The sequence below is a fragment of the Chlorocebus sabaeus genome, chromosome 20 (genome assembly GCF_047675955.1).
Source record: "Chlorocebus sabaeus isolate Y175 chromosome 20, mChlSab1.0.hap1, whole genome shotgun sequence".
Lineage (NCBI taxonomy): Eukaryota > Metazoa > Chordata > Mammalia > Primates > Cercopithecidae > Chlorocebus > Chlorocebus sabaeus.
Genome location: NC_132923.1, coordinates 47,183,108 through 47,323,104, shown reverse-complemented (window position 1 = coordinate 47,323,104; position 139,997 = coordinate 47,183,108). Strand labels below are relative to the sequence as shown.

Here is a 139,997-nt window from a genome sequence, read left to right as displayed (position 1 = left end):
TATGACACATGAATAAGACTTTTATTCACTAAAGAACCTCGAGCATAATAGCAAGTGAAGGAGGATGGAATTATCTTAAAGGTCTGTTCTGCAGCGCCTCCCCATCAGGAGAGCCAAGTAGACAGTGAAGAAAAGCTATTTAGGGCAGGACAGATAGAAACATTCCCAGCAGGGCCTTCACAATGCTCAGGTTACAATTCCCAGTTAAGAGAAATGTCCTGAGGTTGCACAGGTATAAAGGTGACCTGTGAGGTACTTGGCTCTCTCGGGCTTTAACACCAAAATTTGAAAGTTGAGGCTGACCCTTTATCACTGGCTTTCCTCCCAGAGTCTGACCTGGGGCAAACAGATTGCCTGACAGTTTTAAGTTCTCCAGTTTCTGTTCAGCTGAGACCTGAGTGTCAGGTCAGCTAACAGGCTCCCCATTGGAGAAACATGGCTCTAGGTTTCAGTGCACTGAGAGATGTTAACTTCTGCCTGGTCTGAGGGTACAGCCCCACCTGGGTGCCAGCCCCAAGGGCAGACTATGCACTCACCAGGCTCATCTGATATGCAGTGGGCAGACATAGCTATGTGCTATTCACCTGCTCTGTGCCCTCATGCCCAGTCTAAGACTGTCCAAAGCCCAGCCTAGTCTCTGCTTTATCTGGAAGAAGACAAGACCATTGTCCTGGACTGAAAGCCCAGAAGGTACTCATCTCCAACCTGGATCAGAGCCCTATTTTCACCGGTAACTCTTGAGTCATCTTGTATCTCTGAGCCTCAGCTTCCTCATCTGTAAAATATAAGCTTTATTCTATAAATATTGAGTGTCTGCTACTTACCCAGATGCTGCCTAAGGTATTGTGAATACAGTGGGGGACAGCAGGGACAAATAGGACCCGCTCCTCATAGAAACAAACATCATAAGATCTTAGGAGGATTCCATGAGATAATGTGTGTAAAATGTTAGCATCTTGTCTGACCCTAGTGGGTGCTTTCTACATGTTAGCTTTAATGAGTTTTCCTCCAAAGATGGTAGAAAATATTTCACAGCATGTCCTTTCTTGCCTTGGTCTGTGCACATGCAATTTCTCTCTGCCAAAAAGGCTCTTCCTTAATTCCTATGCCTAGCTATCTCCTGTTCATCCAGTTCTCAGTATAAATGGTCACTTCTTCAAGGTGGCATTTTTCTGACCAGTCCATCCTTAGATCCCCCTGTTTGTTCCCAGAGCAACTAGTACTATACTTTGAGGTATCCATCCTCTTGATAATTATGACTTGTTTAGTGTCTGTTTCCATGACTAGACTGTAAACCTAGTGTAAACAGCATCCATGTTGACCAGAAATCTTGATGCTGAGCTTTGAGATTCTGCATAAACATCTGATCATCTTGCTGATATTTGAAGGGAATGTTCCTCTTCGAATGAGAAAATTGCACTGGACAGAAAAGAAGAATCTGGCCCACCAGGAGCACATGGGTCCTTTCTTCCCTCTTTTCTCTCTCCTACCATGAAGAGTAGGGACGGCCAAGAAATGGCTGAAGAAAGGCCATTCCCTGGGTGGTACCCACATCTCCTAGAAGCAGCAGGTAGTCAGGGAATGTATGACGGAGAGTTGGGTTCCCCATTGTTCAGAGGAACTTATCCAGAGCCCATTCAAGGACATACTGGGAAAGGGGCAGTAAGGGTCTTCTTTGATACCATCTGCCAAAGCCACACCCTTCTCTGTTCTCACCACAGCCAGGCAGCATGACTTAAAGGAAGCCTTGTTTCTTGTATCTCTAGACAGTAGAAGCCTGATAAAATGAAATCTAAGGTCATAAGACTGAAATGGCATCAGCAGCAGAAATGTCTCTGTCACCTTGTGTGAAAGATGCCCCCAGCCTCAGTACCTTTTGGATGAGACCTTGGCAAACATGCAGCCATTTACATGTAACTCACCAGAAATGTGAATGTTCTTGCCCTTTTGTGCCCTGTGGGGTTTAACAAAGCAGCAATGTGACCTGACCCCAGTGGTTTTCTTTTGGCCAGAGTCCAAGTCCTCCAGGCAGTGCTGGACTTCCCACATGCATTCCTGCCAGCCCACTATATGGAACTACAGGGCAGTCCTCTCTGCCAAGCCTTTCTAACTTCTATGCCTTTGTCCAGGCTGTTCCCTCAACCATAAGTTCCTTTTTTCCATACATACACATATGAATAAACCTCAATTCATTCTTCAAGACTAAGATGATATCACTCTATAAGTCCTCTGACCATCCTCTTTCCCCCAAATTGGAGTTAGTTATTCTGAACCCTTATACCTATATAGTGAAATTATTTATGGATTTCCCGCTGAGTCATCTGAAGGCAGAAGCCAAATCTTGTTCACATTTGTGTCCCCTTCGACTAATATAGTATCTGCACCTACAATTTGCTATAGTATTCTATACTGTGGGTGCATAATGAATGAATAGCCGAAAGTCGAGCATTTGCAAGGTGTGTGCCGGCCAGTGGGTCAGCCAGGATGCCTAAGGGCAAAGGCATGTGCCAGAAACCATGAGTGGAGACGTTTGTGGACAAATTGTTGAAACACTGAGAAGTTGTTAAAGCCTTGTGGGTAAGGAAATGGCATAAGGAAGTAGTACTTTGGATACACTCTTTGAGGGCATGGGTGCAATGATGTTAAAGGAAGAAAACTTATATTTATTCTATAGATGGGGGAACTGAGGCTTGGGGAAGTTAACTGATTTGCCAAAGGACACACAGCTAGTAAGTAAAGGACACCGGTTTAGAATCTAGACCTGGTTTCAAAGTTTGTGTTCTTAAACAGTATGCAAAAACTCAACCACATCTGCATACAACACCTTGAACTAGTGTCCTTTAGATCTTTAGGGAATTCTCCTCCCAACTGTGTTAAGTTTGATGCCAGAATATCACTAGCCCTCATGGGGCCTCAGTTTCCTCTTCAGTAAATGAGGAGAGTTGGGGTAAGTGACTCTAAGGCCACTTTTAGGCTCTGAGATGCTATGATTCTCCATAGAGTACAAATGGACTTTCTAACCTGGAAGTCAGCTTGGTCAAAACATAAGCGTACTTGTGTATTGGGCCTGAAAATCCTTCTCAGGTGTTGCAGTCGTGATTCCAATACACACAAAAAGCTTAGAGGTCTAATCATTCGGCCCAAATGAGTATTCAAAATATACTCGGGCATCTAAGTTTTCTGAACTCACAGAAAGTTCCTGTTTTTCTGAAGTCTACTTAAGTCACAGCAAAGTTTCCACTCATTCTCCATGCTTTCCATGTTATTCCAAATCACACTGAAAGAAAGTTCAGTATTGCATTACCCACATCTGTGGCACCCAACTCCCAATCCCCCTGCCACCTCACCTCATCACACAAGTCTCAATCGACCATACATGCAGTTCTCTAACTTTAGGCTGAATCTTAGGGTGGAACACATCTGAAAATGTCTGTGTAGTTCAGAATGAACTCTGAAAAAGTTTCCACCCATACCATTGAATAACATCCTGTTGTTTTGGCTTTTTTTTTTTTTCTATCAAATCTGTGCAATAATGCCTTTGATTTGGCTTTCATTTGCAATGATCTGCCTGACACCATTTTTCTGAAACAATCTTATTATAGTCAGCTACATAAAGTGGACCTTTCAGAGCATAAAGAAACATCTGTCTTCCATCTGTCATGCCTGAAAAATAGGGCTTTCAATAGAGCACTTTGTAGGACACTAGTGCTTTTAATGGGCAAGAAATCCATTTCTGACTAAAATCTCAATAACTACATCTAACAGAATATTTTCATCTTACAAACTGTCTTTGAAAGAGCACTTCAAAGGCCACTCTAGCAAAGTGGCTTATTAAGAACATTGTCTCTAGACTCAGTCAAACCTGGTTCAAACACTTGCTCTGTGATATACTGGCTGTGTGATCTTGGAAAGTTATTTAACCCTGATAATTTTAAGTTTTCTCAGGGATGTAAAACAGAATGCTAGCATCTACCCTGAGAGGTAATATTTTTAAAGAGATTGGCACATAGTACAGCACCAAATAAACATCAGCTGCTGTTCCTGTTTTGTTATTGCTGCTATTAATACTAGGAGCAGAATGGCCTGATTCCTGATGCAACTGAATGAACACAGCATTTGGAATCAGAAAACCTGATTTTGCACTCTACCATTGCCACTGACTAGTCAGATGACCCTGGGGAAATCACTGAATGCTTCTCAACTTAGCCTCCTCATCTGTAAAACAGGGAAAATAAAAATAGCTATCTCACAGATAACGACTGTGAGGTTCAAATAAGGTGATTTATGTGAATTTCCTTTGCCAACTTCTAAACTCGGTACGTATGCGTTACTTGGTGATTGTTAGTGTTATGGACTGAACGTTTGTGTCTGCCCCCAGAATTTATACACTGAATCTGTAACCCACAATGTGATGGTATTAGGAGGTGGGGCTTTGGGGGGTAGTTAGGTTTAGATGAGGTCACGAGGGTGGAGCCCCATGTTAGAATTAGTATCCTTACAAGAAGTGACTAACAGCTCACTCTCTGTCTGTGTGTGTCATGTGAGGACAGAGCAAAAAGTCAGCCGCCTACAAGCCAGGAAGAGGGCCCCCACCAAGAAGTGAATCTGCCAACACCTTTGTCTTGGACTTCCTGGCCTCTGGAACTGTGAGAGACAAAGTGTCTGTTGCTTCAGCCACTCAGTCTAGGATACTTGTTATCACAGCTCAAAGTGACTGAGACCCTTAGTAACAACACCAGAACTGAAGAATATATCTAATTTTCTTATTCAGAAATTTTTATTTATAAAAACCTTAGTGATGTGCTCAAGTAATTATAGCTGATTTCCACTTAGTCACAGAAGTGAGGACTCTTCGCATGGACTAAGGTAGCATCAGGTACAGAACGTCTGCCTTTTCCAACAAAATTTTGTCATCACTGTGTACTCACCTTAGACCTGGTCTCTGTGAATGTTTAAAATGTGTGCTTTCTGTTAGTGATGGGTCAGGAAAAAATAAGAAATTAAGAGAAAAATCTTTAAAACGTGTCCTGGTCAATTGCCAATATATCTGAAGAGGTGGTGTTTCGGGATCTTTCGGGTGTCACTTTTCTGGCCGGAAACCTCAGTGGCTGGTGGTGCCTTTGTCTGAGTTTTGCTCGGCCCGCAAGGCTTGTTCCACCCACTCAGCCTGGCAGGTTGCACTCAGCTCATACTACCAGTCTGGATTCCATGCCTCTAAGAGAGACTGCGAGTCAGGCGTGGAGTGGCAAGGGGTGTGTACGCGAGTATGGGGTCTGGCCACTGCACAGTCACACATGCCGGCTGCTACCACAGGGTGGGCAGCTCCAGGTGCCAGCACAGGCACTGGTTCTCTGTGAGGTTGCAGCTGGACCAGGCGCACCACAAGCACCTTCCTTGGTGGGCACCAGGGAATGTAGCAGCACCCAGAAACTTGGAAACATCAGGAACCGCGGAGCCCCAAAGAGGGAGTCAAAGCCCTGGCTCTGGGAGCTCCCAGGTCTGGGCTTCCCGAAGGGCCACACTCTTCTCTCCTTTTCACTCACAACATGGCGAGCAAGGGGCATGTTTCAGCCCTGTTTGGGTTATAGATATTTTAGCTTCGCCATTTGGCCGGCCCTGAGTTCTTGAGCTGCGACCAGGAAGAACGAGGTGCACAGACAAGTGGAGAGTAAACAAGACAAAGAGGAGCTTTTTTGAGCGGTAGAACAGCTCAGAGGAGACCTGCGGTGGGTATCTCAACCAGTGTTCAGCTCTTATCAGAGAGGGTAGCTCCTCTCTGCTAGGCAGGTCATCCTGACGAGTGTCTAGCTGTCAGCAGAGAGGGTAGTTCCTCTCTGCAGCTGGTCATCCCATTGTCTTCTCAGCTCTCAGCAGACGGGAAACCCTGGGGTGGGCAGCTCCTCTCTGCAGCAGGTATCCCATCGTCTCTCCGTCCTCTATCCTCTCTCTGTCCTCTGCTGGAGTCTGGCTGAACCAAGGGTTTTTAAGGGCCTCAGAGGGGAGGAAGTGTGTGCTGATTGGTCCATGGGTAGCCATGGGCAAGCCCAGGAAAAGCTCTACAAGTCCTCCCTCTGGTCCTTGGGACTGGCAGCCCGGCCCTCAGGCTTCAAGTCCTCCCTGGTTTGAGGGTGGGGCTTCACTAGGGACCAATCCCCTTCCACCCAGGAGACTGTCTGCCTCCTGCTACTGTTCATGACACCCAGACTGTTCATGCCAAGGGACACCTGCAGGCCAGCACCGGGCTGTCCTCAGCACCTCCTCGGCCTCCCTCCCCACTGTGCTTGTCAGTGCCCAAAGTCCAGAGGGGGCTCAAGCGGCAGGGGCCTGGCATGTCAGCACTGCCCTGTGTGTGTGTGTACACCCAGCTGGGCTGTGACAGCGCCCACATTTGGCCTCAACTCCACTCCGTGGTTGGAGCCAACAGCAGGGAGAGGCCAGGCAGTGGGAGCAGACACTTTCAAGCCTACGGGGGCTAACAGGGGGGATTCCCAGGTCCCCCGAGAGTGCAGAGATGCCCGGGTCTGCAGCAGCAACCTGGACGGCTATAGAGGCGCCTGGGAGGGTGGGGCTCCTGTCTGCTCCTTGCTCCTGCCGGCTCCGTGGAACACTGCACCACTCCTGGCCCGGCTCCACCTCGGGGCCCCTCTCTGCGTGCCCCTCTGTGCCCAACCATGCTACCCCCACACCAGAGGGCAATTCAGCCTGGCCCCATCGTGGAGGCTCCCAGGGCAATAGACTCCGGGGGTTCCCAGGGGCAGGCTCCTCCGGGGACCATCCACCTCCTCCCCACACCTCCCCACAGTGGCAGTGGGCAAGAGCCATGATATGGGGCCAGGGTACAGAGTGGCAGAGGCTCTGGGTCTGGGAGTGGGTCCTGCCTGGCTGCAGCCAGTGCAATGGCAGCGCTGCTCTGGATGGCCCACCACTGCCATCAGCTGTAAGACAGAAACCGGCTGTCAACTTGCCTACTGGGTGTTGTTTTGATGTGGTCAATGCAGGTTTTTCAGATTGTATCTCCCTTCCCTTCCCAGTGCATTCAAAACAACTAGCAATTCAGCTACTTTCTGCCCTTTTGGGTACCTGATCTCTTTTTTTTTTTTTTTTTTTTTTTGAGACGGAGTCTTGCTCTGTCGCCCAGGCTGGAGTGCAGTGGCCAGATCTCGGCTCACTGCAAGCTCCGCCTCCCGGGTTCACGCCATTCTCCTGCCTCAGCCTCCCGAGTAGCTGGGACTACAGGCACCCGCCACCTCGCCCGGCTAGTTTTTTGTAATATTTAGTAGAGACGGGGTTTCACCGTGTTAGCCAGGATGGTCTCGATCTCCTGACCTCGTGATCCACCCGTCTCCGCCTCCCAAAGTGCTGGGATTACAGGCTTGAGCCACCGCGCCCGGCCGGGTACCTGATCTCTTTTGTCCGTTTTGTAGTATGGAAGTCATTGGGCTGGGGTTTTCGATACCAGTCAGACTTAAATCTGAGTCCTGCCTCCTCAACTTCCCAGCTGCGTTATCAAGTCAGGCAACCTTTCTACAACTCAAGTTTTCTCATCTCCAAAATGGGGAAGAATAATAACCATGTTTCAAGGTGATTAAGAAAATTGAAACAACACATATAAAATTCTTAGTCATATCTGACACCCAATAGGTACCTATCACCTTATCTTCCTTCCCTTGAATCATCTTCTTACCCACTCTCACTCCCTATGCCTGATTATTGAGCCCTTTCCGGGGCCCTTGGTGAGATGATCACTAACAGAATCAATGGCTAACAGAGCCTGTAAGAAAGTGTCCCTGGGCAAACAATCAATATTTCTAAACTAAAATTATTGTTCCAGGTCTTATAAACACTTGGGGCTTTGGGATATTTCAGTAAAAACAATAGACTCCTACTAGATATATTTGCTAATTTAATATCTTAAGGTATGTGTGTGTGAGCTTGGATAGTAGACACATAATGGCTTGCTATGTAAAGCAAAAGAGCAAATAGTATCTGAACCTGATGGACAGAAAACCCACCATGTGTCAGCAGTCAAATATCGGACTCAAAATATAAAGCAAAAGAGAAAAATACCCCCCGATTGCCTGTAGAACTGCCCTGTCCAATGTGATCACCGCTAGCCACATGTGGCTCTTCAGGTCTTGGAATGTGGCTTGTTTGAATGAAGATGTTCTGTAAGGATAAAATACACACTAGACTTCAAAAATAGGTTTAAAACAAAATAAAATAGATTGATATTTTTATATTGATTACATGTTAAAAGGATATTTTGGCTATATTGAATTAAATAATGTATATTATTAAAAGTAATTTCATTGATTTCTTTTTACTTTTTAAAATGCAGATACTAGAAAAGTTTAAATTACCTCTATGGCTTGCATCTTATTTCTACCAGGCAGTTGTGCTCTAGAATAAAGTCTAAACTTGACCTTGACCTGAACCTTAAGTCTTCAGTACCTTAGAAACATTAAGACATAAAGTCACTAAATTCAAGTCTGGAAATAGGGACAATTATTGCATACCTACTAAGAATACAAAGATTAATAATGCAGAGTTCTTGCCTTTAAGAAAGTGAACTGCGATTCATTGAACTCTACTTTGAGCCAGCATCTGCGCATCTCTGCAAGTTAGTATTATAATTTCCATACAACTCATCTCTAGCCTTCAATGCCTCCTCCATTCAGGACCCAGAAATCTTCCTGAACTGATATGAGCACAAGCATTCTCTTCCCCATTACCCTCTTTCCAATTCCAGCCTGTAACTACCATTAAAAAAAAAAAAAAAAAAAAAAAAAAAAAAAAAAAAAAAAAAGAGGGAAGAGGGAAGGGGGATGTGTACTTTCTATATTATTTATTCCAGTGCCAGGACCTTTCTTTATCTTTCAATTTGTGAACTTTTGAAATCCCATTAGATCAACTGCAAGGAAATAATAGTGTCCATGCTAGAAAAAGCGCACAAACTGAGTTATTTACTTCTCAATCAGCTCAGCTTCTCACCATAAAGCATCAGGAGCAATTACTCTTATTTTTCTCGAAGACAAAAGCAGAGTCTCACTCCTGTCACCCAGGCTATAATGGCATGATCACAGCTCACTCCAGCCTCAGCTTACCAGGTTCAGGTGATTCTCCCACCTCCGCCCCTGGGACTACAGGCACGTGCCACCGCACCTGGTTAATTTTTTGTATATTTGGGAAAGACAGGGTTTTGCCATGTTGCCTGGCTGCTCTCCAACTCCTGAGCTCAAGCATTCCACCTGCCTTGGCCTCCCAAAGTGTTAGGATCACAGGTATGAGCCATTGCACCCAGTCTGGATTTCTAATTGGCACCTTAAACTTAACATGTTCAAAGCAGAATTCCAGATTTTCCACCCCTTCCACCTGTTCCTCTTAAACTATTTTGCATCTCAGAAAATTGACATTCCTTTCTTCCTAGTAACCAGGCTAAAAGCTTTGCAGTTATTTCTGACTCCTCTCCCTCTCTTAACCCACATTCAACCTGTCAAATATTCTTAAAGCTCTACTTTCAAAAGAATGTGTTGACCAGAATTTGGCCACTTCTCACCACATGACATCGATTGCCCTGGTGCAGACCGTTATGGAGTCTCCCTTTGATGACTTATAACATCCTAACTTTGTCCCTGCAGTCTGCTCTTAGCACAGCAGCCAGTGTAACCCTGACACAACTTAGATCGCATCACCTCTGCTCAAAACTTTCCAGTATGAAAGCGACAGTGACTACAGCCAAATTCTCTTTGGTGTTGCCCAAAGCTCTGCACTCATTGACTCCAGCCATACTGGACTCCTTGCTGTTCCTCAAACACACCAGGGAATCTCCCAACCCCAAAATGTTCTTTCTCCAGTAGCCACAGGCCCACCCTCACACCTCCCTCAGGTCTTTCTTCAACTGCCTCTTCGCAGGGAGGACACTTCCCTGATCAGCCTTTTAAAAATTTGTCATTGCCTTGTCCAAATACTCCCTTTCTCTGTATTGTTATCCTTTATAGCACTTATCACCAGCTGACATGTCTTCTACTCATTTTTTATTATTTGTGTCCTCTGAAATAGAATATAAACCCCACAAAGATGAGGAGTTTATTTATTTATTGCTATATTTCTAGTCCTAAAATAGTACCTGGCCCAAAATATATGCTCAATAAATATTTGTTAAATGAATGAATGAAATTTTCAGATGAGAAAAATGGGCGGGGCCTGGTGGCTTATGCCTATAATCCCAGCACTTTGGGAGACTAAAGCATGCAGATCACTTGAGATTAGGAATTCAAGACCAGCCTGGCCAACACAGGAAAACCCCGTTTCTACTAGAAATACAAATATTAGCCAGGCATGATGGCATGCACCTGTAATCCCAGCTACTCAGGAGGCTGAGGCAGGAGAATCGTTTGAACCCAGGAGGCGGAGGTTGCAGTGAGCTTAGATCACGACACTGCACTCCAGCCCAGGCAACAGAGTGAGACCCTGTCTCAAAAAGAGAGAGAGAAAGAGAGAGAGAAATGACATAGGGAAGTTCAGTTTTAGCCCAACACCAATGGACTAGTAAGGTCAGACTGACTCCTGAGGATTAGAACTCAGGTCTGACTGACTCCTGAGCCCATGCTCATTCCAACCTCTATCTGGTTCTCAGGAGATAATAGGGGGCTCCAATATCCAACTACAAGAGCTGACAGGCTGTAAAGGGCCATGGGGGAAGCACACGCCAAGGTTCAAGTGTAAATCCTGCTAGAAATACTGAGCTAAAACAGAACAACACTTTTGGCAGCATTGTTGACAGTCCCTGAGATGAAGGAAAGTAATTTGAGGGCATCTGCTGAAACTTTCCAGTTTTAAGACTGGCTTTCACTATTTTTCTTTCAGCTGTCGCTTTCTCAGATAATGAATGTACCATATGTCTCTATCTCCAGGTTCCCATACAAATTAGGAAACTAAAAATGCCAGATGATTAAAACAGATTTCTGCTTGTTTCCATGGGAAATCAACTGCTGGGAGCCCTCAGGAAATGAGAGGAAGAGTGTGTTCAGCTGAAGGTGTTCACTGGTGAGAACATGCACTCTGCTTGCAACCCAGGTACCAGTCCACAGACTGTTCAAAATTTTGGCCCAGGTGAGACACCGTCCTGAGCTGCCTGCCCTGTTGGTGGCCAAGTGAGACTGTGGAGATCATTGGGCCCTGTCCTACTCCCTTGTGCCTCCACAACCAGGGGGCTGGGCACTATATGCCAGGTTCTTCATGTTAGGTCCCAGGCAATGGTGCCAGGAAGATTTACTAATGACAAATAGACAGTAATGCAGGGGCCCCAGCCTCATCAACCCAGTGTGAGTTCGGCATATTTTGAGCCCTCTAGCAGATCTTCTGGAAGACAGTGGGGATGTACCATCAAGGATTCTTGCTAGAAGGGTCACTTCGGGCCACCTACAACTAGACAGAGTTAATTCAGGTGCGTGGGAACAGCATTCTGTAAAACACAGCCAAGTGTGCCCCAGGCAACTGTGCCAAGGATATCTCTAGGAGGCTCTGATGATTACTTGTTCCTGCTTGCCCCAGAATTAGCACCAATTTGCCTGAAAGAGATAACATTGAGGGAGGAGGTTGCAAAGAGATTTCATTATTGTCTTGACAGTGAAAATCTCTGATTTGTCTGGGGAAAATTGGTTCAGGAGCTGACTCTAGTCTAACTTGAGTGTCATTCCACCTCTTGCAAATCAAGGGGGAAAAAGACAACCTTTCTTGGCTTTATTAAGCCAGAGTGTGACTTAGGCATGCCATAATGAGGCTCAAAGATGGAAACTAGGCAGTAAAGGAGAATGTAGAGTTTAAATTTGGATTCAGACAACTCTGAATGTTAATGCTTGTTCTTTAACTTACTATGAGATCTCAGGGAATTCCGAGGCACTATGAGTGCCTACAAAGTGAGGATAAGAATACCCTCCTCAGTAAGGTTATGTCATCATAACTTATGTTATATATGTCTTCATAAGCTTATGTGAAATAAGCTAACATAAGTAAAAGCATTTGTTCTGAACCTGCTAGGCGGTGGATACTCAATGCCTTGTGACTTCTCTTTTCTTTCCCTCTGTTGCTGTGTTTTACTGTCAAAATTGGAAACAGATAGCTTACTGAGCAATAAGTAGGCAGGGCCTTCCCTCTCCCATACACCACTATCACCAGTACCAGCAACTTGATTTTTCTCAGAATTACTATCTAGGATATAGACAGAGCAGAGAAATCCAAATCTTCACATATAACATATCCATTTACTTATAACTTATCATCTAGGCTTGATTCTTTTTTTTTTTTTTTTTTTTTTTTTTTTGGCCTAGGTAGAATATTTTTCAGAGAAACTAAGTGACGAAGGACACTCATGTTGTCTTCTGCCTAAATAAACCACTAGCAGAACCCTGTGAAATTAAAACCATGGTTCACAGTGCAGTCCAAATGCCTTGCCCTAGGCTAGTCAAAATATGTTGACTCCTCCTGTCTTCAGATGATTCATAGGCATGATTACTTAGCATGAGGCTATCCTAACATGTTCTAGGTAAGCCAGATTAGAGGAAGCAGTTTTATCATTTTGTGGTCCTGGGCAGGCCATTAGTAAATCAGTTTTTCCATTGCAGCTATGCTATACAATCACGCTCTGGTGACTTGATCTATTTCTATAGATTCTAGTAATAGCTATTTAATACTGTCTCTATTCTGTTTCCACCTCAACTCAATTCTGACACTAACTACCAGAATTGGCACAGGTTAAGGCGCAGTGTCCTTCATGAGACTGCCCTCACTTAGGATGCCAGTCATTCTCAGGAGGTCCCCAGGCAGCTCACACTTCTGCCCAACTGGCTTCAAATTTAGTGACTCCTATGACCCTGTCAGGTTCAGTCACTCACTAGAACAACACAGAACTCAAGAAAGCACAGATTTGATTACAGGCTTTTATAAAGACTACATCTCAAGAAGCGCCAAATGAAGACATACAAAGGACGAGGTCAGGGAGAGACCATACAGCTTCCACACCCTCACCCCATGGACTCAACGCATGCACCCTCTTGGTATAGCTTTATGTTCACCAATCAGGAAGCTCCCCTGAGCCTTAGCGTCCACAGTTTTTATTGGGCTTTCATTTTATATATGGCTGATTAAATTCTTGGTCAAATGATTGAACTCAGTCTCCAGCCCCCTTCCCTTCCTGGTTAGTTGAGTTTTTAACTCAGGTCAGGCTGGCCCAAAGTTTGAGCACTCTAATCCCATGGTTAGTCTTACTGGTGACCAGCTTCCATCCTGAAACTACACAGGAGGCTATGGTCAGCCACTTCATTTGCATAACAAAGAGACCTCTATCACTTAGGGAATGCAGTGGGTTTTAAAACTCTGTAGTAGGAACTAGGAAAAAAGACCAATATAATCTTTATTATACCACAGTCTCCTACTGAGATTTACAAACCATGCAGGATTTGAGTTTAAGTTTTTCCCTTTGGACAATGGGGAGTTACTTAAAGCAAGGGGAAATTGTTACTGAGTAACTACTCTGGGCCAGCCATTCATTATATATGTGTTGAAAGCAGCACTTTGGGAAGATAAATCAGATGACTGCATGGAGAGTAGGTTGGATAAAACTAAAATGGGAAGACTGGGAAGGAGACAGTGGCCACTAGGTAGGCATAAAGTGATGAGAGCAAAACTAGAGGAGAGACATGGAAATGCAAAGGGAGGAAAGGAAGGGTTTGAGAGATATTTTGAAGGAAGATTTCATTTTATCTAAAGTTTTGTCACCATTACAAAATACTACACAATGGTTAGAGTAGTTAAAACTGCTTGAAGAGTTAAAACTACTTTCTAAAGATAGCCAAGTAATATAGATAAAATGTCTCCTCTGTGATTTACAAGACCTTAGTATTTTATCTCTTGAACAAACTTCAGGACCCCGTCTCAATCTTTAATGGCATACTCCCATTGGTTTCTGGACAGAAATATTGACACCTCTTGTCTTCAAATGGCTGAACTGTTTGTTTTAAAATTAATATTGCCCAATTTTACATTTCAAACAGCCTTTTGAAGTTTGCTTTAGAGTACGAGGCCCTCCCTACTCTGTAGATCACAAATGTATGAAGGCTTTGGAGAGATCTTGAGATGCATCCCTGTATAGATCATGTAAAAAAGAACATGTAACACTGGTGTGTTAAAACTAGCTATTTCTCCCTGCATGTGATTTCAGTAAACAATGAAAGTCTTTTTTCAAAATTATTGGTATGTAGCCATTTTTCTACATCAGTAACTAGGACATTGACTCATTCATATCCACAGAAGTTCTACAATATTACAGATACTTTAGATAAGAATTTCTCGGCCGGGCGCGGTGGCTCAAGCCTATAATCCCAGCACTTTGGGAGGCCGAGACGGGTGGATCACGAGGTCAGGAGATCGAGACCATCCTGGCGAACACGGTGAAACCCCGTCTCTACTAAAAAATACAAAAAACTAGCTGGGCGAGGTGGCGGGCGCCTGTAGTCCCAGCTACTCGGGAGGCTGAGGCAGGAGAATGGCGTAAACCCGGGAGGCGGAGCTTGCAGTGAGCTGAGATCCGGCCACTGCACTCTAGCCTGGGCAACAGAGCCAGACTCCGTCTCAAAAAAAAAAAAAAAAAAAAAAAAAAGAATTTCTCAAAAATACAATTTCCTGTGTTTAAATTTAGGGTAGGGGAAAGAAATGATTATTTTAGTGTATCATGGGTGATATATTAAATTGAAATAAAAATGTAGAAACATTTTTAAGTTATATTCGTTTTATATTTATATAAAATTTATAAATTTTAATAAAAATTACACTTTATTTACATAAATGAATACAAAGTTAAATAATCAAACTTTTTATATAATAAATATATAACTACATATGTATATTATATATAATATTAATTCAGGTAATAAGTACTCACTATGTTTACTTTTTAAATATTTTATTATAATTAAGCTGACTTATAAGAAAACTGTCAATTGGTAACTTTTTACAATATAATTAAAAATTTAAAGAAAGATTCCCTTTGGCATTATACTACACATAATTAAATCAAATCAATAAATCTTAACCTCTACCATGTGGAAAATAGAAAAAAATGGAAAACTGTTTAAAATAAAGATGCAATTTGCCATTAAATATTAACAAAAATTAATGTTTGTCACATGCTTACAATGTGTCAGTCTCTGTTCTAGTATTTTATATGTATTAAATAATCTAACCCTCACAACCAGACTATAAAGTAGACACTATAATTATCCCCATTTATTTCTTGGGAAACTGAGGCTCAGAGAAGTTAAGCAACTTATTTAAGTACTTATAGGTATGGAAGGTAAGAGAGATGATTAATGACTATAGAGTGTTTTAGTCCCTTTGAACTGCTATGAAAAAAATACCTTAGACTGAGTAATTTATAAACATTTATTGCTCATAGTTCTGGAGGCTGAGAAGTTCAGGTCAAGGCGCCAGCAGATTTGGTGGCTGGTAAATGCTTCATAAATGGTACCTTTTTGCTGCCTCTTTGCTGCATCTTCATATGGCAAAAGGGATAAGCTCCCTAAAGCCTCTATCATGAGGGCATTAATCCCATTCATGACGCTGGAAATCTAATGGCCTAATCACTTCCCAAAGGCCCCACCTCTTAATATTATCACGCTGGGAATTAGGTTTCAACATATGAATTTTGAGGGGACACAAACATTCAAACCACAGGAAAGAGTTTACAGAAAAGAAGGTGTAAGAAAAACTTTATGAAGATAGAATTTGAAGTGAACATTTAAAGACTGATGGAATTTGGAGAGAAAGAGAGTATAGTGACAAGGAGAAAAAGGAAGAAATTAGGAGGTGGTATAAAGACACATGCAAAATCAGGGAGGCAGTAAAGAGCTATAAACCCATCAGAGCCATGTGCAAATTTGATTAAAGACCTGCAAAGTTCAGGAAGATGATTTTTCCAAAACAAATAGGTGATTTCCTACGGGATCTACAGAAATTCAGTCATCATGTGTGTTTTAAAAAATGCCAATGCAGGTTTAAATCCAGGTAAATTCAAATACTTCCAGTTAAAAAATGTCAATACTTCCTTTTAGCTACTTGAGATTTCACAAGATCAGGGGATTCATACTTGCTTCTCTTAAACCTCTTAATTCACTTTAGATAACAGAAACAGAAAGTAAGTTCTACTCAACTCTATTCTTCAAGGTCTTAACAGAAAGAGAGAAAAATATCCACCAATCTTCACAAAAGTTTCTCAGCAAAGACCATGACGACTCCTCATTTTCTTGTGAAAATGGTGTCAGGGGATGCTAGAAGTGAAACTTGCTTTTGCATCTGAAATGTGTATCATACTATTTGTTTTCAGTAGCCAGGACACTGCATAGATCTAACGTCGCAGAGAATTTTGCATGAAACCTTTCCATTGCTATTTTTTATAAATCATTTTGGAGTTTGAGAGGCTAGGCAGCAAGCTATAAAGGTTGCATATTAAATGATTTCCTCATCATCCTAAGAAATAATCATACAAGATTTAAAAAATTCCTTTCCCCTTAAAGCACTCAGAAGTCTTGCACCACTCCCCACCTCACCCTCCTTGGGAAACTGGAGAGGCTGAGCTGCCAGTCTGATCTGAGGAAAAGTATTGTGATGTGACTTATAGCCTAGGCAGCATCACAATGTGCCCATCTGGGGACTCTGGAAACTGGGCAGTTTGGGGCTGGCAGTAATACTCCTTATAATCACGCAAAATGGAAACATCCTCAGGTAGAGAATAAGTAACTTTTAAAATATTGCTGCTCTTTCCTCCCTCTTTGGATATAGACTTAAAGGCACTCAACATCTCTTGGTATTTGTTTTAGGTTACTAAATGATTTTTCAAATGCAACTATGTTAGGAGTTTGGGATACAACAAAACCTTATGTGAAACATTTCCAAGTGGCATAACTAGAATATCTCCCTACTCAAAATGGGCTATACGGTATCTTTTTCTTAGTCAGCATGGACTGATGGATACCAATTCACCCTTAATGATCCTGAAATATATTCACTGTAGAGAAATGAAGATCAAAAACATTGTATATGTGAAGATAATTAGGTATAAAACTCCAGATAAGCAACACTGTTTATTTTTGTTTAACACTCTAGGGGAAAAAAATCACATTTTCCAGCAGTTTAAAATACTGTGATGTTTTAAGATAGAAAGTGCATGATAAGAGTGTGGGCTTTTGAGTCAGGCTGTCTGGGTTGTACTCTTGGCTGTGCCACCACTAGCAGCATGAGGCTGGGCAAGTGACATTACCTGTATGTGCCTCAGACTCCCTATCTGTGAAATGGGAATAATAAGATTACCTCTGTTATCCTGTTATTACATGGATGTAATGAAATAATACATGTAAAATCTTTAACATCATGCCTGACATAGAGTAAATCCTCAACAAATGTTAATCAGCTACCTTGTCTGTATCATTCAAATCACGGCAGCAAGTTGTCAGCCTACCTCTTATAAATGTGCAGACCTGGTTGTTTTCAAATCAATACTGTTATACTTTAAAGTCTCTGACAATTTTTCAATCAGAAAGTGTTTGCTTCAAAGCAAATGATCAGAAACATTATTATAGAAGGTATAATTTTGAATTCTGGTTAAGCCAATAAAATGAATAGTTAATATAAAATGATATCAGATCAGATGTAAATAGCTATTATCTGGAGCATTTTACAAGCTAAAGAATATTAGAGACACTTAAGAGATCAGAGATGTTTTCAGTCTCCTAAACGAGACCATAAGCTGTTTTCATGTTGTGGTCAAATACTCCTCCTTTTGGTCACTGGAAGCAGTTCATCTTATCTGAACCCTAGTGTTCTCCTCTATTTTTCTTTTGGAAGCTATCAATGAAACTAACTCAGACACACACACACACACACACACACACACACACACACACACATTCTTTAATGTAACATGGTAATTCCTTTTCACGGAGAATTGATTTTTTAAATAATTTTTCAAAATAAAATAGAATATAAAATATTGTCTCATCATTGTAATGAAATGTTATCATGCTGGACTTTAAATTTATGGTGGCTTTTCTTTGAAATTCCTTAATCAGAGTACATCACTTCTAATAGCTCTCTATTGAATCTTCCTCAGAAACAAGGATGGAAGACTATCAAAAATGCCACAAGAGGCCGGGCACAGTGGCTCACGCCTGTAATCCCAGCACTTTGGGAGGCTGCAGCAGGCAGATCGTGAGGTCAGGAGATGGAGACCATCTTGGCTAACACAGTGAAACCCCATCTCTACTAAAATTACAAAAAATTAGCCAGGCATGGTGGCACGCACCTGTAGTCCCAGCTACTGGGAAGGCTGAGGCAGCAGAATCATTTGAACCCAGGAGGCGGAGGTTGCAGTGAGCTGAGATTGTGCCACTGCACTCCAACCCGGGCAACAGAACAAGACTCTGTCTCAGAAAAAAAAAAAGCCACAACAGGCCTAGAAAAGCATTCATATGAGAGAATATTCATTAGATCAGGAATGATTCAGAGAGGGCCAGCAGAAAAGGATATCAAGTTATCCCATCAATTTCCACCTAGTAGAGAGGAAAAAGCTAGTTGTTGTGAAGAAATGTGGAGGCTCTGAAATTTTCTTATCCTTGGAAATTAAAATATTAGCCTGCTACACTTTCTTGGATGCTAGTATAAGACATGAAAAGTCCTGGGTCAGAGACAAAAGAAAGTTTACTACTCACTTCAATAGCAGTATCCAAAGCATCAGCATTTTTCTATCAGTTACTGGAGACCCACTTCCCACAGGGAGAAGCAAAGAGAGCCAGAAAGCACCTAACTCCACAGTGGATTGTGCTATAGAAGAGGAATCCTAAACTTAAGGAATGTCAACTTTTTATGAGCAGTAACTATGCTTCCCATTTGCTTTGGGGAAAAACATTATCTTTATTATACTGGACAGTAAACATGTCTGGCTTTTGCTCCACAGAAAGACATTATCTCTATCTTTCAAGGCTGTTCACTGTACAAACATCCTTGAACATTTATTTTGGAAGAAACGGTACAAAAACACTAGTAACCCATAGAGAACTGTCTTCCAACAGTCACCAATAATAGACTATTCTATGTCATCTTTTTTGTGCTCAGAATATGTGTGTGTTCTATATCAGTTTCAGCTATTTCTGAAAGGATGTCATGGAACCCAGAGGCTAACAAGAGTATGTAAAAGCCAGGGAACTATTCCTCAGTGTAAAGGAACAAAGCTGCACTATTACCAATGAGAATGGGTGCTCTTTGTCCTATTAAAGATGACAGGCACTCCATTATGGCTGATGTTTGTAAGGAAAATAGCTGAAGAAAACATCTACCAAGAGGGCTTATCTTGACAGACATTCATTAAAAGTTATAGAGCCCACAATTCCCTTCTCCTTCCAACAAGAAAAGTCTTATGAAGGCTCTGCAGTCTTTAACTCAAAAATAACAAATTATTCTATTCTGAGGAATTTTATTCTTTTGGAATGTCGATAGGTGTAATAAAGGAAATAGCTCCATGGCCAAGTGAAGTTAAAGAAATGCTAGGTTGAGCAAAGTTTAACAAGCATTTTTAATACAGGACTTCTCAAAGCCCTAAGCATATTAATATGCATTGTGAATCTTCAAGGAGGATATAGTACTTCCCAAACAAATTTGACCATAGATTCCTATTTATCAGGACATCTCAAGGGGTAGAGTTCTATGGACAGCTTAGAAATGCCTCACTAGAGGAATGGCTCTCTCAAGGGGAATGGATGGTGGAAGACAAAGGTACTTCGGGAAGATACTGGTTGACTGGTCTGCCCTGCTTCTAGACAGAATTTCTGTGGATAGCAGCTAGCAGCGATGGATAACTTCCTGCTTCCTTGATTAAATGCTGGTGGTAATATCCAATATTGACTGAAATCTAAGGAGGATAAGCGTGTATAATTTTAAGAGCTATGTATATTCTCACGCCAAACAAGCCCTAAGAAGACATCTTTCCCAATCCTCTCACTTTCAGATGAGGACTGAGGATACAAAGATATTAAGAGATTTGTCCCAAGTCACAAAGTTAGTAAATGAAAGATGTATGACTGGAATCCAGGTCTCATCAATTCCAGCTTATGTTCTTTTCACTAACAGCAAAAGTGGCCATTAATACTATCACTGATACTGAGAAGGGAAATCAGGCTTTGTTGTTGCTGATGTTGTTTCCTAAAGAGATTCAGGAAACTAAGAAACAAGCTCCAAAAACGCTCAAGAAAAAAAAAAAAAAAATGAATCATACCTCAGGATGGGTGGTGGCTTTCATGGAGAGAGCACGTGGGCATGGCTACAGCATTTCCTAAACATACAAAGCACCGTCCACAATAATTTTTCAAAGAGAGAATCATGTCTATGTGCGTAACAAGAGCATCTTCAATTTCACTACCCTGATAAGTTTTCCTGAGCCATGGATCTTCATGCCTCAAAGAGAAGACAGTTTCTCATTCAAAACAAAGATACACTTGCTTAGGCTTAAAATTAGATGCTTTGTCAGGGCTGATGCCACTGAAATTTGAGGCAATTCAATGTTAAGTTGTGATCTGAGAGGCTCTATGGCATATTGTGTATGCATAATAAAATACGGTGTTAGGAAAAGACTGAAAAATTTGAGCCCCGGAAAAAAATCAGTCACATTCTTAAGGAGATATTATTAATGTATTTTTAATCCAAAAATTTCTAAACCATTTAAATGTTCCATTGTCTTTAGAATAACTCACTTCATGGGTACAGCCAGTCATTTGTAGATTTAATAAATAAGTTAACACATGCAAACTTTTTAGAACAGTAGCTGCAGGTGCCGAATACATAAAAGCAAGCAACTATTCCTTAGGAGTAACACAGTTATAGCAGTGATATTTAGGTGCAAAGAAGTCAGTCCTGACAATACAAAACTTTTTACTTTAAACTTCCACTACATACGTGTATAGGAAAAAACTCCTATATGCTACTACTCATATCAATACTTTTAGCCTCCAAATGTGTGGGGTTTTCCTCACAATAATTCAGTTCTCCAATGGACACTGACTGGTATCCTATAATTTAACTCAGTTCTGATATTACCTGAAGATAGCATTAGACCCCACAGACAAAGGGCTCAGTCCCACAAGACTGCTTCCCCATCCCCCAATTTCACATGCCAATCATAAGTGGCAGGTTCCCATGTTATATTAGGATATATACCACTTCTGTCCAACTTGGCTACAAATCAAGGTTCCCATAACTCCTCCTCAGGTTTAATCATTTACTAGAATGGCCTACAGAGCTCAGGAAAAGCTTACTTTCTAGATTACTAGTTTATTACAAAGGATATATTAAAGGATGCAAATAAATAGCCAGATGAAGAGATACATAGGGTAAGATCCAGAAGGGTCCTGAGTATAGAAGCTTCTGTACCTATGGAGTTTTGGGGTACACCCACCCCTACAGCAGGTGAATGTGTTCTTGTTCCTCAACCTGGAAGGCCTCTGAACTCCATCCTTTTGGGTTTCTATAAAGGCGTTATTACATAGGCCTGATTAAATCATTAGCATTGGTAATTAAGTCAGTTTTCAGTTCTTCTCCACTCCCAAAAGGTCAAAGGTCCAGGTGGGGCTGAAAATTCCAACCCTCTAGTCTAGACACACACATAGACACACACACACACACACACACACACACACACACACACACGTTTAAGTTTCCATAGCAACCAGCTCCCATCCTGCAGTTATCTAGGGGCTTTCCAAAAATTGCTTCATTAACATAAACCCAGGTATGGTTGAAGGGGACATTTTATGAGTAACAAAAGACACTTTTTTCACCTTTATCTGGAGCTATTTCAGGAACTAAGAACAAAACCCAAATAAAATCAAAAATGATCCTATAGCTCTAATCACTGAGGAAATTACAAGAGTTTTAGAAGCTGTAAGCCAGGAACCATAATGACCAATATATATATTTTTTTGTTATATCACAATATAATAATATTTCTCATGTGAAAGTTACTTATCTATCCTTGACCTGCTCTGAACAATAATTCTAAGAATGAGACTCTCTGTCTGGTTATAGTTCATGTTGCCTTAACTCGGAGCCACAGATACATTATGATCTTTCATTAAGAAGTTTGCTTTTAGTCATAAAGTGCTTTTCAATTAAAGAGTAAGCTGTAAAACCAGCTCATGAAGGCACATGTGGGATATGAGTACACTAGTGGAAAAAGCACAAGTCAATGCAATTTTGAAAGACTGAAAAAGTACATTATTAATCTGACTGAAATAACTGATGGGTTCCATTTAAAAATAAATACTCCTTTCCTATAGGATTAAGTAGTGAGTAAGCATGAGAACCCTGAAATTAGACTTGCCTAGGCCCAAATCACAACTCTTCTACTCACTGGTCATGTGACCTTTGGCTAGCTACTGGATTACAATGGGCCTCTGTTTTCTCATCTGTCAACAGAAAATAATACTGCCTATGTAATAGATAGCTATGGTGAATAAATAAGACAATGCATATAAAGCTAGTACACATTGAGCATCCGAAATCAGGTGCTCCAATTTTTCAGAACACTGACATGATGCTTATAGGAAATTCTCATTGGAGCATTTTAGACTTTTGAATTTGGAATGCTCAATGGGTAAGTAAGTATAGTGCAAATATTCAAAATCTGAAATCCAAAACACTTCTGGTCCCAAGCATTTTGGAAAACAGATATTCAACCTGCATTTAGCACACAGTGTGTACCTCATAAGTATTTATTCTTTATCATTTCCAAAGAAAATTTCACAAGTTAGTGGGACCAAACAATTCTGTCTTGGGGTGATAAAATAAATAAGGTTGGTTTTAGAAGAATCTGATTCAAAGTTTTGTAAAATCTTATTTTTAGGTTCTTGGTACGGTAGGGAGCAAAAAGGGGTGATTCCTTTCCTTCCTATCATAAGAGTAACAGCTGACACCTCTCCAACAAAAGCAAATTAACAAGAGAAAAGCATAACTAATTTATTTGATCATAGTTTTATGTGACACAGGAGCCTTCAGAATGAAGACCCAAAGATATAGGGGCAACTATTCCTTTACTAGTATTTTTATTTTTGATTTAGGGTCTCACTCTGTAGCTCAGGCTGGAGTGCAATGTCCTGATCATAGCTCACTGTAACCTGTAACTCCTGGGCTCAAGTGATGTTCCACCTCGGCCTCCCAAAATGCTGGGGTTATAGGTATGAGCCACCCGCTCTTGGCCCATTTTTATGCTTAGGTTCAATGAAGTATGGAAAGCTATGTAGAAATATGATTGGACAAAAGGGGTATGATCCAGTGCTAATAGGCTGAATGGGGAAACCCAGCAAGGCCTGTCTGTTCAGATTTCTTCTTGGCCTTTCTATATGACATTCCTTCCTCCCAGGTATGGGGTAGGACCCCCCTAGAATGAGGGTCTTAATTTCTTTATGGCCAGCGGTTAGCAAGAAAGAGAAAGGGAAGGGAAGGAGAAGATTAGAGTAAAATTTTTAGGCTTTCAGGCTGGTTTTGGGGAAAAGGTTCTGGTTTTTATGGTCCACCTCGGGCAAGAAGGATTCCAGTTTCTATGGCTTCCTTTAAGGGAGAATGAGAGTGAGAGACAGGAGGGCAGGAAAAAGCTAGACAGAGACTTTGTTTCTGAGGCTGCTTTTAAGTCCTTCACTTTGGGGTATCATTTTTAGCCCCAATAGACCACCCTCTCCTCTGGTACAAATTCAACTGCCATTTTGGGGTAAAGTCCACATTTGACAACATTATCTCTCAGGCAACTTTTTGGGCAAAAGACATTTTCTAGGGAAGGTTTCATTTTTCCCTGTCTTAGCATTTTTAATGGCATAGAGTCAAGGATTTCAAAACTATTGCTCAAGGTAGCATTTATCTTGCAGGTATTAATTCAGAAAGTGCTAATGGTTGCAACAGTGTAAACAGCTGGAACTTAAAACAACAACGTTTTCTTTTAGCTCAGTTTCTTCCCAGAAAGCTCAGAAATGGTCTGGGGAGCAGATGTGCACGGGGTGGATAGAGAATGCAGCGTAAAATCCTGCTGGTGGTTTTGGTTTAGAATGTAGATTTTACTTGCACTCTTACCAGGCAGGATCAACTGAAATCAAATGTAAAACAAAACAAGAAGAGCAGGTTGGTCTGAAAGAATAATCCCAGCATTGACATCATCAGGGTTTAAGCAGATACATATACATAATACATAAATTTAGTATGAATTATTTATGAGCTAAAGGGTTCAGGTTTTAGCGCCTGTAGAATAGTAAGAGTTATATTGAAAGTCAGAACCAATGCAAGAAATTGAGACATTTAAAAACTCATTATTTCAATATTTAATATCAGGTCCTGTGCAGGGTGTCGATAATGGACATAAAAGTGAATCAAGATACAGCCCTGCCCTGGAGAGGCTCCCAGACTCTGTAGTGAAGAGGCATGTAAAGAGACAAATGAGAGCATACCATAGTAAGTGCTGTGGTCACACAAGGAAGGGTTACACTTGCCTAGAAACTGTGGAGGCTTCATAGAGAAGGTGACTTTTAAATTATGCCTTCAGGCCGGGCCTGGTGGCTCATGCCTGTAATCCCAGCATTTTGGGAGGCCAAGGCGGGTGGATCACCTGAGGTCAGGAGTTTGAGACCAGCCTGGCCAACATGGTGAAAACCCATCCCTACTAAAAAAAAAAAAAAAAAAAAAAAAAAAAAAAAAAAATTAGCTGGGCATGGTGGTGGGTGCCTGTTAATCCCAGCTACTCAGGAGGATGAGGCAGGCAGAACTGCTTGAACCTGGAAGGCGAAGGTTGCAGTGAGCGGAGTTCAGACAGAGTGAGACTCTGTCTCAGAAATAATTAATTAATTAATTAATTATGCCTTCAAGGAATAACTCAACCCAGCCTCAGTTTTCTTACAGCTAACCACAAAACAACAATGTAACATAATTGCTGTTATCATACAACCCACTAGAGGGGTTACAGATATTCTAAGTCTCACCACAACCCTAAAGGGTAGCTATATTCCAATAGACGGATGAGGAAACTGAAGTTCACAGCTAGCAATACAAGATTTAAACCCAGATCTATTTCATTCCAAATCCCTTACCACAGCCCCACACGGCCCAGAAATATCTACTTCTGCTCCTATCACCAACCTGTACATGGTTAACTTGTAATTACATAGAGTCTTTAGTGTTGGAACTACTTACTCTGGAAGTCCAATTAGAATGTCAAAATTCAGCCTAAAGAATTGGGTATAAAGTGAAAGGTCAAGACAGAGACTGTGTACCCAGTTCATCTAGCTCACAGTACCCTCTCCTTTCTGGAGATGTGCTGAACTTCAAGCACATTTACATTCAAAATGGTTTAGTCTGGTTCGTGTGTATGCGTGATTCCCTCTCCCATGAACTATGAACACCCTGAAGTCAGAGAATAAGCCTTGTACTTATTTAAGACCCTCACTCAAGTTGACTGATTGCTAATTCTCCCAGTCCTTTACAGAGAGCTTGCTAAGTGTGGATGTTGATGTACATTAGGTGGACTAAGATGAGATGACTAGATTTAAGGTTTAGATGCTACAAAATAAGAAAAAGTGAACTAAGCAGTGTAGCATAGCTTTCAGACTAGTGGCTTTCAAGCATTAATGTGCATGTGTATTACCTGCCTACACGTGAAAAACTACCCAGTTGATCCAATTAGAAGGCAGACACAGAGTAGCCAAAAGTATTGCAATAAAGCAACTCGGGGTGGACTCAACTTGCAGGGGATTCAGATCCCAGGTTTCCAAACCTTTTTGCTATTCCTGGTTCTTTTGCTTTCGATGGAGAGTAGTAAGTACAATAGGAGCTCTCATTTACTGACTACTTACAAAGTGCTTGGCACTGTTCTTGGTGATTTGAGCATATTAGCTAATTCTCACAGCACCCTGTACTACTATACCTATACTGATGATAAGGGGATGTGGGTCGGGGGGAGGGGGCTGGTAAAAAGAACAGTAAATTTCCTAAGTTTAAACTGGAAGAGCAGGGATTTAATCCTGGTTCACCTGAGTACAAAGTCTAAGGTTCAATGGTTCCTTGACACTGGATAGTAAGGGAACATTTCAGGGATGCCTAAGCTCGTGGTCAGGCGTCAACCGTACAAAGCCAGAAGTGTATTAGAGAGCCCTTGCAGAATAAGGCCCTCCACGGGAGGGTTGTAACCTCGGTACTTCTGTGCTTAAATTCAGGTAAGGTAAGAGTCTCACTGTGTTTAAATTCAGGTAAGGTAAGAGAATTGAAGAGGTAAAACTACCTTAGAGAGTATTGCTGCATCTACCCTGGTGACTTACAAGATACTTGAACATTTTTTTGTTTGTTTGTTTTTAAGCAAATTGCTAAAGTTAGCCTTTGCCTTTTTCCCCGAGACTCTCTAGGAATTTTTCCCACCTGCTGACTAGGAGGTAAGCCCCGACCTAAATTTTTGTCTTGTTCTAGGTTAATTAAGACTGGTGTTAGATTCAGCTCCTAAGGCCTAAGAGAATTTAAGATTGTCTTCTGGGAAGGACACCCAACAGCAGCACTGGAATTGGAAAAAAAGTGTAGGATTTTGCTGAGTGAGCAGGGGGAAAGCAATGTAAAGCCCAAGAGAATATCTTTTGAACAAATGTCCTTTTCATTTTGGTTTAGAAATAGAAACATGGTAAAAGGAGGCGACTGCTTTCTGAAGGCTTGTAGTATGAAAACAGGCCAACTGGTCAGCGACTAGTTGTCTATCAGTTTCTCTACTCACATACATCTGTATTCTCCAGACTGCCAGTGCAGAGCACTAGTTTGACTTTGGGTGCTCTTCAAATAGCTGGCATTGATAAGGCATTCCCAGAAGACTGTTACTCAGTAATCTTGTCTGTACATTTTTTCACTGGGAAGAGATTTTCCATACAGAGAGCTGCCAGCTTTCAAGACGTCAGAGTTTGCTTTTTCATCCTGAAATTGGGTAGGAAAACGGGGAGAAGAAAAGCACAGTTCAGATCAATCAATGAGGAAGAACCCCTCCCCCCATACTCGCTAAATAACAGGTGGTTTTGCTGTGCACCGTCAACTCCTTTATGCGGGAGCTGTAGGCGGGGCATTCCAACTGAGTCTCCCTGGAATCTGCCGCTTAGCCCGTCTTGCAGGGGCGGTGCAGTTGGGGATTCCGGCCTGAAAGGAGGCATGGTTGTCAAGGGGCTCAAGAGCTTCGTGATCCAAGGATATTGGGTTTTGCTTTTCTCCTTCTCCATCTCCCTCAGTGTATCCCACCGTCCCCTCCCCACCCTTCTTTTAGGAGGCCTTGGCTTCTCCTGTGGAGGGGTTATCTTCATCCTGACCCCGGCCTTCGGAGGACTTCCCAGAAGGGCTATTTTTAGTGGTGGCTGCTCCCCTCTAACTTACCCCGGGGGAGGAGCTGCGGTGGCTGAGTCGACGCTGCGCGCACAGCCGCCTCTGGTTTTCCGCGCATTGTTAGGGATGAGTGGTGGAGGTGGTATTAGACGCAGCCGAATCCCCCTACGCAGAGCCCGCCAGGTGGGCGTCTCGGGGTGGGAGTGGCTGCGTCGCAAAGCGGAGACAGGATTTCTCTCCCAGTCCTGGAGAAAGCCCCCGGCGGCGGGCGGCAGCACTCGCTGGCTGGTCCCGGGCGCGGGGTGGTCTCTGCAGGGGAGGAAGTTCCCGGGCAGCGCGGCCTGCGTCACAGCGGGGCTGGCACCGCGGAGTCGACTCGGCGGGCGGTGGCGACCCCAGGGCCGGGCGCTGGGCGGCGCTGGCTGCCGCTGGCCCAGCTGCGCGCGGGGCGGTGCTGGAGGCGGCTCCGTCCGCGGCCGGGGAGGCGGAGGGGAGGAGGGCTTGCGGGGCTGGGGCGTTAGCTGCGTCCCGGCTGGAAGCCCGCGAAGAGAACGAGGAGGAGGGCGCCGCCGTGGCCGCGGCTGCAGTGCTCTGGCGCTACAAGCCATGAGCAGCGGTCCCGCGAGAGACCCCGCCGTCGCTGGCAGCCGCTGAGCCCGACCCCCAGGCAGCTCGCCGCTCCCTAGCACCCTCTGCAGCCGACACCCTCGCGCCCGGAGGTAAGGGCGGGGGATCCGCGGAGGGATGGAGAGGGGCAGCCCGCAGAGGGCCACCCGCTCGGTCCGCCGGGCGCGCCGCACCGGGACTCGCCCCGCCTCACTCGCGTCCCTGCCTCCCCCCGGCTCTCAGTCAGAATGTGGTTGCCCGCCCGGCGTGTGGTGCCGGGAACCATCCGCTACTGCGGCTCAGGAGCCCGCCAACCCCTACCCCACCCAATCCACGCTAGCCCCGGCGGCCGCGCGAGGACCCCAGCCTGGCGCCCAGCGCCGCGCGGTCGCGGCAGGTCGTGCAGACTGGGCACGGGGGCGGGGGGCGGGGGGCGGTCCGCGAGGGAAAATGCGTCCGTGGCCGGGGCGATCATCGTTCTTTCCTACCTCGAAAATCCCTGAGACCCCGGGGCCTGTGCTTTCCGGTCTGCCACCCCCCTGCCACCTCTGAACCCTTGAAGTTAGCACTTTTGGGGAGGTAGAGGAATTGGAAGGTTTCCCGAAGAAACGTGAGAGCACCGTGTGCTCACCTGCAGGACTGAAGGGGAGGGGGTTCAGCTCGATCGGGCGGGCCCCAGAAGCCAGGTGTCTAGGCCAGCGGTTGAGGCCAAGACCGCTGCCTTCATCCCACGCCGAGGCTCGCTAATCTTTCCCTTTCCAGCTGGTTCCACCAACGAGATGATTAGGGATGGAGTTAGCAACTCCGGAGCGTTAGGATGTGTTCTGTGGACGCGAATGCCTTTCTTTTCTCCCTCAGCCAGTTCTTCCCTCCCCAACCCCCCACGCCTGCCCGGTATACAGCAAAGTCCAAACAGTTTCTTCCGAACCTTGCATCCTCCGTAGTTTTGCGATAGCCGGACACCTAGCCCGCATCCTAATGCGGATATTTCGGAGTGTTACGGCCAAACTTGCCTTGGTTTCAAATTCCTTAAGCATGTTAAAGCCTCAGCAAACGTTAGGAAACATTTTCAGGTTCCCATCCTCCTTAAAGTAAAAAATAAGAACCAATCCATCTTTGTGGGAGTGCCGGCGTTTGGCACGGGGAGGTTTGAATTACCTCCATTTAAAGCAGCCTTTGAGGGAAGGAATAGGTAAAGGAAATTGCGGCCCTATTTAAGTCACATACTTCTTTCGCGGTAGTGTGAGAAATGTAGCCTTAACCAACAGTCACATTTCCCGACAGGTATGTGGTGGTTTCCCAAAGCATGGATGAGGCTTCAGCGTGGGCAGGTCATTAAGATGTCATTTAGACGAAAAAGGAGTAAAAGGGGAGTAGTCCTCTTGGTTAGCACAACGCTACAAAATCTCTCTGGCGAGAGCCAATCATTTTTATACATTTATACATTCTGTTTATTTTTAAATAATTTGTTGAAAACCCAAAACATGATCTAAACTGCACAAAACTTGCTCAATTCATAAACGATGTGTTAAGTGTGTAAACAAACATTAAATGTATACAGCTTTAATCTAGGATATTTGTATTTCTTATGACTTGCTTTAATAGGGAAGGCCAAGGCTATTGGTTTGCTTTACTCTGGAGTGATTAACTTAAATTCTGTCTTGGGGTCAGTTTGTTTCCTTTGAGGGGGATGTAGGGCAGTTTTGCAAAGATGGATATTTGCCATGGTTCACTTAATAGATTGGCCACAGACCGGACTCATCAACCCAAGAATTGTATCAGAGATACCAAGCATATTTAACAATTTTCTTATTAATAAAATCAAGCCTTTATTAATAGTACTCATCTATTATTTCTCAGATTAAGCACTTTAGTGCAATGTGTTTTTAAAAGGGAATGCTTTTAGTGAAAATAATGCGTTAGGAGCTGTAAGATAAATGAATGAAAATGTTGCACTTTATTTCCATGAAGTTTATCTTTTAAAAAATAATACAAAGTTAGAAATATGTTTAACTCCCAGGTGTTCAATTTTTACCAATTTGTTATGATTTTTAATAGTCTATAGTATTATTAAGTTATAGTCACCTATAACATTATAATAGAGCAAGCCCAAGTTTAAAATGAAATGAGGTGGAAACCATATTTATTTTGCCAAGAATTGTGTTAATGATTTAATATGGTACATTTCTATAACATAATGTAGCTGCATGCTAGATACCTAATACACATTATCTCAGGTTCTTACAATGAACCCCTAAGGTAGATGGTACCATCTACGTTTTACAAAAAAGGAAGTTCAGAGTTTCTGACTTGGCCAAAGACTATACAGCTAAGTTAGTGCCTGAATGAAGTCAAGCCTCCTTAGTCTTAATGATATACTTTTTTTTTTTTAATTACTCAGTGCTGCTTATTTTTTCTATATAAATTTTTTGTTAACTCACCATAATGACTATATGAGGAAACAGAGATTGTAAAGTTTTCTGCCCAGCATTTTCCGTATAACAGAATTCCAATTCTGAATCAAGGCCATCTGTTTCTAAAACCCATGTTCTTGCCACTGATTTCTATTAAATGACTGATCCAGAGCTTAACCTTAACAGACAATTTACTCCTGCCCATCAGCTATTATCACTGACATGACAATGATGGTCTCATGGGCTGTAACACACTCCTAAGATTTTATACTTCATTTCTGGAGTGTTGGCTGTATCTCCAATTCCAGATCACTCATGAAAGCATATTACAACTAATGAGGGTTACATAACCATGGAGGTATCCTTGAATCTACTTGATTCCTTTTGAACTATAAATCATTCTAGTTTGGCATGGAGTAAAGAGAATGGCCTCCAGAAAAAGCTGCTATCAAATTCGGACTCTACTGCGCAGTAGGAGTGCAAATGAGCTCAGATTATTCAACTTCTTTGAACCCTGGTTTCCTCTTGTATAATGAGGTTAATAAAGCCTCCTTAGCTGGATCACTGTACGGATTACTTGTAATAGTGCATGTAAAGGACAGCTTCTGTCACCCAGTAGGTGCTCAGTAAAGATTAACACCAGTGTATCGTAGCACTGGTAGAAATTTCTGCTGTATTTCACTTTATGTATATTTTACATGCATGTAGTGATTAGTCATTGCTATCAGTGATTCACTCTTTATATGATTATACAAACGTGTAATCTGATTCTTAGCATCTTTAACTTTTGAATCACATCCTTTTTTGTTGTCTTGAGTCAGAAACATGTATTCACATTCTGTAGTTTTTCCTTTGCTCTTACTCTTTTATTTTATTTTATTTTATTTTTACTTTACTAACAATATGTCAATGGATCAGAATTTGTATTTTTTGGCAAACATACTTTCCTGTTTTCTGCCTCTCCTGATCTCTTAGCCCTCAGGGTACCATGACAATGCCAGTCTCTCCCCACCACACACCTCACCCTTGACCAAGTCTCCAACAGCTGCAATTCTGCATCTCGTACAAGGCTCAGCATAAAAGCTACCTCCCTCATGAGCCTGTCTGTTTCCCTCCAGATCCTTGTCAGTTCACTTATAATTCAGACAACACGTACGCCTCCAAAAGTGCTAGGATTACAGGCATGAGCCACTGCACCCAGCCCACTCCTAACGCTTTTTAAATTTTTTTAAAAAAATTGTTATTCTTCCAGGTAATACATTTGAAAGACTTTAAACTCTTTGATGTCAGGGATTTTTTAAAATTTCTTTATATTGTTGCTTGGGATAATACACAGATGGTTTCTATTTCCCGAATGAGAGACAAATCGGATATTCTTAGATCCTTACAGTAAGTAGGAAAGACACCCAAATTGTTAGTGGCACCTTCTTTGTTATCTTGAGACTTGTTCAACCCAGGCTTCTCCACTAGTTTAATTGGTATTACATTTGCTGGAAAGCTATCATTCTTAAACAAAGCCTTGGACATTAGGTACCATGTAAAATAGCTATGTTTCGTTAATAAATTGCTTCCATGGTAATATAACCTCATTAAGTTGCAAATATACTGAGCATGTCAACCGTATTTGAGTAGTTTGGTAGTTTAGATGGGTAATGGTCCAAATGTACTTCTTTAAGGATAAAATGTACTTGAGGGGAAGGAACACCTACCTCAGAGAAGAGGTTGAGATAATGAGCAAGGAGGATTTCAGACCACTTTCACTGAAAGTAAAACAGCATGGCACAGTGTGGAGGCTACAGCCAGAAGTGGCCTTCAGAGAGAGAATTAGCACAAGCAGAAGACCTACTCTAAATATGACTCACTATAAATATGAGGGGTAGAAAAATAAAATGGAAGAGGTAAAATAAATGAAGCATAACTGTAATACTTTATGACTGAGGCCTGCTAGATATTGGTCATTCTTGGACTGTAAAAGTAGAAAAGAGACTGTGGGGTCAAGATGGGCAAGAAAGAGAAACTAACGTCACCTTGGACATCTAGCGCAGCAACAGACTCCCACTTGCTCGAGGGCCAGCACAGAGCGAAGAGAGTGTAATCTCAGAACTTTGTTTGAAATACATAGTTTGGCAGGAATATATTGAAAATTTCCTAATGATTACAAGATAGAGAATGTCTAAGCTCTTTTCCAATATCAGGTATAAAACACAAAACCCCAGACTATCTACTTAGGAGTATAACATACCATCACAAATTTGAGGAATGAATTTAGGATCATTTTCTGGTATTGGATGGGTGTTCTTTTAAAATATGGTTGTAAGTCTAACATTTGGTGTATCTAACCGAATGTTAATTGATAGAGACAAAGTGATATGGGTTCAGAAAATAGAATTCAGAGAAGAAAAGGAAGAATTGGCAAAATCAAAAAATCAATTTTAAGAAAAATATGGTAAAGCTTAGGGAAGTAACTGAAAATGTTCCAGATGACCAAAGTATTTTGAGTCAAAGAAATCCAGGAGAGCTATATGTTCTTTAAAGAACCTTTCTAAGAACTCAGAAGAATAAAAGCTCTTTCCATACCAGAAGATGTTGTGAAGGTAAAACAAGAAGGAAATTAGTTTGTCTAAAACAAAAATCCATCCTAGGGCCAGAAACACTAGAGAGAACATAGTGGAGCTGATTTCATTTCTCAACTTTTTTTTGATTATTAACCTCAGTCTGTGAACCTTTTTTCCGTAAGTTGTAACAACACAGATACACTGTGTTTATGAACTGTGACTCTTTGGTGGATCACAAACCATTATTTAAGGTTTTGTTACCCCGCCTTCACATCAACCAATTTTTCCTAGGGGCAAGATTGTCCCCGCATTGAGAACACATGGTGTAGCATGATTCTATATGATGTTTAAAATCACAAAAGAGCCATATAAAACTTAAAGACATGAAAAATAGTCAACATATCTATGTATTTTTTGTATGAATATATACAATACCTTAATTTACACGTCCTCTGGAACTAGATTACTTTTTTTGCAAATAAAGCATACTTTATTGACCCTTCAACTGAAATTTATATGTAAAAATGTAAGGTTTCTAGCCCCAATTTTACATTGACAAAATTATTAAATTCATAAAGTTGTCTCTCAAATCCTCCCCTACCTGCATCCTTTTATTTCCTGGAAGGGAAGCTCTCCCTAAACTTCAGACATTCAACATCCTTTATATATTTCTGTTATACTGGAATGCTGTGGTATTATTCATTCTTTTGACTGATCACTTGTATGAGTATAAATTGGTTTGTCTCTATTAGAGAATTTATGTTTTAAACTGTGATTTTATTTATTTATTTTTTTTTTTGAGATGGAGTCTTACTCTGTCTCCAGGCTGGAGTGCAGTGATCCTCCTGGGTCCTAGCAATTCTCCTGCCTCAGTTTCCAGAGTAGCTGGGACTACAGGCACAGGCCACCATGCCTGGCTAATTTTTTTGTACTTTTAGTAGAGATAGGGTTTCACCACATTGGCCAGGATGGTCTTGATCTCTTGACCTCGTGATCCACCTGCCTTGGCCTCCCAAAATGCTGGGATTACAGGTGTGAGCCACCACACCCGGCCTACTTATTTATAATTATGAAACACTGCGTTCCATAGCTAAGAGATTTCAGTTCACGACACGTAGATCTGTGGGGAGGAGAAGAGAGGGCCTCTGAGGAAATTCTCAGCTTTCTCATGTTTAGCGCTTTGCTCAGGTTCTTTAGGTAGCATGAGCCTATCGTGGCAGCTGTGAGGACTAGAGGAGCTTGTCTCCTTTATATATTGGCTGCTTTCAGCATCTGGAGCCTGGCATGCTCCCTTCCCCCAAAACAACTCATCCCTCATCTCTTACAGCTTTTATTTAAACCATATTCTTTTCCTTTACCCTCAAACTTCCAGAAATATATTTGTTTTTACACATATTTTCTCTGTTTAATTTTTGGAGCTACACTGAAACTGCCACAAGGGCAGAGGCCATATCTGTGTTGTTCACTGCCATATCTGCAGCACTTGCAAAGTGTCTGGGGCATAGGTGCTCAATAAATAATCATGTCGTAAATATTTAATGACATAATTTACAGTAACATTTCTTACCTATTTGGAGTATATCCATTGTCTTTTCTACTATTTTAGATTTTGATGATGAAATTTGAAAGTATACTTAGAAGTCATACTTCTTGATAGGGACATTAAGAGACATGTAAATATTTCTATATGTGATTGAAAAGCAGGAGAAAGTATATAAATAATTATAAATTAAGAGCAAGCGTATAAAACATGAGTTAAGACATCAAAGTAAATCCTAGGTAGCAGTCACTAAATAAACTAAAAATATGAAAACTCATGCATCTTGTCAGTTCTCCTTATGGTTTTTTTTTTTTTTTTTTGAGACAGAATGTTGCTGTGTTGCCCAGGCTAGAGTGCAGTAGCATGATCTCAGCTCACTGCAACCTCTGCCTCCTGGCTTCAAGTGATTCTCCTGCCTCAGCCTCCCGAGTAGCTGGGATTACAAGCGCCTGCCACTGCACCCAGCCAATTTTTGCATTTTTAGTAGAGCAAGCTTTCACCATCTTGGCCAGGCTGGTCTCGAACTCCTGACCCCATGATCTACCCGCCTCAGCTTCCCAAAGTGCTGGGATTAAAGGCATGAGCCACTGCACCCAGCCTCTCCTTATGTATTTTAAGAACTTATCAAAATCAACAAAAATTACTAACTTGTCTTTTTCAAATATCTTAGAGACTTATGAAAACTAGAAACTGGCTCAAATATCTTTTTAATATGAATGATATACCCTATAAATCTAACTTCTGGGAAAATACTGTAGAGAAATTACTATGAAAATGGCTTCATTAGCAAAACATTGTCAGGCTAATTTATATTATCTCTTGATATTAGCAAGGTTCAGTATAATATGCTTATCAGTAAAGTTAGGAGATACTGTCCAGCACACATAACTTTCTAGTTAGTGCACTGCTATGTGGATAACTGTGACCAGAAAGTAGTTATCAACGGAGGAAGTAGCAGCTGGAGGTATGTCTGGGTTTGGATGAGTTGGATGTTTTAGAATTTTGTCTGAGGATCTGGATGGCATAATAGAAAACATGCAGGTCATATTTATATAAGTGACTTTGTGGTGTATAGAGTGCCTTGATTTTGAAGCAAGAATTTGAAATGAGTTTGGCAAAATAAAATATATAAAATTAAAATGAAAGGAAATAATCAAAGACAAGCAATTAAATTCATTTAAGGGAAGTACAGGGTGGTACATTGAATAAAACTAAGCAAATGACGTAAATATACTACATTTGTATTTATTTTGTTAAATTTGTTACTGTAGTTTCCAGTATTTAGAATAGTGTATGACATGGAGCAAAGGTTTAATAAATATTTGCTGAATAAATATATTAATATAATGTAAGATAAAGGAAGACAACATGCAATTAGAGCAAAAGTAAGATTATTCCTAAGGGGATGGAAATGCGTAACTACTAAACTGTTAGAAAAACTTTTTGGACGAATAATTTCTGAGCATGTGTTAAAATTTTATTTGTCTTATATGTAAAATGTTTGTGGTAGATGGATTCAAAAATTCATTCTTGGGGACATTTGATAAGAAAAGTGAGTGGTCAGATATAGCTAACCTAGATTAAAAAAAAAATGTGGGTTCAAGGTCACTAGACTTTTCACTGACACCTAACAATTTGACTGGATGGCTAGGTAGCTGGTTTCTAAGAACAAATGTTTCACTATTAAACTTAATCAGAAAATTGCTTAATTATTAGGAATATGTGTTTCTTCATAGAAGGAGATTGTGAATTCTACTTCACAAATAGGTTCTGTTCCTGATCAAGTTAGGAACTTTTTTTTTTTTTTTTAATAGTCACTCAATTTAGACAGTCTTTGCAGGTCTGTCTTGGTCAAGGAAAAGTCTATCCATCTCATTACGTTTTTGCATTAGGGTCATTGAATTTGTTACCTACTTGTTAACTTTTAGGATTCCTTATTTACACTTTACATCCAGAGTCACAGTTACAAGCACTATTTATATAAACACTGATAATACTTTGAACTGGTTTTCTATGCCAGGGAAGATTTTGGAAGCATAATCTAAACTAACATAGTGTCAGTGTTATCTACTTATATAGATATAAAGTAGGGCTTCTATATTTCTGTGTTCTGTTCTACTTAGCATGCTTTGTTTTAAAAGGTCCTGCAAGAGGAGCTTATTAATCCATTTAAACGATCATTTTGTGTGATCAGCGCATTTGCTGCCATATGATATTGCACAACCAGTAAGGCCAGTGAGTTAACATCTTTGAAAGCTTTGTAAAATCCTTGAAGTTGTGTTTTTTATTGCTTCTTTCACACTAGAAGTACTTTTTATAGTACTTTCCTCTCAGCTTGTCTACTCCAAGGCCAGAACTCAGAGAGTATCTAATTTATCTCAGTCAGATTTTGCCTCTAGTACTTGTAACTGTAGTATCCCTATTTTCTTGATGACCCATTTTGCCCTCCTCAGATTCTTATCCTGCTAGATAGTTATATTCCTTACTGCCTAAAAAGTTGAGATTCTGTCGGCCATAGAGTAGATACCAGACTAGTATCCGGGAGGATGTTCTGTGCATTGCTACAATTTAGGTAGTGTAGCATTAATACCTTAATAGGATTTTCATGTCAAACTGAATTTATCTCTAAATGTGACGCTTTGGGCACAGCATGTTAGAAATTAGGTTTATTCATGGCTGGGCACGGTGGCTCCTGCCTGTAATCCCAGCACTTTGGGAGGCCTAGGCAAGTGAATCACCTGAGGTCAGGAGTTCGAGACCAGCCTGGCCAACATGGTGAAATCCCACCTCTACTAAAATATAAAAATTGGCCAGGCACGGTGGCTCACGCCTGTAATCCCAGTACTTTGAGAGGCCAAGGTAGGTGGATCACGAGGTCAGGAGTTCAAGACCAGCCTGGCCAAGATAGTGAAACCCCATCTCTACTAAAAATATAAAACTTAGCCAGGCATAGTGGCACACACCTGTAATCCCAGCTACTCAGGAGGCTGAGGCAGAGAATTGCTTAAACCCAGGAGGTGGAGGTTGCAGTGAGCTGAGATCATGCCACTGCACTCCAGCCTGGGTGACAGAGCAGGACTCCATCTCAAAAAAATAAAAAATAATAATAATAATAAATAAATAGATAAATAAATAAATAAATACAAAAGTTAACTGGATATGTTGGTGCACGTCTGTAATCCCAGCTACTCGGGAGGCTGAGACATGAAAATCACTTGAACCCGGGAGGCGGAGGTTGCAGTGAGCCGAGATCATGCCACTGCACTCTGACCTGGGTAACAGAGTGAGACTCCGTCTCAAACAAACAAACAAACAAACAAAAAGGTTTATTCAATTATATACCAGTAGGAAGAAGGATATATTCTATTCTTTTTTGTTGTTTGTTTGTTTTTGAGAGAGGGCCTTGCTCTGTCATCCTAGCCAGAGTGCAATGGCACCATCTTGGCTTACTACAACCTCTACCTCTAAGACTCAAGCCATCCTTCTATCTCATCTTCCAGAGTAGCTAGGAGCACAGGCACACACCACCATACCCAGCTATTTTTTGTAGAAACAGGGTTTCATCATGTGGCCCAAGCTGTTCTCAAACTCCTGAGGTCAAGCAATCCACCTGCCCTGCCTCACAAAGTGCTGGAGTTACAGACATAAGCCACCATGTCCGGGAGGACATACTAATGAACCTATACAAATAGCTACATTACCAGGAACAGTAAAGGGTCTCAACGTGTATAGTAATGACTGCCATTCTGCATAGTTTTGTGGACTGGGCAAACCTATTTATGTCACATTTTATAGAGAATTGCAGATTCCATGATAGTGGAGTTATCTACAAAAAGTGTTGCTTTTAAATACGGTAAGATAAGTAAAGTTTATCTAAATGATCATTAACAAAAATGAGTTATGTTTCTATATGTTTAACTCTTTGAAATTCCATTTTGAAAGGATTATTATGTTCTCCTGGGTATTCACTAGTTTTTGTCACAGCTTTTCCTGTTGTCATTTCATACAGGATATTTTCCTTCAGAGTGATAGAATACTCGAAATTTTGTGAGTTCCAGAATTCTAGAGCATGTGCTCATGCTGTGTAGTATTCTGAGGAATATAGCCCCTCACCCTCTACAACTGGGCTTCTGACATATATGGTACTATTTGATAATAAACTAATCAAACATTTGAATTGTGATATAGCTGTAGGCATAACCAATAATCAGAGATGTTTAAGTTACAATTTTTTTGTTTCAAGTTTTTAAAAAATATAGCCTACAAATGCACTGAAATAGCCTACTAAATTAAGGATTAGAGATAATCTAAGAAGAAAAACAGGGGCTTATCAAATACCTTTCAAAAAATAAAACATCAATGGTGGGATAGCTTTGTATCAATTAATTCCTGAGTTTATAACAATTATAAACTGACCAAAATATCAAACCCCACTGTTTTTTATTTAGTTTATTTATTTATTTGAGACAGGGTCTCGCTCTGTTGCCCAGGCTGGAGTGCAGGGGCATGATCTCCGCTCACTGCAACCGTCACCTCCCAGGCTCAGGCAGTTCTCCCACCTCGGCTTCCTGAGCAGCTAAGACTACAGGCACGTGCCACCGCACCCGGTTAATGTTTTGTATATTTAGTAGAGACAGGGTTTTACCATGTTGCCTGCACTTGCTGCCTGCTGTGGCCTCCCAAAGTGCTTTGATTACAGGCATGAGCCACAGTGCCCAGACGAAACCCCACTATTTAAAGGCATGGGAATGCAACCAAAGCAAGTAGAAATGGAGGGGAACTGATCCTGGCCAGAAAGAGACTCCACTGGGTGAGATTTAAATTATGGCTTTTCTCCTGAAACCAGTACCCAGTCCATATGGTCTACAGCTACTAACTCTCATACCTGACACTGCAGTCATACTGACTTGAAAAGTCTGAAGGTGGAGTTTGAGCCTGGCTCTGTGGTTAGAAAGTGAAGGGGAAATCCTAGAGGGGGAAAGTCACATAAAAGAGATTGCCCCCAAATCTGCATATAAACTCTTACCAGATCTTTGCCTGACCCCAGAAATGCTCATGAGAGGAGTTAGGCTCCGTGTAAGCCTAAACCCCTGAGCAGCAGGACGCCTAAAATGCTTGAGCAGACATTTTAGCTGCTGCCCACCTTAGAGAAGACAGTTTAGTTTCAGTATAACCGAATTAATGGCCTGCTAAAGCTAAAAATTAGTACTTTTCAAAGGGAAATAATAGACTACAGAGCTTCCATAATATGTCATCCAGAATATCCAGGATAAAATCAGACTAGTAGGCATGAAAATGCACAGGAAATGTAACTCATTATCAAGACAAAGTATAGTCAATAGAAATTAACTCCAAGATGATCCAAATGTTAGAGTTAGCAAATAATAATTTAAAAACTGCTGTTATAGTATTATGAAAAGAAAATATAGTCATAATGAATTAACAGATGAAAACTCTCAGCAAAGAAATGGAAATTATGAAAAACAGTAAAATAGAAATTCCAGAATGAAAAATCCACTGGATGAGCTTAACAGCAATTGGAGGTAGCAAAGTAAGGAGCAGAGAGTTTAAACATGTATCGATAGAAATAATATAATCTGAACAATAGAGAGAAAATGATTGGAAAAAAATTGCACGGAGCCATAATGGCATGTGGGAAAATGTCAAGATAAGAATGTCCTGGAAAGAGGAGAGAGAGGAAAAAATGGAGGAAAAAAAGAGAGAAAAAAAGTGAAGAAAGAATGGCCATCCACTTCGCAATTATGGTGAAAACACATCAACTTTCCAATCTAAAAAGCACATTATACCACAAGCAGGTTAAGTACAGCAATACCATTCGTAGGTATATTACCATAGTCTCACTACTGAAAACCAAAGATAAGGACAAAACTATAGAAGCAGCTAGAGAAAATTAAAATACATGTCATACAGTATAACAATATGGATGATGAGTGAGTTTTTTCTCAAAAAAAGGACAAAACATTATCATTGAAATGTTAGAGTGTTTGCTCTGAACCCAATAGAATTAAATTAGAAAATAGGAACAATAAGATGTTTAGAAGAGCCTCAAATATTTGTAAATAAATAAGAAACTTCTACATATCTTATGGGCCAAAGAAAAATTCAAAAAAGGTTAAAAATATTTCAAACTGAATGATAAAAATATAACATTGAAATTAATGGGAAGAAATAGAGACATAGCTAAAGCAGGGCATAGGTAGGTTGGTAGGAAGATGATTAGATAGATAGATAGATAGATAGATAGATAGATAGATAGATAGATATGGTTATTTGGAACTTGATATTCTTATATTAGGAAACATTTAATATCAATGATCTTAGTTTCCACCACAAGAAGCTGGATTAAATTCCCAAAAACATAGAAGGAAACACTAGATTTAAGAACAGAATAAATGAAATCGAAATCAGATGAATGATAGAAAAATATTAAATAAGACAAATGTTGGTACTTTGAAAAGATTAATGAATCTAGCCAAACCATTAAAGAAGTGAGGGGGAGTGGGAGATGGAGAACCCAAATTACCAATATCAGGAATGAAAGAGGGGTATCATTACAGACCCTACTGACATTAAAAGGATAGCAAGGAAATATTGTGAAAACTATATGCCAATACATTTGACAACTTAAATGGGAAAAAGTTTCTTGAAAAGCACAATTACAAAGTCTGACAGAAATTTTATTTATAAACAAAAACCTTCCCATAAGGAACACTTCAAAGGAGATTTAATCCCAAGAATGCAAGGTTGGTTTAACATTCAAAAATCAATCACTGTAATTCATCATATTAAATGATTATATGGTTTTTCTCCTTTATCATCTCAGTAGATGCATTCAATATTTTCAACATCTATTAATGATAAAGATTCTCAAATATTTTCTATCAATCTCATAAACATTTTATTTTAAAATAACCTATTGCTAACATCATACTTAATGGTGAAGTTTTGAATGCCTTCCCGTTGAGATCAGAACTAAGCAATGATAATCTTCTCTCATCACTTCCATTCTGCATTATACAGGAGACTGGCCAGTGTGATAAGGATGAAACAAAATAAAGATTAAAAGAAAGAAGTAAAACTATCTTTCTTTATAAGCTTTGTGGTTAGAAATTGGGATTCCATATTCTAAGGAATCTACAAAGCAACAACTAAAAATAGTAAGTGCCACACTAACTTGTAATTGACATGCAGATATTTAAAATTTACCCAAAATCTTACCAGTAAATCTATTGACAATCACCATGTCAGTCAGCCCTTGTATGTGAACATGAATATGATTTTACTTACTCTGAAAGGGTATTTAATAACATAATAACATTAATAATATTTTACCTGTTAATTTATTTTTACCTGACAGCTTTCTCCATAATATGAGTGCAATAAACAGAACTGCCTACTGTTGACCTAATTAAGGATTAAGGAACAAATCAATTAAAACTAATTATTTCTAGCCTTTCTTGTAAGTAGCATATCCTGGATTATAGGAGACGAAGCAAATCTTTGGTGCTACCTAGATGCTGTGTATTATGTATCAAATATGGATTGGGGTATAAAAGTGTCTCCTCCTTTTTATATAGCTCCGAATTAGGAACATGATCTTAAAGGAAGGCAGCATTTTAAAATGTTGTCAGATAAGAATGCAGATGCCCAGGGAATTGAGAAGGTCATAGTATTTCCTAGCTTATTTATTAATAACTATATCAGAAAGTACATAAGAAATGTTAGAATTTTAATTTCTCTAGAGGCCAGGAATCTTTATTATTCTTGTTTTGTTTTGGTATTTTGAAATACTAAAAAGCAGCACAGAAGCATGAAATTGACTTGCCCCTTCTGAAAGAACACATTTGGGTTGGGTGAGAAAAAATATATAACTTTTGCTCTCTGGGTACAATATACGGTAAGTAAATAACTTTACAGATTTATTTCTAGAAAAGGCCATCTGGAAAATAATTTTTCTTTTTGAGTTACCAGTTATCTATACTTAGCTACTTCAAAAAAATTAATTTTATCTCAACATGTGTTATTTTTCATACAAATCACACAGGCCAAACAATGGTGTGTGACAATTTTTGGTGTTAAACATTAGTTTTTAAAATAAAATTACTAAAGTGGGAGGATCACTTGAGCCCAGGAGTTCAAAACCAGACTGGGCAACATGGTGAGATCCATCTCAACAAAAAATAAAAATGAAAAAAGTTAGCCGGGCGTGGTGGCTCATGCCTGTGGTTCCAGCTACTCTGGAGGCTGAGGCGGGAAGATGGCTTGAGCCCAGGAGACTGAGGCTGTGGTGAACTATGTTTGCAACACTGCACTCCAACCTGGGTGACAGAGCAAGATCCTGTCTCAAAAATAAATAAAATTAATTTTATAAAGCATGTTATGAAATAAGATTATAGTCTTATTTGAATATTATGAAGAACAAAAATATGTTTATAAATCTAATACGTAGGTGAAAACTATTGTGTAAGTATTTTGCCAAAGACTATTCATTAAATTCCCAATTTTAATATTAACCCCTGTCTTAAAATTAATTATCTTAAATTACAATTCAAATTACCATTTAAAATAATACAATTACTGTTCGTATTCAAAGCCTGTAAGAGAAATACAACATCCCATGATTTAACATTACCACAACATTGCCTAACATTTACAACCATTAAAGAACAGATACTAGTTATAATTCATTGTTGTTGGGTACATCTACAGCCTTAAATTTTTAGTATAAATAATAACCAACCATCTGACCTATGAGATAAATATACGGAAGTTAATATCCTCTAGTTTAATACACATTGTATCAGAGAACAGATAGGGTGAACCGAAATACATCAATGAATTGTGCAAACTACAATACATTTTTAACAGCTTTATTGAGATACAATATACAAACCACATATTTGTTTACAGTATACAATTCAATAGCTTTTAACATAATTATATAATTGTGTAACTATCACTATAATCTAATTTTAAAACATTTTTATCACCCCAAAAAGTAACATCTATGCATTAGCTATTACCCCTGCTTCTCATGCTCTACTTCTCCCAGCCTGTAAACAGTCATTACTCTATTTTTGTCACAATAGATTTTCCTATTCTGGACAGCTCATGTAAGTGGTATCAAAAATACGTGTTTTTTTCTTCTTTCACTTAGCATATATTTAAGGTTTGTTAATGTTGTGGCATATATCAGTGCCCCACTTCTTTTCTTTGTCAAATAATATTTCATAGTCTCAACATACCACATTTTGTTTATCCATCCATCAGTTAATGGGCATTTTGGTTGTTTTCACCTTTTAGCTTTTGTAAATCGTTTTTTATGAACATTCATGTGTATGTATTTGAGTACCTGTTTTCAATTCCTTTGGATATTCCCCTAGGAGTAGAATTTCTGGGTAATATGATAACTCTGTGTTTGACATTGTGATGTAAATGAGGTATGATTTTTGCATCCTATCCCTAACTAAAATAAAATCGGTGCTAAGGCATTTAACTGTCTTTTTAATGACGTTTAACAAACTAATTTGTCTAAGCATTAATCATTACTGGAATATCAATTGAACTTCAAATTTTATGTAATTAATTCAGGGTTGTTTGCAAAGTACTATTAAAGCACTAGTAAATCTCTTTACATTTTGGATTGAAAGTTCTAGTTAAATATAGAAAGAGGTGCTGAAAGCTGACAGGGTAGCTAGTTGCATTTTTGTTGTTCTTGTTCCTTATCCTTAGCGACCTGTACACCATCCATTAACTCCAAACATTCCTTCTGGGCATTTTTCCCCTCTTATTGTTGTGTGTCCGGGAAAAGATATTAAGATTTTCTTATTCTAGATATAAATAACTGCTATTAGCTTCTGTCTAGAAAATGTGAACTCCATCTATTTGAAAGACTTCACAGTCATGCTATTTTCTCTCTGGAAGGAAGTAAAGTTATTTTACCTCCTGGAGGTAAATAAAACACCTTTCCTTGAAACATTCTTTCAGGCACTACTCTTTTGCCCAGGGTGGTGGTAGAGGAACTATCTTGACAGGTTGTAGATTCTATCTGTTTAGGTCTATTTAGAGATATTCTTTTAATTCACTGTCACCCAGACTTGGCAGAAATTTCCTTTAACTCTTTCTTGTCACACACCTGTGAAATCACCCAGGCAGATTTCCCCTCCTCTCTTTGTTTCAAAGTGAATTCATTTGTTTAATGAGATGTTCTTCAAAACACAGGACAATCTTTTGTGACCTCTTAACTTTCAGAGGCATTCTAAGCAAGTGAGAAGCTCTCATTCTAGTAGTTGAGTCCTAGGTACTCAAAGGACTCACTGACCAAAAATACAGAATGCTATAAATAACTGTTTACAGATACAGGCAAATGTACAGGAAACCTCTGAACCCATTCCTATAGGATACAATTTTAACTGTTTGACAAATGTAAATACCGATACAAATATATACACAAACCCACTTCAGGCAAAACACAAAATAGCTTAAGATTTCTGTGAATGTTGTCATAGGATAATTTTCAGAAAGTTAAACATGACTCTTAAATATAGAATGAACAGTAAAAGATTTATTTAACTCATAAATGAGGGAGCCAGCAGGATGGCAAAACTGGTGCAAAGAGTGTTCAAGGAATTATTTTCGAAAGGAATGTTAGAATAACATTGCTAGATGTAAAACTAGGTAATGTCCTTCAGGGAAATAAAACCCATAATGTTTTGAGTTTTCTTTTCTACCAGCCAAAAATCTACAAGATTAGAATTTAATCATTAGAAATTAGCAAGTTAAAAAAAAAAAAGTATATTTCCCCAAATAATCCATGAGTGAGCCAATTAAATAATTATTCAGTATTACTTTGAGAGGATATATTGCTCTATCTTTCCCTCATTTCCAAGTGTTGGATACTTTTTGAAACAATGTATACTTGTTTATCCTAAATGTTCTTTTTAAGGGCTTTGGTTGTTTCTTAGTAATGTAATAAATGTTAAGCCATGGAATGTGTCAAATACAAAACACTGGTGGTGGAAATCCTCAAACTTAGAACATGGGTTCCAGGAACAGAAGTTTTGGGTTCTACACTTCCATACTTACATCCCTCCAATATCAAATACTGCTCTGATTTCACCCTGGGGGAGGAGTCCTGTTTTAACTCCAACCCCAAGTTCAACCACTTCTTAGAGCTCAAACAGCTCTCCAAGCTCTCAATTTAGATGGCAAGTCATTTTAAGCCCAGTAGAGTGGGAGTCACTTCAGATGGCCATTAGACATTGACATTCAAGTGCTCAAATTGCCATATCTCAGAAAAAAACAAAAAATCCAACGATCAAGAAGCGTAACACAATGGGTAACAATAGCATATATGCCATGAAGTACCTTGATCCGGAGGCTTACAGTAACTCTCTTTCTCTTGAGGTAAGCAAGTCTCCAAGGGAGTTCTGAGAACCATTGCAACAGGAATTGACAAGCTGTGGCCCATGCAGTTTGAGTTAGTGCAGTCTGTTTTGGTACGGCCCACTCGCTGAGATTGACTTTTTTTTTTTTTTTTTTTTTTGAGATGGAGTCTGGCTCTGTCGCCCAGGCTGGAGTGCAGTGGCCGGATCTCAGCTCACTGCAAGCTCCACCTCCCGGGTTTACGCCATTCTCCTGCCTCAGCCTCCCGAGTAGCTGGGACTACAGGCGCCCGCCACCTCGCCCGGCTAGTTTTTTTGTATTTTTTTTTTTTTTTTTTAGTAGAGACGGGGTTTCACCGTGTTCGCCAGGATGGTCTCGATCTCCTGACCTCGTGATCCGCCCGTCTCGGCCTCCCAAAGTGCCGGGATTACAGGCTTGAGCCACCGCACCCGGCCGATCATTGCATTTTTTAAAAAATTGACAAGTTACTTGTTATGACAAGTTACTTGTTAGTGTTAAAGCTTTATACTAAACTTACTCTAAGGGAGGAGTTTGTTAGTAGGCTAATTCAGAGATTTGTTCTTGATAGGGACATTTTGTAGTAAAAGAGAATGGTTAGAAAAATCACTAGATTTGACATCAAAAGAAAACAATATTTTGCTAAAGGTCACTAAATTCTTGGTTGACAGCTGGTCAACTGCATGGGTCATATCTGATTTCCCAAAATAAGTCCTAGTGTCATTAAAGTTCATGAGAATCAATTACTGAAGAATTTTATCAGGAGCACTCATTTCTTTCCGAGAGGAAGTTGTAAGTAATATCACACAAACAGGTTTGGGACTATTTTTCTTTTTCAAGGCAATGTAGTATATTTTAAAAAGCATACACTGGAGTGCTGGGGTGCAGTAAAAGAAAAGTAAAACTGTAGGAATCTTTTGATGCCACTCTAACTCATACCTTGTTGGAATTTAGATACACAATGAAATATGAAGATAAAACACTGGGAAAAGAATCAGAAGACCATCAGAGAGTGGGTTAGAGCATTGAAAACAGGATCTATGTGGGAAAGATGAAAGGAATTGAGATATTGCTGCTAAAATGGGTTCCAGGAAAAAGTTAGTAATTACTTCCAGGGGTATGAAAAAGGTCTCTAACTGAATCTGAAGAGCAATTTTGCATGTCTTCTGGAAAGAGATAAAAGTGTAACCTGCTACACAAAGATTTTGGTGGTTAAAAATAATAATTTTCAAGCTTCAAGTAATCAACCTTTTCACAGATTTTCATAGTGGCTGGGTCTCTGGGATATCTTAAAAATAGAACAGAGTTGGGGCTCTCTATCATGGGTTTAGTGTGGTCTTGCCTGAAGGTTTAGTCAGATAACCCCTTATGATCAGTCTTGCATTATCATTTAAGACCACATTAGGTACAAGGCTCTCAGTGGTGGATCAAAGGAAAAATAAAAGAGGACCACACTGGGTGCAGATCACCAGATCCACTGGCTTTCTAAGGGATTAAAAAGAAAGCCACTGTCCCAGAGGACTTACTCTCTATGACAGAAGGACAGGATAAACAAATATACAAGTGGCAAATTATGGGGCCGCAGTATCACAGGAGAAGGGGGAAATTGTTGCAACTATATAAACATCTGGAAAGGGACACAAAAATAACAGCTCATAAGGCAAAGATCTGGAGGAGGTGAGGAGATGCAGATATCTGCGGAGGAGAGGTCTGAGAAGAGGGGATAGCAGATATAAATATGTTCCCCTGGCATGATGGAGGAACAGCAAGAAGGCCAGTGTGGGTACAGGGCTCTGCGCAATGGGGAGAGTGGTTATTAAGAGAGGGTGCTGTAGGCTCATGAAGTGGCCACCTCTACTCTGAATGAGATGAGGAACCATTAGAGGGTTCTTAATCTGACTTGAGTTTTCAAAGGTTCGCTCTGGCTGTGGTATAGAGCAATCATTAGCCAACCTTTTGATTTCAGGGCATTTGTATTCGAATTATTGAAAACTCCAAAGAGCTCTAACCCCTAAGAGCTCAGAAATGTAAATTTGATTATTTTTTAATTTTAAAATAATAATAGTTCCACTGCATGCTAAAACAAGTAACATATTTTTTGAAATTATATTTTCCAAAACAAAAGAACAAAAAGATGTCAATGTTTAAGTTTTTGCAGATGTCTTTAATGTCTGGCAATCAGTCTGTTCACTGTCATCTATCATTTAGCCTCTAGAAAGCTTCACTGTGCATTCACAAGAAAATGAATTTAAAAGGCCAATAATGTTTAGTAATCTTGTGAAAATTGTTTTGACCTCACTGATTCCCCAAAAAGGCACACTGTGAGAAGCAATGGTAAAGAGTAGACTAACTGTCAGAGACAAGGATGGAACCTATTGTAATAAACCAAATGAGACATGCTTGCGCCTTGGGTTATAGCAGGAGAGGTAGGGAGAACTGGTTAGATTCTAGATAGATTTTAAAGATTGAGCCTACAGGTTTTGCTGACAGAATAGACCTGAATGTAAGAGAAAAAAATTAAAAATTGACTCCAAGGTTTTGACCCAGAGGAACTGCAAAGATGGATTTTCTGTTAACTGAAATATGGATGGTTGTAGAACTAGCAGATTTGGGGTGAAATGAAGAATTATTTTGGACTCATTAATTTCAATCCAGCAGTATCACTACTAGGTATTTATCCAAAGGAAACGAAATCATTATATCAAAAAGCTACCTGCACTCGTGTGTTTATAGCAGCATCATTCATAACAGCAAAGATATGGAATCAATCTAAGTGTCCATCAGTGGATGACTGGATAAAGAAAATGTGGTATATATACACAATGGAATATTATTCAGCCATGGAAAAGGATGAAATCATGTCTTTTGATGGATAGACATGATAGAACATGGATAGAACTGGAGGCCATTTTCTTAAGTGAAACAACTCAGAAGCAGACAAATAGTGCATGTTTTCACTGAGAAGTAGGAGCTAAATAACGTGAACACATGGACATAGCATGTGGAATAATAGACATTGGAGACTTGGAAGGGTAGAAGTGGGGAGGCAGGTAAGGGATGAGAAATTACTAAATAAGTATAATACACATTATTCAGGTGATGGTTACACTAAAATCCCAGATTTCACCACTACCCAGTATAGCCATGTAGCAAAATTGCACTTGCACCCTTTAAATTTATACAAAAAAAGATAAATGTCTACTAAACATCCAGTTGCAAATGTCAAGTCAGCAGCTGGATATTTAAGTCTCAATTCAGGGGATGGATGTCTTACTGCCTTTATATTCCTCAATACTTTTTAAGGAGAGAATACATAAAAATAAATTTTCTGCATCCTTCTATGTCTGAAATACACTATTCTATTCTCAAATTTGAAAGTTAGTTTGGTTGGGTACTAAACTCTACATTGACAACCACTTTCACTAAGAATTTGAAGGCTTTTTACAACTATTTTCTAGCATACAATAATACCATATTGTTGGTAAAAATTGTAATACTGATCTGATTTTTGTTTCTTTATATGCACCCTTTTACCCTCTCTGTTTGCTGCCTTCTGCAAGCTTTTAGGATCTTCTCATTATCTCCAGTGTTCATGAGAGTATGGGTCTTTATTAATTCATTGTGTGCTAGCACTTTAGTAAGCCTTTTATTTATTTATTATTATTATTTTTGAGACAAGGTCCTGCTATATTGCCCAGACTGGATTTGAACTCCTAGGCCCAAGTGATCCTCCTTCCTCAGCCTCTTGAGTAGCTGGGATTACAAGCATGAGCCACCATGCACAGCTAGTCAGCCTTTTTAATATGAAGTCTCGTGTCCTACAGTTTGGGAAAATTTGCTTGCACTCTCTTCTTGATACCTCTGTGTTCATTTTCTCCTTTCACTCTTTAATTTCCGTTATTCAAACATTGAATCTGGAGTCTGTATATTATTTTTCCCTGTCTGTTTTTTTTTTCTACTTTAAGATTTATTTCATCAACATTATCTAACCTTATATTGATTTTTTCATTATCTTATTTTTAATTTCCAAGTTTTTTTCCAGTGTGTTTATTTTATAAATACAATATCTCCTGCTAGCTCTCTGAGAATATTAATTATAGTTAGGAAGTTTTTAAATGTGAACTCCTGCTCTCTGCTTTCCTTTTGGTTTTAATGTCTTTATTTGTTCCTTTGATTGTTTGTCTTATTTATATCTATCTTTCAGTTGGAAGCATTCCTCAAATGACTGATGATCTATATCTGTATCTTCAAATGTCTTAGTCTGTTTTGTGCTGCTGTAACAGAATACCAAGACTGGATAATTTATAATGAACGTAAAATTTTGGGCTTACAGTTCTGAAGGCTGGAATTCCAATATCAAGGTGCAGGCATCTGGCGAGGGCCTTCTTGTAGCATTATCATATGGCAGAGGCATCACATGGTGGAATGGCAAAGAGAGAGCTAAAGAGAGCAAGAGCCAGAGGGGGCAAATCCACTCCTAAGGTAACACTAATCCATGCATGAGGGCAGAGCCCTCATGACCTAAACAACTCTTAAAGATCTCACCTCTTAATACTATTATGATGGCAATTAAATTCCAACATGAGTTTTCTAGGAGGCAAACATTCAAACCATCCCATCATATTTAATAGTGAGGCATAGAAAGCTGATTGTGAGTTCTTTGTGAATTGTAGAACTTGTCCACTGAAGGGCATCACAATAGGGTTATCAGGTCATGAGCAGCCTTTTTGTTGTATGACTTCCACTGGTATGTCAGTGCTACAGATTGAGCGTTCTAAATTCAAAAATCTAAAATCTGAAATGCTTCACAATCCAAAACTTTTTGAGTGCCAATGTGCTGTTCAAAGGCAATGTTCATTACAACATTTTTGGTTTTAGATTTTCAGATTAGGGATGCTCAATCAGTAAGTATAATAATCCTAATATTCCAAAATTTGAAAAACTTCAAAACACTTCTCATTCCAAGCATTTTGGATAAGGGATACTGAACCTGGATAGAATAACAACTCCTAGTATCTCACTGCCTTTCAAGGGCACATCTAAGTTATCTTTATTCCCCATGCAACCCAAAGTTAGGGGGGTGTGTGTGTGTGAGAGAGAGAGAGAGAGAGAGAGAGAGAATGTATTGATTGGACACATACAGGTGTGGCAGTGTTGTAAAAATGTAAAGATATCAGGGTAGTAGGACTTGCCCAATATATTGTAGTCAAAAGTGGAGTTGGTTCTAGAACATTGGACTTTTAGTCTAAGGTTCTTTCTAAAACTGTTGCTCCTCTTGCTTTCCATCAGTGCCTTTATCAGCATAAAACAGATTTTGTGCGTATTTTAGGAATCTGGGAGTAGAGTTTCAAGCACTCTGCTTGAAGGATCAAAATTTTGTTTAATATCTTCTGTTTTAACTTTTTAAAAGCACAAGAATTTTGCCTTTGATTCTATATCCTTGTTTGTTGGTTTCAATGTAACATTTTCTTTTTCCTTTTTTTTTTTTTTTTTTTTTTTTTGAGAGAAGGTCTTGCTCTGTCACCCTGGCTAGAGGCTAGAGTGCAGTGGCATGATCACAGCTAACTGCAGCCTCAAGCCCCTGGGCTCAAGCAGTCTGTCTCAGCCCCCCAAGTAGCTGGAACTACAGGTACGCACCACCACACCTGGCTAATATTTTAATTTTTTGTAGAGACAGGGTCTCAATATGTTGCCCAGATAGGTTTCAAACTCCTGAGCTCAAGCCATCCTCCAACCTTGACCTCCCAAAGTGCTAGGATTACAGGCATACGCCATCGGCCGGGCCAGCATTTTTTTAAATCCAAATTTTTGAGTAAAGTCAGTGTACCAGGAAAATATGCTCCCCCTCCTCCATGTGACATGCATTCAGCTACTCCAGTGGGAAAGCCCTGCCCGTGTGACTAAGAGTTAGGTGAAGAGTTCAAATGCTGTCAGAGAGATTCTCCATCTTCTCCACACACACACACCCCCCACACACAATGGTGACTTGAAAAAAGGACATTCTTTCTGTCTCAACAGTCTTAACATAGTCATGTGGATCTGTTACTGTCGAGGACTTGGCCTCCTTATGTCTTGGTATTCTACCCTTGCTAACATGCGTCTCTTACTTGTCTGTTGAAGATGATTAGTACTAAGCCTGCATCCCATCTCAGAGGTGGGGAGGAGCGTATATGGAAGGCTCATTTAAGGACACAACTCCAAGTTGAGTACATCTTTTCTGGTTATATGCCATTGGCTAGGACTAAGTCCCACACCATACCTGCCTTCAAGGGAGCTGGAACATGTACTTTATTATTACATAAGAAGGAGAGGCCGAATACTGGAAAGCAAGCAGCTGTGTCTCTCACTGTGATGCTGCCATCTTACAGCTAGGGGTACAAAGAGCACAGGGACATTGTCGTAGCTCACAACAAAGATTCAACATGAGGGCTCTTTCAGTGACCTTTCCTAAAGATTATATGACTCACCTTCCAAGAACTCTCCCTTGAGGGGAAATGTTGATCCCACAGATTGCAGCTAGTTTCCTCAGCCTCAACTGCTAACCATCCTGTAGACCCTATAAAGGCAGCTGTGTTTCTGGATGGCAGTGGTCAGAGGAACAGCCCTTCCATAAGCTGGCGATCTCCACATCATCATGTCTAACTGCCTGTCAAGTGTGGGGTGGGGATGGGCCCTTGCTCTTAAGCACCTGTTCATTAACTTTATCATTATTGCTCTTAGCTATCAAGGCTTTCTTAAAAATTGGGTCATGCTCCAGAGATGCTAGGTACTGAGTAAGCTCAAAGAGTCACATAGTCAGTGGGCAATCTAGTGGAAGTGTGCATTTGAGACCTCTGGGTTTCCAGGCATGTAATTCAAGAATTGGGGCAGGTTGGCATTTCACAGAGTTTTGTTTCTATATATCCATGCAACAAGCATAGGTAACACATGGAGTTAGAAATAATTGATTGGGAGGAATTGGCCTGTCTTGAGGCAATGGAAAAAATAGCAAATGTTTTCAAGAGGACACCACAATTTGGGGGTACTGTCAGGCACTTTCCATGAACAGCAGATATAGTGGAACATACAGTAAATTGGATTTTTCAGAATCCAGAAGATTCCCAAGAGAGAAGCCTAGGTAATTTTCTTTTTTTTTATTCAAAGTTTATTAAGTAATACAAACACTGTTCTAAAAAGCAAGAAGTCAGGAAATATTTTCTTAATTAAATACTGTAGTTGACAATTTTCACATTGACTGCCAGCTACTTTTCCAAGTGTGCATGATTCAAAGAGGTTAAATAACCTGCCCAAAGTCACTAGGCTAGTAGCTACAGAGCTAGATTTCAAACCTAGGTCTTTCTGGCTATAAAACATACATTGTAACTATTTCATTATATTATACAAAATGGTGAGTAGAGATGACTTCATTTTTTTATTTTTTAGATTAATGTGGCCGCTTATGACTAAACTTAGAGTTCTGGAAATGCAGATGTTCAATGAGGTAGTAGTATATACATCTAAGGTAATAACAGGAGTATTTTTTGTTTGTTTTACTGTTGACATATATTGCCTTGGACTAAGGACTTCATATCACCCTAAATGTACACAACTGTAATCAGTTCATAGGAAAAGAATTTGTACAAACTACCTTTAAATTTTGTATTAAAATGCTATTACTGTATTGTTGGTATCCTAAATAGGAACATATCCTGTCTTTATGATGGCTTGCCTAACGTGGTAGTGGGCTCAGTAAGTAGTTGCCATTGTGGTTTAGAAGATGCTTAGTATGACTGGGTGTGGTGGCTCACACCTGAAATCCCAACACTTTGGGAGGCCGAGGAGGGCAGATCACAAGGTCAGGAGTTCAAGACCATCCTGGCCAATATGGTGAAACCCCGTCTCTACTAAAAATACAAAAATTATCTGGGCATGGTGGCGCACACCTGTAGTCCCAGCTACTCGGGAGACTGAAGCAGGAGCGCTTGAACCCGGGAGGCAGAGGTTGCAGTGAGCCCAGATTGCGCCACTTACTCCAGCCTGAGTGACAGAGTGAGACTCGGTCTCAAAAACAAAAATAAATAAAATAAAATAAAATAAAATAAAATAAAATAAAAAGATGCTTAGTATGATGAAAAATTACTAAGAATTTCTGAAAATTTTTCAGGAGACCTATTCTTCAAAAGACGGGAAAAAATTTTAAACCTGAACTGGAGTCATGTACATATTAGAGTATTTTATAGACAAAAACATAGTCGAGATGTGTCATTAATGTTAAGCAGCAGATTTACTTCCAGAGGATCTCAGGAATGAAGTGTATGACTGTGTGTAACTTTACATTTACTCAACTGGATTAAGATTTTTTTATTTTTACTGAAATATACCATGCTTTCAAAAAGCCCCCTTGTGCCACATCCAAGAGCAGAATAGGCTCCTTATATAAGGAAACCACAAATCCTGAAAACAGCAGTTTTCCTTGATGTTCTTTGGCCACACTACTGTTTGGTTTAACTAGCATTTCTGGTATTGGAGTTGTTTGAGTCTCAGAATGACTTTGCTTAGAATTTTTATATTTCTGCCAGACCTCTTCCTGTTGACATACTTGAACTGAATCAGAATTATTTGAGTGATCATCATAAGCATTGTTAAACATAGCATTTGAAAACAGTCTAAGGGTCTGAAATATTAATTAACCTATTCGGGTGTGTTTGCTTGGAAACCTGGAATGAAGACTGTTTGAAAATATATTTGTTTTCAGAATATAATCTGAAAAGGGCTTTAAAAATTCCCAGGCTCAGTAAAGTTTTAAAATAGTACTTATTCATATCTCAACATCTCAGATGCCAAGGCATTTTATGTAGTGGAAGTGGGGAAGGTGGTAGAATCACTACATTTTTAAAATATGCAACTATGTCCTCATTTTAAGGAAGATTATACCTAAATACCATTTCTGTTTTTATATCAGGATCACCTATGAACAGGATTAAGGAAATCCTCATTATCTTTCCAAAACTAAACAATTGATATAAAATGTAACCTTCATGTCATTATTTTTCATTCTGAGTGATAAACCATAAAATGTGTCTTGGAAATATGTATGTACCATATGCTGAAAATGGGCACATTTCTGACAGGGAAATGAACTACCTGTACTCTCATTTAGCTCTTGAGCGAAGTGTAGATTCCACTCTTTAAATTCTTTAAAGTTATAAGTGCCTGACCAAGAGGCTATAGAGCGAAAAGATTTATAGCCAAAGAATTAGGAGCCACTGCTAATGAAAAAGCAAACCAATTTAAAAGACAACATATCTCAGTATGTGTATATTACACTCTAAGTATGATATATATTTAAAAGTGTCTCTGATATTATAATGAGAATTAATAGGAAATTGTAGGTAGTGTCTTCTCCAGTTTGGTGTGTGTGTGTGTGTGTGTGTGTGTGTGTGTGTGTCTGTCTGTCTGTGATGAAGTTTTACTATGTTGCCCAGGCTTGCCTCAAACTCTGGGGATCAAGCAGTCCTCCCACCTTAGCCTCCCAAGTAGCTAGACTGTGTCACCAAGTCCAGCTATCCCAGTTTTTATGAAACACTTCTGTAAAGGAAAATACCCTTTCCTGTTAACTAATTCCTAAATTCATTCAAGAAGGAATTCAACTCAGTTTTCAATTGTTTTGTTCTGTTGTCTATGGAATGTTAGGTTTAGTGACTTAGATTAACGAGTTCTAAAACCAGATTACCTAGATTGTACGCAGGCCCCTCTGCTTACCGCTCTGTAACCCCAGGCAGAATATTGACCTTCCTAAGCCTCCATTTCTTCAGTAAGAGTAGGCTTATAGTACCTGGAGCCCAGAGACATTTGGGCATTAAGTAATGTAATATGTATGACGTGCCTGGCACTTCTAAGTACACAGTAAACCTCAGCTCATGTTATGATAGTGGTGGGGTTTTCCTTTATACAGAAAGAGAACTTCATTTTACAGTAACAGTAATTAACTGTTAGTATTAAAACTGTCAATAAAATGGTAATGAACTGTTACTCTAAAACAAAACATTTATAAATATGGACCCCGTCAGAACTACAGTTTTAATGTTCAAAGCATCATCTACATTGAGAAACTGGTTTGAGGGGTAAATCATTGCTGTACATGTGGACCTAGCTCTGTGTCACGTAAAACTGTTACGGCTCAGACAACTAGGTCAGGGACTGGGCATGTGAAATGAGCAACGTGGTCTCTGCCCTTACAGAATTTACAGTGTGGGAGTGGAGATAGTTGAGAATATAAATAACCCAGGGGAGTGAAGGGGTGAACAGAGCAAGTAGGAAAGTGTTGATCTTGGACTGCTTATGAAAATCCTCAGCCACGGGCTTCCAAAATAGGACACTGCAGCTGTGGTCTGAGACCCCTTCAAATATTATCCAAACAGCATGCTCTTCCTGAGAGAGGGTGGGCTGTGTGGGGAAGCCTGACAGTCCTGATCTGGGAAGAGGTGGTGTCCAGGTAACTATTAACCAAAGATGTGATATTAAAATATACATTTATGGAGTACTGAAATCATTTTAAGTGAGCAAACGCTGCCTTTGGTAGGCCCAGATAAAGCTCTGGTTTTTCCCTAAGACCTCACTTAGCACGTAGCTGTACTTTTTATCACAAACAGAAGAAACAGATATTTTGGGGAGAATAGGTCTCAACCTCACCTACATGTTGGAATCACTTGAGGACCTTCAAAACAAAACAAAACAAAACAAAAACCTCATGCCTGGGCCCCACCCCAGGGGTTCTGATTTAACTGCACCCAGGCCTCAGTGTTTGTAAAACTCTCCAGGTGATTCCAAGGTGCAGCCAAGGTTGAGAACCACTCTTCCTCCCTATCCTAGGTTTTATTTCCCCCCAGGTGTTCCCTAATAAATTGCAGGAGACAAGCTCAGCCAAATTCTGTCAACAGGTTTTCCAATCAGAAGTTATTAATTTAATACTAGTCCATATGTTTTCCCTTTGAAAACATGTGCACTTTCTGCGTTTCAGTAAGTAATGTTGGCTCCTGGAGAAATACTCATCTTAAGCTCCTAGTGGAGCAAAAGAACCTTTCTCATCCAGCACCCGGCCTCCAGACAGCAAGCTCACCATCGAAACATGATTCACTGTCCTATTTTTCACATCTCCTTGGCATGACCAACCCTCGGATTTCATCCTGCAACCATTTATTTGGTCATTTAACAATGGGTTGTTTCTTCCTAAATCTCTCATGCAGCAGTTTAAAGCCTGTAATGTGCAAAGTTGAAGCATTTTTGTATTTGGCACTGAAGTCTATCCATGGACGTCCAGGCTCTGGACTCCTCTGGTAGCCTTTTGTATTCCTTTGCTTGTCTCAATTTACATAGTGTTTCTTTTTGTTTTGTTTTGTTTCCCAAGTTTCAGTGATTTACAAATCAGCATAATCGCCAATAGATTACATCAAAATGATTTCATGCATTTAGAGGAGAGAAGTATTTCCTGGTTCAGCGGAAAATTGTGTGGATGGCTTCTGGAAGACCTTGATGTGAAACATTTGTTAGAAATCTGGACCTTCTTTCTTCAGTTTGCTGTAATCCACATTCACTGAGTAGAACTTGTATTGATCATTGGGACCCAGTTTGTTCCAGGGCTCTGGATTATTCTTTCTGTCCCAACTAACATCTGGATTGAAAATGCCAGACACGAGAGATACAGTGCTGCTCCAGTACCTCCGGCTCCAATAAATACAAAGAGGGGGATCAAGCTTAGATGCTTCTTGGATTGAGTGATGATCTGGCAGAGCATGTTTGCTGCAGAGGCCTCCTATTGGAAAGGAGAGAACCAGCTTAGCCACTGGGCTCTGGGCTAAGTAGTATCTCCATAGTGTTTCTTTATAGGTTCTGTTTCTACCACTTTACTCTTTTAATTAACAGATATCTACTGAATGACAAATATGAGCCAGACGCTCTTCTGGGCATTAGGGACAAAACATTTTCCAAATTGGGCAAAAATTTCTGCCCTCCTGGGACTTGCATTCAAGAGGGAGGAGAAAGAAAAGGAAATGCATAATTAGCTAAAATATATATGGTATGTTCAAAGGTGTTAAGTGCTATGGAGAAAAATAAGGCAGGGCAGGAGGAAAAGGAGTGCTATGGCTGAGATATGGTGTGATATTAAATTGGCCTTGCAGTATTATTCAAATAAGAGGGTGAAGGCTTGGAACAGAGGAGTAGTGATGGAAATGGTGAAAAGTGATTGAAATCTGGGCAAGTTTCGGCAAGGCCTAAAGAAGATGAAGGATTGAGCCCTGCAGATACCAGGAAGATGAGAATTCCAGACAGAGGCATTACAAATGCAAAAGCAGGAGTGAACCTGGGGTGCCAAGAAGCCACTATAACAAGGGCGTCCGATCCTTTGGCCTCCCTGGGACACATTGGAAGAAGAAGAATTGTCTTGGGCCACACATAAAATACACTAACGATAGCTGATGAGCTAAAAGAAAAAGAAATCACAAAATCTCATAAAATTTTAGGAAAGCCTACAAATTTCTGTTGGGTCGTATTTAAAGCCATCCTGGACCACATGCGGTCTGCAAGCCACAGATTGGACAAGCTTGTGCTAGAAGGCCCAGTGTGGCTGGAGCAAAGCAAGTGTGCAGGAGAGAACTATGAGACTGGTGTGGGGTGGGAGTGAGATTGCAGAGAGCCTTTTAGGACTTTTGTAAAGATTTTGGCTTTTTCACTGAGTGAGATGGAGAATTATTAGAGGATTTTGAATGGAGAAGAAACCCAGGATCATTGTGGTTGCTCACTTGAGATGACTCTAGGGGTCGTTGGTAGAAGTAGAGAGACTAGTCAGGAACATATTGCAGTAATCTAATTGAGAGATGATGGTGGCTTGAATCGGGGTAGTAGCTAAGATGGGTCAGAAATTGTTGGAATCTGAATATATTTTTGTAGGTAAAATTTTTTGCCCTTAAATGTCTATGTAATATTTTTCCATATTCCTCGTAAAATAGAGCCCTAAACTCCAGTAAGGGACCTGAATAATGCTAGTTATAGCAAAAGGTTAACTGTCTGACTCTTGAACACCACAAATTTAGTATTGTGTTATCTTCCCCACCATGTGGTAGATATTATTTCCCTATGTTTCTTTTATTTTTTTTTTTAATTATACTTTAAGTTCTGAGATACATGTGCAGAACCTGCAGGTTTGTTACATAGGTATACACATGCCATGGTGGTTTGCTGTGCCCATCAACCCGTCATCAACATTAGGTATTTCTTCTAATGCTATCCCTCCCCTAGACCCCACCCACCAACAAGCCTCAGTGTGTGATGTTCCCCTCCCTGTGTTCATGTGTTCTCATTGTTCAGCTCCCACTTATGAGTGGGAACATGTGGTGTTTGGTTTTCTGTTCTTGTGTTAGTTTGCTGAGAATTATGGTTTCCAGCTTCATCCATGTCCCTGCAAAAGACATGAACTCCTTTGTTATGGCTGCATAGTATTCCATGGTGTATATGTGCCACATTTTCTTTATCCAGTCTATCATTGATGGGCATTTGGGTTGGTTCCAAGTCTTTGCTATTGTGAACAGTGCTGCAATAAACGTACGTACACATGTGCCTTTATAGTAGAATGATTTATAATCCTTTGGGCATAGATCCAGTAATGGGATTGCTGGATCAAATGGTATTTATGGTTCTAGATCCTTGAGGAATTGCCACACTGTGTTCCACAACGGTTGAACTAATTTACACTCCCACCAACAGTGTAAAAGTGTTCCTGTTTCTCCACATCCTCTCCAGCATCTGTTGTTTCCTGACTTTTTAATGATCGCCATTCTAACTGGTATGAGATGGTATCTCATTGTGGTTTTGATTTGCATTTCTCTAATGACCAGTGATGATGAGCTTTTTTTCATATGTTTGTTGGCTGCATAAATGTCTTCTTTTGAGAAGTGTCTGTTCATATCCTTCGCCCACTTTTTGATGGTGTTGATTTTTTTCTTGTAAACTTGTTTAAATTCTTTGTAGATTCTGGATATTAGCCCTTTGTCAGATGAATAGATTGCAAAAATTTTCTCCCATTCTGTAGGTTGCCTATTCACCCTGATGACAGTTTTTGTTTGCTTGTTTGTTTTTGCTGTGCAGAAGCTCTTTAGTTTAATTAGATCCCATTTGTCCATTTTGGCTTTTGTTGCCATTGCTTTTGGTGTTTTAGTCATGAAGTCTTTGCCCATGCTTATGTCCTGAATGGTATTGTGTAGATTTTCTTCTAGGGTTTTTATGGTTTTAGATCTTACATTTAAGTCTTTAATCCATCTTGAGTTAATTTTTATATAAGCTGTAAGGAAGGGGTGCAGTTTCAGTTTTCTGCATATGGCTAGCCAGTTTTCCCAACACCATTTACTAAAGAGGGAACCCTTTCCCCATGGGTTGTTTTTGTCAGGTTTGTCAAAGATCAGATGGTTGTAGAGGTGTGGTGGTATTTCTGAGGCCTCTGTTCTGTTACATTGGTCTATATCTCTGTTTTGGTACCAGTACCATGCCCTATACAGGTGTACTATTTTTAATCTTTTATGCTTTTTTTATTGTACCTTTCCTATGTTTAGATACACGAATACTATTGTGTTGCAGTTACCTACAGGATTCAGTACAGGAAAATGCTGTACAGATTTATAGCCTAGGAGCAAGAGGCCAAACCCTGTAGCCTAAGTGTATGGTAGGCTACACCGTCTCGGACTATATAAGTACACTCTATGACGTCCACATGACAAAATTGCCTAATGATGCGTTTCTCAGAACATATCCCCATTGTTAAACAACATGTGACTGCATTTTGACCAAAACGATCAATGATCGCTATTGCACTGCTGTTGCTTAATAAACATGTACATTCCCTTCTTGCAGTCTTCGCCTTATTCCATGGTAGGTCCCTGGAAGTTGACAGAGGCCGGCAATGTGAGTAGAGGAAAAAACATGATACTGTTAATAATATAAAGGAGCTCATGATTCAAAACAAATGAGTCCTGGGGCACCTCTTGTCCTACTCCTCTCCTTAATTCCTTCTCCCAACCCTAAATTAGATAGAATTGTCTTTTTCCAGCTCCATGCAGATCTCTCAGGTGGCCTCTTCTGACTTCTTTCTTCCTCTTTGCCCCTAAACAGAGTGCAAGTATCATGAGAAAATGCAGAGTGGTACAAAAAAAATCTGGTGTTCTCTTCCTCAAAACCAGGTGCACCTTACTCTAATTTCTGGTAGTCACATAAACATTTCTGTTATTCATTTTAATAACTGGGAGAATTTCAGATTAAGTAGATGCTCATTTCTCATTTCATTGGTTCAGCAATTACTGAGTACTTTTTATGTGCCAGATACTGTTCTAGGCTCTGGGAGACACGAGTGAACAAAATAAAGTCCCCATTTCTTAGGAGCTTACCTTATGCAGCAGAGAGACAGAAGTACAACTAAATGAGTAATACCTGTATAGTACATCTGATAAAGATAATGCTATTGAGGAAAGCAAGTTAGGGAATGAAAAAGGGAGTGCTGGGATGGCATGCTCTTGCTTTTGGTGAGTTGGTATTAATATTTTCAATAGGGTAGCCAGAAAAGGTGTCTCCAATAATGATATATGTGTAGAGACCTGAAGGAATTGAGAAAACAATATTCATGCCAATATCTGGTGGCAGAATGCTCCTTGCTACAGGAAGTCCTTAGATAGTTTTCCCCTCTCTATATGCTCCCTACGTGGTTTCATCCTACCACTTTTTATAACCCTAATGACTCCCGAACTTCTTTCTCTATCCCAGATCTTTCCTATCTTTAGTCCAGTATATCCAGCTGTTTGTGGAGCCCCTCCACTTGGGGGTCTAGTAGACATCTCAAATTTCGGATGTCTCTATCCAAAGTCCTTATTCCCCATTCCCTAAACCTACTTTCTGTAGCGTCTCACTCTCTTTATAAAATGGCAACTCCATTATTTCAGCTTCTCAACTTAAAAATATTGGACTCATATTGATTCTTCTGTCTCAAACCTCACACCCAATCCATCAGCCAGAGCATGAGTTACTTATATTAGGAAAAACTAAAAAAGGAGTAAACCTGGGGCAGTGGGAGGAAGAAATTTAGGTAAAACACAAAGGAGAGCAGTAATAGAGCTACTTGCTGGGCAGTGTTTGATGGGATGAGGAAAATCTAAGCTGAGGGCATTTGAGCCTTGGAACTCAGGTTGCTGAGAAATCACATCCTAAGCCACATTCCCTTAGAAGAGCTAAAACTTTAAAGTGGTTTGCTATGTTTTGATATCTTTTAACGTCAAGAGTGAGTTAGTTGGCAAAACTCAAGCTGTCAACCCATGGATTAGAAAGAGACTTTAGGTACCCATGAGAATATTTTACATAAAGTTTACCTAAAGTATTTTCCATTTCCTGCTTCTGGAAATATCGTGGGACCTGGATGGAGAAGACAGAAGTGCAAAGTCATAATAATAATTTTAACAAACAGCATTTGAACCAGTCATAGAAAAATGAATGTTCGTTGTTGGCGTATCTACAATAAAGCAAAACACTTAGCTGAAACATCAGGGAAGGGAAGATGCTGATAAATTTCATGGGGTAAAAGATGGTTAAATACTTAAGTATCTTGATTATATTAATTTGAACAAGGAAAAGGAAGTAAGTGGTCACTATCCTTCTGTTTTCATTTGGTATGTATTTCCCAGTATTCAAATTCTCAGTATAGAAGGTTCTCACTGTTTTGCTGCACCAAGTTCCTGGAAATCACATACAGATCCCCTTAAAGGAGATTGGAACAGTGCAATATCTGGGGACTGCATTCTCCACCCAAGGACTTAGCATCAAATGAAAAACAGGTATAACCAAGAGCATAACACAAAAGAGCTTCAGTGGCTCTGGTAAAATTTTATTTTTTAGCTATTTATTATAGAAGGGTAAGTTTCACCCTAGTGACTTCTTCATGGACAGAAGCAGAATCCTTTATAACTTCTAAAAAGATCATTTCTCAGACTGGATTTCTCTCAGTGTCAGATTTTAGGCTACAGTGTTCAAGTCACAAATATGATTTCCCTGAATGCAATCCTGAAAGAGGTGAATTTCCAAATAGGTCCTTTTGCCAATGGATAGCAAGTCTAAATTTCCCGTAAAGGAGATTGTTAGAAACTAAAATAATTTCCCTCTTTAAGTGAAATGAGCTTGGACATTGGAATCTGAAAGCCCTGAGTTGGAATTTTTGCTATGCCCTTCACAGGCTTTCCAATCTTGGAGAAATTATTTAATCTCTCTTTGTATGTTTCCTCTTCCGTACAGCAAAGATAATACCTACTTCAAGGGTTTAATGTGGAGGTTCAACAGATAACATTTTTAAAGCCTGGCAGTTAGTAAGCATGATAACATTATATGTCAATTATATACCTTTTCTTTCCTATTTAACCAACACAATTTTTTAAAGTTTATTTCTTCTGTTTTTAGAAAGAATTCTATTTTAGTGTGGTACCTCAAGTTAGGACAGAAGTCTCCAAACACCGATAAATTCTTATTCTTAAGAGTAAACTTCATTATTCACAATAACCAAGATGTAAAAGTAACCAAAATGTCCATTCACGGATGAATAGAAAAAGAAAATGTAGTATATACCCACGATGGAATACTACTCAGCCTTTAAAAAACAGGAAATTCTGCAATATGTGACAACATGGATGAATGAGGACATTCTGATAAGTGAAATAAGCCAGTCACGGAAAGATATATGATTCCATATATGAAGTATCTAAAATAGTCAAATTAATAAAATCAAAGAGAACACTGGTGGTTGCCAGGGGCTGGGGAGAGGGGGAAATGGGGAGCTATTAATACTAATCAATGGGCATAAAGTTTCTGTTTGCTAAGCTTTAAAGATCTGCTTTACAACATTGTACCTGTAGTTACCCAACCTGTATGGTATGCTTACAATTTTAAGCGGGTAGATTTTACGTTATGCTCTTACCAAAATAAAATGTTTAAAAATCATAAACTCCTTATAATGATCAAATATGATTGTCATCTCTATTGCTAATATTAGTAGCTGTCATCTATTGAGTGCTAATTCCTGCCTAGTACCACTGTTAGTGTTTGCCACTCTTACGTGCTTCCCCAGCAATCCTGTGAAGCAAGATACTACTCTTTTCCCTATTTTCAAGATGAGAAAACAGAAGGATTAAGTAAGTTTCTTGTGGTTACCCAGCTTACAAGTGACAGAGTCAGGATACAGACCCAGGCACCCTGACTTCAGTGCTATGCTCCCAACCACTATGATTCTAAAGTATCATTTTTATATTCTAGTACTATATTAATATGATTGTCTGCCCTTGAGAGGAGTTATTTATTGCCTTAATAACCAATGACAGATCTCCTCCAAAAAAGTAGAGATTGGACATGGAAAATGTAACCTAGGAGGATGTTTCTATTTCTTATGTTTGTTTCTTTTTTCTTTTGCCTTTTCCTGTAGTAAAACCAGATCTTTAGAATGAGTGGAGATTCTATGTCATTTGCAGAAAAGTGAGTGGGTGGAAATAATCTATAATGTTTAACTTTTTTAATTATTTAAGATTATATATAACTGAAGGAAATCTCATTTGATCCCTGCAAACCCTTTCCCATTCCCCTTGTTTAATTCTGTGAGTCAAAAAAAAGAAAGGTCCAGAATAGTTATTAGATCAGCTTAGTTCTTATTGTTAATACCATGCTTTCACTCCTTTGGATATTTTCTGTATTTAATCCCTTTACATGTTTTTTGCATGTTGCCATGGTAAAGCTCATTCCATGATGTGAGGGACCCTAGTGCTGAAGAAGGTTTTCTTAGCGTTAAACCTCGCATTTTCATTTCCACATTTTATCTTGGTGTTACCAGGGCAACCCAAATCATTTCATTTTCTCTTTGAAGCTGATGCCCTTAGCCTGTTAAACCCTCATGCTGACTCATTCATGTTCTTGCCATTTTTTTTCTAGTTTAATTCTGGTAACTACTTTCTTTACAACATATGTTTTCTGCTTTTCTTTCTATAATCATAACAGCTAATGCATTGTTGGTGTAGTGGTTAAATATTCGGCGGGGGTGGTTTACAAATCCCACTGAAGATTGGAAAAGAGCTGTGGACTTTCTCATCAGAAAAATGTCAGTTTAAAAAATAATGGATGAAAATATTGAAATATATGGAAGTTTATTCAAGTATCTCTTATACAAATCTATTTGGTTCTTAGCTTTTGAATAGCAAGTTGCAAGAGTTTATACAGCAAGGAATTTATCAAAAAAAGGTATCTGAATCTATTGCATCTTTAAATTTAGATTGTGAAAGTGAAGGTACCTGGTTATTTCTGTTGTCATATCTTCATCCCAGGGCAGTCCCATGCTTGGTTTTATACCCCGTTTGTCTCTGGCATGTCTCTTGGCAAACCACCTGCAAGAGTTAAAAAGCTAGTTGGTATGCGTCTTTTCCAGTGCTGGCCTGGCTTATGCAAGCCCCTTGGGTTTGAATCAGTATAAAGAGCTGAGGAGCAAAGAAAGGGGATAATACATTTTTTGGTTTCCTTGTTTGTAGATCTGTTACTCACATATGCTCTTTTTTTTCTTTCTTTGTATTTTTTAGAGATGAGGTCTGGCTCTGTCACTCAGGCTGGAGTGCAGTGGCTATTCATGGGTACCATCATAGTTCACCACATCCTTAAACTCCTGGTCTCAAATGGTTCTCCTGCCTCAGTCACCCAAGTGGTCAAATATTCTACTACAGCTTTTTATTTATCTTCTATCCCCAGGGCTTGGCACTGAGTAGTTAGGTAAAATGTGTTGAAAAAGGTTAGGGAGGGAAGAAGGTTAGAGAGGAGGAAGGGAGAAAAGAAAGAGGAAGGGCGTACTCAAGGAAGGGAAGAAGAAAAAGAGAAAATTTAAAAACAGATCAAAGGAGACTATCCTCTGAGCAAAGACAATTGCTCTGTATAGCTCAAAAGTCAGTTCCTAAGGAAGAATTCTAGGTAGATTTTGAGTGAGGGGCCCTCATGGCAGGCTGGCACACATTTGGATAAATGCAGGGGAGTAAAGACATGGTTGACCCATATGTTGCTGTGTGTGTTCAGTCTCAGGAGATTGTTGAGCAGCCCATGACTGGTGATGACCGGCCCACTGAGATTCCAATCGCCTTCAGTGCCTGTCTTGAGAATTTTGTGAACTTGGTACAAACATGGGCTATTGAGCCAGATTTTAACGTGGAATTTATGTTTACACTGAATTAATGTTGAGGCATTATGTAGAGGATGACCCAGTATAGGTCAGAGTCAGTTTGCACGTTCTGGAAGGCAGTTTTCCCCCATTTAACAGCCAGATGCAAGGTGAAGCTGTGAAGCTTTACATGAGTCTACAGAAAGCATGGGTAGATTTTCACACATACCATACAAAACAACTTTTGGTGAATGAGTCTTGTGACTTTTTGCCAGTTCCATCAAGAGCATGTCATGTGTTGCCCTCCTTGTCTCAAATCATCTGGACTGGCTCAGGCTACCCCATCCTTATGTCTCTACAGATAGAAAATGACAGTGTCCAACCTTATTCAAAATAAACAGAAACAAAACATTTATAAGTAATGGATAGCAAAATGAAACATTTTAAGAGGGGTAAAACAAACCAAAAAAAGCCATTACATTGCAACCCTTCACTCTGTCTGGAATGTTCTCCTGGCCCTGGCCTCCAATTTTACCTACTTAACTGTTACTACTTATATTATACATCATACTTCATGCAAGCATCACTTCCTAAACCCCCAGTAGCTGAGGTCCTAATGTATACTGTCAGAGTGTCCTAAACTTCTACTTCATCTTGCTTGTCACAATTGTGATTAAATGATTGTGTGTCATTGTTTACTGTCTTTCTACCATAAGGCATGGTTCATGAAGACAGGGATTATGTCTGTCTTACTCATCACTTTATTCACATTAATGAGCTCAATACCTTGCAGATAAAGCTATTCTATTACTTACAGAAAGAATGAATCAAGTTCCAGGCATTGTGGTAAGTGCTAGGAATATAAAGCTTTCAAAGACTCTGCATCTGTCCTTTGGAAACTTTGTACTCCAGTAGCTGTCTCCATTGATAATCTATTCAGCCTCTAGAAACAGAAAGACCAAGGATACATTAAGATCCTAGAACTTTCTCCACCCCCATTCCCCTACATCTCACGTCTTTCTCACAAGAATCCCAAGTCTGGCTGTGTTTGTATCCAAGGATATTGAATAGAAATGAACCAACTTATATTTCCACCAATTTCCATTTCTCTGTTGAGTGGATATTTATTTATTTATTTATTTATTTTTGTAGAAACTATTTTAATTTATGTCTGTGTTACCTCATGTTTTAGGTTCCTAAAACATTAGTCTGTGTTAAGTTTTTAAGATGGGTCATTGGAAAAGAAGATCAAACATTACAAGAGCAAGTAAAAACAAACATCCCCACAGTTGTTTCATAAACCCTGTCCCTTCCCTTGGCCCTAAGCCTGTTTTCCACTGCCCAAAACATCATCCACTTCATTCCTAAGTCCTTCTTCAGAACTTCCAAAGATCTCTCTTCTTTGAAGTGTTAGACTTTTGTAAATAAGTTTTTTCTTCTTTCTTCCATACTTTTTTCTACTCATCCTAAAGTTTTAATTGAATTCCTGTGACCTTTCTATGCTTTTTTTCAGCATTTGTGATTAATATATTTAAATCTCCCAATTTAACAACTTTTGAGCCAGTTTTGTTCTTTTCAAGCACCCGCAATGTGCCTGTTAATCCTCCTGATGAAGTTGCTGAGCAAAATCAGTTCTGAAATCAGCTTTAGATGTCACCATGCAAGTTGATACATTGCTAGACTTCCATATCTTGTCTTCTAGGTTTTAAACCGTTTTAAAAAATATATTTGGCAAGGCTCTGGATATCTTTGAGATGGTTTTCTCAGGAAGACCTCATCTGGCTCCAAGCCAACTTTCTTACTAATAAGATCAACTCCAAGCGATTTCAAAATACTGTACCGTTTGTCAATGAAGATGGCACTGCTTTTGATCTTGTTCCAAGTTAGCTGATGAGCTTTATATTCTTTCCTCTACTTTTTTTTCTGACGTAGGATGCAAATTAATAAATCCAAGATATTACACTTAGACCATTCTTGTAACTTTCTTTTTAATTACTCATCTATTTACCCAATAAATATGTATTGAGCACCTACTATATGCCAAATACTATGAAGTTTTGGGAAAACAGTGGTGGACAAAACAAATTATTTCTGCCTTCATGGAGCTTATAGCCTAGGGAAGACCAATGTAAATCCAAGAGCACAAATAAATGGAAAGTACTCTCTGACAGGGGTCATGAGTGGGTATCCACAATGAGAGCCTGAAACTCTGAATGTGACGGAGTCAGAGAGATTGGGGACACCTTCCCTGAGCAAGTGGTGCTTGAACCTGGGTCTGCAGTATGCATGGGAGTTAACAAAGCAACTTGGGTGGGTATTGAAAGAACATTCCAGTTGTGGGATTAGTACCAAAAGGTCCCTGCCGCTATTGTTTATGTCTTCTTTGTAATGACTTCTCAGGATCCACGCAGACTGTTGGCCTTTGCTATCGTGTAATGCGTTACCTAGTTTCACTATTTCTTTTTGAGGGAGGATAGGTTTTTTTTTTCTCTTTTTAAATTAAAGAACATATCTATCTTCAGAAACAATGTATTTTAATTAAATGATTAATATTTTCTGAAAATATTTTTCATATAGATATTTGGCACAACGTAGATTTGAGAGACCAATAACATTTGGCTATATCCACCTAGAGCCTTCCTATAAAGAAACTTTCCATACCCTTTCTCAGCTTCTAGAATGTGTGACTTTATGAGCATCAAATGTCTTTGCATTAGATATTTAGCTCTGCTGTGAGTAAAGAAAACTTAGAAGAGGGAACTCATAACATGTCTAACTTGGAAAAGATGGCCATTAAATCAATGTGTTAAATATAGAGCCAAACCCAACCATTATTTCTCGTTTAGATACAAAGCCTTGCATTATGTATTTATTAGCTGGACAGACAAAACCTAACATTCTGATTTTTAGGTACATTCATATCAGGTTTTTTAAATTTGTTTTGTTTTGTTTTATATGGAGTCTTGCTCTGTCGCCCAGGCTGGAGTGCAGTGGCGCGATCTCGGCTCACTGCAAGCTCCGCCTCCCGGGTTCACACCATTCTCCTGCCTCAGCCTCCCGAGTAGCTGGGACTACAGGTGCCTGCCACCGTGCCTGGCTAAGTTTTTGTATTTTCAGTAGAGACGGGGTTTCACCATGGTCTTGATCTCCTGACCTCGTGATCCGCTTGCCTCGGCCTCCCATAGTGCTGGGATTACAGGTGTGAGCCACCGCGCCCGGGCCCTCATATCAGTTTTAATGCTCCTGAAGAGCCATTTTTCCTGGAGGCTGGAGGACCTGAAATTTTTCCTTCCATCACGAACTTTACTGAGCTCATCCAACAGAAAAGACCAGTCAACAGCTGGCATGAGATGGAAGGCAGCCTCCTTGAAAAGCTCCAAAGATAATTAGTCAACAGTTAGTGTTTTTCTGCAACTATCAAACCTTCCATGGTCCCTGATACCAGACGGTACATTTTAAATGGTAGATTCCTGTAAAGATTAGCTTAATTGAAAAGGAAGATAAAAATGATCATACTCTAAACCCGTTAGTCTTTCAGTCTCTCACTTTAAACATCAGTCTCTTGGTTTCTGAGCAGTGTTACTTTGTTTCCTAGTGTTTTATATTTAACATAGCTGGAAATTTTAAATGTTACTCCTATTTAACAAAAACAAAAAGCAAGTGGAAAAGTGTTTGACAAAAAGTTGCTTTAGCCTCCCTATCACACTTTTTGGTTGACAGTTAGTGCAGGTACCAGTCTAGCAACTATTTTTATGGAAAGGTATTCGAAAAATCAGCTACATTTCTTGTCAGAACAGAAAAAACAACTTTCTCCCTATGAAATCATTAAGAGTTCAACTCAGAAAACAGACAAACAAAAAACCTTTTTTTTTGAGTATTCTAAGCCCCAGAGCAAGAAATATAAAATGAAAGGTGATCCCTTGCCTTTTCAGAAAACTGTAAATTCCAGAAGTTACAAAATAAACAAGAAACTTTAGTTTTAATGCTCTTGAGGGCAGGAGTCTTCTTGCCTTCTGCACCCTCCTCTCCTTGCTGCCCTTCATCAGAAAGCAAGCAGCATTCCCCACAGATGGCTTTGCCAGCACCTGTCATGCCTGGGTTTTCTGGGCTGCGCTGTATGTTCGTGGTGTGCCTGCTGCTTAGAACCCTGTGCCCTCTTTGTTCAAGGGGTAAAGCTGGATTGGAGATAAACCTCAGTCTCTTTCTGTACACTGAAGGAAGAGATCAATGATCCTCAAACTAGTCATTACAGATTTCCCCAGTTGAATTCGACTTAGCTTTTGGATGTTGAGACTGATAAGGTGATTGAAAACCTGGCCTTAACCACAGCCAATGATATTGAGAGTTCAAGGAGAAACACAAAGCCTTTTCAAGGGTTTAGAATCTGATTGGGATTGGGAAGGGGTGTGTATCCATGCTAGGCCTCATGGAAGAGTGGATAAAGGAGACAGACAAAAAAAAAAACAACTGGAATGAAGAGGTGACTAAGAAGGCCAGTAAGATGCAGAGAGCTGAGCCATTTCTGAGAGAGACTATAGGTATACTCAGAATAACAGAGATATGGAAAGAAATGACTGACATTTGGTGATAATCTTTTATGAACAGTTTTTAAAGGGCTATTAGATCTCAGCCTCATTTCAGAAAGGATTTCTGAATTTAAATGCACTTGAATTGTGCAGAATAGGCATTAAATAATTATTAGTATCATATACATATAGCTGAAGCTATTTGACAAAAATCCCAAAGAAATTAAAGCTTTCTTTTAAGATCTCAGTGAGATTTAGAAATGCAATATTCCAGATCATTATTTTGTTAATAATACTTTAATGTTTAGATTTGTTTTTTATCACCTGTTTCTTAATAGGTTCGTGTTCTGACAAGGGAGTCACATTTGACCATTTTCTTGGGTACAAGCTAAGACCTCAGAAGACATTATTGATCAACACATCCTCTTTAGCACTAGTGATAGAACATTGTACATTAAAAATTCAATGATATTTAACTTTGAAATAAATTATTCCTGATTTCTTTCCTCATCTCAGACATTCTCTTTGGTAGTGGATGTTCTTTGAATAATCATTATTTACAACATGGAGCTATTCGGTAATAGTCTCTCTCTTATGTATTGCAATGTCAGGGTCTATCTAAGGGGATAACATAATGAAAGAGTTGGTCCTTACTACAAAATGCTCGATTGGGTGTGTCTTTATCTGTGTGGGTGGTAAGCATGGATAAGTCAATTTCAGTATAACAAATTTGTATTGAGGGCTGCTTCTAAGACACTGTGCTGCTTTCTTGAAGATACAGAGATGAGATATAAATTCTATCCTTGGTGAAATCAAAATACTGTAACAACCTCTTTAAATGCACCATTGGTACAGGAAACAATAATCAACTCCATTTAGAAAGGAGTTTCAATTCATGTTTTTTTAGGAATTTCTTCAATGAATATTCTCCCATGAGTGTACATGTGGGTGAGGGGTTCTCTCAGCACTTAGCACAGAACCTGACATATAATTCCCTCTCATAATATAGCAAGCACATGAGTGAATGAAAGTGAGTTATGCTTGTGAGAGGAAAAAAGCAGGTACTGATCATAGATTTTTAGTGGATTCAAAGACCTATGACTACAATAATATAGATAACTGTGGAAACTATCATGTAAAGCAAAGGCCTTGAGATGTACAGCCTGAAGTACACACAATTAAAAGGATTTTTCTTTAAATATGTGAAGAGCATAATCAGAAAGGAATAATATCTTCATTGTTTAAAAGAGAACTAAAATTGCTAGGTAGAAGTACTTTTGCCACCCCCACCAACACCCTTAGAAAAATAGGTTAAGCTCAACTTGAAGACTTTCCAAATAATGTAATTGGTCCATTAATTGAACATACAATATCATGGAGATATCCAAGGAAAAGATAAGATAGAAGTATTCCAAGGAAAAGATAAGATAGAAGTATTAATTGGGTTGCAAGTTCCACTTACCTCTTAAGATTCCTTTGAGTCAAGAGTTCTATCATTTTATGATGCTATGAGGGCAGTACAGCTTAAGAATCATTTAAATGTGTTAATGTACGTTTATTTTTTCTTTTGTATTGTCAAATAAGAAACATGAAAAGAGAAATTTGAGTACAGGAAGAATTCTATTTAAACTATTTGTTTCTTAATACAGTTTAACTTCTTTCAGTTCCAGTCAGCATCATGTGGTATTAGCAAAGAGCTCTAGATGGAAAGAAGAAAGATTTGGTTATAAGTTATAGCTCACCATTAGCTGTGTTCCTCGGACAAGTCACCTAATCTCTCTTGGCTCAGGATTTTCATCCATAAAGTAAGGGGTCTGGACTGGATGATCTCTTTGACCTTTTTCAGGTTATAAAATTTTATAACCCATTTATGATTTTCTCATTTAATTAAATACATTTCTACAGAACCATATAATTATGTTCTGCTTCAGTGGATTTTCCTAGAAATATTTTGTTATGAATGCCACAGCTGTACAATAAAACACAATCTACAGTCATGCTCTCCCAAGAGAGAAAGGTATAATTTTTATGTAATTGAGAAATTTTGCCTTTTTTCTCCTGCTTTTTATTTCCATCCTTGCACTGCCAAAAGAAAAGCAACTTGTTTTACAACTGATGTTTTCAGCATATTCTGATGACTTTGTTTTGATTTGTGGAACCTTTGAGTACAAATGAAAAGAACCCATAAATTTAAAATCATGGCATTTCTGTTCCTTACCTCTTTTGCCCTTGTTCACACTGGCTTTAGCTATGCTAATGTCCTGGCCCTGTGTGTGGGATCTTCCTACCGTGACAGTGTCAGACATATACTTTGCTTTTAGCTTCAGTAATAAAAATTGCAAAAGCAATTATATCCCACTTTCTTAACTCAAATTACTATGTATTCACCCATTTATTCATCAAACATTAGTTGAGTATCTAATACATGCCAAACATTATTTTCTAGGTACTTGTAACACATTGATGAACACAATAGAACTGATAAGTGAAGTTCTGTCATCATGAAACTTGCATTCTTGTGGAAGTAGAGATGCAATACATCAAGAAATACAAGGCTGGGTGTGGTGGCTCACACCTCTAATCCCAGCACTCTGGGAGGCTGAGGCAGGTGGATCACCTGAGGTCAGGAGTTCAAGACCAGCCTGACCATCATGGAGAAACCCCGTCTCTACTGAAGATACAAAATTAACCAGGCATGGTGGCACATGCCTGTAATCCCAGCTACTGAGGAGGCTGAGGCAGGAGAATCGTGTGAACCTGGGAGGCAGATGTTGCAGTGAGCCAGGATCGCGCCATTGCACTCCAGCCTGGGCAACAAGGGCGAAACTCCGTCTAAAAAAAAAAAAAAGAAAGAAAAAACACAATAAATGAGGGTTTTTTAACAGACCGCATGTGATTTTATGAGACAGAGAGGAGTCAAGGATGACTCCAAGATTTGTGGCCTAAGCAGCTGGAAAGATAGAGTTGCTATTTACTGGATGGGGAATAGGGGACTGGGACAGGAGTAGGTTTTGGACAGGCTGAGTTTGATGTGTCTAGTGGATATCTGAGAGGAGATGTCGAGTAGGTAGTGGGATCTATGAGTCTGGATGGAGATATGAATTTGTGAAGTGTTAAGTATAGATGGTATTGAAACATTGAGGCCAGATGCAATCACAAGGGGAGTGAATGCATTAGGAAAGACAAGAGGAACTAAGAGTAAGCATTGGGATGCTCCAAAAAAGGAGGTCAGAAAGAAGAGGAGGAAACAATGAAAGAATAGCCAGGGAAGTAGAAGGAAAACAAGAAGGCTATGGTGTCCTTTAAAAGCCAAGGGAGGAATGGTCAAATTACATGAAATGCTGCTCATAAATAAGATGAGGAATGAAAGGCCAGGCACAGTGGCTTATGCCCATAATCCCAGCAGCTTGGGAGGTCTAGATGGGTGGATCACTTGAGACTAGGAGTTTGAGACCATCCTGGCCAACATGGTGAAATCCCGTCTCTACTTAAAATACAAAAATTAGCTGGGCGTGGTGGTACATACCTGTAGTCCCAGCTACAGTCCCAGCTACCCAGGAGGCTGAGACAGAATCACTTGAATTCAGGAGGTGGAGGTTACAGTGAGCCAAGATCACACCACTGCACTCCAGTCTGGGTGACAGAGCAGACCCTGTCTCCAAAAAAACAACAAAAGAAAGAATGAGAACTGACCATTGGATTCAACAACGTAGATGAGCAATACACATGGGGTTCTTTTCTGTTGAATTCTTATTTCATGTACTCAGCAACTATTAAATTGTTTTGTGTTCATTTTGAACAGGGCCACTGATCAAAATGGGTTACTGACAGGATACCTACCATCATTTGGAATTGGTTCTTGTTTCCTTGAATGATGTATGATTGTGCTAAAGGTGATGCTATTTACCCACTGTCAGAAAAAATGTGGACCAAAACAAATGTTAACTCTACCCACCTGATAGCCATAAAACAGTGTTAGCAATTGTGTTGGAATCACACTAGAATAAGTTTCATATTCTTTAGGTCATGGATAGATAAATAGAGCAGAATACATTCTGGGATATTAATTCTAGACAAGAAATACAAAAATTATCCTGGGGAGGGATGGGAACATATTATTTTAGGAAGAGCCATATAAATAAAATAATTTTCTTTTTTTTTTTTTGAGAAGGAGTCTTGCTCTGTCGCCCAGGCTGGATGGAGTGCAGTGGTGCGATCTCGGCTCACTGCAAGCTCCGCCTCCCGGGTTCATGCCATTCTCCTGCCTCAGCCTCCCAAGTAGCTGGGACTACAGGCGCCCACCACCACGCCTGGCTAATTTTTTGTATTTTTAGTGGAGACGGGGTTTCACTGTGTTAACCAGGATGGTCTCGATCTCCTGACCTTGTGATCTGCCTGCCTTGGTCTCCCAAAGTGCTGGGATTACAGGCGTGAGCCACCACACCCGGCCAACTTTACCAATATTCTTTACCAAAATATATATCTTTGAGAAGTAAAGTTATGTGGAATATGGATCTACTAAAATAGTTTTTGTAATAAGTTTTTTTTTTTCTGGTCTGGAGATGGCCACAGGACATTTGACTTGGTAGTTGATAAGTGTTAGGTGTTTCATGCTTTCATGCCTTTTTTTTTTTTTTTTTTTTGAGATGGAGCCTCACTCTGTCTCCCAGGCTAGAGTGCAGTGGCACGATCCCGGCTCACTGCAACCTCTGACTTCCAGGTTCAAGCAATTCTCCTGCCTCAGCCACCTGAGTAGCTGGGATTATAGGTACACACCACCACATCTGGCTAAGTTTTGTATTTTTAGTAGAGATGGGGTTTTACCGTGTTGGGTGGGCTGGTGTTAAACCTTTGATCTCAAGTGATCCACCCACCTCGGCCTCCCAAAATGCTAGGATTACAGGTGTAAGCCACCACACCCAGCCTACAATAAGTATTTTAAATAAGGAAATGAATCTGAATGTCTGCAAAGGGTTACAGAAGCAGAGATGTAATATTTTTCATTTTTAAAATTAGGATACCAGAATCTCTTGATTTAATTAAAAATATTATACTTCCAAAGACATTACTGATAAGATAAATTAAAATCCTTTGTAGTAAGTTGAAAATCAAGGTTGGAGGAAATATATTTATATTTCTAAAATAGAAAAATGTTTAGCTAGATATAAAATTATGCTGATCGATCTTTAGCTCCCTATTTAAGACTTAGATAAAGGAACAGTGACCCTCTGCCTCAGTGGTTCTCAAAGTGTGGCCCATGGAAGCCTGGCAACTTAGACCTTTTTAAGGGACCCCGTGAAGTCAAAACTGTTTTGTAATGCTAAGGTGTTTTTTGCCTATTTCACTGATGGTACAAAAGCCACGGTTAGTAAGGCACCTTCACATTATTTAAGATAGAGGCACCAGACTGTGCTGAAGGGATTGTGTTCTTCACTGGTAATACTTGCAATTAAAAAACTAGGTTCACTTACTGTCCTTATTGAGACAGTAAAAATTATTGTTTTAATAACTCTCAACCTTTGACTGCATATTTTATTAATACACTATGTGATCAAATGGAAAGAATACACAAAGCACTTCTGCTGCATTCCAAAGTACAATGGTTGTCTCAACAGAAAGCTCTTGCGTAATGGAGTTGAAAGTAGAATGAGCTACTTTATCACATCATACTACTTTTACTTGAATAAAACAACTGATTATTGAGACTTGAGTATGTGGCATATATATCCTCAAAATGAATGAAGTGATCCTGACACTTCAAGGAGAACAACTAAAGTATTTGTTGACAGCAATAAAATTCAAACTTTCAAGTGATAATTAGAATTTTGGAAAACTTGTGATCACCACCATGAGCTTGACAGCTTCCCAATACTTAAACATTTTTCTGATGATAGCAGTGGTGATATTAATGAATTTTTTAATATTATTACTAAAATACGTCTTAATATTTTATTATGATGAAATGTGCCAACATTTGGAAGATCTGGATAACTCAGTGATCCAATGTTTTCCAAATTACCAATGCATGATGTTACAAAATCATGTGTGTGTTACAAAATCATGCATGTGTAAAAAGATCCATTCAAAGTACAAGATAGACTAATTAAATTTTTTTTTTTTTTTTTTTTTTTGAGATGGAGTCTCACTCTGTCACCAGGCTGGAGTGCAGCGGCATGATCTCGGCTCACTGCAACCTCTGCCTCCTGGGTTCAAGCAATTCTTCTGCCTCAGCCTCCCAAGTAGCTGGGATTACAAGTGCATGCCACTACGCCCAGCTAATTTTTGTATTTTTAGTAGAGTTGGGGTTTCACCATGTTGGCCAGGATGGTCTTGATCTCCTGACCTCGTGATCCACCAACCTTGGCCTCCCAAAGTGCTGGGATTACAGGCGAGCCACTGAGCCCGGCCACGAATTAATTCTAATATAATGAGGTTTAAAAAGTTGTTTGATATAGTTTCCAGTTTCCATATTGCAACTAAGTTAGTCAAGGTTTAGCATAGTATCAAAAATAAATATATGCCATGATATAAAAAGGATACTCCTCCCTTTTCCAACCACATGTCTTTGTGAGGCCATGTTTGGTCCATACATTTCAGACAAAACAACATATCATATCACAATAGATGGAAATTTCAGACAAAACAACGTATCATAATAGATTGCAGAAGCAGATATGTCTTCTATTCAGCTGTCTTTTATATTAAGCCAGGCATTAAAGGGATTTGCAAAAATTTAGAACAATTTCATTGGTCTACTAATTTTGTTTTGGAAAATATGGTTATTTTTCATGATGATATATGTTGATTAATGAGTTTACTTTTTAATAAATTACATATATTTTTAGTTTATTGGTTTTTCACTTCTAGGTGTGGCAAATATGTATAGGTGTAACCCACGTAAACACTTTGGGGTTCTCCTCATTGTTGTAGAGCATGAGGGGTTCCTGAGACCAAAAAGTTAAGAGAGCCACTGCTCTATATTGGTGCATTTTATTTCTGAAATTGTTGCTCACTTTTATAAATAAGTCCAATTTCCTCTATGATGTAAAGAAACTTATGGAGGAGACAACAACCAAATCTATCAAGGAACAGTAGACTATAACACAGGTGGTTTGCTAATTATCCCTGCCACTGCAGCTGATTAGGGTCACCCCAAATCTGAGTTGGATGAGCATTGCTTAATGAATAAACATCAGAATTTATTCAACAGACAGTTGTTCATAGCTTCTTGTTTTTCCAGCAGTATGGCAAGTAATGGGGATGCAAAATAGAGTAAGACAGTAGCTTCTGAAGTGGAACTTGGAAGTCAAGATGGGTTTATGCCATCTGTTACTGCCACTGAGACAACTGTGACTATCAAACATTTGGGCAGTGGGACTGTAATAATTTACCGAGAAAAAAAAGAGGCCATAAAGTGTCAGGAAAATGGAAGTTCGGACTAGTCTGAAATTTTAATCACACTCGAAATATACAAAGTAATGTATTGAGCTTGTGCAGTTTGCCTGCAACACATGTTTTAAGGAGACACATAGGCAGAACATGTAGATTCTACCCTCAAGAAACTTGTAGCCTAATGGTGGTAACAGAAAGGAGTTAAGAAAAGTTGTGTTTCAGTAAAATGAGGAAATTGTATTCTGCATAGATGTCAAGTAGATAGGTCAGAGAGGAAAACATCGCCAGGCTGTTGAAATTTTCAACGTTGTGTTAACAGATTCAAAAAGAAGACAAATTATTCTTTAAGAAAATGTCACAATGCAGCAAGACAGAATAGATAACATTGTAATTGTTGCCAAAGCTGTAATCAAAGAAGAGACTTTGCTTTTATCTGGGACGTTTATTGTCTATCTAGCTCTTAATTCAGTATTAGGGAAGGAAGGTGAAATTTTTTTGGCCATCCTTGGCCACCCTTATTCCTTGCCATAAGATAAAGAAAGAATATTTCTCCTCACAGTAGCAGGATAATTAACCTCAAGTCCTGGGTCACACCAAAGGCAGTGAGAATGAGTAAGAAAGGAGGGGGCAGATCAAGAAAAGAATGTGCCTCTTTTTCCCTTTTCCCAGAGCCTTGGGTGCACCCTATTCATTTATCTTCTGTCATTTGGTTGGAGATAGGAGTTTCCAGAGTAAACTGTTGTCTCAGAGGAGAAAATTAGGATAAGTTTGGGGTTCACAGTGAAATGTGAGAAGTACAGGAAACAGAGTGAAAAATCAAGATACAAGCATGGAGACAAAAAGGAAACAAGGAAGAAAAATCGAGACCTCCTCAACCCACTACCATCAATAAGACCTTTCTTCTTAAAAGACAAGGACCACGTTGAAACACTGTTTTCCTTTCCCATGGAACAAGCAAAATGCTTTATAAATAGGGCTCAGTAAAGAATTAACACAAATGAATGCTAAAATTACACTTAAAAATAGTTTAAAGCAACAACAACAACAAAAAATAGCTTAAAGCAATAACCCAAGATGGTAAGATAAATAGCAAAAACATTTCAAGGGATGAGCTCTAGTCTTTCTGGCATCTTCATGTTCTGTTTAAGAGAAATGAGGGTCCAGGAAATAACTGGGACTTGGCAAGTGTCTGGCCATGTTCTTTCTGTCCCACCTGGCGCACAAAGGGAACCTTGTTATTGGACGTGTGGGTCTCCTTATTTCCTCAACTGGTGGTTTTATTCAGTGGCTCATCAAAACATTGATGTGTCTTGACAGCTCTTGAACTAAGTCAGACCTCTGCTGTGAGGATTTGGAGCCACATTTGGTAACAATGCAGTATGTTGTACTTGAAGATAAATTAATTTACAAGTAATCTCTCCTTTCTCAGAAACATGATTCCCGTGACAGAATTCCGGCAGTTCTCTGAGCAGCAGCCTGCCTTCCGAGTGCTGAAGCCATGGTGGGATGTGTTTACCGATTACCTCTCGGTAGCCATGCTCATGATCGGCGTGTTTGGATGTACTTTACAGGTAGGTGCCTAGATCCCTGGCAAAATGGGGGCCAGAGCAAGACACAAGTCAGTGAAACCTCTTTAGAGAGCTGGCTGTGTGATTTTTAACCATGTAAGTATCAGTCACTGTTCTCTGTAGATGTATCTGTAATCATAGCAGAGAGCCTGAAACACCTGTTTACCGGGCTTTCCTAATAAGGTAAATATGGTACTTGAAAGATTTCAATGAGCCCAAAGAGCAATTGACTATAGTCAAGTAACGTCTGATGTCACTAACATCAAAGGGGGCCCCTTATCTTTCCAAACTGGCTTCACAGTGAAATGTAGCATATATCCAGCACCATTGATATTGCCAAAGTGGAACTTTTTGCTTTTCTTCATCCTTTATCCTTACCCCAATAAGATTTTCTGAAAGAACTAACATTTTGATGAGATTTGATTATTTTACTGAATGTTTAGTTCTGAATTTAAAAAGAACCCAATAAAAATGTATATATATGCCATCTATGTAGGTATTGAATCTGGGTATTTTTTACATAGCTGCTATGTTCCAGGTACCTTACTTTGAGGACGTGGATACATATAAGTGGTTCATATCTAGGGGAGAAATAAATAAACTAGCAATCAAAATAACTTGTGTTATACTATGGTAGAGGTGTCCATAAAGCACTAAGGGAATACTGAAGAGAAACCCTAACTTTGGTTTGGGAATAAGAGAAAAGGTGGTGGTTGAATTAAAACTTGGAGAACCAGCTGAAGTTAGTCAAGAACCTCTCCTTAGCTGAAAGTAAGAGGACACCAAGAGGAGAAAAGAAAGCTCTGAGTCATGGATGGGAGAAAGAACATGACATCTTTGGGAAGCTGTCAGTAGGACCGGCACATATGGGGTGTCGATATGAGAGCTGAAGCCATGCTTGCAAGCGGAATCACCCAGGGAGAATGCGATGAGGAAGGCAGTGTCAGTAGTAATGTTAAAGAGTAAATGGAGAAGAAAGTGGGGCCCTTGAAGAAGACTGAGAAGAGGCAGCCATAAGGACAGATGAAAACCAGGAGAGAGGCATAGGTCAGAAGCCAAAGGAAGCCATGGACAATGATGGCAGCCAACACAACTAACTCAGGGGCTAAGAAGGGAAAGTAGCAACTGCATCATTAGAAATCTTAGGTCAGTGGCTGGAAAAGTGGATGGAAATCAACATATTATAGAAGCTATGGGGTAGATGTGATTTTTCAGGTAGATCAGCTGGAAAAGGAGGTATAGGGAGAGAGAGAAATCACTAGAAGTGGTACAGAGTGAAAATAAAGGACTTTTAAAAGTTGGCCTTAAAAATAGTAACACATACTGCTTCCTATGTGTTAGGAACTCTTTTGAACACTTTACGTGTATTTTAACAAATGTCATCCTCATGACAACTCGAAGATATAGGTTCTATTACTGTCCTCACAAGTGAGACATCTGAGGCACAAAGAGGTTAAGGATCCTCCCAAGGTGAGTACTGAAGCCTTTATTCAGTCCAGGTGATTTGGTTCCAAAGTTCCTGCTCTTAGTCCCTCACACCATGCTGTCTTTTATTTGGTCACTGAAAATATCTTGCCCCATCCCCTCCAACAAGGGTGCCAGTGAGATGTTATTGTCTAAAAAAAGGAGCATAAATTCATTCATAAAGAAAATAGTTGTTGAAGAACCTACTGTGTATCAGGCACTGTTCTACTAAGAATTATCAATGAAGGAGAAAAAAGACAAAAATCCCAGCTTTATGGACTTTAAATTCTATGGGGAAAATAAGCAAAATAAGCAAAATCAATTAGTAAATATGTTAGTAGATAAAAACAATGGGAAAAAATAAAGCATGCAAAGATGGTAGAAGGTTACTACAGGTAAGATAGAAGCTGCAATCTTCAAATAGGATGGCCTGGGAAGGCCTCATTGGAAAGGTGACTTTTGGCCAAGAAATTAAAAGAGGTCCAGGAGCAGGCCAGGCAGATGTCCTGGAAGGAGGCTTCCAGGCAGAGGGAACAGCAAGAGCCAAGAGGCACATAGTGAAAGGAAGGCACAGGACCCTTCCTTTTCTGCAGAAGAGTTGGATTTTATGATGTTCTCACGTTCTCAGTTTTCTAGTTCTGTTTCCCTGGAGACCCGATAAAGGTCAAATGTTAACTGTGTTACTAGGCAACATTATGGCATAAATGACCACTCATTGGTCAACTGTATCTGGGCTGGAAGAGTGATAAATGCCTGGTAGGAAGCTGTATCATTGGACTTCTGTGACTGTGGTGAAACTTGTGATTCAGCATGCTCCTTGACACATCAAAGATTGATCTATTGAGTTACAGGAGATATTGGTTCCTTTGAGGCACAAGGCTTTTAAGCCAGGGTAAGTTCTGAACCTACCTAAAGTGGATCTCTTTTCCTTGCACTGGAGATGATATGGGGAGGAGAGGCTTGGGGAGGACAGCAGTGTGGACAGCTACATGGACAGTTGTGAAGATTTTCCTAAATGGGGAAAGGCTGATGTTGCCTTGCTGGTGACTCTAATCTGTGTATTTCTAAAGTGATTCTTGTGCCAAATGAAGTTTATGGTAATCTTGTAAGTCTGAATGTTAAGGTGAACCTAGAAAGTCCCCCGGTGATGTTACAGGCCTGAAGCAGGATTACCTCTATAATGTTGAGGAAAAGCCACGAGGCCAGTGTGCCAGAGAAATGTGAGTGAGGGGAAGAGCAGTGAAAGGTGAGGCCTGAGACGCAATGGGTGCCAGATCACGTAGGGCCTTCTGGGCCACTGGAGGGCTTGGCTTTGTTCTGAGTGAGTTAGAACATGTTTGGAGGAATAATGAGCAGAGGATTAGCATAATTTATGTTTTAACAAGACTACTACAGCTGTTGAGAATACACTGTAGGGGGTGAGGATGGAAGTGAGGGTGGTATTTGGAAGGCCAGTGCAATAATCCAGGCAAGAAATGAATTAAATGGTTTGAGTAGGGTGAAAGCAGGTGTTCTGCATATATTTTGAAGGAAACCCCACCAAGATTTGCTGAAAGATTAAATGTGAAATACAAGAGAAAAAGAGAAATCGGCTGGGCATGGTGGCTCACGCCTGTAATCCCAACACTTTGGGAGACCAAGGTGGGTGGATCACCTGGGGTCAGGAGTTCGAAATCAGCCTGGTCAACATGGTGAAACCCCATCTCTACTAACAATACAAAAATTAGCCAGGCATGTTGGCACTGCACCTGTAATCCCAGCTACTCGGGAGACTGGGGCAGGAGAATCGCCTGAACCTAGGAGGCAGAGGTTGCAGTGAGCCAAGATTGCACCATTGCACTCCAGCCTGGGTGACAAAGCAAGACTCTGTCTCAAAAAAAAAAAAAAAAGAAAAGAAAAGAAAGAAAAGAAATCAAGGATGACTAAGATTTTTAGACCTCGGCAACTAGAAGTTTGTTTTTAAACATGTTAAGTTTGTGATATATGTTAAACATCAACATGGAGATATTAAGTAATCAGTTGGATGTAAAACCCAGGAATTTGGGGTTAGTCATGGTCAATTTCCTGAGGAAGGAGGTGAAGATCCAGGATCTAGGAGGAAGGATTACCCTTGATTTGGGTGAAGGAGGCATCTTCCACCAGAATGGGAATGATAGCTACAGATGCATTTTTATTTGGTAGGGAGACAGAAAGATGGGAGTCTGTGCCTTATGGCTTGTTGTTTCTCTGTGATGGAGAAAACATTTACTGAGAGATTGTGAGGGTGAGGGATGTAGCAGGAATTAGCAACAAGGAAGGTAGAAGAGCAGGGGTCTCAAGGAGAAGGTTAGATTTGGGGTGGCTAGTTTGGGAAATAGTAGAGGGAGGTGACATACATTAGCAGGAGCACTCTCAACCTGTCTTCACTACTGCACTACTGTGCCATGGCTCACAGCGCTGCTGCAGGATCTGCCTAACAAGCACAGGGAATTGTTTCTCTTGTTTACATATACCATGGCAACGCGAAGTGCAGAAAAGAGAAAGGACACAGAAAATCTTTTAGAATAAGTAGTTAACTTGCAATGAAATTAATGAAAAGAGTGTACTTATGAAAATGTCTATAATGAGCACCATTTAGGAGATGTGCCTGCAGTGAGTTCAGGAGGAGATTCAAGCACAAGCTAAACCTCTTTTCCTGTGTGCTGGTCAGAATCATCTTCCTGCAGCACAACCCCACAGTGTCTCTCTACAGTCCAGAAGCCTTTTGGGCTCCCCACTAACCAGCCTTCTCAGCACCACCACTGTTACCTCTCACAATTGGTGGCTCCTGCTCAGATAGGTTAACTAACCGAGGCCCTTCACACATAGTCCTCTTTCATCTCTTCAGCCGTTAAAGAGAAATCTGATGCCAGTTGACTGGGTACAGGAAGTGTTGTCTGAGATGACAGGGTTCTGAGAAAAAATGAGATGCCAAAAGACATTTTGCATCAGAATATGAAGGCTACAGGCACAGAATTCATATGGAATGGTCTACTCAATTCAACAATCCTGTGCATCAGCAATGTATCAGACACTGTGCGAGGTGCTAGATGCTAAACGCAAAACAGCACAGCCCATGCCTTCAGATTGCTAATAGTCTGAAGACCATAGAAACACATAAACAATGTCTTCCAATGTGTAAGCGCCTTAATGGTGCCTCAAGAGCATCAAATATGATGTTGTCATCTCAGTCACTGGAAGTTAGGGACTCAAGGAGAAGATAATTGAGTGAAGTCTCAAAGAATGAGTATACAAAACCAAAATATGTATATTTTAATAAGAGGAATGAAGGGGAGAACTCAGCATTAACGTAATATTTAGTGTGATCATTTTACAAAGCCCTCATGGATTGGCACAGTGACTGGAAGGCCCAGATGGCATTTTTCAGAGAGGGTGAAATTAGGGATATTAAACATCCTGCAATCGGTAGGACATTCCCACACAACAGAATTGTTTTATCCAGAATGCTAAATGCACATCCATGGAGTCACGCTGGCAGGAGAACCTGTGGTAGAATCTGTGTGTACTTTATTTAGTCCCCAGAACAAACCTGTGAAAGTAGATTAGTCTCATTTTTCAGATGAGAATTCCAAAGTATAGAAGGTTAGATCACTTGTCCCAAAGCCAAGAGGGATGCAGCTGAGATTCCAATCTTAGGCTGATTCTCCAGGTGTGTGTCACCCTGTGCACACTGCTGTCAAATATTATGGAACCATCACAACTGCACAGATTATGAGGGCAAAGTTTGGCTTCTAAAACAGGATTTTCAGTGTAAAAGCAAGCACAAAATGATAAAAAGAGAAAATAGTTACAAAAAGTATCAATTTTATGAATTACAAATTAAAATTTTAAGGGGCATTCACTATATACCTGCTGTTTAAAAAGAAAAATTTGCAATCTATAGTAAGCATTAACAAAACAAGAAAGAATTCATGTTATAAATTATTAAAGTAAAACTACCTAGGATCCATATCACAAATTAAAGTAATGTCCCGTAGGGGAAAAATTTAAGCTCTTATTTTAGCTGTGCTATGATAATCCACTAAAAATGGCTTAATGACTGATAACTTCATAAACAACAGATTCTCTGTGAACCTCAAGTTCCTTTCTCATTCCCAAGGTGATGTTAAAATTATTAAAATATATTTTTATGCCTTGATTTTCCCCTTGTAAAATGAAAGCACAATCATTCTTTCTGATCTTATTTACAAAGCAAGTTAACTCCTAGATTAGAATACATGAAAAGGCAAAATCTAAGGTGGAGTTAGAAGAACACTCTTTGATGACAAAATAGTAATCCAACAGCTTTTACAGTTGGATTTACAGTTGGAAAAAAGTAACTATTTTGTAAGTTACTTTTTTCATGTCAAGTTAACAGTTGATACCTGTTTACTCCTAAAAGATTGTATTCATATAGGTTTAACACTACTCAGCTTGGAAAATACTGGGGAATTAAGGTTATTATGTATCAAGGGAGTGTTGATTCTTTCTTGCCCTTATGTAAAAGGATTAGAACCAGCTCTCTTGCCTTACTTGTCTGACAAATATTTATTCATTTCTGAGCAAGTAGCTCTATTCAAGGCTGCCATGGAATAAGAGCATGTATAAAGAGCATTCCTTAGATTACATCAATCTACATAAGAACAAATATAAACTCACTGTAAACCAGGAGAATGTAGGAGTATATGTGTCTGTCCTATTCCTGTACAGCCATACACCCTCAAGGACCAATAGTGTAAACGCCCAACTTTGTGCTATAAACAACACTATTCAAAAACTCAGCACATTCAACAAAATAGACCAAATCCTGAGAGGTCAACACATTGCTTCCTGGAAAAATAAGATTGCTTTAGATCTCTGCTCAGTGACTCCAGGTTATCTTATTATGACCAAATCCAAAACAGCCCATGGGCAGACCGTTACCAAATATAGAATTAGCAGTTAGAAACCAGAAACAGGAACTGGAAGATGCAAGCCCCCTGGAAGTCCTAGGGGACCTGCCTTGTGATTGTTACATAGAAAAGACATTTCCTGCTTTCTGAATTTGGAAGGGAAAAAAAAGAATTATTTCAATGACGAAGCCACCTATAAAAAAATCCTGCAAGATTTAACCCAATCACTGGGATCGAAGTGGCCAGCAGGGTCACGCTATCAAAAAGGTTAGGACATAGGCGTTTGTTGGTTAGAGCTGATCCCCCCCCACTTTGATTTTTAGGGCATACTGAAATTAATTTCTACTTCCGTGATTTAGAGCCATCAATGTCAGCTCCATGACAAATGACCTTCAGGTGAAAATGCTCACAGGCAGTTCACGGGAAGGTACAGGCAATCAGAATGACAGATTCCAGAATGATTTCAGAAGACTTCATTTTGCTAATGTGCCCTGAATTCTTGCTTCTACTCCCCCCATGCAGTCATCTGCTGTATATCGTCTGGGATTTCTAGTAGATCTTTTTCTTTTGCCAAATTTGAATTTTATAGATAGAAGCCCAGAAATTCTTACTTAGAATCAGTAATACTGATTACATCAGAATACTGGTGAAATCACAGATAGAAGTGAAGGCTTAAAATCAAGACCTCATCTCAGATACGTTCCTTTTATTTTATTTTATTTTATTTTATTTTATTTTATTTTATTTTATTTGAGACAGAGTCTCACTCTGTCACCCAGGCTGGAGTGTAGTGGCACGGTCTCGGCTCACTGCAACCTCTGCCTTCCAGGTTCAAGCAATTCTCATACCTCAGCCACCTGAGTAGCTGGGTTCACCGGCATGCACCACCACACCCAGCTAATTTTTGTATTTTTAGTGGAGATGGAGTTTCATGATATTGGCCAGGCTGGTCTCGAACTCCTGGCCTAGAGTGATCCACCCACCTCAGCCTTCCAAAGTGCTGGGATTACAGGCGTGAGCCAGTGCACCAGCCCAGTTGTATAAAGTTTCCATGTACCCACCTTACATCTCCGTTCTACTAGGGTCTTTGGGGAATATGAAACAGAAATTATTTAGATGGTGAAAATAATTGTGAAGAGCAGCCTTTGTCATCTCTGTGGGGATGGTAGTGGATGCTGTGAAAGAAACACTATTTCAAAACTTCTGTTAATCTAGTATCAAAAATATGCCTTAGTTGGGACCTCCTTTTTATGGTGGTTTATTCGAACTGACACTTTCGGTCTTCCCTAGAATTTTACTACTTGCCATCTATCACCTTGACAATTTTACGTGGACTGAATTCCTGGCCACAAGAATAACATAGGAGTGAGTGCCTTTCGCTTCACTGTCTTGGGTTTAAGATAGTTCATGAATCTAAATGCTCTTCTTAGATTATCTGATACCATCCAATGCCAGTCAGTGAATGGGGAATGTTTCCGTTTTTCTCATTGTTAGGGATTGTTATGATCTTGTTGCCTATTGATCGTTTAATAATACATCTTTTTCACCAAATAAGAAAGCACTGACAGAATATGAGGCTTTTTTCCTACGTGAAGCAGGTATCTACTATATATTTAGCCTCTGTTGTTGATCCTGTGTGTGAATCATTCAAAACTTCTGTTTAAAGGCCTATGTTAAATAAGTGCATTATGACATGGAGGCAGGTGGCCTTGTGTTTCTAATCAGGGCCTTTGACTTGGAGGTTTTCCCCAGTCCTCTGATCATACCAGCAAACAGATCTACTGTACCACTTACTGCCCTTACTTTCTTCCTCTCAAAGTCTTCTCTCTTCACTGAGAGCACTGGTGGCATTCTGAACCACTCAGCAATATAGGGGCCCTGTGGTGAGGATTAGGCTAACATTCGGACTACATTTTAATTGTAGGTAAGTTTCTATGTTATATCTGGAGTCTCCTGTTTAATATAAATGGTGAATGCTGCTGCTTCTATGCTACCGATTTCCTTCGTAAAATGCTGCATTTTTGTTATGCCTATTTTACAATTCCTATTGTTTTGGAATAGCAAGTTTTCATACAGAGAAAAAACCTTAATCTATTAATATGATTTTATGTCCACTTCTAAAAATATGAACTAAGATACTCCCAACTGGAAAGGTACATACCAACTAAAGGATTTAACAAAAAAACAAGATACCATCCAAAATAGCAACAAAAGCTATTGGATATCTAGGAATTAAGCTAACCAATAATACACAAGGCCTTCATAGAAAAGTTCTAAATGTCTAAGACATAAATGACATATAAGGCAATTTGAATGACTGGAAAGACATTTCATGTTCTTGAGTGGCACAGAATTGGTTTTACGAAAATGTCTAGTCTCCACAAATTATTTCATAAATTCAATGCAATATTAACAAAATCTCAATTAGATTTTTTGAAAAATTTGATAAACTTAACATTTATATGAGGAATGTTCACTTATGGTGGTAGAGGAGAATAAGGTGGCATAAAAGAGGTAAAAGGAATGAGAGAGAAAAGTGGCGGGGAGCAGAGTGCTGGTGAGAAAGTGGGTTTTGCATCAACTGATGCTAATAACCCTTTGCATCGAGAAGCATGAATAATTCAGTCCTTTATCCCTGAGGTTCCCCTCTCCCGATCTCACTCACACACACACACACACACGCAAAATCACCCCTTTCTTCTAATTTCCTTTATAGAACATGTCAGATGTTCCATCCAAATATCATCCTTTTTTTTCCAATTATATTTTTTTTTTGAGATGGAGTCTCTGTTGCCCAGGCTGGAGTGCAGTGGCATGATCTCGGCTCACTGCAACCTCCACCTCCCAGGTTCAAACAATTCTCATGCCTTGGCCTCCGGATTAGCTGGGACTACAGGCACGCACCACCACACCTGGCTAATTTTTGCATTTTTAGTAGAGATGGGGTTTCACTATGCTGATCAGGCTGGTCTCAAACTCCTGACCTCAGGTGATCTGTCCCCCTCGGGTTCCCAAAATGCTGGGATTACAGATGTGAGCCACCTTGCCCGCCCTCTAAATCTCTTTGCAAACATTTCAGTTGTGTTTCACAAGTAGGAAATTCCTTAACTATACATTTCACAAATGAGACAATCATTAGCTTTAATATTTGTCATCCCTTTGTTTAAAAAACAAAAATCTAGTTGGAAGAATTACCTCTAACGTGTAGGAATATAAATTCCACAAGGCCAGGCAGGCCTCACCTTTCAGGTTCGTTTCTGTATCCCCAGAACAGAAGTCAGTAGCAGGCACATGTAAGTAAGTGCCCAAAAGAATGCATTTTGTGGAATGAAGGGATGAGTGAATGAAGAAGTGTAGATGACATGTTTTAGCCATGTGCTAATATATTGTGAGCACCTGGTGTCCTTGAAAAGCAGCTGAGAACTTTCAATTACAGATGTAGAATACTACATTTATTTCTTGGCATTTTACCCCACAATTTAAGAAGTTGTGACCAATAGAGGAGAGGGACCAAAAAACCTTGTATGAGGCCTGATTGAGGGCATGCTTATCTTCAAGTTGAGAAGATGGAAAGGGCATGAGAAATGAGGACAGCAGACCCTGGAAGGGCCGCCATGTCAAACATATAAATGGCTTCAACTTATCCCTGGGGTCCCACCTTGAAGACCAAATAGAATCAATAGAGAAGTTTTAGGATGGAATATTTTGGCTCATACAAACTCAAGCTTTTAAAAAGCTATGAACTTTCTGAGAATGTCATGTAGGTTGTAAGTTTCCTATTATTGGAGATACACTTCCAGAAATTGAATAACCTGGGTGGTGGGGAAGCTACAAGGAGAATCCATATGTCATGACATGAGAACCATTTGTTCTTTACATATAGTGTTTCTAGGCAATGGAGTTAGACAGTGATAAAAATGACAAAATGCCTGCCAACAAAAATACATTTAAAATACTATGTCAGCTAGAAATGCTTTGAAAAAGACAAAGCAGCTCAAGGAGAGAGTGTGCAGGGGGTCTCCCTCAAAATAGAGTAGCCAAGGAAGTCCTCTCTGAAAAGGTGAGGACTGAAAAGGCACAGAACAAAAGGAACTGAAAGAGGGAGGCTACCTGCAGGAAGAACATTGCACACAGAGGGAGCAGAAGAGGCCAGTATGGCAGGTACAGTGATAGCACAAGGGCAGTGGCCCCTTTCAGTTTTTTCTTACTTGGATCCACTTGGTAAGGCTTGAAACAAGCATTGACCCGAATCAAGACCTAGTCATCTGATGTCCTAGAGCACTTGTACCCCCATGAATGTCAGGTGTCTTAGATGTATGCATCCAGCTTTACATCTGCCATCTCAGAGTTAGGACAGAGAATTTAATCCTATAGCCTCTTGGAAGCTGGGACCACATGAATTACCAAAACAGTTGTCATCACCCCTTGATTGGCACTTAATGAGCAACAGTGTATGGCAGAGAGTGTTAAGGGCATTATTTCATTGCTCCTATACGATATCAAGTTGCTTACAGGCAAGATTCGTGTCCGATTCATTTTTCTACTTACTGAGTGCCTTTGACCCAGCACAAACTCCAGAAATCTTTGGGTGACTGTATATCAGTGCTTTAGCAGCTCTGAGAATTCACTACACTGTCTTACTAACAAAAACAATGATACAAAAATGCAGATTAGGACTGCATCATAAACTGGTGGAGGAAAGCTTTGTGTGGAGTATTTAATGAAGAAGTCAGAAAAATCCCGTTTCCTCCCCAAATTATAAAAAACAGCTAGTAAGGCTGGGCGCAGTGGCTCACGCCTGTAATCCCAGCACTTTGGGGAGCCAAGGCAGATGGATCACCTGAGGTCAGCAGTTGGAAAACAGCCCGGCCAAGATGACGAAACCCCGTCTCTACTAAAATACAAAAAAATTAGCTGGGCATGGTGGCACGTGCCTGTAATCCCAGCTACTCCACAGGCTAAGGCACGAGAATCGCTTGAACCTGGGAGGCAGAGGTTGCAGTGAGCCGAGGTCATGCCGCCGCACTCCAGCATTGGCAATAGAGGGAGAATCCATCTTGGGGAAAAAAAAACAAAAAACAGCTGGTAACAAATGATCTTTCTTGAGTAGTGTGAGAGTTTTACTACAGCCTTCTTCAGAGCCCATTGGGAATGCTGGGGGCTTCATCAGGAGAATAATTAGCATAAACCCAATGCCAGAAAGACAGGGCCTCATGTGTTAGAGTAACCAACTTGAAAAGAAAATTTTTTGATGATATAATGCAATAACATGCTAATAAGTGAGCAAGAAATCATGATATATATTGTTATGTGCCCTCATAGGAAAACTACAGCTAAAGTTTGTGTAGGAAAAAAAACACCTGCTGTTATGCCAAAGAAACTTAAGAAATTGTAGAAATTGAGGTACCTTATTAGAGGAAGTTACAGAGTTATTCCAGTGATATTATGGGAATACGTTTTACAGAAATGAAAATTTGGGGGGATTTTGCCATATGTGGTTGTTTTTATAATAAAATTGTTGATAATTGTCATGGTGAAAGCCAGGTTTTTCTTATCCGGGTGGTTGTCCATTCATACTGATGTGTGGAGAGGTATATCGCCAGCATCCCAGTGGAGACCTTACTACTAATTGTGATTAAGTTCTGTAGCAGTATTAGTACTTCACAGTACACCCATGGATTGGATTTTATGAGCTGCCCTGAGAGTCTAATAACCTTCATGGTATTTTGTAGAAAAGTGTTTTGGTTTTTTTTTTTTTTTCATTCTAAACAACCAATTTTCAAATGAACTTTGCTTATGTTCATTAACTATTTAGTATACTTTAGGTTTTTAGGGATTTTTTTTAAAAGTCATTTAAAATATAGTGTTTCTTGAATAATGGTGATAGTTTCATGATACTGGTTTGTTATCCACAAAGGCTGTAGTCTTACACTAGTTAAATTTCCTTTAAAAATAATAGACTTTCAGAATTGGAAAAGAATTTATAAATGACTGAAGTCCAATATAGAAATCTATTTTATAACATCCTTGACATATTAATATCTAGATTTTGCTGTAGAATATTTGGTGATAAAAGAGTTTTGTTTAATTAATTTTTTGCTATGAAACTGTAAACACTTCAACACATACTTATTGAATGTTGACTAGGTTTCCAATACTGTGTTAGGTATTATGGGGAATACAGAATAAAGGAGCTTAGAAAATAGTTGCAGAGCAAAATAACATGTTCATTGTAACAATTTATTCTGCAACTCTTATAGGCACTATGCTAATTTCTGATGACACAGAAATTTAGCTTTGGTCCTAAAGATATTTAAACAGCTGCAAAGATAAACATTCATATACATCCTTCTAAAACAACATAATCGCTACAGTGTAAATAAAGTGCAGCAGGTACAAAAGAGAAATCATAGTTAACCCTGCCTGGGAAAATCAAGGTTCTTGACATTCTATATACAGGGTAGTTATAGGACTATAGGAATAAATTATATTCGGGGGGGGGAAGTGATATGGGGTATTATAAAAGATAAGACTTGTGAGGTATGGTAACATTCTACAAATGTCCACTTGGGGGTTTCTAACAAATAAGGACTTTCAGCTTCGCTTTATTTTATTTGTTATTTTGGAGACGAGTTCTCACTATGTTGCCCAGGCTGCTTTCAAACTCCTGGTCTCTAGTGATCTTCCTGCCTCAGCCTCCTGAGTACCTGGGATTACAGGTGCGTGCCACCTGTGCCCAGCTTCTTTTTTTTTTTTTTTTTTTTTTTTTGAGATGGAGTCTCACTCTGTCACCCAGGCTGGAGTGTATGCAGTGGCGTGATCTCACTGCAACTCCACTTCTCGGGTTCAAGCGGTTCTCCTGCCTCAGCTTCCCTAGTAGTTGGGATTACATCCGTGCACCACCACACCCAGCTAATTTTTGTATTTTTCATAGAGACGGGCTTTCACCATGTTGGCCAGAATGGTCTGGAACTTCTGACCTCAAGTGATCCACCCGCCTCAGCTTCCCAAAGTGCTGGGAGCCCAGCCCATACCCAGCTTTTTTGTTATAATAGCACTTCCTGTTTCTAATAAAAGTATAAAGGCTTTTTTTTTTTTTTTTTTTTTTTTTTTAAATACAGAGTCTCGCTCTGTCGCCCAGGCTGGAGTATAGTGGCTCAATCTCAGCTCTCTGCGACCTCCGCCTCCCGGGTTCAAGCAATTCTCCTGCCTCAGTCTCCCGAGTAAATGGGACTACAGACATGAACCACCACACCCAGCTAATTTTTGTATTTTTAGTAGAGACGGGGTTTCACTATGTTGGCCAGGCTGGTCTCAAACTCCTGACCTCAGGTGATCTGTCCCCCTTGGGCTCCCAAAGTGCTGGGATTACAGGCGTGAGCCACCTCGCCCGGCCCTACATAAAGGCTTTTAAACATACATAGTGACTTTTTTCATCATGTTCAAAACGTTAACTTTCCTAAGAAGTGTTTGAACTACTGGCAGTATTAAGGTCAGCTATCTTAAAATAGAATTGGCATCTCCCTACACAAGTTATTTTAGTTCTTAAAAGCTGGTGAGATTCTTTGCCCTGATATCCAAAACTGGGGCTATGTGACCTTAAGTTCAGTATGTTAACTTATTGTTTAGGATGTTGATGTTAAATGTTGTAGGTGCTAGATATTGGATTCAGAAAATGCTTAATGCAAGCTGAGACAGTGTTGTAGCAATATTCCCTGAAGAACACTTGTATGCATGATTATATCGGTTAGTCACTTAATATTATATTTTTAGAATTCTGCAAAGGTCTTTTGTCTAATAAATAGGCCATCAGCTATCTCATCATTTTACCTTGTAAGAAACCTTATATGCTCACTGGAAATAAAAAACCTGGATTTAAAAAAATAATAATCATTTCAGCTAGATCAAGTTAATTTAAAGAGAAAAAAACTAAATCCCCAAAACTTCAAACAGAAAACATGTGCTCTCTCATATGCTTTTAGTATGAGTTTAGGTGAAACACATGACTTTTCTGAAGCCCCGTTTTATAAAATGAGCAGGATAGGCATCACTTCCATTTTCCAGATTTATTGTGGAAAAAAAAATGGTGATAAAATAGAAATGTATTGTTTTTAGTCTCTTTAGAAACTACAGACCTCAAAATGTCTTCTCTTGGGCAATTACTCTGATCCTCCCCAATTGAAAAACAAAACAGAAAACTGCCTTCTCTTCATTTGGGGCATCTTCAGATAGTCATAAGTGTGATTAGTTGAGCCTCTAACAAACAGAGATTGAGAGAGGTGTGGATTCCAGGACCAAATGTCCTAATTCCGATAGCTACCTACGTCCGTCTCCCAGAAGACTTTGCAGGAACTATACAGACACAGGGGACAAGATCAGACAGAAGAATATTTAATTAAAGCTAAGGCTCTGGCCCCAAACCACATTATCAGTTTCCTGGTGAGCTAGGCCACACTTCAGATAAGTCTCAAGCACTTTCTTTGCCTAAGCTCTGAAAAATCTACATACCTGGAAAAAAAGTGGGGGCGTGGTAGGGAGTTCTGAAAAAAAAAAACTCCTTAGCTTCTTTTTCTATACTTTAATCTCTGCTGTGCTCAGGTCAAAAAAAAAGTAATCTGGGTAAAGAACAGACAGAGGGGAGAGGGGAAGGGGAAGAGAGAAGACAGAGGAAGAGAGAGGGGAGAGAGATATTGATTTATTATTGATTATTCCTAATGCTCATCTGAACAATCCTCCTCAGGCCCTCCTAGGCTGCCATCAACTTCCCAGAGAGAGGCAGCTTCAGACCTATTGTGTCACATCAGTTTTAAGGAAAAAGGGAGACTTCCAAATGATGACTCCCTTTAGAAGCTCTAAAGAGGGAGTCAAAACAGATTGATCCCAAGGTAGAAACAATCCCCTGTGACACCAACATTCAGTACTTTTCCTTAAAGGTCACCATGTCTATCAAGCCCTCTTTCACCTAAAAAGAAGTAAGGAGGAACAAAGAAGAGTCTTTTCTCCCCAGAGATCAGCCATTATCTGGATGATTCAGAAAAATGGAAAAGTGCATAGATGAAATTCTCCCTCTCTAGGTAAAAGGCCTATTTGTCTGCAATGTGTGGAACCTGTCTTATCCAAATTGATAATATTTATGGAGTCCAAATAATCTTAACTTCTAAAAATTATAATAATGATTGAAAAAAAAGTCACTTGCCATCCAGCACACATAAATGACTAACAAGTGCCATGACTCTTGCCTTAACTGCAAGCCTTCTATGATGCCATAACAAATAATGGATATTATCTTTTGAGAATGACACTATCTATTCCTTCATGTAGATTGGACCACAACCTGGCAGTTGATATCATCTCACTTGGGGAGATATTTTCATTTGCTAAAAATAAATAGCAAATTATTTTTCAATTATTATAGTAAGTTTCTAAAATAATAATTTAAAAATATCCTTTCAGAACAGTTTTATTTGTATGCTTCCCATATTTAGAATTCTGTATCTTTGTCATTTTCATATATTGAGGATAATCTGGATGATTTCTGTTTCTCTTTGAACTCTCCCAATTTCTTTGATTCTACTCCTGCTCACAAATTCATCAGTAAACTGCAGGGTTTCTAGAACTAAGTCAGCTGAGTACAGAACTAAGGTTTCAGTCCCTGGGCATTGCTTCCAAAAGAGATTTTCCTGTATTATTTTAAGAGCATAATTAGAGATGAATATTTCAAATTCTTCAAACAACTGAAACAAATAGTCTGTTATAAATCAAAACATGTTCTGTGTTTTTATGTATCCATTGAATTTTCTCACATGGTTGTTACTTTGAAATGGATGCTTTCCACATAGATCTTAAATTGCCATGGATCAAATAATTCACTGGTCTTTATGGCTTATGGAAAAAATGCCATGAAGCAGAATGAGAAGAAGCTGCTTCAAATCTTACCCACCCCCTTCATTTCTGAAAAAATTTGTTCGTAATTCCTTGTTTGGCCTAGAGCAGCTTTCTTCAAAAGAAGTGGGGGGAGAAAACAATGTGGATACAACATTATCCAAGATATAGGTAATATAAGAATCCTTGATGGCTGGAAAGCTTCAGTTTAACCAAGGGTTAAAAAAAAATGAACATTAATAGCATGTATTGTCATCCTCATCCTCAGAAAAGTTAGTATGTCAGTATTTACAGTGATAGGAGAATTGTATTTACTAAGCAAAATTTCAAAATGTAGACATGATTCTAACGTGAATATGATGGTTTCTTTCTTACCTAGGAATAAACAGACCATGTGTCCCAAATCTAGTACTCTCTTTGTGTCTCTTAAATGAGTCAGCACTGAACTCTGGCTTTAGAAATCACTAGACTGATATCACTTGGCAGTTTGGAGAATGTGCAAAATGAATTGTTTCATGTCAGAGGAAGGTAGCTAGAGGCCAAATATTTCCAGATGTTCTCTGGCATCTGAATATATGAATGCATATGCTTGCCTTAGCTGTGGTTTGTTCCTCCTTAGGGATATGGGAGACAGTGTTTATTTTAATTGTTCACTTCATATTTATTGCATACCTACTTTGTGCCAGGCAATGAAAACTAAGCATGGTGCCTATCTTTAAAGAGCTTACTCCTCCTTATCCTGTTATTTGTTCTGTATAATGATTTAAGATATGCTGTAGCTTTTTCAGTGCTTAATCTTTCTATCAGTGACATTTAATGTTCCTCAGGCATTTCTCATGGTGCATAACTCAAGGAGTTTTGCTTGATACTAGTTTTTGATTATGAATTAATAAAACCTGTATAAAATGTACCATTATACTTTACCACTGAAAAAATCCGTAAGTTCAGAAATCTAAGTTTGAATGAACTTATCTCTTCAATCCCTTGGATTCTTCTTCCCCAAGTACTCCATGCCTCAAATGTGCCAAGGTATGATTTTTTTTATTTTCCTTTTCCTATTGCTATTGGAGAAATAGGCAACTAATAAAAACAGACCTTTTACTCTGCTCTTGTAAATACCTTAGACTTTGGCAATTTGCCTTAGATTGGTTTTTGTCTCACTTTACTATATGGGTGTAAACTTCCTCCCTATACAGTGTGTTATTTCCTGGCCATGATATAAATGTTAAGCATTATCATCATTAAAAATAAGGGAGATTCAGACAAGTCTCAAAGGTGGAAAAAAAAGAAAAGAGAGAGAGAGATGATCCAAACAATGGAATGCTATATAGTGCTAAAAAAAAAATAGCTCTCAAGCCATGAAAAGACATGGAGGAACATTAAATGCACATTGCTAAGTGAAAGAAGCTAATCTTAAAAGGATACATGCTGTATGATTCCAACTGTATTATATTCTGGAAAAGGCAAAACTACAGACAGTAAAAATATGGTTGTTGCTTAGAAAGGACAAAGGAGGGAAGCTATAAAGAGGTATAGCTCAGAGGTCTTTTAGGGCAGTGAAATGACTCTGTAGGATATTACAATGGATACATGTTGTTATACATTTGTCCAAATCTACAGAACATCCAACACCAAGAGTGAACCCCAAGGTAACTGTACACTTTGGATGATAATGATGTGTCAGTGTAGGTTCATCGATTGTAACAAATGTACGACTGTGGTTGAGCTTGGTGATAATGGGGAAAGCTATACATGGGTGGAGGTAGGGAAATCTCTGTGCCTTCCTTTCAATTTTGCTGTGAACCTAAAGCTGCTCTAAGAAAACTTAAAAGCCTTTTTAAAAAGTAGAAGAAAAGATGAGAGCATGTGCACAGCAAACAGGAAATGATGCCACATACTTGCAGTTTTGCTTTTCCATTTCTGCTGGAGACAAGGACAGTGTTTGTCCTGATGATAGTGATGCAGCATGTGTGGTTCTCACAGATGTCTGTTTCTGTGCTCTTGTGGTGATTGCCCCCAAATATGCATATAGTGGACATAATGCATAGCAAGAGTTGTGAATAAGACATTTACTAAGAATGAAAGCATTTAAATGTTCACTCCTTCAGAGCCATCTACTCTGCCTTTTCAGTTCCTTCTTATTCTCACCAACACTTTTTGTACTTAAAATATTTTCAATAGTTCAGCCTTGAAACACAATCTACATTTTCAGAGTTGATTCTATCACTGATGAGGGGAGTTGATCTCGTGCCTTTGGACAATGAGTGCTTTCTTTGACCTCTAGCATCTTGTTTCTGGGGGAAAGTGCTCAGTCAAGTTTGTGCATTAACTGATAACTTAGTAACATGAAAGTTAATTCCTTTCCCTTCTATTTCTATCCCTTTGCCCAGGATAAATGGGTCTACCTCAGAAAGGAAGAGTGACACTCCATCTTTTCAGTCTTTCTCCCTCTCTCCCCCCAAATGCATCCCTTTGCTCCTGCCTCTGGAACCACAGGCTCTAACCTAGTAGCTTCAAGTCCCAAATGAAGTTACTTCTACTCCACTGAGCCTACCCTGCTTACTCCAAGCCTGAGCTCTTACTGTACCTATGGTCATATTTGCACTCTCGTTTGATTTTTCATGTGGCTATTTATGTCCCTCTAGCAACATTGCATGTGCTTTTAGAACAGCAAATACTGGCTATGCCTCTTTGGTTTTCCTATGACGCTTAGCATGTATTATCTTGGCACAAAAGTAATTGTGTTTTTTGCCATTACTTTCAATGGCAAAAAACACAATTAATTTTATGCTAACCTAATAGTAGATAGTAGGTATTCAATATGTTTCTGTTGGTAAAGGATAGCCTGCTCTTCGTATCTCTTAACAATCCCTGGAGAATAGGTCTTTGGGATGTGATTTTGCTGTATCCTTCTTAGGTCAACAGACATAACTTGGTTTGTTCTGCCAGACTGGGGGCAAGTCTAGATGATCAACCTCAGGGTAGAAATCTTTGATACTACCTATATTTGAATCGATGAGGTAGAGAGAGGATGAAGCATAAAGTTAACTGCCTTATATTGGCCACTTACCTTTTTGTGGCTCCACTCTACCTGTTTGGATCAAATCTGTCATAACCAAGTTAAAGTACTGTCTTTTTAAAGAATAAGACACAATCTAAAGACTACATCTGGATCACAAGTTAACATATTGGAATGGTACCACCTATTTTTTCATACACTGCAAATTTTCTTTTTTCCTCTTCCTATAACAATATAATCATAACTGTGTTTTAAAGTCCAAGCTGGTAGCTCATGCCTGTAATCCCAGCATTTTGGGGGTCCAAGGCGGGAGGATCACTTGAGCCCAGGAGTTCAAGACTAGCCTAGGCAATATAGTGAGAACCCATCTCTATAAAAAATAAAATAGAAAACAGGTCCAAGCTGGAGAAATAATTTGGGGATTATAGTTCATAAAAAAGAACAATGGGGCCAGGTGCAATGGCTTACGTCTGTAATCCCAGCACTTTGGGAGGCCGAGGCAGGCAGATTACAAGGTCAGGAGATTGAGACCATCCTGGCTAACACGGTGAAACCCTGTCTCTGCTAAAAATACAAAAAATTAGCTGGGCATGGTGGTGGGCGCCTGTAGTCCCAGCTACTTGGGAGGCTGAGGCAGGAGAATGGCGTGAACCCAGGAGGTGGAGCTTGCAATGAGCCGAGATCGCACCACTGCACTCCAGCCTGGGCGACAGAGTGAGACTGCATCCCCCTGCCCCCTGCAAAAAAAAAAAAGAAAAAAAAAAAAGAAAAAGAACCATGGACTTTATTGTCAAGGACATAGGAAAGTAAGTATTTTCATATTCTGTTGGTGGAACATGTGTAAAGAAATTCAGCCTTTTTTGAGGGGAGGGAATTTGACATGTAAGTTTACCTTGTGTGGCACTACCCAAGAAACACAATTTTTCATAATGTTAATTTGTCTCAACTAATTTTTGTATTAAGATATACACGTCTATATCTATCTGCGAAAGATGGTAAAACAGGTGTTACAATTCAAAACAGTCCTCTGTTCAATGTGTATAGTCATGATAGATATAAAAAGATAACAAAAATGCATACACAGACCCCAAAGCAAGATGAACATTTCTGTGGAGCACAAATGGAACGCTGAATAGGTCTGAATCAATTGCTGGGCTCTTATCCAAAACTAAGCAGTAGCAGCCAGGAGCTCAGCTCCTGCCAGTAAAGGGAACCATAAATGCACCAAGCAAGATAAGAGACTGGAGCCTGGTCACTGTTTCAAGCCAAAAGTCCCCACTCCCAAAAAGAAGCTGAAAAAATATAGTGATGAACTGGATGCTGGAGCCGGTACTTCAGAGGAAAGTGTGCATCTAAGGTGCCTGCCAACCAGAAACTGAGTCAGCCTGTCCACTGTCTCCCAGACTGACTCTGTGAGGTCCTGACATCACAGTGGAACATCAAAACACCATGATAAGACCTATTGGTGGACTCTGGGGGGCTGGGGGCTGGGTGCAGAAAACCACAAAAGTACACTCAAGAGAAGCAGTGGAAAACATACGCCTACTCAGGATGTGTCTACCACCCAGAACACATGAAAAAAACTATGTTAAGAAAGACTATTAACAAAATTAACAATTGGAACACAGATTCATGCAAGATGAAATTAAATTTTAACCAGATGATGATGAATTTAAAATAAATATACAGAGAGTGGTTAAAAAGATCAAGACATAACATTTAAAAAGTAGGGGCCGGGGTGCTGGGAAAATTGGCTAGCCATAAGTAGAAAGCTGAAACTGGATCCTTTCCTTCCTCCTTATATGAAAATTAATTCAAGATGGATTAGAGACTTAAATGTTAGACCTAAAACCATAAAAACCCTAGAAGAAAACCTAGGTAATACCATTCAGGACATAGGCATGGGCAAGGACTTCATGTCTAAAACACCAAAAGCAACGGCAACAAAAGCCAAAATTGACAAATGGGATCTAATTAAACTAAAGAGCTTCTGCACAGCAAAAGAAACTACCATCAGAGTGAACACGCAATCTACAGAATGGGAGAACATTTTTGCAATCTACTCATCTGACAAAGGGCTAATATCCAGAACCTACAAAGAACTCAAACAAATTTACAAGAAAAAAACAACCCCATCAAAAAGTGGGCAAAGGATATGAACAGACACTTCTCAAAAGAAGACATTCATACAGCCAACAGACACATGAAAAAATGCTCATCATCACTGGCCATCAGAGAAATGCAAATCAAAACCACAATGAGATACCATCTCACAACCAGTTAGAATGGCCATCATTAAAAAATCAGGAAACAACAGGTGCTGGAGAAGATGTGGAGAAATAGGAACACTTTTACACTGTTGGTGGGACTGTAAACTAGTTCAACCATTGTCGAAAACAGTGTGGCGATTCCTCCAGGATCTAGAACTAGAAATACCATATGACCCAGCCATCCCATTACTGAGTATATACCCAAAGGATTATAAATCATGCTGCTATAAAGACACATGCACACGTATGTTTATTGTGGCACTATTCACAATAGGAAAGACTTAGAATCAACCCAAATGTCCATCAGTGACAGACTGGATTAAGAAAATGTGGCACATACACACCATGGAATACTATGCAGCCATAAAAAAGGATGAGTTCGTGTCCTTTGTAGGGACATGGATGCAGCTGGAAACCATCATTCTCAGCAAACTATCACAAGAACAGAAAACCAAACACCGCATGTTCTCTCATAGGTGGGAATGGAACAATGAGAACACTTGGACACAGGAAGGGGAACATCACACACCGGGGCCTATTGTGGGGAGCGGGTCGGGGGGAGGGATAACATTAGCAGATATACCTAATGTAAATGACAAGTTAATGGGTGCAGCACACCAACATGGCACAAGTATACATATGTAACAAACCTGCACGTTGTGCACATGTACCCTAGATCTTAAAGTATAATAATAAAAAAAAGTAGGGGCCGGGTACAGTGGCAAACACCTGTAATCCCTACACTTTGGGAAGCTAAGGTAGGCACCTCGCTTGAGCCCAGAAGTTCAAAACCAGCCTGGGCAGCATGGCAAGACCCCATCTCTTAAAAAAGAAAAAAAAAAATTTTTTTTAGTTAGCCAGGCATGGTGGCACACACCTGTATTCCCAGCTACATGGCAGGCTGAGGTGGGAGGATCACTTGATCCCAGGATTTTGAAGCTGTTGTGAGCCATGATCACGCTACTGCACTCTAGCCTGGGCAACACAGCAAGACCCTATCTCAATCAGTCAATCAATAAAGTAGGTAGATATGACTTAAGAGCTGATATAACAAATTTAGAAATCTTGGAAATAAAGTCAATGAATTATAAAATATCAACAGATAGAATAACTGGACTGTACTCAATAGCATAAAGAAGTAATGAATTAAACAAGAGTTCTGAGTTTACCCAGAGCCCGGCACAGAGACAGGAATCAAAACACACACTCATAAAAGACAGACTGAGAGACACTAACATACATCTCAGAGTAATTATAGAAGAAAATGGAAGAAAGGATGGAGCAATATTTGAAGAAATATTTGCTTTAATTTCCCAAAATTAAAGAAAGTCAAGTCCTTAGTTCCAGATATGGAGTAGGATTAATCCACATATATTCAAAATTAAAGTGAACCTGCAGAAAATCCTGAGACTAAAGGTAAAATCTTAAAAGCTACCTTAAAGATAGATTGCACACTAAAGAACACAAACTGACAGCCAGCTTCTCATCAGAAAAAATATAGGGCAGGGAAAATGTAATAATATTATTAAATGCTGAGGGGAAATTACTATCAAAACAGAGTTGTATAACTTACCAAATAATTACTGAAGAATGAAAGCAATATAGGAATTGTCAGTCTTACAGGATATATGAGTTTCCCATCCACAGACATTTATTAAGAGTTATTAAGGTGTATGCTTCAACCAAAAGGAAAATGAACCCAGGGAGAAGTTATGGGATCTAAGAAAACTAGTGACTCATAATTTAATAAATATATAAACAAACACAAGTACAGATGGTTAAAAAAAAAAAAAGTGTTTCAAAAGAAAGCAAAAACAAACTCGGCACAACAAACTGGTATAGTTCAGTGGGTAGTTACAACATATTCTTAGAAGTGGTGTGGAGATACTAAAAATTTTAAATGCACATTTTAAGAAATTGTAGATAACCTCTAGAAGATCAGAAATACAGTTGCTGTCTTCCTAACCAGCTGAGAAGGGGTTGGGTAGGAAATAGGAGATAGAGAAAAAATGACTAGTGCAGCAGAAGGCAGGAAGGAGAAGGGAAAAGTATAAATGAAAACTAAAAATCTGGAAATAAGTGCAAATATCCAAATATGAGTGAGCAAAATAATGGATTAAGTTCACTTATAGAAAGAAAGGAGTGATTAGTTTGGTTTTTTTTAAATTCAAAAGACAGAAACCTAAAAAAAATTATAAGAGTAAAAATAGAGATTAAAAGATAATATAACACAAATACCCAAAAAAGCTGGTAGAGTAATGTTAATATTAGATAGCATTTAGCCCTCCCATCTTCAAGAATACACCCTTTATCTAAACAAGGTATATATTTAGTTTTCTAATATGTACAGGTTGTTGTAACCACCACCACAAACACGATACAGAAGAATCTCAACACCCCAAAGAATTCCTGCTACTGACCTTTGCAATGAACCCCCCAACCTCAGCCTTTAACCTCTGATCTGTTCTATGTCCTCATCGCTCTCTCCTATTTTTCAGAATGCTGTGTAAAATCAGATAGTATGTAACCTTTTGAGACTAACACATTTTTTAGTAGCAAAACTCCCTACATGCATGTCATCATGGGAATGTCTTCCGTAAATTATAGTACATCCACAATATGTAATTCCATGGCACTTAGAATGAAGTAGATATCCAGGTGCCAATGATTAACATCTTCAAGACATACCGTGAAAGAGAAAAACTCAAGGTGCAGGAACAATACATCTAGTAAGATCTTATTTGTTTGTATATTATATACATGTAAATGCACAGACATAGATCTGGAATGGTATACACCAAACTTATCAGGGCTCACGAAGGAATGGCAATGGGAATAGGAAGAAGGAAAGGGAGGATCTACCTTCTGTGTTAAAAATAAATGTTTTGGCCGGGTGCGGTGGCTCACGCCTGTAATCCCAGCACTTTGGGAGACCGAGGCAGATCGTTTTGAGCACAGGAGTTTGAGACCAGCCTGGGCAACATGGTAAAACCCCATCTCTACAAAAAATTACAAAAATTAGCCAGGTATGGTGGTGCATGCCTGTGGTCCCAGCCACTCAGGAGGCTGAGGCTGGAAAAGCACTTGAACCCGGGAGTTGGAGGTTGCAGTGAGCCAAGATGATGCCACTGCACCCCAGCCTGGCAACAGAGCAAGACCCTGTCTCAACAATAAATAAATGTTTTTTTAAAAGACAGATTTACGGTAGCAAAAAAAATAAAATACGTAGACATAACTTCATAATGTACAAAATCTATGTGAGAAAACTATAAAACACTCCTGAAAGGCACAAAATTAGATGCAAACTAGTAAAAAAAACACACTATAAGGAGGAAGAATCAACATCATGTCAGTTCTTAACTTGTAAAGTAATCCCAATAAAAATACTACTAGGGTTTTTTTTCCTATATCTACATAATTCGATGATAAAGTTTATTGTGAAAGACAAGCACAAATTTGAGCACTTGTCACACTAATTACTGATTTCGATGTCTCACTCTTGTTCTTGACTTTGAAGGGCTTTTTGTTCTTATTGGTATCCCAAACATAACAACTGGCATATAGTAGATACTACTCCAGAACGATTGACTTTTCTTGAGGCACACTCAGAATTCAGCATTTATGTTCTACATGTCTGGCATGTAATAGATAAGCTGCCTTTGTTTATATGTTCTTTGTTATTTCAGGCAGTTTCTCTGAAGCTCAGTGGTTTTATTTTGTTTTAACCTCAGCCCCTTGGTGTCTCATTCATGCAAATGTGATACCTTTTCAACTGGTTATCACAGGTGGGTTCTGCTTTTCACTTCCATACTTTTCTGGCAACTGCCTAAATAAGTGTCATCCTGATGTGTCTTAATGATTCTAACAAAGGACTAAGACTAAAATAACGTACATCATACAAAAATGTTGCCATAAATATTATGACTTAAAATAGTGAAAATTTCTATTAAAAGGCCCTAATTTCAAATTGACCATTCAAGGTATTTCAGTATGCAATAAAGTGTGCACATACTCCACTTAAAATGCAACTCTCTGTAACCCCAGCACTTTGGGAGGCTGAGATGGGCGGATCACGAGGTCAGGAGATCGAGACCATCCTGGCTAATCCAGTGAAACCCCGTCTCTACTAAAATAATACAAAAAACTAGCCGGGCGAGGTGGCAGGCGCCTGTAGTCCCAGCTACTCAGGAGGCTGAGGCAGGAGAATGGCGTAAACCTGGGAGGCGGAGCTTGCAGTGAGCTGAGATCCGGCCACTGCACTCCAGCCTGGGTGACAGAGCAAGACTCCGTCTCAAAAAACAAAAAAAAACAAAAAACAAAACAAAAAAATGCATCTTTAAGTCTGATAGTTACAATTTAAAATATTTGATTTCTCTTCCTAATTCCAACAGCATTTTCAGGCAGGTTTGGATGGGTTGTTCCTTTTTTTAGGAAGCTTGAATTTTGGCCTATGCTTCTCTTGAAACCCTTCCCCTCCCCCATAGAAAGCAAAAGCAAGAAATTCAACTTATTTCATTGACCTTAGAATTGAGGAAGGATCTTCAAGATCCTCTTTTATCTTTTCAAAAATAGCTGTTGTGCTTTCTCAATATGATGATTTGCAGATCAGAATTGAAGAATCCAAATTTTAATGAATCCATTTAACCAATTATTGCAACCCTTGGGTTTCTTTTCCGTAAGTACTGCATAGATATTATCACAGTCATGGAACAAGTTTATGTGTACATTTTTCTCTCCAAGGACTTTAATTGGGAAGCCTTGAGGAGTATTTTATACTCCTGGTGTCACTTGTTCCTAAAGATCCAGAGGATAGGCAGGGCGCGGTGGCTCACTCCTGTAATCCCAGTACTTTGGGAGGCCAAGGTGGGCAGATCATGAGGTTAGGGGATAGAGACCAGCCTGGCCAATATGGTGAAACCCCATCTCTACTAAAAATACAAAAATTAGTCGGGTGTGGTGGCACGCACCTGTAGTCCCAGCTACTTCAGAGGCTGAGGCAGAAGAATCACTTTAACCCAGGAGGCGGAGGTTGCAGTGAGCTGAGATCCCGCCACTGCACTCCAGCCTGGGTGACAGAGCAAGACTCCGTCTCAAAAAAAAAAAAAAAAAAAAAAAAAGATCCAGAGGATATTGGGTCAATCCCCAGTCTAATGCCCCCAGGCAGGTTCCTAGAAGGATTAGGTTCCCATGGTCCCAGTTTCTGCTTCCATGGAAACCTTTCGATTACCTATCCCAGGTAAACTCTGTATAACTTTGATCACGGCGTGAAATTTGCTGTGATTCTACAAAATGCATTCATAAAAGGTGTGGCTGGGGTGTGTGTGTGTGAGTGTGTATGAGTGTGTGTGTGTAGCAGATTTTACTGAAGATTTGAGAAAGATTGAAAGGTATTTGTATCTCAGAATAGAAATAATGAGCATATACTCCAACCACCTGCTGTGTGGCTTAACCTAATTTTCTTCTTCCCTTCTAGCCTGTCCGTGCTCTCCTGATTCACCTCCTCCTACTTCCAAGCCTGTTCACACCAACGTAAAATAGGCAGTTTAGCTGTCTCTTTGTACCTTGGCTTAATCCGACCCTTGCTCTCAGTGTCTCATTCTTCTGTGTCCCTCTTTTCCTCCTTCACTTAGACATTTTCCTTACCATAAATGATTTCATTCTCAGAATTCTCATAGCAGCTTTTAGAATATTAATTTTTCTCACTTTTATGCATTTTGGATCAGTATCTCTTGTTCATTTTGATTTTTTTTCTTCACCTCTTCCCCCAATTTCTTCCCCCTTTTTCTCTCCCTCTTCCTACATAAAGACACCATGCAACTCCATTCTCAAGCCTTTTTCCTCCAAAAGCAGCTGAGAGTTGTCCTTGAAAGAAAATGGTGGAATTCCTCCGTGTGATGATGTGTGTGGATGAGCTGCTGGTGATGAACTGAGCCTCGGGGCTTTGTAGAAGGGGATGCGGTTGGGCACTTTCTCCCTGCCCCTACTCCAAGCACTCTTTCTTAGTCCTGTACCAACAGCCTGAAACTCTTCTTTTGAGATTTGTTTTGTAGCCTTTCTTTAAGGCTTGTTTTCCACCCTGATCTTTAAATTACTGTGTAAAGAAAAAGAAATGTGAAGTATAGGTCTGATTAGGCAGACTTCTCAAAAGGAGAGGAAAGATAAAACAAAAACTTCCTAATTCTCACAGGCTACTGTTACACAGACATGGCAAAAAACACATTTAACCTTTTTTGTTAAAAGAAGAAGAAGGAAAAGGAGAAGGAGATGGAAGAAAAAGGAAAAAGAAGAAAGAAGAGAAGAAAGAAGAAGAAAGAAGAAGCCTGCCTGCCTTTTTTTTTTTTTTTCCTTATTTTTCTCTTTGAAAATTCTGATCCTTTTCCCAGTTCTTCCCAACATTGCAGTGTTCAGAAATACAGTTTCTATTTAACATGGAGGGTAACTTCCTCTCTCTTGTAGCTATGGCACTGTTTAAATCTTCATACTGTTTACTGTTGGACCTCTTAACCTGGCTGTTTCTTTTTGTAGTCCTGGATTTGACAGCCAGCCCTCACATTCTTTTGGAATTCTACTCAGAGCTGCCTCTCTGCAGGAGTCTTCTTATGATGTGTTCTCTCAGCAGCATGAGATGCTACTGTTCTTAGTGACTAAATTCCAGTATTATTTTCTTCTCAGGGCTCATTTCTGGGTGATTAACAGCTTTTAGAAAATAGATCACTGTCTTTATTCTCCCAAGATTTGAGTAGGCACGCTTCAAAAAATATCTTCATGAAGGAATGAAAGAGAAATATGAAGTCAAAAGAGTGAACAGAACTTCTGGAGATTGCCTGTGATATAAGCTTCCTACGCTGGGCTGTTCTCTACAAAGCCATCTTAGCAGAAGCTAGGTGAAATGAGAAGAATGTGGGGAGTGGTGGAAGAACACTAGGCTGGAAAGAAAAGACAGATTTAAATTCCTGTTCTGCCATTTCCTAACTGTGTGAACGTGTGCAGGTCACTGAAATTTTCTGAACCTTGGTCAGTTTCTTCTTCTGTAGAATGGAGAGAATGTGACCTACTTCTCCAGCATGGCAGATTCCAGCTAATTAGACATTTTTGTGCAAAATATAAAAGCGCAGTTGCACTGTGTGAACATAACCCCAAGTGCACACAGCTGAGTGAGAGGTACACAAGCTAGATTTCAGCCTACACTTGCCCTTCAGCTGGGCACCCTGGTACAGTGCATAACCTACAATCCTATACGGCAGCCAAGTTCCTGAAGTCCACCATCTTCTTCCATTAGGAGCAAGCCTCGGGAAGGGGTCAGGCAGGGGTACAGAAATGGGGCCCACTTGGTTGCTTAGCAGGAACTTAGCACCGTAAGAAGATGAGAAGATGACTCCCTTTTTACCTTCTATTTAATCTTGCTTTTACACTGATTCCTCTGTATTTGCTTTTTTTTTTTTTTTTTTTTTTTTTTTTTTTGAGACAGAGTCTTACTCTGTCGCCCAGGCCGGAGTGCAGTGGTGAAATCTCAGCTCACCGCAAGCTCCGCCTCCCGAGTTCACTCCATTCTCCTGCCTCAGCCTACTGAGTAGCTTGGACTACAGGCTCCTGCCACCATGCCAGGCTAATTTTTTTGTATTTTTAGTAGAGACGGGGTTTCACCGTATTAGCCAGAATGGTCTCGATCTCCTGACCTCATGATCTGCCTGCCTGGGTCTCCAAAGTGCTGGGATTACAGGCATGAGCCACCGTGCCTGGCCTGTATGTTCATTATATAATTAACAATGTCATATTAACAATAGTTCAAGGGTATCACTCTTGAAGAATGTGCTCAAGGAAGCACATTCCTTTTCCCTGCTGATCTCTGGCCCCCTCCCTCTGCCTACTTCCCAAGTTGTTGGAGCATTAAATGAAACCATGAACAGGAAAGCATCTGGAACATGATCCCAAGCCCTTCTCTTTTATGTTTCTTCAAGATAGTCTAGTATTTGTCTGGGCTTTCTCCTGGTGGTTTTTTGTTTGTTTTTTGTTTTTATTTTATTCCAGGGGTTTCCAAAATATGGTGCCTGAATGCCGAGAAATATGATGAATGCTCCATTGATATGTGAAATAAAAATGAAAACTTTTCTCTATATTTATTTTAAACTTGAAATAAGTTAGCTTTTTGATTGACATATTGATTGATGTCAATATTCATTAATTATAGGAAGACATAAATATAGTGGGTAGGCATACTCAACATTTTCCTCTAAGTAATAGAAATGTTTGAAGACCACTGCTGAATTCTCACATCCCAGTAGCCATCTGAATCCTCTAAATGCAATCGCATTTGTTGTTCTTACCTGCATTCTTTTGATTTAAATAGTAAATAGTTGCCCCCTGCTTTATCTTCCAAGACAGAACTTTATAAATCTTGTGGTAAAACCTCCTCTCTTCCCGCAATCTCATTTCTTGTTATCTGCATAGGACATGGCAAGCAGTAAGCCTTTTTCGTAAAATGTGACTTGCTTGTGCAAAATGATTTGTTAAGATAAAGTCAAATTGGGATCCTTCTGACTTAATCCTAGACATCTGGGAAAATGCAGATATGGGCTCTGGGTCTAGGTGATTCTGAGCTAGATGACATTAGGCAAGTTACTTAACCTGAGTCCATGCCTCAGTCTCCTCATCTATAAAATGGAAATAATAGGAGTACTTGCTGTCATCTGATTAAGAGGGCAATTAACAGAATTAATGCCCATGACTTTATGAAAAGATGGTCAGTTGCATATTAAGCACAACAGAAGTTTGCTGCTGTCATCACTGTAATCACCATCTTCATCTTCATTCCTGGAAGAGGTGTCCTGCACACCCAGACTGATAACAACCCTGAACTGGAAGGACTATTGGCAATTTTGAATTCATTTCCTTTCTCAGCAAATATACACTGGTGGTCTTCCATGTACCAGACACTTTACGAAGTGTTGGGTGCTTCACTCTGTCGTCAGCCTCATGCTTCTATATGGTGGGATGCTAGTTCCCTTGTCACCAGCTTGTGGTAACCTTACCATGCTATAGCAGACCACTTTACAACGGGTTCAGTTTCTATGCCTATAATCAAGGTAAAGGACTTTGATGTGGCAAAATCACTAACCACTGTTGGTGCAGAATCACTAAACATTGTGGATTTCCAGCCATTTGACATTTTAAGGTACAAATAGACTTTCCCTGCATTATTAATTCCACATGTCATTGCTGAATACTCTTTGGTTATTCTTCCTTTGAATTGTCAGCTTTTTGTTCATAGAGTTTCACTTACATGGGCCTCCTCCTGAAGATGATTCCTGTAGGTCGATTCAATGTGTATTCTGTCACATCCTACCTTATCTTCAAAAAGGGTGCATTCATTCTCTCTTTCCCAAATTGCAATTTTTTGAGTCGGCTGGACATTCTTACAGCTTAATATTCTTTTCAACAAACTGAAGCATTGGTAGAAGGATGGTGGTTCTCAATGTAATATTTTATGTGAAACGCTAGTAAACCTAAACAATTATTTTACCATTGAACACTTCTGTATTTTTTTCTCTCTCTCTGAAGGAATAGTTTTTATAAAAGCTTAGCAAAATTTCCATTCCATTCATTCATATTAATCTATACATACAGTCTAGAATATGTATAGAAAAAGAAGGGAGAAACAAGACAGGAATTTCTTTCATAGTTCCTCGTTCTTATCTTTCTGCTTCTCATACACAGACTGATACAATCTTTGGGGACATCTAACTCAAGATTGAGTCTGAGAAGGTGATATACTTCTGAGATCGATGACTGATTCTCCCAGAATCCAGTGAGAGAATTTTTTTTTTTTTTTTTTTTTTTTTTTTTTGGAGACAAAGTTTTGCTCTTGTCACCCATGTTGGAGTGCAGTGGCACGATCTCAGCTCATTGCAACCTCCACCTCCTGGGTTCAAGCAATTCTCCTGCTTCAGCCTCCCAAGTACCTGGAATTACAGGCGCCCACGACGCCCAGCTAATTTTTGTATTTTTAGTAGAGACGGGGTTTCGCCATGTTGGCCAGGCTGGTTTCAAACTCCTGATCTCAGGTGATCCACCCGCCTCGGCCTCACAAAGTGCTTGGATTACAGTTGTGAGCCACTGCGGCTGGCTGCTAATTTTTTAAAACACATGAATGTTCCCTAAATATTTATTTTCTTGTGAGTTGTTCTATGACCTGAAAAACCTGAAAAACCACTGTTTTATGTCATAACTTAGACATGATGAACAAAGTCAGATATTTCATTTTTCCAATATATGAGCTAAGAATAAAATCTTGGTGCTGGAATTGAACGTTGTATTCTCCAGGCAGAGGAAATAGACATTTATTGGATGTTACTGATGCTTTCCTTGCAGTAATGACATTATGAAAGCTCTTTGAGTAATATAATTTGAAAATATTATTTCTGTGTTTCAGGTCATGCAAGACAAGATAATCTGCCTTCCGAAAAGAGTGCAGCCTGCTCAGAACCACTCTTCCCTTTCGAATGTCTCTCAAGCAGTTGCCAGTACCACTCCACTGCCTCCACCTAAACCATCTCCTGCTAACCCCATCACTGTGGAAATGAAAGGCCTGAAGACAGATTTGGACCTTCAGCAGTACAGCTTTATAAACCAGATGTGTTATGAGCGAGCCCTCCACTGGTATGCCAAGTATTTCCCTTACCTTGTCCTCATCCATACCTTGGTCTTTATGCTCTGCAGTAACTTTTGGTTCAAATTCCCTGGCTCCAGCTCCAAAATAGAACATTTCATCTCCATTCTGGGGAAGTGTTTTGATTCTCCTTGGACCACACGGGCTTTATCTGAAGTGTCTGGGGAGGACTCAGAAGAAAAGGACAACAGGAAGAACAACATGAACAGGTCCAACACCACCCAATCTGGTCCAGAAGGCAGCCTGGTCAACTCTCAGTCTTTAAAGTCCATTCCTGAGAAGTTTGTGGTTGATAAATCCACTGCAGGGGCTCTGGATAAAAAGGAAGGTGAGCAGGCGAAGGCCTTATTTGAGAAGGTGAAGAAGTTCAGGCTGCATGTGGAAGAAGGTGATATTCTATATGCCATGTATGTTCGCCAGACTGTACTTAAGGTTATCAAATTCCTAATCATCATTGCATATAATAGTGCTCTGGTTTCCAAGGTCCAGTTTACAGTGGACTGTAATGTGGACATTCAGGACATGACTGGATATAAAAACTTTTCTTGCAATCATACCATGGCACACTTGTTCTCAAAACTGTCCTTTTGCTATCTGTGCTTTGTTAGTATCTATGGATTGACGTGCCTTTATACCTTATACTGGCTGTTCTACCGTTCTCTACGGGAATATTCCTTTGAGTATGTCCGGCAGGAGACTGGAATTGATGATATTCCAGATGTGAAAAATGACTTTGCTTTTATGCTTCATATGATAGATCAGTATGACCCTCTCTATTCCAAGAGATTTGCAGTGTTCCTGTCTGAAGTCAGTGAAAACAAATTAAAGCAGCTGAACTTAAATAACGAATGGACTCCTGATAAACTGAGGCAGAAGCTACAGACAAATGCCCATAATCGACTGGAATTGCCTCTTATCATGCTCTCTGGCCTTCCAGACACTGTTTTTGAAATCACAGAGTTGCAATCTCTAAAACTTGAAATCATTAAGAACGTAATGATACCTGCCACCATTGCACAGCTAGACAATCTTCAAGAGCTCTCTCTGCACCAGTGTTCTGTCAAAATCCACAGTGCAGCACTCTCTTTCCTGAAGGAAAACCTCAAGGTCTTGAGCGTCAAGTTTGATGACATGAGGGAACTCCCCCCCTGGATGTACGGGCTCCGAAATCTGGAAGAGCTGTACCTAGTTGGCTCTCTAAGTCATGATATTTCCAGAAATGTCACCCTTGAGTCTCTGCGAGATCTCAAAAGCCTTAAAATTCTCTCTATCAAAAGCAATGTTTCCAAAATCCCTCAGGCAGTGGTTGATGTTTCCAGCCATCTCCAGAAGATGTGCATACATAATGATGGCACCAAGCTGGTGATGCTCAACAACTTAAAGAAGATGACCAATCTGACAGAGCTGGAGTTGGTCCACTGTGACCTGGAGCGTATTCCTCATGCTGTGTTCAGCCTACTCAGCCTCCAGGAATTGGACCTGAAGGAAAACAATCTGAAATCTATAGAAGAAATCGTTAGCTTTCAGCACTTGAGAAAGTTGACAGTGCTAAAACTGTGGCATAACAGCATCACTTACATCCCAGAGCATATAAAGAAACTCACCAGCCTGGAACGCCTGTCCTTTAGTCACAATAAAATAGAGGTGCTGCCTTCCCACCTCTTCCTATGCAACAAGATCCGATACTTGGACTTATCGTACAATGACATTCGATTTATCCCACCTGAAATCGGAGTTCTACAAAGTTTACAGTATTTTTCCATCACGTGTAATAAAGTGGAAAGCCTTCCAGATGAACTCTACTTCTGCAAGAAACTTAAAACTCTGAAGATTGGGAAAAACAGCCTATCTGTACTTTCACCGAAAATTGGAAATTTACTATTTCTTTCCTACTTAGATGTAAAAGGTAATCACTTTGAAATCCTCCCTCCTGAACTGGGTGACTGTCGGGCTCTGAAGCGAGCTGGTTTAGTTGTGGAAGATGCTCTGTTTGAAACTCTGCCTTCTGATGTCCGGGAGCAAATGAAAACAGAATAACTTATTTTTCGTTAAAGTTTGACTGAAACACGCTTCTACCAAATACAGTATGAATAATTAGGTAGTCTTAATGCCTTTCCTATTTTATTTTTTTTTTCCTTTTCACACAAAACAAAATGTACACAAAGATTGCGTAAGGAGTATGTATTTTTAATAAAAATTTAATTGTATTTTTTCAATATTAATATTTTAAAGTTTTATTTGTCTTGAAACACAATGTATCTATTATCTACTGACAGAAAGAGATGGTTCCATTTGGTTTTTTGTTTTTGTTTTTTAGTTCATTCTTTTGGAAAGGAGGGAATTATAAGTTGCATGCTTTTTGGCATTTTTTAAATAGAGGAAGATATTTTGCCAAGGCCATTTTTAACTTGTTTACACCTGTACAGGTTTCTTATTTTTGTTTTCATTGTGTGTGTATCAAGGAATCTGTGCTAGTTATTTTAATACCAGCTGCCTTCTCCATTGGCCAAGACCTTCATTCAGTGGAACTTCACATAAGTGCATTGTCGTAGAGTATTTTAAATGTTCCCCTGCCTCCAACAAAACCCTAAATTGTATTATTTCATATACCTGACAGTTCTTGTTATCCTTAGGCAAGGTTTTTGTGAGTGAAGAAAATAATCTTCAGTGGCTGGTATGTTTGAATTAGTCCTTTATCATTTAACTTATTTGCATTTTACCAACATTTTAAAAATATTTAAAACCTAAATACAGAGGCTCCTCCCACCTTAATCTCAATACTGCTATGTAGTCCTGGTGAACAACCTTGGAGAACCTAGATTTATTTTAATATTCTAGTAGGTAATTACATTTAAAAATCATAGAATTAGAAGCCTGGTTTTTGAGTAATTTAATCATCTTTCATATCTTGATATGCGGCTGCATCAGATGGAAAAAAAATTTACTAAAGCACCCTGTTAAAGAGCTGGTATGCTCCAATGAGGCCCTCTCCTTTTCTCAGCACAGTGTGGCAGTGGTAATCTATTCAAATTTTGCCTGTTGCACAAAATAATCCAGTTATATATACAGTCAGCCTTCCGTACTTGTGGGTTCTGCATCTGTGGATTCCACCAACTGTAGATGGAAAATATTCAAAAAGAAAGTTGTGTCTGTGCTGAATATGTACAGACTTTTTCCTTGTCATTATTCCCTAAACAATACAGTGTAACAACTATTTAAAAAGCATTTACATTGTTTTAGGTATTATAAATTACCTAGAGATAATTTAAAGTATATGGGAGGATGTGCATAGGTTATATGCAATTTCTGCACCATTTTATATCGAGAATTTGAACATCCTCAGATTTTGGTGTCCGAGGGCATCCTGAAATCAATTCCCCATGATACTGAGGGATGACTGGATATTAATCGATTTCCCTCAAGCCTGCCCTTGCTGCGAATACTAGTGCTACAAGCACAGGAACTCCATCTGCTCTCTGGCTTAAAATATGTATCTCATCTAAAATTGTTCGTTGAAGTGTGAATACATTGCTAAGTGGTTGTTGCTTAGCAATAATTTTTGCCTGACCATCAGCAGAGCTTTTATTTACCTTTGTACTTAAAATACAACATAGCATGGGCTCTTGGGCAAAGTATTTCACTGACTATTAAGCATGTAGAACAGGAAAATGAAATACACTATTTGTGCCCTTGACCCAGAACCAGAACCATTGATTATGATAACTTTGTTTTCTGTACCAAATTCACATTGACCATTTTCTGAGCTCTGGACTGATCATAGTAAGTTTTGTGACTTAACAATGAAAGAAAGTAGAAAGATGCTTTGGGTTTTCCAAATGTTGTTTTTAAAAATTGCTCATTGGGTGAACTGACCCAATGCTACTTTGACTTGTATACAGAAACCAATGATGGGAATTGCTCCTCAGAAATGTGTGCCTAAGTTGTGTTTTCAACTTTACGATACATCATGGGGTGAAGCATTAGGGAAAGAGATTCTTTTGATTTGTTTAATAATCTAATTATACAGACCAAAGTGCTTTAAGTTTCTGCTCTATGTTAATGTTTTAGAATGGTGATTTTGCTGATTAATTTAGACCCAAAATTGAAATAATGTGCTCAGAATAATAACATGATTATAGTTCTTGTATGATAAAGTATTCAGTTTCAGAATATTGTTGGGATCCTGAGTTTGAACAGTGTGTTGTATTTAGAAACATAGTCCTATCTGTTTTAAACAAATAATTTGTTGGCCGATTGTCCATGGTTGAGCATGACAAAAATACCTTGTTGAAAGGCAAGCTTAGGTAACTGCTGGCAAAACACCAGGTGCACTATTTTTCTGGATAAAATTTATAGTTATTTTCTATATTACCCTTCAAAAGGGATCTCTTCAGGTTAAAAATCACACTTATGCTGAAGTCTTTATCTGGTGTTAACTAAAAATCTCATATGGGTTCGTAACTGAGGTCACTAATAATTCATTTTTATCACTTGTAAAAATTTGCTTAAAATTCCAAAAAATATTGATTTGGTTTTTAATGATTTTGCAAGCTGACCCCCAACCTAAGTTTTGATAACATTTAGTAAGTCAATATAGCTCTATGACTTCATGCTATAACTAAGAAGGAAAATTCAGATATTCCTATTAGATTTTATAAACCTTCAAAAGTCTCAAACTTAATTTTGAGTCTAAATTTTCTGACACTGGCCCTTTTTAATATTGTAAGTTTTTGTTCACTTAAGTAAAAAACATTTAATTACTATTTAGCCTTTAAATGGGAAACTCAGGTAATGAACTGCTGACTTTTCTAAAGTTCTTTAACTGATCAATTCAGTATAGAGGGATATTTATCTAATCACTTTATGTATTTTACAAGTGCTCTTTCTAAAAAGGAATAACTAGTATAGCTCTATTTCCCCAATCTCTATAGGACTCATGAGAAATTGCTTGTGTAAATATAAAAGCACCATATGTGTTCTTAACTCTTATGGCTGCTTGAAGCTCATGATGGATAAGTCTTTTTGTCAGTTTTAATTGTTAAGTACAGAACAAACAGTTGTTTGGTGACGGCCTGGTTGAAAGAGAGCATATAAGTATATCCCAATAGAACTCACCAAAGAAGACCACACCTCAGAAACGATTGCATTTTCTTGTTATGTGTTGGGTTTGATTTGCTTTTTTTTTAATACAGCTCTTTCAATATAAAGATTCTTGATACAATGAAATCTCTTGAATTTCAAGTGTAAGTTTTTCTTATTCTTCACCCACCCCTCCCCCTGCCATTGTAGTTCCTATCTATTTAAAGGAGTTTCAACAATTTACATTGCATCGTATGCAGTAGGTACTGCTTTTTCAGAAAGACGTGGAAAACACACCTGCTATGAGTATTTTGTTCAGATGTAGCCATTTACCTGGCTCTCAAGTCGTCTTTGTGGAGCGGGTCTTAGACAGAAATCTTCCTTGTATTTACTTGGGGTAAGTGAAGTCCAAATTCTTAAAGTATACTATTTCAGGATTTCTGATATTAAAAAAGAGAAAACAAAATCATTATATCTCTTATTAACACTTCCCCCAAGAAGGGTTGTGCTGTTATTTATTTTCTATTATAAGAAAAGTTCATTCTTTAAGTAGTTTCTTTTACCCTCTAATCTAATTTCATACCAAATACCTAATCAATAGAAATGATATATTTCAACAGCAAACATTCCTAATCCATCGTTATAAAAAGTGTCAGCAGTACTTAGTAGTGAACAGATAAGGTCAATTTCAATATAATTCCACTTTGCTTTTAGAGACTAAATTAAGATTCAATGAACATTCTTCTATGAATTCTGAATGTGATAATGTGATTCAAACAGTCACATTGTTAGTAGGATCTTAGTAACTCAGGATAGCGTTCCATACTAACCTCAAGTTAGCAAAACAAATTAAACAGTTGGGTTCTTAGGAGACTGCCTAAAAGATCAAGAAAATTTTCTCATCTTTTGTTTTTACTTAGAAACATTGCAAGAAAACTTGGAAAGTCTTCACCAGACCTGCCATGATTTTATAAGATTTAGGCCTCAGTGACATGCTTCTGAAAGTTTCCTGCCAGCCGTCTAAACTAAGCATCCACTCATTCCATCTTCCCAAAGTCACTCACCGATAAAGGTAGCATCCTTAAGCTCATTTTTGAAAGGTGGAGGAGGATCTCCCCCTGCCCGAAGGAATTTTTTTATCAGAATACCTTGAAAGGGGGGTATATAAATTTGGAAAACTTAATTTCTTGGCTGTGTTTGATAACAGTTCCTGTGCATGGTTTTTAATGTGATGGAAATTTGTTTCTTTCTTTGGAATACCTCTCTCCACCCCCAACTTTATTCTTCCTCTTTAATGAATATTTTTATTGGAGTTCAAACTCCATGCCTTATGTGCTCATTCAGTTTTCTTTTTGCCCTTTGTTTACTCTGTCTGTATGTATGTCAAATGCTGGCAAAACTAAACTGTCAAGAAAATGCTTGAAAGTTGATTTGTCATAGTGCAAACTCATGATAAAATGTCTTAATGTTATTTGGATATGTAGTACATAGAAACAGAAAAATAAAGTCATTTTTATAACTTAAAATAGAGACTCGTCCCTCTCTTACTCATTTTTAGAAATCATGTTTATCGTTTGCATTTCTTAAACTATTACTAAGGCTCCCTTTTCTCTGCAGGAAATAAGCTGCATGCATTCTTTCACTTTGTGTAGAGCTAGTTTCTGTAATTGTGACTAATTATTTCCTTCCTTAATTCACTCTACTGTATCTACCTAAGGTGCCCCTGGAGTTTCATTTGGGTAATTAGTGCCTTAATATGTAATCTGGAGTGCAATTTCTATGCATTTGCCAGATCAGATTGTACAATGGCTGTCCAGCTTAGCTTTCAGTAAATAGTCTTATAGTAATGACTGTGGTTACTTAAAGGAATCGGCATGATCCTGCACAGCTAGGAGGCCTCCTCTAATTAGCCACATTCACTCCAGGCTTAGGGAAGCCCTCTACAAGGAAACTTTATGACCACTTATGCATAAGAAATGATGGGTAATTTTCAAAGTTAAATAGTCACTTTACATATTTTTATTAATAATAGTGTTTATTTTACTGATCATCAGCCCTCTGGAGAAGGATTGTTGAGATAAGGAAGGGTGGTGAGTGTGATGAGAGAGGCTATGTAAGTGTGAGTAGCAGAAATTAGAAGAGATCATGTGAGAGCTCTGGAGAAATTCTGGAGACAAGAGCTAGGGAATGCAATAGATTAGAGACATCTGGCGATTTCAGTGCAATCTGCACGTACAGAAAGAACTCTGCCCACTGCCATTCTCCACTGTCCCATCTTCTAGTCCTTTCACTTACACAGTATTGAGATAAATTCTGAAAATTTTTAAATTCGTTTAGTTATTAGTTACTATTGGCTAGCAACATAAACTTTTCATTTGGGTAGAGAAGTAAATGCATAAAAAGGAAGTTATTAAAGTTCATTTGAGACTCAGTGGAGTATTTACACTGTCAGAGCACAAGGCCCACATATTTCTGAATGTAAGTTTGAATGTCATCTGAAATTTGCAAGTAGGAAAAAAGTGAAAGCTGTTCATTAGCTACATAATTTTGTGTGAGCATAGATATTTGAATGCAGACTGTACTGTAGGTTTCACATTTAAATCTATTTGAACACATTTAAGGACAAATAAAATAGTTATATGATCAGGCATATCATAACTGATAGAATATTCTCAGAGTTTGAATATTTTGCATAAAAGATACAAGATAGGCAATGATGTTATCAAACATGTAAACCAAATTGGCCATTCCGATTATTTTAATCCAGGGATTTTTCTGTTATAAAGTTTGAGAATAAGTAGAAAATGGGCTTTTTTCAATCCTTTACAGAGTTAATTTTATTTCAACTCGAGTTACATCTAGACTTTTACCATTAAAATATAAATACTGTTTGGTTCAATCCTTATTAGTCTCAGGTAACAGATGTCTCATGAAAAATGACACAAAAAGAGGCAACCTCTAAGTTTTACATTTTTTATCTTCTCCACAGTTATGCTACTCCCCAGCAGTGATGCTGATATGGCAAAAATATATATATAGCATTTCTTCACTTTGAATTGGGAAGGTTCCTGGGATTTTATTGTAATTTAACATAGACTATGTGTGGCAATTTTGTTAAAATCATACCCTAATATTCAGACAGCTTAAAAATCTTTCTTAGGATGATTTAGTCCAAGAACAATGAAAACCAATGCAAAAATGGGAAGATGTACTCCTTATGCATTTGAGCAATAAATGTCCACAAGCTTATGAAATAATGAGTTCTGTTCATGTCTATTGAGCTGTATGTATAAATTATATCTTCATAATTTAAATTTCTTTATGAAAAGTAGTTTGTCAGAGTGGCCACTCCTAACAAAATTCTAAAAGGCCATGTACAACAATGATCTCAAAATGAAAGCCAAGTTTTATTTAATGGGTGCAGGGCATTTCTGTGAGCCTTTCCAACAGGAAGTCAATTTGTTCAAAATTAGAAGACTATTTTTTCTGAACTCTCCCCCAGGTTCTAACCTCTGGTGGTGTGACTCATAGACTTTCCTGGTAATCACACATTGAGCCTTAACAATACCAGCATGCTAACAGATTTAGTAGTTTTATGCATCTAGAAACAAAGACAGGATGTTGACAGCCTTAAGTGATGAAGTATTTAAAATAAATTCATACTTGTAAAATTAAAAACTAGAGATTCAGCTTTAGTCAAAACAACCCAATCTAAACATTTAGCTATGTAAATATTTTCTTAAATCCAGGTAACCTCTCAAAGAAACCGATTTCATGTCAAATGGGAAATACAAAGAATGTCAGATTAAACACCTGGTTTATATTAAATAAGGCTGTCATTTGTTTGGGGGGTAAAGGGAGAGTGGAGCTTAGAAAGCAGACTCCTGATAAGAAGTACTTAACACACTTTCTAAAATTCATAGTGATCTGTTGCCCTTCAAATTCTACCAACTTTAAAATAATCAAATCTCAAGTACAGAAAACCAGCTAGTGTGATGGGTTTTCCTAACTTTCCCTAACTCAGAAACTGCTAGTGACTATTAAGTGCTTCAGTTATAAATCTGATCAAGAACTTGCATCGAAAATGTCAGAAAGTTAACTTCAAAATCTTATGGGAAAAACTGATAATGACATGCTCCATCCCCGCCCCCCCCCCGCCACCTCTCCACCCGCTGAACCATATCCTGCGTAGATATTCTTAATAGCACTGCACTACACTATGGTAAACAACTGTAAGGCAAAAGTTGCATTCTGGGTTGTTTTCAAATATTTAGAATCGTTTTTTTCTTATATATACAGGGAGGAAAAAAAATTACACAAAAATGTATCCAGGATTCTACAAATGCTTTAAGTAGGCTCAGTAATAAAGGAGTTATACTTACTCTGTTTATGTACTTTGATCAGACAGGGACACGCAGAGTGTTGGATATTCATAGAAATGCCCTTTCTATCGTCAGTTCCGTCCATCCAAATCCAATCTAGGGCCCTGCATATATTAAAATCCATGAGAATTTTTAAAGCGTTTTCAAGACTTATTTAGATTTTCTCTTAACACTTTCTACCTGCCCCATTATTTAGGACACTTACCACTTGGATTCTGTTGTTTTAGGACTTATCATATCTTTCCTTCCAAAGTTGGAGGCCCAGTGAGTGCAGAAACCAAGACTTCTTTAACTCTGTATTTCTCTGTGGTGCTTACCATTGTGACTTGTACCCAGTTGGCTCTAAAAAAAAAACACTGAATTAATCGAAAGGCCTAACTCTGTTAACTGAGGCCCTTAGAATGTGAGGGGCCATCACCTCTGTTCAAATTCACTCCTAGGTACATGAGTTTCTTAGGGCTACCGTGACAAAGTTCCACAAACTAGGTGGCTTAAACAGAAATTTATTGTCTCAGTTCTAAAGCACAATGTTTGCAGCAGGGTTGGTTCCTTCCAAGGACTGTAAGGAAGAGTTTGTTGCGTCCCTCTCTCCTCATCTTTGATAGTTTGCTGGCAATCATTGATGATCCTTGATTTGTAGATGCATTACCTCCATCTCTGCCTTCATCTTCATATGACGTTCTCCCCGTGTGTATCTATCTCTATGTCAAAATGTCCCCTTTTTATAAGAACATAGTAATACACCCTTATGACTTCATCTTAACTTGATAATCTGCAAAGACCATGTTTCCAAATAAGGTCATATTCACAGGTCCTGAGAGGTAGGACTTCAACATCTTTTGAGGGGATGGAATTCAATCCATAACACTGGGTGAGATTCTTCTCTTTCTTGATAAATTTCTTAAATTCTAGGTTTATTACAAACAGAGATTTTGGAGCCATTGAAGAGTAGTTAGTCCAGAGGTTTTCAAATAATGTTCCAAGAAGCTCTAACTCTCCAACAAAGTATCTTGGAAGGACTCGGGGAGTGAACAGGGCTCCTGGTTTTATATCTGTTCCAATTAATACTTCCGTGTAACGAACCAGCCCAAAACTTGGCGGTGTAAAGCAACTACATTATGACACTCAGATTCTATAGGTAAGGAATCTGGCACAGCAAAGACCTCTTATTTATGCTCCATGATGTGTGGGACCTCATTTGGCAAGACTTAATGGCTGGGAGCTACAGTCATCTGGAGGCATCTTCACTCCCAAGTCTGGCGTTTGATTCTAGCTGTTGGCAGGAACCTCAGCTGGGGCTATCGGCCAGAGCAAACCTCCCCATGCAGCCTGGGCTTCCTCCCAGTATGACAGCTGCAGGGTAGTCAGGCATCTTACATGATAGCTTAGGGTCCAAAACAAGTGTTCCAAAAGACACAAAGGATGCTGCATCACCTGTCATGGCCTATCCTCGAAAGTCACGTTCCTCACTTCTGCCATACTCTTATTAGTTAAAACAGTCATAAATCTTGCCCTGTTTTGGAGCAGAGGCAGAGAAGACATAGAACCCACCTTTCAATGGGAGAAGTGCCAGTGTCACATCTTAAGAATATGTGGAACAGGAGATATCATTGTAGCCATCTATGAAAAATACAATCTGTCACACAATCTCACACCAAATTCTTCAACCATGGAGCAGCACTTTTAAATGTTTTACATGTAAGGACCTCTAACTCTTTAATGTTTGCTAACACTTATAGATAAGAAATATAGGATGCATAGAGGCCAAGAAACACTCATGAATTTCATACATTCTTTCAGCATATCCAGCAATTATCATAGAAAAGCAGAAAATTTACAAACCTAGTGTTTTCATTTCTCCTTTTCTTTGGGCAAGCCGGGAGAGCCTGGCAGAATACATATTATGAAATAGCTGCAAGAAAGCCATCATTTCATATTATTGCCTCTTTAAAATCGTTATCTTTTTGACAAGATTTCAATGAGGCACTTTTACAAATTTTGATTAACACTCTTGCTTCTCCTAGTGTAAGCCAAAATTTCCTAAATACTCAGAGATGGGTGTGTACACACACCCCTTGTCTGTGACTTACACGAATGAATAAGAGGAAATGTCTCATCAGTCTCTGTGGTGAAAATGTGGAGAGACCAGGGGTGGGGCCTTAGCCAAACCCCTGAGCTTCCGTTTTTATCCCAACAGAGAAGTGTACTCAGAGCCCTAGCTTCCTGCCCTCCCCAGCCTGACCCTAGTGAAAGTTACAAACCCTCCCAGCGACTGCAGTACAGGCAGGTCTCTAGGCTTCTGCCTCCTTGCTTTGTGGCAGCCTTCTCAGTTGGGTCATATCATTCTTCTAGATCAGGAGGAACATTTAAGGTTGGAAAAAGTTTTCTAGGAAATAATTACTTATGAGCAAAGGGACCAGAAAAGTCCCAGAGATGTTCTCCAGCAGACAATTTAAACTAATGACTCGCTGCTGGGCAGCCTGCCCTATAATGGCTGATGTAAACTGTGTCTATGTAATGCTGTATTAAGATCTGCGTTCTCCCTCCAGCCTACTAAATCTCCAAACCAATTCATTGAGGGCTTGCATCACTCCTTAAGATTGAGATGAAATTGGCTCTACCCCCAAGTCCACTGCCCTCCCTAAGGTTTCATAAATTTCCAATGTGTTTACATTTTCAGGCCACTGACTCTGAGCCTCTGTCTCTATGGAATGTCTTCCATTCATCAGCTCACCATTGCTTAGGATAGATCTCCATTCTAGAGTTTGATCCTTGTTCTTGAGCAAACCACTGCCCTCTTCCTGGATTTCCCCCAGCGCTCACACTAGGTTTTTGTGCATTGTAGAAACTTTAATGAAGGTTTGGAGAGACAGCAGAGCGTTCATGAGAGCAGTGCAAGCTACTCTAAAACCCCATGTTTGTAAAGCCACCCCCATCCTCCCTCTCCCAGCCCTTCCATCTTTTTCTCTGCTCCGCAACACCCATCTCAGGTTCCTCACTTCTGGCAGAGGGCCCACTCACTTTCTCTCTTGTTTCCTGGTCTCTCACTCTCCACCTCCTCACTCTCACCCTTGGCCCCCCTAGCGGCTTACCCACATGTTTCTCTATACACTTCCATCCTGTAGGAGGGATTCTGGTGTCTGTTGTCCAGTTGTTTGATCAGCCTGATACAAGTCACTGCTTGACCTGCACCTCTTTCCTGTCTTTCACAATCCTCCTCTTCTGCCCTCTGGATAAGCCAAATCTTCAAGCTTATCCCTCAGCCTTTTGTACCCCTTTGTCCTTACCCCAGCACTTGGTGGCCTCATTTACCTTCAGGGCTAGGTCCACAGCCTTTCTTTGGCGACTCTCGGATTTCTACTTCTGGTTAGCATCTCTTTTCCACCTCCCACCTCCAACTGCCTTCTGGACATTTCCTCCTGCCTGTCACCTCAAGCTTCCTGTGTTTAGAAGCAAACCTCTTCTAGGCACAACTCTCGTATTTGCAACTGCCTCCTAAATAATCTCATCATGAGCTGCTCCCCCTTCCACACTAGACTCTCTCCTCTTCTCCACCACTAGACTGCTGTTCCCAGCTGTAACTCTGCCCTTATTGCTCCTCTGCTCAAAAACCTTCCCAGTGTCTTCTTGATGTTGTCTGTGGGCCTTACCCTGACTTTCGAGGTGGACCACAAGATAGGCCTGACCTGCCTTTCCAGCACAAGCCCTGGAGTCCAAAAGGAGTTCCAATTCTTGCTGTCCATTTACCTGATCCATGACTTTGAGCAAGTTCATTTAAACTCTCCAGCCTCTGTTTATATTAAAGCTATCCATATACTGGCCCTTCCCAGAAAGTACTAAAATGTACTGATGCTGGTCCCACCTCAGCCAAGTGCCTGATTAGCTCTATCATGGAGCAGTTTGGTGGGCTGTGAGAAGAGCTGAGTGGAGTTGGGGAAGATGGTGTGTTCCCTCTTCTCTGAAGTTCAGATGTTGACAGGTAGCTGGCATTATGGGCGCTAAGGGCTACAGCCAAAACTTGGGCTGCATCAGAGAATCTGAGCCTGGGAGGCCCTGATGTCATGCATGGCCATTACACAATCGGTCCAGAGTTTATATCCCATCTCTGCCACTTTCTGCATGTATGTTTTGGAGCAAATCACTTAGCTCCTTGAGCTACATCCTCCTCATCTGTAAAATGGAAACCCATTTGAAAAGTTCCTGTGAGGATCAGTGGTCTGAGGTATGTTATATGCCTAGCTCGATGCTTGCACTCAGAAAATTTGCTAGTCTCATGATGACTATAAACTGAGCTCTGGCTCTGGATAATATAAAAATTATCTACAATATTGCACATTTTCCTAAAGTCAACATTTTTTAACATGCAGAATGTGCTAGACAGTGTCATAAAGGCAGCAAGTTTGTATCTTTGTCCTCAAGGAGCTGGAGCGTCATGGAGGAGTCACAGCTAAACAGCTACCACTGGGTAGCAGGACGAGTGATGCAGTGAGTGTGTAAGTGAAGTCCTCTGGAAACACAACTGCTTTCTCAATGACCAGCATTTTCCGGGCACCTTCCAGGTAGCAGATACTGTTCTAGATACTTAAGGACCAAAAATCAATACTATGATCCTTGTTCTCAAAAAGTCCATAATCTAATAGGAAAAGGCATCCATGCATTCAGATAGCTACAATGTGTTGTAAGAGCTAACCTAGAAGTCTGTTCACACTAGGAGCAGTGGGGAAAGTGGGCCAGAGTCACCTGACCATGGGAAAGGTTTCAGGAGATGAACCTGAACTGAGTCTTGATGCAGGTGATCCCCAGAAGAGAGATGAAAGGACGTCAGGGAAAGAGCTTTTAGGGTGGGGACAGGGGCCTGAGAGACCATGTGGTGTCATTTGGAGGGCTTGGTGCCAGGGAAGGGTCATGGCCATTGGAATGGATGGGAGGTAAAGATGGAAAGACGTGAGGATCAGCTTGAGGGTGCCCTGTGTATGCCACCCATGCCAGAGAGCTCTTTATTTTATCCTCCAGCAGTGGGAAACTGGGGATGGTATTTCAGCCCATCCTCAGTTACATTCAAAGGCAGAATAATCTTACAGTCTGTCAGAGCCTCCTCTCTGTGTTCAAATTCTTGCAAAAAGAAAGAAACTACCATCTCGTGTTTTAGAAAACTAAAGGCTGCAGAGAGAAGCCAAGAGGCGGCAGATTAACAATGCCCCAAGCATTTCACGGTGCATGGGACTCATAAACATTAATGTGTTACTTCAGCTTGTCCTTGGCATCACTAGACCTCAGGAAAACTATCCAGCACTCATTGTCCTTTGTCCCTGCCTCTTCCTCCTTATTTCACACCCTGGTTTCTTTGCTTTGCTGCTGTTTTCCAGCTGATTACAGGAAATTTGCCCTGTTTCATGTCTAGAAAGTCAAAAGGAAATCACCCAGTTTACATGAACTCTGAGTGCCATTCTCAGTGCAAAGCTCTCCTCCTCCCTCTGCCTCTTATTGTACTGGTGTGCTCATTTGTGAGGTGCCATTCTCTGGGTATAAGAGGATATGCAAAAGTTTGTATCTGCCCATCCTCCTTCAAGTCTGCTCCCCGGGTAAGTCCAGTCTGCCTGCTTGGAGTCCTGTGGGCTGGATAACCCAGGGCGAGAGACACAGTGGAAGACGTAGCTTGGTTAGCCACGTGTCCCCATCAGACCTCTTGCTCTTTTTCTGTCCCCAGAGGAAAGGTGGAGCTTTCCTGCCCACAGAACTTAGTTTCATTTTCCTGTTCTTTCTAATGCTCTGTTCCTGCCCTACCCTCTTGGGTAGCACGGGCCTGAGTGTTTCCTCTGGACAGCACTCTGCAGAATGCTTTGGTTCTCCCAACCAAGGGCTTTGATACTACTGGGAAGACCGCAGGTTGAAACGCTAGAGAGCACACTTCTCCTCTGATGGTGCAATTGCTTAGTTATTTTGCAACCCCTGCCACAGCCTCTGGCAGGACCCTGTCTGCCGCAGCAGGGAGCCACAGCATCTCTGGCACCCACGCTCCCCTGACCACACCCTGGGATCCCCTGACTCTTCCCACCACTTTCCATTACAGAGAAAGCGCCGCAATTTGGAGTATGAGACTGGCCCCTACAGTGGCTTTTCAGAGGGACCAGGTGACATAACCTGAAAGTGAGAGGCAGTTTATGCCCATAAGGTGAAATTTGACCGAACAGAGAAAAAAAAAGCCCTGACGGGGCTGCCAATAAATTCTACGCCCTCCCTTCCTCCTGTGGGTGATTCCTAGCTCTGTGGTTTGGTTTGTCCTGCCAGGGATGTCTCATACCACCAAGCAACCAGCTGTTTTGTCATGAAGCTATGACCAACACGTTAACGAGTATTCACTTTCCTTCTTCCCAGCCTGAATTTTCCTTTTCTCTTATTTCTGCAACGCTGCCATGGCACCTCCCAGAAAAGCATTAGCAGGTAAGCTTTGCCTGAGACTCTTTTTGGAGAATCCACTAACCCTGGCCCAGTGAACTCAGAATAACACTCTGAACACATTAATTTGGCTGGTTTGTTCCTGGGTTGGCCTAAGCAGGTTTATAATCACTTTTCCCTGGTACCCGCTAAGGCCCCAAAAGGAGGCCATTCCTTGTTTCTCCCTTGGAAGAGAATAGAGTCAGATTGGCAGATCCCTGGAAAACACTTAGGCAGACAGAGAACCATCACATCACTATTAACATGATGTGGGGAGAAATGAAAACAATCTAAGTTTCTAAAAATGAGAGTGGTACATTTTTATAATAAAACACTAGGTGTAAAATAGTGTTACAAATATATTTATTGACATATAATTCATTATGTGTTAATTGAAAAAAGTAAATTCAAAAAATTATGCACAGTGTGATCTCATTTATGCAAGAAAGAAATATATATATATATATGTTTAAAAATTGGGGCCGGGCATTGTGGCTCACGCCTGTAATCCCAGCGCTTCGGGAGGCCGAGGCGGGTGGATCACCTGAGGTCAAGAAATCGAGACCATCCTGGCCAACACGGTGAAACCCCATCTCCACTAAAAATACAAAAAGTAGCTGGGCGAGGTGGTGCACGCCTGTTATCCCAGCTACTCAGGAGGCTGAGGCAGGAGAATCACTTGAACCCACAAGACGGAGATTGTAGTGAGCCGAGATCGCACCACTGCACTTCAGCCTGGGTGACAGAGGGAGACTCCATCTCAAAAAAGAAAAAAAAAAAAAAAAAAGGGAAGAAGATAAACATCCAAATGCAAACAGAGATTGTCATTCAGTGGCAGGATTATAAGTGGGCTCTCTCTCTTATATTTTAGAATTTTTCCTCTAAAAATTACATATTGTGGTTTTTTTTTTTATTTAAAAGAGAAAACAGTTTCTGGGCTTGGCACATTCTGGGCAAATGCACATTCTGCCAGTAATATGCTGTAACATTAGAAGAAAAATTAGATGAAGACCCAGAAAGGCTCTGGAGGACTAAAGATAAGAGATATGCCTTCACGCAGGCTTTTACTTATGGTGAGAATAATTAGACTGATATTGTTTAGAATTGCTCCAATAATATATACTTGTTCAAGCATAAAGGTAATACATGTGTGTGTGTATATATATAAAAACAAGAGCAATATTATAGTATTGTTGTGGTCACTGTCCTTTGTGAGTCAGCTCATAAAATATACCTGTGTATTTCATTATTTTATTATTCTTAATAATTGAATTGTCCTTAATATAAATATGTTGCTGCTTGAATTTTTTGTTATGTTTTTAGTTTTTGAGAAATTTTAAAGATAAACCATTGCCTCTGCACAGGGTGGGGCAAATGATGAGCAGTCTATTTATTCAGCATACACCAAGTTCTGTCTATTTTTCAGAACTTAGCTGGGAACTAGAGAATCAGAATGTAAACGCACATACAATTCCCTCAGTGAGCTGGTAAGGGACAAGGACCCGTGAACAAACATCCAAGATGGACTGCAATGAGTACTCTATGCCCAGGCCTCTAATGGGCCCAAGAAGGGCATGCAGTCCAGGTAGGGAAACATGTAGTCAGGAAAGGCTTCCCCAGAGTAGGTGCTATCTGAGCTGTCTGTTGAAGGACAAGTGGTATAGGAAAACAGCCTATTGCACGGCAAGAGTGATGCCATCCTGAAGTGAAATTGCTGTGATGGCTAATGTTTGATTCCTACATAGCAAGGTTTTATGCAGTAAGGTCTTTAAACAATGTTATAGCCTGAAAAAGATGCTTCCCTAACCTTCCCAATAGTCAGAAGTTTCACAGGAAAATCTGAAACATGACCAACTGCACATGTTTTACTCTAAAATCTTGCTTCAAGTGTAGGAATCCAATGTCTCAAGGCCACCAGAGACCTTGCTTCTATACCTAAGTCCCTAATAAATGTTGGTTTTTTCTTTTCTTTTTTTTTTTTTTTTCTGAGAAACTGAATTTGTCAGCCTCTTTCTTTGGCCTCTCAACTCCCTTGGCCTTTAGAGTTAGGTTTGCATAGACCTGTTCAGCACATGGAATAAGCAAGAATTAGCCAAAGAAAGGGAGAAGGGCATTCTAAGGAGAGGCTCGAACATGTGGAAGGGAGCACGTCCAAGGATGGGAACAGTTAAAAATGTTGATCAGTGCTGTCCAGAACTATCTATGAAAGTCCTACATCTGTGATGTTCAAATGGTAGCTACTAGTCACGGTTGAGCAAGTGAGGAAGTGAAATTTTAATTATTTTATTTTTAAAATTCAAAAGGAAATAGCCACATGTGGCTAGTGGCTACTGTCTTGAGTAGTGTGGCTCTACCTAGTTTTTTTCAAAGTAGATTTGGTTTTCATTTGAAAAGTGAAAAAGAGTCAGTACAAAATTTCGAAACGAGTAATTACATGAGTAGATTAGGAAGAAAGATTACTTGCAAATTTGAAAGCAGAGTAATTTGGACAGTTTTTAAGATGCATTCACTTTCCATGACCTTCTTAGAGAAGATTTTTTTAAAAAATGAAGCATATATAAAACAAACTTTGCCATAAAATTCATTTTTGGAGCAAAAATGGACAAATAGGACCTAATTAAACTAAAGAACTTCTGCACAGCAAGGTAAACTATCAAGGAAGTAAAAAGACAACCTAAAGAATGGGAGAAAATATTCACAAACTATGCTTCCAACAAAGGTCTAATATCCAGAATCAAGAAGGAACTAAAACAAATCAACAAGCAAAACACAAATAACCCCATTAAAAAGCGGGCAAAGGGTATGAACAGATACTTCTCAAAAGAAGACATAAAAGTAGCCAACAAACATGAACAAATGTCCATCATAACTAATCATCAGAGAAATGCAAATCAAAACCACCGTGAGATACCATCTCACACCAGTAGAATGGCTTTTGTTAAAAGTCAAAAGATAGATGTTGGCAAGGCTGTGGAGAAAAGGGAACACTTACAAACTGTTGGTGGGAATGTAAATTAGTTCAGCCACTGTGGAGAGCAGTTTGGAGATTTCCCAGAGAACTGAGAGTTGAATTACCATTTGACCCAGCAATCCCTCTTCTGGGTAAATGATGATAAATCATTCTACCAAAAAGACACATGCACACATATGTTTATCGCAGTGCTTTTCACAACAGCAAAGATGTGGAATCAAACCAGATGCCCATCAATTCTGCACTGGATAAAGAAAATAGAGTATATATACACCATAAACAAATGAAATCATGTCCTTTGCAGCAACATGGATGGAACTCGAAACCACTATCCTAAGCAAACTAACACAGAATCAGAAAACCAAATACTGCATGTGCTCACTTATAGGTGGTAGCTAAACATTGGATACACATGGTCATAAAAATGGGAACAATAAACGCTGGCAAATACAAGAAGTGGGCAGGGGTCAGTGTTGAAAAAAACTAACTATTGGGTGCCATGTTCATTCTCTGAGTGATGTATTTGTATTCCAAACTTCAGCATCACACAATATAGCTTTGTAACAAACCTCCACATGTACCCCAATTCTAAAATAAAGGTTAAAAAAATTATTTTTAGAAATGATCTGACAGTGGAAACTACCAAATAATTAGCTCACCTGCAAACTGAAAGGTAACAGATAACCATCCCAGCAGGAAACTGAGAAGACAGCATTAGGGAACCATTCCCTAGGGCCTGCATACAAATGACCAATTACACATATGAAACAGGATTCAGCCTCACTAGGATTCTAGGAAATTTCAGTAAAAATGAGATTCTCATTTTCAACTGTCAAATTCGTAAACTTTTACTTTGAAGACTGAATGTTGTTGAGAATGTAGATAAAGAGTTACTCCCTTTAAAACTCTTTAGGAGAATAAATTGGTGCATCCTTTCTGGAGGCCAGTTTGGCAAGATTATAGCGAAAGACTTGAAAATGTTTAAGCTTTGTCAGCCAGCTATTCCATTTCTGGGAACTTGCCATTAGGAAGTAATTAGAGATTCTTGAGAAGATTTACACATAAGGCTGTTCTGTGTCTGTGTTACATACAACAGTGACAAAAATGACAACAAATTATTTGTGGTTCCCAACAAGGGATTTCTTAAATAAATTATGATACATCTACACAACTGAACGATACATAGCTATTAAATATCATGTTGTATATGAATACTTAACTGCATGGGGAAATGTGTGTGATATATTGTTTAGCAGAAAAATATCAAAACCCTATTAGAATGTACGATTTTAGTTGTGTATATTTTTAATCATATGAATAGAAAAAATACTTGAGGGATATTCACCAAAATGTTAATGCTGTTTATTAACATTATAAAGTTGGTTTATTATAATGTTTATTAACATTATATAGGTGGTTTTTATTTTCTTCTTTGTGTTTCTCTGTATTTTTAAATTTTCTACAATGAAAATGTATGACATTTAAAATAGAAAAGCATTTTTTTAAATTAAGGTTGTCGATTATGTTGGTAGTGTTAAATTGTAAGAGAAGTAATGGAAAGTGTGCAACCGCCACCTACAGAAGTGCCATACTAGATAAAATGATTAAAGTAGCAGCAGGCATCAGCTAGTCTAGACTTGTAGGCAGTAAAGCTTTTAAAGAGGCTAAGTGCCTTTGGAGTCCTTTCCAGAAATTCCTCCCTGCTTTTGGTAGCAGCAGAAGTGCTTTAATTAATCAAGATAAAATGTTTTCAGCAAGAGATAATTATGTATATGAAGTTCATCTTGCAACCAAAGATGCAGACGGTTTGTAAAAATAGAGGGAATTTTCCCCTTGTTAGGTTCTTGCTAATGTTTTCACCCAGAAAAGTTTCCCAGTACCTGGAAAAGGAGAGAGGAGAGTAGCAAGGAAAGATTTAACCAGACTCAACAACCAGAAACCTCAGCTAATCTGAAATTCTTCCACCTTTGACTTTCAGAAGAAAACGGAAGATCTCAAGAAAGTAACTCTGAATTGAGATTTGCCCATAACCAATTTTCAGGCTATTTCTCAGGACTTTACCAACTCAGACTAGTGTCCAGATTTTCTATGTCAATATACTCATCCTATCCAATGAAAATAATTTCTAACGGTAAACGTGAGATTCCAGGAGAATTTTCAGAATCAATGAAAATAGATTAAATCATGTTCTACACACTCTACTTACTATGCAGAAGGAAGAGAGGGAGGGAGAGAGAAAGGATAGGGAGGAAGGAGGGGAAGGGAGGAGGAGGGAAGAAAGAAAGAAAAAAGAAAAGAGAGTGACTATGTAGACTGGGTCCCACCAAAAAACTCACAAGTCTGTGTCACACATCTGGCTTCCAAGAGTGAGATACACCCTATGCAGTCTGGCCAGATGCCTAGCATCACACTTTGGTATTTTCCTTGGAAAATGAGAGTCCTGCTATCTCACAGCCTCCCTCCTCCTCCAGAGAGAAGGAAAGGGCCTTTTCCTTCACAAACTGGTTTGGAGGCTCATGGACATTGAATGGTATTCCCATTCCTCATGCCCATCAGTCATTGCACCTACCTTAGTTTCACTGCCAATGTTGCTTCCGAATCTCCCTGATGCTCTTCCAGGAGTAGCTGATGAACTATCTAGACAATTCTGCTTGGACATTTCCCTTCCTGTTGTCTTTTATTACAGAAGTTACTTGTGCTTTGGCATTTGGAAACTTAATGACTTTCCCTTCTTCTCCCGATTCTAACAGATATTTAAAGGGGAAAAAAGTAGTCTTCTATTTCTAAAGTGACTTGGATGGGTAATGGGGTTTGGGATTAGAAGCAGAGACAGAGGACAGTTGATGGACAAATGATGGCAACTATGGGTCTCAGAAGATGATGATTCTGTTGGAGTCACTATTTTTGTGACCCAGGCTGTGTGAACAGGACTGGATTATATGTGGGTCTCAGTAGATAGGGAAAAACAAGGACAGAAGAGAAGAACTTTGAAGAAACATATTTGCTTATATTATTTCAAAGTAGATTGTAAATAGTTGAGATTGGTAGATGCCGTAGGCAGAGGCAGGATAAAATGAATGAACAATTTCACATGTATGAGAGGTCACACTGCAAGTCTAACCCTGCCTCAGTCGGCAGCAGGGTTCATCCAGAAGCAATTAAATTTCTGGCTCCTGTGAACACTTGGAACCCAGTTGCCTGCCCCTTCCCCCACTTGATGTGTGTGTGCATGCACACACAAACACACATAGACACACACACCCAGCATGTGGCACATATAAGTCAACAGCAACAGCTCCTGCTCCAGGACTGACATTCACCTGCTGTGTCTAGGTCTCCAGTGCTACGGTCTCTGACTCCTGGCTCCTGAACCATGTGTACCCAGAGCCTTGGTGCCTGCCTGAAGGAGTCTCAGCTGATCTGAGATTCTGTCCTGTACATCCCAGGATTTCGATCCCAACTGGGTTTGTTCTTTGAAGCTTGACTTCTGTTTACAAAAGACTTGAACATATTTAAGCTCTGTCAGCCAGCTATTCCATTTCTGGGAATTTGCCATTAGGAAATAATTAGGGATTCTTGCGAAGATTTACGCATAAAGCTGTTCATGTCTGTGTTACATACAACAGTGAGAAAAATGACAACAAATTAAGTGTAGTTCCCAACAGGGGATTTCTTAAATAAATTTTGATACATCTACACAACTGAACACTATGTAGCCATTAAATATCATGTTGTATATGAATACTTAACTGCATGGGGTTAAATGTGTGTGATATATTGTTTAGTAGAAAAATATCAAATCCCTATTAGAATATAAGATTTTAGTTGTATATTTGTTTAAATGATATTAATAGAAAAAATACTTGAGGGATATTCACCAAAATGTTAATGATGTTCATTACCTAGTGGTGTGATTATAGGTGATCTTTATTTTCTTCTTTATTTTCATTTTCTCCTCATGCTGTACTATACACTGCACCAGTTACTGTCTGTATGTTGGTATATGCAGTACCTATGGTAACTAACCAGATGACAGAAACATACCTTAACAGACACGTTACTTCAGTATTTCACTCATGTGAAAACACATGTCTCCTGAAACCTAAGTAATCTCTCCACTTGACTATGGTGGTCTTCCCCAGACATTGAGACCTCACCCTTTACCAACTATAGCCCAGATGGACTAAGAAGGTTCTGCCTTTCCCACATTTCTAACCCAGGCTCTATTTCCATTCATTCTGAATTTAGCTTCTTTCTGGTGTGATTTACCTCACCTTTGCCAAGAAGCAGTATGTATAATTTTGTACTGTAAAAAACACTCAGAGAAAACTATTAGTAATCAAAATCCTGTTGGACATAAATCATAACTAGTGAGGCAGAGTGACCAGGTGGAATATCAGAAACCTGGGAATGAATGAGAACTGCTTTCCAACCCAGGCTTGTGAACTGTGAGATTGTGGACATGCTTCCTAATCTCTGTGAGCCTGTTTCCTCATTTATGAAACAGAAATAATAATACATGCCTCACAGGGTTGTTAAAATGGTCAAGTGACATAATGCATGCCAGGCTGTTAGCAGTAATAGGTGACAAGGCTTCTAACAATTTAATTCTGTTTCCCTCTCCCCTTTTCCTAACTTATCTGTGGCTATAAATAGACACTTTTAGAGATTTAAATGTACAGTGTTATATTCCATGAGATCCAGAACTTATCTGTATCCCCAAGGAGTATTACTTAGCACATAGTTAGGGTTCAATAAGTATTTGTTTAATGAATGAATGAACCATTGGTCTCTGCCTTTATCTAGGGAAATGGCCAGTATCTGCTCTTTGATGGATTACTTAGTCTAAGAGGGCAATTCATCTTAAGTAAGTTCTCCTCAGCCAGCCTGCTGCCTGGCAGACCATGCTGCCTCTGCACATCACCCTCTTAGTATAGTCATGTGTTGCTGAATGACAGGGATACCTTCCGAAAAATACATCGTTAGGTGATTTCATCAGTGTGGGAACATCATAGCGTGCACTTACACAAACCTAGGTGTTACGGTCTGCTATACACCTAGACTATATGGAATAGCCTATTGCTCCAAGGTACAAACCTACACAGCATGTCACTCTACTGAATACTGTAGGCAACTGTAACACAATGATAAGTATTTGCATATCTAAACACAGAAAAAAAGGGACAGTAAAATGTTATAAAAGATTTAAAAACGTACATTTGTATAAGGCACTTACCATGAATGAACCTTGCAGGACTGGAAGCTGCTCTGTGTGAGTCAGTGAGTGAGTGGTGAGTGAATATGAAGGCGTAGGACATTACTGTACGCTACCATAGACTTTATAAACACTGCAAACTTAGGCTACACCCAATTTATAAACAAATTTTTTTTATTCTTTCAATAACAAATTAGCCTTAGTTTACCGGAGCTTTTTAACTTTAAAATTTTTTTAAATTTTTAAACATTTTCTCTCTTTTATAACACTTGGTTTAAAGTACAAATATATTGTACAACTGTACAAAAATATTATTTATATCTTTGTTCTTTAAGCTTTTTCTTTTTTTTTTTCTTTTTAAACTAAAACACAAACACACACATTAGCCTAGGCCTACCCACACTCAGGATCATCATATCCCTGTCTCCCACCTCCATATCTTGTCCATTGGAAAGTCTTCAGGGGCAGTAACACACATGGAACTACCGTCTCCTATGACAACAATGCCTTCTTCTAGAATACCTCCCGAAGGACCTTCCCGAGGCTGCTTTACAGTTAACTTTTTTTAATAAGAAGAAGGAGTATACTCTAAAATAACAACATATGGTATAGTAAACACATAAACCAGTAGCACAGTCATTTATTATCAAGTATTATTTACTGTACATAATTATACGTGCTATGCTTTTATATGACTAGCAATAGGTTTGGTTACACCAGCATCACCACAAACACGTGAGTAATGTGTTGCACTACAATGTTACAACAGCTACAGCATCACTAGGCAGCAGTGACGATACTTTCCACGGTACTTTCAGGGCTGCGAGCCAAGCCGTGGCGGGGCTGAGGGCAGTAGGAATTTTTCAGCTCCATTATAATCTTATGGGACCACTGTTGTATACGTGATCTGCCGCTGACTGAAACATTGTTACGTGGTGTGTGACTGTACAAGAAGACGGGCCAGTTCTGCACAGTTCTCTTAGTCAATTCCCTGGTACAGTGTCTCAGAGAGGTAAAGTGAAGTAAGGGAGTGGGTGGGGCCCTCTCTGCTCTGGCTCCAGCCCCAGATTACTTTCTGAAGGCCAGAAGAGTCCTGACTGTCCCAGTGACCTCAGGACCAATTCATCCATTAGGAGCAATAGGCACAGAGGGCTTTTAGAGGCCCACAAAAATGTTTTAATTTTAATTTCTTTTCAAATCAGAAGAAAAATAAATTGCTTATATAATAATAAATCTGGCCTTATATTAATTTTTATACCAACACACTCGTAAAATCTTTAAAAAATTTAATGGAGGAAAAGGCTCATGAAGGCAAAAGCCATTGGGGCTCATGAAAGCCGTAGTGCAGCCCTCGGTGACCTGAGCAATACAGCAAAACCAGCCAAGCACTGAACTGCCCTGGGAGGGGCTGCTCCCAGGCTCTGCCCGGTCAGGGCAACCCTCAGTTTAGAGGCAGAAGGCCTTCCAAACCACCTCAACCTCTTAAATAAGGTGTACTGGGCACCGTGTACCTCCTCCCCTCACTTATTGATACAAAATAAGGGAAACAGCATGATCTCACTCTTTCTTCTCCCAAATAACACAAACCCAGGTGTGACCTCATCCCCTGACTCTCAAGTAAGGAAAGCTCATCAATGATCTCACCTCCTTTTTCCTCAAAAAGCAAGCTCACCCATGGCCTCCCCTTAGTCCAGGCAAGATCAAGCCTGATGTCACCCCCACCCCACCCCCCGCCGCCTCCCAATCCCTCCACCCCCATCTGGCTTGGTTCCTCCTCCCCTTCCCCACAGCCTAAGTCTCCTCGTCCCGCCCTCTGGCAGATGACACATTTCTACCCCACTGCTTCTCAGAAGCAGCTCTGTCTGAAGGTGTGGGTGTCTGGCTGGACGCTGCTTCCTCTCAGCCCCAGGGCCAGGCAGCCGTCTAGAGACAGCATGGACCCAGCACCTAGGCAGTAACTCAGCCGTGGCAGCAGATGAAAATTTATTCAAGGCTCAACACTAAAAGGGGAGTTTTTAGGCAAGTCTGAAGGACAGGCTGAGCCAACTCAGGATGAGAAACTAAAAAGCAAACGGGGAAATCCAGGGCTGAGAAATTCCTAGAAAATAATTTATAACCTTGGCTGGGAGAAGGTTCTCTAAGTTGACAGGACGAAGCAGGGACAGCCCTCAGCCCCGCAGCTTGCAGCCCCAAAAGTACTGTGGAGCCACGCCATCTGCTTGCCCATGTGCCCTGCTCACTGTTGTACATCCTTTGCAGGTACTGTGCATCTGCAAGGAGAGAATGGCAGGCCTGTGACAGCCTGGACAGCCCAGGTGGGCAATGGGGGACTCAGGACCCAAAGAGCAATACCAATGGAACCTGTAGCCCAGATTTGATCTGTGAGAAAGGGGCAAGACAGGGAAGAAGTTACCCTTGTAAATAAGTCTGTTCTGGAAATATGTCATTAGTTGGGGAGATTATATGGTGTGAGGGTAGGGGGTTTGTGGGAACACTCTGTACTTCCTATTCAATGTTGCTGTGCACCTAAAACTGCTAAAACAAAAACAAAGTCTAATTAAAAATTGGCTGAGAAAACAACAAAAAGCTGTTCTGTGGTCACAGAGCCCTGCCTAGCATCAGAAGTGGTTTGTTCTAGGTCAAGAGGAAGACTAGATAAGCAGGACCCACCAACCAAGGCGTTGTAATTGTAGGAGTTCCAAGAGATGAAAGCTCTCCTCTTCTCTCAGACCTTCAGCACAACTTTTGGTGTTAAAATTCCTTAACCATGTACAAATTGTTTTACATTCTACTGCTAAGGAACAAGTGCCATGCAAATACTTAGGGAAGAGATAGACTCTAACATATGAATAGCTGATAACAGATCTTTTCCTAAGAAAAAGTTTCATATTCTAAGCTTCAGTTTCCTAATCTGTGAAATGATAACAATATAATCTGTCTGATGCGATGTCCTCTGGATCAGTTTGTGTTTGTTTTTTTAAATACAGATGGGCTCTCACTATGTCTCAAACTCCTGATCCCAAGCAATCCTCTAGCCTACACCTCTCTAAGTACTGGGATTATAGGCGTGAGCTGCCGCACCTGGCCCCAGATCAGTTTGAAGTGAGATCTTTACCAGGTCACCACATTTAAAAGAGTTACCTTCCCCTCCTCAACTCTCACTAGCATTTCCTAGCACCCTTCTTTGTTTTATTTTTCTATATAACATTTATTATCATTTCCATATCATATATTTTACTTTTTAAATTCTCTTATCTCTCTCCCTTTGGAATGTAAATTCCATGAAGTCAGAGATTTTTGTCTGTTTTCTTCTATATCCTCAGCACCTGGAATATTTTCTGGCATATACTAGGTCATCAGTAAATACTTATTGAATGAATAATTCATATAACATCCTCAGCACAATACCAAGTATGTGATCCTGTTAACTATTATTTGTTTTATTTTCTTTTCAAAGCCCGGACAAAGGTGGCATTGTCCTGATGCTTTGGGAGGACCAGTGTGAAACTAGTTGTTTGGTTTTTCATCTCTGCTCCTACTTTCTTCACATGGAGGTCCTCTCAGGCTTGAGCCAGGTAGACCAGCAGCTGAGCTAGCCTGAAGGCAGTTTCTGAAGTCCAGGCAAACTGTCCTGGCTTGGCTTTCTCAAATGAAAAACAAACAAACAACAACAACAACAAAAGCCCTTTTCTCCACTCACACTCTTTTGATGCCAAATTTATGGGTCATATGAGCAATTCTCCAATTCTCAGGGGACACCAACTGGGTGTTGGATGTCCACTTTACTTCAATTATGACACTGGTTAGCTTGTGCTGACAGTTAACACGAGCCCCCACAGGTTAAGGACTCAGTCCCACAAGACTGCCCCCCCTTCATTTGTCAATTGCAAGCAGTGGGTCCCCAGGTGACCCATAACTTCCAGCTTGCTTACAGATCAGGGGCTCTCACAATTCCCTAAGCTTTCATCATTTTCTGCAGTGTCTCACAGAACTCAGAAACATTTTACCATTACTAGTTTATTATAAAGGAAAATATAAAGAATACAAATGAGCACACAGACAACGCAGTACCTGGAGGGAGGT

General features: G+C 39.6%; 1 protein-coding gene, 1 long non-coding RNA gene and 1 pseudogene across 2 annotated transcripts; 1 reads left to right on the top strand and 2 right to left on the bottom strand.

Moving 5' to 3' along the window:
- Positions 1–28,027: 28,027 nt before the first annotated feature.
- LRRC8C (leucine rich repeat containing 8 VRAC subunit C) lies at positions 28,028–118,437 on the top strand. The gene is made up of 3 exons (XM_007978027.3): positions 28,028–28,136; positions 79,483–79,624; positions 111,596–118,437. Exons 2-3 carry the CDS (start codon positions 79,487–79,489, stop codon positions 113,867–113,869), a joined length of 2,412 nt encoding a protein of 803 aa, XP_007976218.1. The 5' UTR covers positions 28,028–28,136; positions 79,483–79,486; the 3' UTR covers positions 113,870–118,437.
- Positions 57,482–57,939, bottom strand: LOC119625759 (cytochrome c oxidase subunit NDUFA4-like; annotated as a pseudogene).
- On the bottom strand, positions 117,197–122,366 carry LOC119625760 (uncharacterized). Its single transcript, XR_005241860.2, has 3 exons — positions 121,499–122,366; positions 121,294–121,397; positions 117,197–117,351 (listed from the first exon to the last, which is right to left on the bottom strand). It is a non-coding gene; the product is annotated as an uncharacterized lncRNA (long non-coding RNA).
- Between the last annotated feature and the right edge of the window lie 17,631 nt (positions 122,367–139,997).

Bases quoted from the DNA above. Each gene is read 5' to 3' on its own strand.
- LRRC8C (XM_007978027.3), top strand. From the start codon at position 79,487: ATGATTCCCGTGACAGAATTCCGGCAGTTCTCTGAGCAGCAGCCTGCC. The intron at 79,625-111,595 runs GTAGGTGCCTAG...TCTGTGTTTCAG, and splicing joins TGTTTGGATGTACTTTACAG to GTCATGCAAGACAAGATAAT.